The 141,972-nt window shown below is 34.6% G+C and overlaps 13 protein-coding genes and 1 long non-coding RNA gene across 24 annotated transcripts; 5 read left to right on the top strand and 9 right to left on the bottom strand.

Annotated features, from left to right (window-relative positions):
- Positions 1-37,237: 37,237 nt before the first annotated feature.
- Positions 37,238-40,417, bottom strand: LOC117918656 (inositol-3-phosphate synthase). Its single transcript, XM_034835459.1, has 10 exons — positions 40,095-40,417; positions 39,942-40,010; positions 39,674-39,809; positions 39,328-39,575; positions 39,016-39,242; positions 38,793-38,908; positions 38,501-38,677; positions 38,205-38,393; positions 38,054-38,116; positions 37,238-37,740 (listed from the first exon to the last, which is right to left on the bottom strand). Exons 1-10 carry the CDS (start codon positions 40,280-40,282, stop codon positions 37,621-37,623), a joined length of 1,533 nt encoding a protein of 510 aa, XP_034691350.1. The 5' UTR covers positions 40,283-40,417; the 3' UTR covers positions 37,238-37,620.
- Positions 40,418-43,264: 2,847 nt separating this feature from the next.
- LOC117919414 (chaperone protein dnaJ 20, chloroplastic-like) lies at positions 43,265-47,857 on the top strand. The gene is made up of 2 exons (XM_034836612.1): positions 43,265-43,347; positions 47,542-47,857. The coding sequence occupies exons 1-2, from the start codon at positions 43,265-43,267 to the stop codon at positions 47,855-47,857; spliced, it is 399 nt and encodes a 132-aa protein (XP_034692503.1).
- Positions 47,858-52,039: 4,182 nt separating this feature from the next.
- LOC117917676 (low affinity sulfate transporter 3) lies at positions 52,040-55,761 on the top strand. The gene is made up of 12 exons (XM_034834028.1): positions 52,040-52,560; positions 52,649-52,697; positions 52,780-52,987; positions 53,092-53,266; positions 53,369-53,434; positions 53,539-53,769; positions 53,862-53,988; positions 54,100-54,386; positions 54,715-54,908; positions 55,014-55,099; positions 55,195-55,271; positions 55,388-55,761. Exons 1-12 carry the CDS (start codon positions 52,174-52,176, stop codon positions 55,529-55,531), a joined length of 2,031 nt encoding a protein of 676 aa, XP_034689919.1. The 5' UTR covers positions 52,040-52,173; the 3' UTR covers positions 55,532-55,761.
- An 83-nt stretch (positions 55,762-55,844) lies between these two features.
- LOC117917675 (protein NEN4) lies at positions 55,845-57,595 on the bottom strand. Its single transcript, XM_034834027.1, has 5 exons — positions 56,976-57,595; positions 56,802-56,848; positions 56,661-56,724; positions 56,379-56,552; positions 55,845-56,297 (listed from the first exon to the last, which is right to left on the bottom strand). Exons 1-5 carry the CDS (start codon positions 57,477-57,479, stop codon positions 56,205-56,207), a joined length of 882 nt encoding a protein of 293 aa, XP_034689918.1. The 5' UTR covers positions 57,480-57,595; the 3' UTR covers positions 55,845-56,204.
- Positions 57,596-59,249: 1,654 nt separating this feature from the next.
- On the bottom strand, positions 59,250-59,704 carry LOC117917543. The gene is made up of 3 exons (XR_004651702.1): positions 59,636-59,704; positions 59,387-59,500; positions 59,250-59,279 (listed from the first exon to the last, which is right to left on the bottom strand). It is a non-coding gene; the product is annotated as an uncharacterized LOC117917543 (long non-coding RNA).
- A 5,285-nt stretch (positions 59,705-64,989) lies between these two features.
- Positions 64,990-71,198, bottom strand: LOC117918672 (bifunctional aspartate aminotransferase and glutamate/aspartate-prephenate aminotransferase). 2 transcript variants are annotated; one of them, XM_034835489.1, is made up of 11 exons: positions 71,091-71,198; positions 70,914-70,977; positions 68,828-69,065; positions 68,617-68,710; positions 68,420-68,523; positions 67,169-67,417; positions 66,955-67,068; positions 66,714-66,797; positions 65,701-65,871; positions 65,457-65,570; positions 64,990-65,348 (listed from the first exon to the last, which is right to left on the bottom strand). In XM_034835489.1, the coding sequence occupies exons 3-11, from the start codon at positions 68,987-68,989 to the stop codon at positions 65,208-65,210; spliced, it is 1,233 nt and encodes a 410-aa protein (XP_034691380.1). In that variant the 5' UTR covers positions 68,990-69,065; positions 70,914-70,977; positions 71,091-71,198; the 3' UTR covers positions 64,990-65,207. The 2 variants fall into 2 exon arrangements, with proteins under 2 accessions (XP_034691380.1, XP_034691379.1); XM_034835488.1 differs by lacking the exon at positions 71,091-71,198 and having other exon boundaries at positions 70,914-71,084.
- A 4,550-nt stretch (positions 71,199-75,748) lies between these two features.
- On the bottom strand, positions 75,749-77,044 carry LOC117917408 (trafficking protein particle complex subunit 12). The gene has a single exon (XM_034833676.1). It carries the CDS (start codon positions 76,987-76,989, stop codon positions 75,868-75,870), a length of 1,122 nt encoding a protein of 373 aa, XP_034689567.1. The 5' UTR covers positions 76,990-77,044; the 3' UTR covers positions 75,749-75,867.
- Positions 77,045-86,838: 9,794 nt separating this feature from the next.
- Positions 86,839-89,536, top strand: LOC117918658 (L-ascorbate oxidase-like). Its single transcript, XM_034835464.1, is given in 6 exon segments — positions 86,839-87,237; positions 87,333-87,425; positions 87,513-87,725; positions 87,818-87,994; positions 88,456-88,819; positions 88,822-89,536. Coding segments are annotated over 6 exon segments (1,701 nt in total). The 5' UTR covers positions 86,839-86,979; the 3' UTR covers positions 89,418-89,536.
- A 5,800-nt stretch (positions 89,537-95,336) lies between these two features.
- LOC117918657 (L-ascorbate oxidase-like) lies at positions 95,337-101,834 on the top strand. 5 transcript variants are annotated; one of them, XR_004651913.1, is made up of 7 exons: positions 96,663-97,000; positions 97,093-97,185; positions 97,297-97,509; positions 97,609-97,785; positions 98,151-99,142; positions 99,432-100,938; positions 101,220-101,834. XR_004651913.1 is itself a non-coding variant. In XM_034835461.1 (6 exons), the coding sequence occupies exons 1-6, from the start codon at positions 95,416-95,418 to the stop codon at positions 99,111-99,113; spliced, it is 1,713 nt and encodes a 570-aa protein (XP_034691352.1). In that variant the 5' UTR covers positions 95,337-95,415; the 3' UTR covers positions 99,114-99,237. The 5 variants fall into 5 exon arrangements, 4 of the variants coding, with proteins under 4 accessions (XP_034691352.1, XP_034691354.1, XP_034691351.1 ...); XM_034835461.1 differs by lacking the exons at positions 99,432-100,938; positions 101,220-101,834 and adding an exon at positions 95,337-95,461 and having other exon boundaries at positions 96,780-97,000; positions 98,151-99,237; XM_034835463.1 differs by lacking the exons at positions 99,432-100,938; positions 101,220-101,834 and adding an exon at positions 95,471-95,539 and having other exon boundaries at positions 96,872-97,000; positions 98,151-99,237.
- A 3,344-nt stretch (positions 101,835-105,178) lies between these two features.
- LOC117919182 (agamous-like MADS-box protein AGL104) lies at positions 105,179-108,260 on the bottom strand. Its single transcript, XM_034836298.1, has 11 exons — positions 108,027-108,260; positions 107,876-107,929; positions 107,757-107,775; positions 107,613-107,674; positions 107,489-107,516; positions 107,345-107,406; positions 107,131-107,230; positions 106,984-107,034; positions 106,734-106,855; positions 105,561-105,750; positions 105,179-105,454 (listed from the first exon to the last, which is right to left on the bottom strand). The coding sequence occupies exons 1-11, from the start codon at positions 108,209-108,211 to the stop codon at positions 105,311-105,313; spliced, it is 1,017 nt and encodes a 338-aa protein (XP_034692189.1). The 5' UTR covers positions 108,212-108,260; the 3' UTR covers positions 105,179-105,310.
- Positions 108,261-110,126: 1,866 nt separating this feature from the next.
- LOC117919132 (photosynthetic NDH subunit of lumenal location 4, chloroplastic) lies at positions 110,127-113,446 on the top strand. 5 transcript variants are annotated; one of them, XM_034836227.1, is made up of 7 exons: positions 110,127-110,490; positions 110,707-110,799; positions 111,738-111,798; positions 111,888-111,956; positions 112,445-112,577; positions 112,939-112,999; positions 113,107-113,446. In XM_034836227.1, the coding sequence occupies exons 1-5, from the start codon at positions 110,173-110,175 to the stop codon at positions 112,522-112,524; spliced, it is 621 nt and encodes a 206-aa protein (XP_034692118.1). In that variant the 5' UTR covers positions 110,127-110,172; the 3' UTR covers positions 112,525-112,577; positions 112,939-112,999; positions 113,107-113,446. The 5 variants fall into 5 exon arrangements, with proteins under 5 accessions (XP_034692118.1, XP_034692117.1, XP_034692115.1 ...); XM_034836226.1 differs by having other exon boundaries at positions 113,100-113,446; XM_034836224.1 differs by lacking the exon at positions 112,939-112,999 and having other exon boundaries at positions 113,110-113,446.
- Positions 113,447-114,888: 1,442 nt separating this feature from the next.
- Positions 114,889-116,103, bottom strand: LOC117919133 (heavy metal-associated isoprenylated plant protein 23). The gene is made up of 2 exons (XM_034836228.1): positions 115,636-116,103; positions 114,889-115,538 (listed from the first exon to the last, which is right to left on the bottom strand). Exons 1-2 carry the CDS (start codon positions 115,790-115,792, stop codon positions 115,240-115,242), a joined length of 456 nt encoding a protein of 151 aa, XP_034692119.1. The 5' UTR covers positions 115,793-116,103; the 3' UTR covers positions 114,889-115,239.
- Positions 116,104-120,215: 4,112 nt separating this feature from the next.
- LOC117918936 (aspartic proteinase-like protein 1) lies at positions 120,216-126,182 on the bottom strand. Of its 2 annotated transcripts, none has more exons than XM_034835914.1 (10): positions 125,655-126,182; positions 125,193-125,331; positions 123,849-124,090; positions 123,491-123,718; positions 123,243-123,381; positions 123,096-123,166; positions 122,787-122,886; positions 122,184-122,244; positions 122,011-122,082; positions 120,216-121,131 (listed from the first exon to the last, which is right to left on the bottom strand). In XM_034835914.1, the coding sequence occupies exons 1-10, from the start codon at positions 125,945-125,947 to the stop codon at positions 120,884-120,886; spliced, it is 1,593 nt and encodes a 530-aa protein (XP_034691805.1). In that variant the 5' UTR covers positions 125,948-126,182; the 3' UTR covers positions 120,216-120,883. The 2 variants fall into 2 exon arrangements, with proteins under 2 accessions (XP_034691805.1, XP_034691807.1); XM_034835916.1 differs by having other exon boundaries at positions 123,849-124,124; positions 125,655-125,746.
- Positions 126,183-127,027: 845 nt separating this feature from the next.
- LOC117918759 (protein CELLULOSE SYNTHASE INTERACTIVE 1) lies at positions 127,028-139,386 on the bottom strand. Its single transcript, XM_034835645.1, has 8 exons — positions 139,216-139,386; positions 138,419-138,571; positions 137,440-137,513; positions 133,230-136,290; positions 130,433-132,977; positions 128,297-128,751; positions 127,663-127,779; positions 127,028-127,569 (listed from the first exon to the last, which is right to left on the bottom strand). Exons 2-8 carry the CDS (start codon positions 138,419-138,421, stop codon positions 127,429-127,431), a joined length of 6,396 nt encoding a protein of 2,131 aa, XP_034691536.1. The 5' UTR covers positions 138,422-138,571; positions 139,216-139,386; the 3' UTR covers positions 127,028-127,428.
- Positions 139,387-141,972: the final 2,586 nt, after the last annotated feature.

The following is a 141,972-nucleotide window of genomic DNA, read 5'->3' as shown; positions in this document are numbered from 1 at the left end:
TAGAATAATATCTAGAGGCTGTCAAATACATCAAGAGCACATATAGGCTTAGATTATACAATCTCTCTTGGCAAAAGAAACAAAGAAAAATTGGAGAAAGTATACCCAAAAACACCGTAACTGTTCATGTGCAGTAATACCAGTTCCCGAGCTCAAAATCTGATCTTCACCGTTCAGATTGTAGCTACTTGAGTTTCAAACCTGTCTTCCAAATTTCAACTCGATCGGACCACAGACGAAACAAAATCAACTTGTTGATGAAATCTGGGCAGATGTATTTTTTTTCTCTCTTTTCTCTTTTTTTTTTTTTTCTTTTCCCAATTTTTTTTTAATGTAATTGACTTGGGCCCCAGGCATATGGGGCCCACTCCCTCACATATGAGGGAGCCCAAAAAATCTCACCCTCTCGACTATGTGAGGGGCTCTACCAAGCTTGTTTGCTTTCTACAAAATTATAACTTCTTTGTAGGTATTGGTTTTGTCATCATATCTGATCCATTCTCATCAATATGGATCTTCTTAAGGCAAAACAATTTCATCTCTAGTGCATCACGAATCCAATGATATCTCACATCAATATGCTTGGATTTAGAGTGACAAGTTTTATTCTTACTGAGATGAATAGCACTTTGATTATCACAATAAAGTAGATACATTTCTTGTTGAAGACTTAATTCTTGTAGGAACTTCTTCATCCACAATAACTCCTTGTTAGCTTCAGTGATAGAAATATACTCAGCCTCTATGGTTGACAAAGCAACACATTTCTGCAACCTTGATTGCCATGACATTACCCCCCTTAAAAAAGTGATCAAATAACCAGAAGTAGACTTTTTGGAATCAACATCCCCAACCATATTTGCATATGTGCATCCTACAAGCATAGGTTTGTTAGTCCCAAAACATAAACATGTCTTAGAAGTATCCTTCAGATACTTGAGAATCCATTTCACTGCAGCCTAGTGTTCTTTGTTAGGATTAGAAAGGAACCTACTGACAACTCCAGTAGTATGAGCAATATCAGGCCTCGTGCATACCATGACATATATCAAGCTATCCAAGGTTGATGCATAAGACACCTTTCACATTTCCTTTTTTTTCTTTTTCACTTGAAGGACTTTGTTTGGAACTTAGCTTTAGATAACTTCCAAGTGGAGAACTCATTGGTTTTGCCTTGCCTATGTTGAACTTGTCTAAAAACTTCTCAATATATATAGTTTTCTCGAGGTAGTCACAATTTTCCATTCGTCCTATCTCAAGAAATCTTTAAAGCAAGAATCTAACTTGTAGGCCCCAAGTCCTTCATTTCAAAGGGCTTGCTCAACTCATTTTTTAGTTTATCAATTTTACCAGTATCATGACCAACAATCAACATGTCATCCACATATAGCAAGAGAATAATAAATTCTCCATCAGAGAATTTCTTCACAAACACACAATGGTCAGAAGCAGTTTTATCAAACCCATGCTCAACCATGAAGGAATCAAACTTCTTGTACCATTGTCTCGGTGCCTGCTTGAGACCATACAAGCTCTTCTTCAGTCGACACACTAAGTGTTCCTTGCCTTTGATTGTAAACCCTTTTGGTTGCTCCATATATATTTCCTCTTCTAAGTCACCATGGAAGAAAGTAGTCTTCACATCAAGTTGTTCAATCTCGAGATTCATACTGGCAGCCAAACCTAACACAACTCGGATCGAAGACATCTTAACCACAGGCGAGAAAATCTCTTTAAAGCCAATGCCTTTCTTCTGACTAAAACCCTTCATAACCAATCTTGCTTTGTACCTTGGTTGTGATATGTTTGGTTCAAGCTTCCTTTTCAATACCCATTTATTCTTCAATGCTCTCTTACCCTTAGGCAACTCCATCAATTCATAAGTGTTGTTCTTATGCAAAGATTTCATCTCTTCATACATAGCTCTCAACCACTTTTTTTTCTCATCATGCAACAAAACCTCTTGATAATTTTCTAGCTCTTCCCTATTAGAAAGCAACAAATACTCATCACTAGTATACCTTCTGGAAGGTTGACGCTCTCTAGTAGATCTTCTTAACTGTGTTTCAATAGACAACTCTGAAGTAGCTTGTTCTTGCTACTATTCGAAGCCATCATTCTCAATTGTAGGATTTTCTTCTACATCATCAACAGTAGACTCATCATTTCTATCAATTGTATCAACCTGTTCTTTTTGCACAACTTCCCTGTGTTCATTATGTCCCATAGAGTTAGGAAAGAACCCAAATCAACTTATTCTTCACTAAAAGGCTTTAGCTTCTTAACTTGATCCAAGTCTTCAATGGTTTGATCTTCAAAGAAGACAACATCTCTGCTTCTTAATTATAATTTTTTTGGTAGCCAGATCCCATAACATGTACCCAAACTCTTCATTTGAATAACCCAGGAAGATACACTGTTTAGTTTTGCTGTCAAGCTTGGACTGCTCGTCTCTAGGAACATGAACAAATGCCCTGCAGCCAAACACTCTCAAGTGCTCAAAGGAAACAAATTTTCCTGTCTAAACCCTCTTTGGAATATCACTCTCTAAAGGATATGATGGAGACAGATTAATCAAATCAATGGTTGTCCTCATGCCTCACCTCAAAAAGACAGGTGATTTTGCATAAAAGAGCATACACCTAATTCTATCATAGATGGTTCTATTCATTCTCTTAGCTATACCATTTTGCTACGGGTCTTAGGAATTGTCTTCTCAAGCCTGATGCCATGACTTCTATAGTATTGCTTAAATGGCCCCCTATATTGACCACAATTGTCTGCTTTGACAGATTTTAACTGCTTACCCGTTTGCCTCTCAACCTTCACATGAAAATATTTGAATACATTAAGTACCTGGTATTTGGATTTCAAAGCATATGCCCACACCTTTCTTGAATGATCATCAATAAAAGTTACATAATAAAGTGCACTACCAAGAGTATTACTTTGCATAGTACAAACATCAGTGTGAACTAAATCAAGAATATTTGGTTTTCCACGTGAATGAAATCTATGAAATGCAACTCTACTTTGCTTTCCAGACAGACAATGTGTATAAGGTAATAGTAACGTACATTTAATTGGTAGAAGCTTCTTTTTGGCAATAACCTGAAGTCCATTTTCACTTATGTGACCGAGGCATTTATGCCATAGCTCAATAGAGGCTTCATTCTCAACAATGTTCACCTCTTTCTTGACTAGTCTCGCTTATGTCTTGTAGAGAGCATTGTTTTTCTTCCCCCTAGCTAAAACAAGAGAACCCTTAGTAAGCTTCCACTTACCCTCTCCAAGGTGACTATGGTAGCCCTCATCATCAAGCTTCCCAACAGAGATCAAACTAAAGCGCATTTTAGGAACATGTCTAACATTTTTCAGAACCAATTTGCACCCAATGCTAGTTTCTAGCTCTACATCTCCCATGCCAACAATACATAACCCAACCAAAACTACCATTGGTGTAGGAAGAGAAGAAATCTCTACATGTAGTGATATGAAACGATGTTGTTGTATTAACCACCTAAGTGGAATCCTAGCATGCAAGGTTTACACATGCATCATCACAAACAATGATTGTATCACCATTATATGCAATTGTTGCAATGTCTTTGTCATCTTTATGTTCTTCACATTTTCCTTTAAATTGTTATCTTTTGAATTTTCTGCACTCTCTCTTAACGTGTCTTGGCTTGCCATAATAAAAACACTTTATCTTTTTTCGGGACTTTGACTTTCCTCTTGCCTTGTCACGGTTATAATCACTAGAAGGTTTTCTGCTTTTATTTTTTTTCCTGCATTTCTGTAACAAGTGCTTCTGTGTTAGAGGAAATACTTAACTCTTTTCTTCTTGCCTCTTCATTAAACATGTTGTTTTTTACCATGTTGACAGTTATCACACCATTTGGGGCTGAATTACTCAAAGATACCACCAAAGTTTCCCAACTGTCTGGTAAGGAACTCAACAAAAGTAAAGCTTGTACCTCATCATCTAGCTCAAGCTTCATGGTAAACAACTCATTCAATAATCCTTGAAAATTACTAAGATGCTCTGTAACACTATTACCATCCTCGTACTTTAAATTCACAAGCCTTCTTATCATAAAGACTTTGTTCTATGCAGTCTTTCTCTTATAAAGACTCTCTAATTTCTGCCAAAGGCTCTATGCATCAACTTCCCTGGCTACATGATGAAAGACACTTTGATCGACCCACTACCTAATATGTCCAATGGTTTTCCTATTTAATTTCTTCCACTCATTCTTAGTTGTAGTAACTGACTTATAACTCCTGCATTCAATGGGCTCAAACAACTCTTTGCAATATAGAATATCCTCCATCCTAATCTTCCAAATTGAATAATTGGAAGCTGTGAGTTTAATCATACCACTGTCAGTCTCCTCCATTTAATTCACACAAGAGATCCTACTACTAATCAACTTGACTTTGATAACACTTACTAGGATGAATTTACAATATTCCAACAAACACTAGGATTTTTTTTTACTGTTTCTTTGTGCAAAATTAAATAGGCAATAACAACTAGTAGCAATAAATAAATAATCTCATGCAATAGAAAAATAAATCAAACATTAGATTTTTTACTTGAAAAACCCCCTAATGCGAAGGGAAAAACCATATGACCTATTCCAATTGAAACTTCCACTATCAACAATAATGGGTTATATCTGTCTTCTCTTGAATAATCTCTATAGGCTGCCAAATACATCAAGAGCACATATAGCCTTGGATTATACAATCTCTCTTGGCAAAAGAAATAAAGAAAAATTTGGGAAAGATACCCCAAAAACACTGTTATTGTTCATGGGCAATAATACCAGTTCTAGATCTCAAAATCTGGTCTTCACCGTTCAGCTTGTAGCTACTCGAGTTTCAAACTTCATCTCCAAATTTTAACTCGATCTGACCACAGATGAAGCAGGATCGAATTGTTGATAAAATTTGGGTAGATGCGTTTTTTTTTTCTCTCTCTTCTCTTCTCTCTGTTTTTCTTTTCTCAATCTCTTTTTTTTTTTTTGTTTTTTTTAATGTAACTGACTTGGGCCCTAAGCATATGGGGTCACTCCCTCACTTACTAGGGAGCCCAACACTCTACCACACAAAGTACCACTGGAATTGCACAATTTCAATCCACTGATGTTGTCTAATGGAATTGTAATTTCAATATTCAGATTATAAAACTGCTTAAAGGCAATGAATGCAGTTACGTTGGTCTCGAAGGAGGGACTTGCAAGTGGCGTTTCAAGGTGGCTTTGAACTACAAATTTCATGTACCATCTTACTAAATCTTTTATTCCGGAAACCATTATTTCATATCCCATCCACTTGTCCTTCACAGTAGTGTGCAAAGGCAAGTGGTAATTTAGTTTTCAAATTGGTCCTGCTTGCTTTCAAGTGTTAGTGTCCTTGGTTTAGACTAAGTCACTACTGCATTACACTATTTAGTCTCTTAATTACTACAAGGGTTGAACCTAGACCAATTGGAGAATAATTTAAAATCTTGTACCATTGGAAACGAAAAGCATAAAGATCCTCTGTGCTTCCGCTAAAGTCGATCTCATGCAATATTATATGAAGATTGACCAAATATAATCATAATTATAACCATTAACAAAGCAACACTCGTGCACCACAACCCAGCAAAACAGAGAATCAGATTCTCTTTCTTCTCAAAAAATGTTTGCTTTATGTTTGAAGTTCAGTGGGAGGAGGCTTGTGAGGGGTTTCTCAGATGGAGGAGCCAGCCATGCACGTGCCCCTTTTCAAGAATCTTTGTTTTAATTGCACTGGAAGTGCGAAGAGGAGGGGTTGAGGCCAGCACTTTGAGTTCGGCTCATCATTTGTTTCATTTAACTTCTTTTGAATCAAACTGACAAGGTGGAGTGACTAGGACCCTCCATGAGGTCGGTGGCTTTAGTGCACTTGACTCCACCTTTCGGCTGGTAGACCATGAGATTTTAGTGAAAATAATAATTACAAATGGCATGAGATAGAAAGTGGAAAGTTTGATTCTCTCATTTTCAAACTTTCAAGAAATTTTTTAGAGTAATTTTCAATTAAAATAAAGGTAAGAAATCATCCTGAAACTTTAACAAAGGTTTCCAAAAATCAACTAAAGAGCACTCCTCTATATAGTAAATGTATATGATTAAATAAGACTATGTACAATTTTCTCATAATTAATAAATTATTTAATAATCCAGAGATCATCTATGATTTTTTACACTTCATAGATTGTTAATGGTGTACACCCTTGTGTTCATTAGTGTGATTGATTTCATTTATATTTGCATGAGATTAATTATCCTCATAAATAATTAATCTAAAGGGACAAATTGAAAATTTGTAATAAGGTATTAATTTGTGGATGAATTTAGAAACTACCCTTTCACCCCCTTAGATATACATAAAAAATATTTTAGGAACAATTCTAATATCTACTCATTACTGAAATTCGGTCAAACGTGGGTTGTTCATGTAAACCATCCATTACCAATTAATTAAACAAACTTCCTCTTTTATTGGTGGTCGTTGATCTGGCGATTAAAATAATGTCTCTTGAGTGCAAAATCTCCCCCGGTCCATAGTGCTTTGAATATCTAATAGAATAGAGTTGCCATGACAACATGGAAGCAGAATAGAAAAATAAGGGTATGGAGACAACATCACTCGTCCTCATGCCCAAAAAGAATTAATAAGAGCCAATTATACCGGAATTAATACGAGCCCATTAATTGCTTCTGATATTGATATCCTTCTTGAGTGTAACGATGCAATGCTTCTCATAAGCAAAGTTTTCTCAGAATTTCAAAGACAGGAAAAGAAATTCTAGCAATTCTTTCACTATCATGATGTAAATCCCACGACTCTAAAACGACCCGTTGAACTGAATCATACAAAGCATATTCTTATCCGGAAACTAGTTTGCGTCCAGTGAAATATGCAAAATCTTTTCATGGCGTTCAACATCACACTCATCCCAAACGCATTCGATATAACACCAATCCCCAGGGTTATTCCAGACTACACCCATCCTCCATCCTTTAGCCTATTTTTAAAGAGATCATCTAAACAGAGGAGCATTATTGCCTAACAGAGGATGACGATTGGAAGGTATTTGGGTTGTTGAAAAGTGCATTAATGCTTGACAAAATTAAGAAAATTAAAGAAAAACAATTAGCGCCTAGGATATATAATCTGGCATGACTACTAGGTGCCTTATATGGCTCAAGGATTATAATTAGGGTTAATTGGTTAAAGGGGTCAAAATAAACACCATATTAGCAAATATAACCCATCAGTCAAAAAGCAAAAAAGCAAAAAAATGCCCTTATTCTTTTTTCTCTCCAACACATACAACTTCTCCTTTCCGTTTCCCCCCTCATTTTTCCCTCCAAGACAACTTTCCCTTTCCCTTTATTTTATAGCATATTAGGTTCCAATTTTTTTATTCGGTCATTGGTTGCTCCTCTCTCTTTTCCTGCAGAGATCAAGTTTAACTTCTTACCATTGTTTCATCTATTCTTCATTCTTAGTCACGAAAATATGAAAAAAAATGTATACAACCAACAATTTCTTTTTTATATTATCATTTTATTTCTTTCTGTTTCTTGAAAATTCAAAATCTCACTTCAACATTGTAGGTAAAAAATAGAGACTCCATTGTTAGTTCTGAAAAAGTGAAAAGTTCGTTCAAAGAATTTTCACCTGAACTTAATAGTAGTTGAGTTGTATTAACAAAAAACTTAACCACAGTTAAGTTCATAGTCATAATTTTCACTTGAACTTAATAGTAGTTGAGTTGCATTAAACAAGAACTTAACCATAGTTAAGTTCACAATAAGATATTTCACCTGAACTTAACAGTAGTTGAGTTTCATTAACAAAGAACTTAACCACAGTTAAGTTCTTAGTTCGAAATTTCACTTGAACTTAATAGTAGTTGAGTTCCATTAACAAAGAACTTAACCATAGTTAAGTTCACAATCAGAAATTTCACTTGAACTTAACCATAGTTAAGTTCACAGTCATTGTTTCACAATAGTTAGGATTTCTGCTCAGTAGCTTCGCTTTCCTTTGCTTCACTTTCTTCTACTTCACTTTTTTCTTCTATTCGGAATTGACATTTTTGCTTTTTCGCCACTTTTTAAAATCTTTTTCTTCTATCACTCTTCAATGAACTCATTGTTTCATTCGTGCTTGAAGATATAATATGAGATAACTTGAAAAAAATAGAATAACAATTTTTCCAAGGATTCGGGATGAAACAAAGGATGAGAGGATAGACGAGAAATTTTCTAGAGTTTTTGAAGGAAATATGAGATTTTCGTTTTGTGCATCAAAGGAAGATAATGAAATAGAAGAAGATGATGAAAGATGATGACTCATTTTGTAAATGAAGCGGAAGAGGAGATGACCTTTCCGTTTTATGCACCAAAGGAAGATAATGAAGTAGAAGAAGATGATGAAGAAATTTTTTAGAAAATATGAGGAATCATTCTGTAAATGAAGTAGAAGAAGAGAAGTTGTATGTGTTGGAGAGAAAAAAGAAGGGCATTTTTGTCTTAATCGAGTCAACTTTTTTGCTTTTTGTCTGGTAGGTTATATTTGCAAATATGGGGGTCATTTTGACCCCTTTAACTAATTAACCCTTATAATTAAGGTGTGTTGCATTATAGTAAAGGATGAAAATATTGATAATCATGGATATATTGGTATTTTGATTTTACAGATATATGGAGATATATCGACGGATATTTTGGAAAAAAAAAATATCGATAAGCCTAAAATTGATCAAAATTTATAAAAATATAAGAAAATTTTTATAAAAATGTAATTAGAAGCATAATGATATTTTTAAGTTGTTTTATTAAATAATTTGATATATGTATAATATGATTTATCGTTTTTGATAATAATATCGTATGCATTGATAAAAATATGAATTTTATAAGTGTACATTTATTTTATTATATAATTTATTTATTAAATATATTATTTATTATATAATTATATAATTTATTAAATATATTAATTAAATATATATAAAATTATGATCATTTAATTCAATTGTATTAAATAATATAAAATAAATCTTGATATATGTACAATTTTTTAATATTTAATTAATTATTAATGATATTAAAAATACTATGAAGAAAATTATCATGATAATTTTTATATTTTTGGTAATTAATTAAAAGAAATTTTTGCATTTAATTATAAAATAATTATAATTAATTTGTTCTTTAAAATATTTTTTTAATAATTTCCTTATATAATGAGTTTAAATACATATATGTTTACTGCATAATGTTAAACAAGGGGCATGCTTGCTCTAATGGTAACTTAGTTGATCCCCAAACCTTTTGGTTTGGGGTTCGACTCTCCTCAACACAGAAAAAAGGCATTTTTGAGGCCTCTGAATATTTATATAGGATTGGTCTTTGTACCACTCTTTATTTTGGGGTACCTTTGTACCACTCTTTATTCTGGGGTACTTATCCATATTTGACCCCAATAATAAAATGACATGTGTAAAGTGTATGTCATTAAAAAATTTATAAAAACTTATCAAACCCACCTCAACACAGAAAAAGGGCATTTTTGAGGCCTCTAATATTTATATAGGATTGTTCTTTGTACTACTCCTTATTGCATTTTTGAGGCCTCTGAATATTTATATAGGATTGTTCTTTGTACCACTCTTTATTTTGGGGGTACTTATCCATATTTGACCCCAATAATAAAATGACATGTGTAAAGTGTATGTCATTAAAAAATTTATAAAAACCTATCAAACCCGTAAATGACCTATTGGTAAGAAATAATCATATGCATTTCATACATATTTAAATATTACAATTTTTTTATTATAATTTATTATTAAATATCAAATATAATTTTTTATTTAATGAACTACCTAACTCTATCTAAAAAAAGAAAATCCTACCAACTACTCTTATACTCTCATTATTCATATATATATATATATATATATATACAAAAAGGATACTAATTTAATATGAAAATTAAATAGTTTCAACTACCATATTACAAAATATGTAGGATGTGTGTTGATAAATCAAATTTGAAGATCAAGTTTAAAACTTTTTGAGGGAGAAAATTTAAAATTTATATTCTATGAAGAATATAAAGGATTTTAAGTGTTTACAAGTGCCAAATGTAATATTTGATTTTTTATTTATTTAAATAAGGATTTTAAGTGTTTACAAGTGTCAAAGGTAATATTTGATTTTTTATTTATTTAAATATAAATTTTGTAAGTAGAAATATTATGTTAAATAACAAATATGTAATGATTTATAAAATTTAAATTTTAGAATTTTTTATGAGTTTATTATTAATCAAATTAAGATAATTTAATATTTTGTTATCAAATTATTATTAATATTTTTATATCATTTTTTTGTGTGTTCATAGATTAAATTTGAAGATGAAGTATTATATGTCTTGAAGAAGACATTATACGAAGGATGTCAAGTGATTACAAGTGTTAAAAGATAACATTTTATATATATATTTTTTCATTTAAATATAAATGTTGTAGGTAGAAATGTCATGTTAAATGACATTTAAATATGTAATGATTTATAACATTTAGATTTTTGAATTTTTTTTATGAGTTATTATTAATCAAATTGAGACTATTTAGTCATTTGTTATGAGAAGGAAAATAATAATTTTTGTCTCTTGGGAGGATATTATATGAAGGATTCCAATTGATTACAAGTGTTAAAGGTAAAATTTGATTTTTTTTATTTAAATATAAATTTGTAGGTGGAAATGTCATGTTAAAGAGGGTATAAACAATGTGAAAAGATGGTACAAATAATGTAAAAAATGGTACAAACATTATGAGACAAGGTATGAACATTGTAAGATGATGTACTAACATTGTGAGAGATTGAACGAACAATGTGATATGGGTATGAACAATGTGAGATGGAGTACAAACATTGTTAGAGGATGTACAAAAATCGTAAGCGAGGGTATGAACAATGTGAAAGATGGTACGAAAATTGTGAGAGATGACACGAACAATGTGAGAGATGGTACAAACATTGTGAGAGATGATACGAACATTGTGAGATGATGGACGAACAATGAGAAAGGGTATGAATATTGTGAAAAGGGATACGAACATTGTAAGATGGGGTATGGACTTTGTGAGATGGGGTACAAACTTTGTGAGATGAGGTACGAACTTTGTGAGATGGGGTACGAACTTTGTGAGATGAGGTACGAACAATATGAGAGGGAGTATGAACATTGTGAGATGAGGTACAAACATTGTAAGAAGGGGTATGAACATTGTGAGAGGTGGTATGAACATTGTGAGATATGGTACGAACTTTGTGAGATGTGGTATAAACTTTGTGAGATAGGTACGAATATTGTGAAATATGGTACAAACATTGTGAGAGGGTGTATTGACATTGTGAGAGGAGGTACGAACATTGTGAGAGATAGTACGAACATTGTGAGATGTGGTACGAATATTGTGATATGAGGTACAAACTTTGTGAGAGAGGGTACGAATTTTGTGAGAAATTGTACGACTCTGTGAGAGATGGTACGAACTTTGTAAGATAGTGTACGAAACTTTGCGAGATAAGGTATGAACTTTATGAGAGAGAGTACGAATATTATGAGATGAGGTACGAACATTGTGAGATATGGTACAGACATTATGAGAAGTATAAAATGATATAAAAATATTTTTTTTAAAACCAAATTGATGACAAGTATGACTAGGAAATGCAATTTTCTAACTACTTTTTCTTTTATATTTCAGTTCCTTCATGTAATCTAAAATTAAAAAAATATAAATAATTTAGGGTACAAAAAATATTAGAACGGTACAAAAAATATGATAAATACATGCTTGGTACCTTTACCACATTTTTCATATCATTTTTAGTTTTTTATTTTTTGAAATTATAAATTTATTTTCGAAAATACTATCATTAGTAATTCAAAAGAGTATTAGTAATTTATTTTATTGGAATTTTAATTTAAAACCTTTAAATTCAAAAAATGTAAAATTTGGAGAGTACAAAAAAGATTAGGACGGTCTAATTACCTAAGTTTTACATATGATTATCAAAATGTTGAATTTTAATTCAAATACTCATTTCATATTAAAATATTGCCATATTTATTTTTATGTCGAATTTAAATTTTTAATAATTTGTTAAAAATAAAATAATGTAGTTATGATATATGATGGATTTTTTTTTTGTTAATAAATATGTTTTCAAATTTTATATCATTTTTATTTTTATTTTTTTCCAATTCTATTTTTATCTCAATATTTATCTCATATTTATTTTATTTAAACCCAAAATTGTTGAGAATGGAGGAAGAAGAAATTAAAGGAGAAGAGAGTGGAAGGCCACAACCGATTCTTCCCTTAACCGGTTTAGTGGAATTTTTTTATTTCAATTTTAAAATGGATGGTCAAGATGCAATCTTGGACATCCAATGGCTTAAAAACTTTTTGGTACGGCATTGAGGTACCCTAGACTTTTCGATATATATATATTGCTATAATTGGGAAGAATCTTACCTTCCATAAAGAAAAAGAAAAATGGAAGTACAGAGAAAAGACGGATGTGCTTAGGAATGGCAACGGGGCGGGTTCGGGACGGGTCACCCCTATCCCAACCCCGCCCCGTTTAGCAAAACCAATTCCCATCCCCGTCCCATTTAAAAAAATTTCCCATACCCCCCCCGCCCCGCCCCGTTTAGCTTTTTTTTTTTTTTTTTTTTTTTAATTTTTTATTACTTTAAAAAATTTTAATTACATTAAATAAATATATTTTATAAATAATAAATTATTATATTTTTTATAACTTATTTTATTAAAAAAATTTATTATTATCTATATATTAAAAATATTAAAATTAAATTAATTTTAAAATTAAATTAAATTAAAATTTAAAATTAATTTTATATGTAAACGGGGCGGGGCGGGGCGGGGTGGGGCAATACCCGAACCCGCCCCGAACCCGCCCCGGGTTTTAAAAAAAAATCCCAAACCCGTCCCAAACCCGTTTAATAAATTTTAACCCCGTCCCATTAGGGGCGGGGCGGGGCGGGTACCCGAAAAAACCCGCCCCGTTGCCATCCCTAGATGTGCTTCACTTGAATTTGTCGAGAAAAGGAGTCTAAACTCGAGCGCGAACCATCACATAAAATAATACACATCTGTAAAGTGGCAATAACACGAGGACCCCTAACTTTTTCAGGCCATTTGTGTTATTCTGAACAAACACTTGGTCTTAGCCAGTCCTTCCATTCAATTTTTCTAAGGAAAAAAATCGGTTAAATTGGTCAACATTCGAACCCTATCAACATTTTATTTAAGGGAAAGGTCATAAAGTCATAATCTTCAACATGAAAATGAGAGATCAGGGGCGTTTTTAAGCTTCAATGTGAATGTGTTGTCAAATATATTATTATGGCGATGCTAAAGTTACTCTATTTTGCATTGTTAAAGGAACAAAAGGAAAAGATTTAAAAGAAAGAAATCAAAAGAGAAATGAAAGAAGATTGAGGGCAGTCATGCCTTAGGCATACTCATACTGTTCGTAAAGCACGCGCAACCATCCAAATTGGCTAGTTAGTGGTTTGAGTTCCTCGTAGGCCATCCTCCCCAAGATTACAAGCACCCAGGAAATGAAATGCTGCTACCATCATATTTGCTTCTCTCCCTCCTTAAAGCCTGAGGCTTTCTTGAGCCTTCCTACTCAATTCAAAGAAAGATAAACCATCCTGCTGATCACTTTCCTTCCTCTTCATGGCAAAAATCCATATTATCCATGCCTGTTCCCTTCTTCTTGCAGTGATCACTAATCATGATATTCTCTATACCGAGGGAAGGCCAATGAAATCACTGAGCAAACATGAGTTTAGTTCAATATATTCTGGAGCAGGAACAGAAACAGGCAGCGAAGGAATTGAGCACAAAGAAGATCATAGGTCCGCACCTCCTCCCCCGGAGCCCAATCCTGGTGTTAAAAATTCAGTTGCAGGAAAGAAGGAACTTCCCCCACCCATGATGCCAAACTACACTACTGGTTTGGCGGATTCAACTGCAGTATATGAAGATGATTTTCGACCTACACCTCCAGGCAGCAGCCCTGGTATTGGCCATCACTTTGTACCAACCAAAGGAGATATTCAACCAAAGGCACAAGGCAATAGTCCAGGTGTGGGACAGTCTGTCACAGCATACAAGGATGATTATCCGCCCACAAAGCCGGCCAGGTCACAGCCCTGACGTTGGCCATTCTCTTCAGAGAACAAATGCAGAACCAAGTGCTTAGACATGTATAGACATGCATACTAAGCGCATATGTCCATTGTGTGGATGGTTTCAATTCCTGAGTTTCACAATATCCTCAACTGTCCTTGCAGGTGAAACTCCTATGTGTATTGTGCTATGCTCCTGTGAAGTCATTGCGCTAGGTTCATAAGCTGAAAATAAGGCATTAGTTACATAATTGTCCTTAATTTTACATTCAAGAAATGATATGTATGCTACCTTTATCATTTTCGTACCAGTTATCGCAAGTACATGCATGAGAATTAACCATTTAAAATCATATTTACTGATGAGAAATTCTACCAAGTTGAACCATGAATCCAGAACTCTCACATGTATGCATGCGTGGGCATGAATTACCTGGAACAACTCATTTTATATATACATGATCCTGTATTGAGTTACCCACAAAAAAAAATTGGGACAATTTTGTTTTGGGCTAGCTAGCCCTTTTGGTCTATATAACTTACATAATTGATGGAAATGATATAATATATCAAAATATCAAAATACCCATTCACCTTTCCCATAAACTTTTTTGGTCTTTATTGTACTACTATTCATGCAACCATAATAATTCTATTTTAACCATTTGGATTTTTTATTGTTTTTAAAACTTTTTTTTATATATAAATAATTGAAAATCAACATTATTTTCTATTTTAAATTATAAATAAAGAAAAATTACGTTCAAAAACTATTTTAAAAAATGGTAATATGATTTATATTTTTTATATTTTCTTTTTGAAAAAACATTTAATTAAAAAATGAAAACTATTTTTTAAAAATAAAAATTGAAAACCTTGTTTAGTACTATTTTTATATGAAAATAATAAAAAGAATTAAATTTCATTAATTGATTATCCATTAAATTTTATATGAAAATTTTTTATCCTTACTTATAATAAGAGTAAAAAGATTCAATATCTTTAAAAAAGAAAAAAAAAATTAAAAATGAGTAATACTTAATTGGGAATAGAAAAGGAAAAAAAGACATAAAAAAAAAATTTGAAATTTACACTCACTATGTGCCTATGTAGGGGTTAAGGTTATTTTAGGGATTAATGAAAGATAATATCCTTCAACTTAATTTTTAGACTTTATTTAGAGTCTTGGGTTTAAATGTACATGATCTATGGATCTTTGGTCAATTTTTGGGCCAGCTGGGCCCAAAACACAATTCTCCCAACTCCTATTACAAGCTTGGAAAGTATTAATATCTTCGCTTTCTTAGGCTCCATTCATTCATGCATCATATTGGGCCAGCCCATGAGCTTCAAGCCTGGCTAGCTACTCCTGATATTTTTCATTGGCTGTGCGTGTGGGTGTTTTTTCTCTCCTGTTTTTATGCCAGCTTGTTGACCTATCAAATGACTTGAAAGTGAGGCATTTTTGGATTCATGCTTGGATTCAATGAATTGGAAAAGAATAAACACATGCTATCCTGCTAAACAAGAGTCCAATACCATGAATGTTAACTTGCTAATTAACCTAAAATCAAACCATTAGATAATGAACTAATAATGTACATTAAACTAATTTAGACTAGGTATAGATCATTTCTATATTTCTATGCATGTTCATACTTGGACTAAAACTAAGGTTCCACTATAGTATCCAACAATCAGTGCCTAGCAAAAAAAGGAACCAATCACAGGATGTCCTGTGTAGAAAATAGACTTTGTTCCTCACTTACATCTAATTTTTTCTTACTTTGGTTTTATTATTTTCTATTTTGATTCATCTTATTTATACTTAATCATGTTTATTTGTACCTTATAAGTTTGGTGTCACATCAGTACCTTATCATTTTCCTTAAAATTATGAAAAAAAAAAGTTTAAGTTAAGGTGCAGTGTATCACTGTGCCAAAATCTCTATTTCGTTTTCATTTTCAAAAGTAGTGCTCATTCAACCTAAACGTGCAAGGCATGCACGCACAGCCACCGCCTAGCCATGCGGTATGTACAAAAAGTTCAAGTCAATTCCAACTTCAATAGGAAGGGTGTGATCATTTCAAACAATTTTCAACTACTTCATCATATATAGGTCTCTAGTTGTCATTTTTAAAATAATGAGCCGCAAATTTGCAAAGGGTGTGCGGTGGATCCTTCACCCCTGGTACCTCAAAAATAGCCTTCTAAGCTACATTCCAAGAAGACTGTGATAAAGAAGTTTTTATATTATTGCCTTTCAAATTTTGTATTAATTTCCCTTTAACTACCTCCCAGTTACTAGGTTTAGATCCACTCCATGTGCAGCCCTTATCACAGTTTTTTATACGGTTGGAATTGAGATTCCCATATGGTGAAGGCGCCTTTATAGTACTTCGAGTGCAAAAGGAATCTTAGGTTGCTATCTGCCATAGTATGTAGTTGTGACTATATTAAGTCCTCCAGTTAATATGTAGTTTTATATTTAAGCTTACTTGCAATCCTTCCCCACGTTCTTGGGTCATGTGTGAATGGCGCAGCATCTTGGTCTTTCTTTTAATATAGATTTTTTTCTTCAAAAAGACGTGTTCCTGTACATGATTGTCGAGAGTATCAATGCGGCCTTTGAGCTTATTGAAACTGCTATAAGAAAATTAACAATATATCTTTACAGTGTAAATTTTAGTTCACATCCGAAGATCTTCCTAGTAACCTCATTTGCAAGAATAGAAGTGTTTGATCACAACTTCACTTGAAAGATGATTTGAACTTTAAATTTCATTTAATGAACATGGTATTCTAGTTAACATGCAGATCATTCTCATTCCACAGCATCAAAAGGATTCTCATTTTTTCAAGTGACAACCTCCCTTCGATCTGCCTACATGTCTAAGTCTTACCTACCTTAGGGTTTGAACATTCTGCAGCTGCCCTTTTTTCCCATGTGATGCAGTTAACTGGATGGAATCGTGGTTGGTGCTTGATTCGCATGTGCAACATCTTTTTAAGTCCTTAAATACCGATGTGAGGTGCAAGACTTCCTTATTTCTCTCCTCCTTCAATACAGTTTCGAGTTTAGGTCCTTAGCCTCTCTTTTTCCTTTGGCTCATTTGAGCTTAGTTCTTGGAGACTACTGATCCATTCTTCCAATTATGGCCAAGTTCATTTGCACTTGCTTCTTTTTTCTACTAATGATTGTTGCTCATGAAGTTCTCCATATTGAAGGAAGAAACTTGGAGTTAAAAATGAAGTTGAAGTGTGTAAAATGCTTGAGCCCTGATGAGGAAGGCATTAATACAAGAGAGGCTAGAGAAATTGTTTCGAGCCCTAGCAACTCACACAATGACCACAGTATGCAGACCATGGAAGTATATGTAAATGCTTCTCGACCAACAACTCCTGGCCATAGCCCTGGTGTTGGCCACTCCCTTCATAACTAAGTATCTTTTTGCATGTCGTAGATGCCTGTTGTAGTGGATGTGAATGTATCTTCACTTGTTATTTCAATGTCATCGTTGTAAGGGTGTTTCAATATGATATTTGTATGTTTGTTTTATCATTAGAAGTAGTAGATTGTGTATGTATTTTCGCTTCCCATCGTACAACTTATTATTCTGAATGTAATAGTGTAGTGTTGTAATATCATTTTAAGCTTGTCCCACTATTCCAATTCGCAGTTATTACTCTCTTGTGCTCAGTCACTAGCAACCTCCATTAAAATGACTTGAAGTCTAGATTGCTCGCATGGTATTTTATGTTGCTTCCTGGCATGCATGAACCAAATAATCATATTAGGATTATTTGATTCTTTTTAAAAGACAATAAGTGAGAGAAGACCACCGAGCAACACCTTACAAAATAAAACAAAGGTTACTCTTAAGAGTCTATGGAAGCGTGCTGCAGGTGCATGTAAGAGGACTAATTAAAGGATCTACAAGCAATTAATTCAGAGCAATCATTCCTCTACTTGCACACAAGAAGACCTTGGAAATTTACCAATATGCAGCGTAACCACAATCATGTCTACATTCAAGGCATAGGCAATTAGAACAAGTGCCATTATATGTATATATGATAGGACAATAGTGCTGCAAATGATGATAAAGGTTGAAGGTTGCAATTGTTAAGACTTTTATACTCAGTCTATGTGCAATAATGGAAATTGAAATATCTATTGCTATGATGCTTCGATAATCTGTATGATCTAGATTGAAGTAGAATGGCCTAGTACAAAATTTACATGTATTAACATTAAATTCAATCTTTAGCAGCTTGAGCAGCTTAATCTTAGATCAATTCAATCTTGAAGCTTGAAGCTTGTGGCTTTAAGGATCTTGAAAATTTCATACACTTTGAAGAAATTAAAGATTCATTGAAATCTTCCTTAAGGCTATGTTTGGTTCCCGGAAAATTTGAGGGAAAATGCGAAGGAAAGAAAATACAAAGAAAAAGTAGAGGGAAAGAAAAAGTGAAGGAAAATAAAAAAATAGATTAAAAGTTGATAAATTATTTTTTTTGTTACTTCAAACTCATTTTATTTATTTTAACTCATCAATATAAAGATTAAATAATTTAAAAATACATAAGTTTTTAATTAGTTTTAATTATATTTGATTTTCTTTGATATTTTTCATAAGACAACCAAACATGAGAAAATCATTTTCCTTAGCATTTTTTTTCTTTCCTTTGTACTTTCCGGGAACCAAACATAGCCTAAAGATTTGAAAAGAAGATTTTGGTCTATCATGGAGAATGTTAGGGAAATCAGTTCCAACTTCAATCAGTTTCAGCTACCCACCACAGAACTATTCACCCGTAATGCATGAAACACATGGTTTGTTTTCTTGTGTTAAAACCAACCCCTCAAGTCAGTTGTAAGTCTTGGAGCTCAACTACTTAAATGCATGTATCTCCCACAAAAGAGAATAGTAAAATTTCCAATAAATATAACAAAGACTTTCATTGGCCTTTCTTCCTTATTCTCATTATTTCTGCTGTTTCACCATTTCAAACAGAGAACTTCCCCCAACTTATCTCGTCTTTCAAATTCTCATCTAACTTGTCTTGAGAACTTTAGAATGAACCCTAAGGAGATTTGAAAGACCATATTTGATCAACTTAATCCTTTAAAATATGATGAATAAAACACAAGCTTCCTACAAATCCTTTCCAACTATATCTTTTAAATAGGACTTGATAATTATTTTTTCAATTATTAAGCATAACATTTTTTATTTATTCTAACAATTATATTTTAAGGCAGAATATATGTTTCTTCGCTAAAATAAAAGACAACTTCTCCTCTTTTTATGGACCTATGCTACACATGACTTAAACAACTTTTAATTGGTCATATTTTAAATTAATATATATATATATATATATATATATATATATATATATCCACAATTGATTTAATTTGATTACATGGTAAATTATAAAAACTGGTTGCAAATAAATGAAATGTCATCAGGTATGATGGCCGCAATTTCCATCCATTAATGTTGTCTAATGGATTCATAGTTTCAAATGTTTTATTATGAAACTGCTTATAGTCAATGGATGCAGCTCAGTTGGCCTCTAAGGTCTGGCAAGTGGCATTTAAAGGCGGCTTGGAACTACAAATTCCAAATTAATTACTACGTTTTTAATGTTTTCTAATTCAACATTTTCAATGGAAAGACATTCTGATATGAGCATCTTCAAAGATACGCCTGAAACTAAATATATATAGATGGTCCCAGACAGCACACGTGCACCACCATGTTCCAATGTTTGTGGTTTAGACTTTACTTGTGTGGCTGGAATGTTGTTTGTACTGTATACTTTGTAGTGTATTCTATACTGGATCTTTCATTAAACAAAAGGCCAGTTTGAAAATGTACCACTGCATGGGACATGCAATTGTTGACAGATTAACCCTACCTGCCACCTAGCTTAAGCTATCTATGCACTGCACACACCACTTGAGAGAGCGTTAAATAAATAAATTTAATTAAAAAAAAAACTACTATGTTGCTGTCCTAGTTAACTTTTGTGTTTATTTTTATCTCTGAGAATCTCCCACCGGTTAGGACTTATGGCCCACTGATAGCCATCTTAGCTCTATAAATACCCCTGGAGAAGCAAGGGCTAAGGCATCTTGCTTGCTTAAATTCTTATTCTTCTGTCTTCTTTCTTCTACTTCTATGGCCAATCTTAAGTTCAAGATTGCTTGTTTTTTCCTCGTAGTGCTGATTTTCTCTCAAGAAATTCAATCTATTGAGGGAAGGCAATTGGACTTGGGGATGAAAAGGGGATCCTCAGAACTCGAAACTCATGTTAAAATCATGGGAAAAGAAACCACAAAATTTGCTGAGCACAATGCTAATAAGTCTCTGCCTCCAACACCACCAACTCAGGCGCCCTCATTTCACATGCAGGACTTCAGGCCAACTACCCCGGGTCATAGTCCTGGTGTTGGGCACTCCCTTCAGAACTAGGGCAACTGTATTAAAGCAAGGTTTCAAATATTTATCGATGTGTGAAATATCTACGTTATGTCAAATATCATGTAAGTTTGAATTTTCAGTTCATAAATGTGGTGTAACTCATGTTTGCTATGTAGTGTTAATTTGTACGAATATTGTATAACTTATGCATGCAATAAAGCAATGTAATGTGTGATTCGTCAAGCATTTGTTCTTTTCTATTGGCATCTGATGTTAATGGGAGTAGTACTATTAAGACATGCAATTGGCTAATAAAGATGGGTGATCCCTAGCTAATCTAATTCATAAGTTTTGTGAAAGGATAGAAATAAACTCTCATTCTATACCTTCTCGTGATGCAACCATGGACACCATTTGTGTCTTAGGCTCTATTTTGTTAGGTAAAAAATGGAACTGGTTAAAGAATATTGTAATGCACGCCTGCATAGATGCTAGACGAAGCTGCTGATCAGTAGTGGGACACAGATTGCCAGCTATGCAATGAAGTTAGTCCATCCATCCTATTTCTGAAGAATGGCATCCTAATCGTACGAAAGAGTGCATAATTGTTTCAACAAAGTTATAACCTTGTGATACCAACAAGAAGTAATAGTTGTTGTTCCAATATATATGATTGATTTGAAGACCAAACCCTTTTATCAAAAAGCAAATGTAGTGTAAAATGATCCAGCTTTCAAGTTCACTATAAATGTTTCCTGATCATAGCCATCATATTAGACTTTCATCTGAAGTCAAACAATTTTTCCATTAATGCTGATCAAGGAATTTGAATGGTTGAGGATAGTTGGTAAAATCGCCAAACTTGGTATGATTCACAGAATATATATAATACTTAAACATTAGCAAGAGAGCATCATTCAGTTCATTTAATACACTAAATCAGATCCAAAATGATAGGGCCATGCTAAGATGTAACTGGACATCGTCATATATTAATCAATTGATGAGAAAGCAATGCTCCAATACTCAAATGCATGCCCTTGCATTTTGCAAAAATTGAGACAGTATGCATGGAATTTAGCTAAGCAGAGAATCAGCCTGACAAACCAATTCAGATAAGTAATCCATCAGTTTTCTATTTGAGAAGGTCTTGTGCTATTGTTCTAGTTACGAATCTAGATGAGACACCTTCAAGTAGTAAGCTGTATGTTAGTAATTAGAGCCATGAAGATGATGGGTCAACAGATGTTGGTGACTGGCTTATTACATGCTAACTACAGCAAGCATAGGATCCCAAGTACAATGTAATGCACAAAATAATAAAATGTACATCATTTTTCACTATTTGTCTACAAAAATTTCGACTGAATCTCCTATACCTTCAAGGGTACGTACATTAGGTATGCAGGAAATGTCTATTATCTTTGCCATGCCAGTCATTTCATTATTTTTCCTGTCAATGTTAAGCTCTCTCGTAAAACAAAATTTGCTTCCATGTTAACTTTATCAATTTAATCTAAAATCTTAAGCTATCAGACAATGTTAACATATCATTTGGGATTGCACAATTTCCATCCATTAATGTTGCCTAATGGAATCATAATTTCAATTTTTGGATTATAGAACTGCTTAAAGTCAATGGATGCAACTGCGTTGTTCTCGAAGGAGGGACTTGCAAGTGGCATTTCAAGGTGGCTTTGAGCTACAAATTTCAAGTATGTATCACCCTACAAAAGATTCTGGGAACCATTATTTCATATCCCACCTACATGTTCTTCACAGTGGTGTGCAAATAGCTCTTAGTGCCACCTTGCATTAGACTTAGACAAATGGTAGGCAAGTGATAATTTAGTTTTCAAATTGGTCCCTGCATGCTTTCTAGTGCTACTACCAATGAATCAGCTTTTAGTAGTTGAACCAAGACCAATTGACGAATAATATAAAATCTTGGACCGTTGGGATACGAAAATCATGTGGAAGATCCTCTGTGCTTCTGCTAATTAAAGTCGCTCTCATGCAATATCATATGAAGATTGTCCCAATATAGTCATAATTATAACCATTAACAAAGCAATACTCGTGCGCTACAGCCTAGCACAACACAGAATCAAATTCTCTTTCTTCCCTAAAAATGTTTGTTTTATGTTTAAAGTTCAGTGGGAGGAGGCCGGTGAGGGGCTTCCTCAGATCGAGGAGCCAACCATGCAGGCATACTTTTTCTATAATCTTTATTTTTAATTGTATTGTAAGTGGGAAGAGGAGGAGGGGGTTGAGGCACGGCACTTAGAGTTCAGCTCATCATTAATTGATTCATTTGACTTCTTTTGAATCAAACTGACAAGGAGGAGTGACTGGGACCCTCCATGAGGTCGGTGGCTGTAGTGCATTTGACTCCACTGTTTGGCTGGTAGACCATAAGATTTTAATAAAAAAAATAATGACAAATGGCATGACATAGAAAGTGGAAAGCCACTTTATTGTTGTTCAACCTTAAACCAAATATTTCATATGTTTCTATAATTAAGGAGGAAATAAATTTGAATCCCACTTCTTTCCTTTTTCTCTTTTCATGTATATGGAATTACTTAAATGAATCAAATGATCATTAACCTAATGGGGTATTGCCAATGGTACACTGTAAAGAAACTTCTTTGAGGGACAAAATTTTAAGAAGCCTGAGCCTGAACTATGTACTATAATCCCAAAGTTGCATGTTCCATGCTAAGGGTCATCTTCGTCATATTTCACTTGCACTCATGCCCTGATCATACTTGGGATCAATCTTAATGAACCATGCATTTAACTTCAAATATTCTACTGCTTTTCCAAATTATTAAAGATGAATTAGGGGTCAAAATGCTGTACTCAGTTTTCCACTGAGGCATAAAATTAGAGAATTTCATGATCACCATTCTTCTTGTGGTATGCCGTGACTTAATAAAAGAACTTGATCAAGAAGAGTCAAACCCATATAATAATACAAGCAAAGAACTCGATCAAGAAGAGTCAAACCTATATAATAATACAAGATAATATTCCACAAAGATTACAGGGATTCTAATCTCTACTCATTACTGAAATTCGGTCAAATGTCGGCTGTCCATGTAAACCATCCACTACTAATTAACCAAACTTCCTTTTTCATTAGTGGTATAGTTGATCTAGTGATTAGAAATAATTTTTCTTTGAGTGCACCATCTTCCTGGGTCCATAGTGCTTTTAAACATCTAATAGAATACTATTGCCATGACAACACCTACTTTGGAATCTAGATTAACACATAATTGAAAATAAGGGAATGGAGAGTAATGATGCCACATTGTATACCAAAAAAAATCTGAAATTGAATACCGCATTTAATGGGAGCCTAATTGTTTTGATATATTGATATCTTGCTCGAGTGTAATGATACAATGCTTCTCATAAACAAGGTTTTCTCAGAATTTCAAAGACAAGAAATGAAATTCTATCATGACGTTCCTACGGCTCTAAAACCACATATTGGACTGAATCATAGAAAGTATATTCTTATTTGAAAACTAGTTGGTATCCAGTGCAAGGTTCAAAATCTATGGCATTCAGCATCACACCCTTCCCAAACTCAATCAATATTACACCAATCCCCAAAGTCATTCTACACCACATCCATCCTCCATCCTTGAGCCTATTTTTGGAGTGATCATCTAGACAGAGGTGTATTATTGCAACCCTAACAGAGGATGACAGTTGGAAGGTTTTTGGGTTGTTGAACATGGTAATGCATTAGAAAACTAAGAAAAAAGAAAAGCATTTAGCCCCTCGTATGTAATCTGGCATGACTAATAGATGCCATATGACTCAGTGATATATATTTCATGCACTAAACTAACAAATGTGAGAGTCAATATGTAAATTAATATAATGAAGTGATGTTGCTATCAAAGAAATATTTTATTTATTGCTATAATTGGGAAGAATCTTACCTTTCAGCCGCTTAGTAATTATGGAACTTGTTTAGAAAACCATAAAAGAAAAAGAAAAATGGAAGTACAGAGATAAGACAGATGTGCTTCACTTGAATTTGTCGAGGAAAAAAGTCTAAGCTTGCACACAAGCCATCACATAAAATAATACACTTCTTTCAGTGGCAAGTACATGAGCATCCCTAACTTTTTGGTGCACTTCCATGGTGGGAAGGTCAAATAATGAGCTCATTTTTGTTATTCTGAACAAACACTTGGGTCTTAGCTAACCCTTCCATTCAGTTTTTTAGGAAAAAAAAAAATTGGTTAAATAGATCAATCTTCAAACCCTAGCAACATTCAATCCTGTGAAAGGTCATATAGTAAAATATGATCAGGCCTTTTATGGTTCAATGTGAATGTGTTCTAAAGATATATTATTATGTCGGTGCAATAGTTACTCTATTGTATATTATATATTAAAGAAACAAAAGGAAAAGATATAAAAGAAAGAATTCAGAAGAGAGACGGAAGAAGATTAAGAACAAGCGTGCCTTATGGATACTGTTCTTAAGCACACACAACCACCCAAATTGGAAGCAGTGATTCACATCAATTTTGGCCCATATAATAATTAGCGGTTTAGGATCCTCATAGGCCATGCTCCCCAAGATTATAAGTACCCCAGGAAATGCAATGTTGTGATCATCACATTCAGTTCTCCCTCCTTAAGAGCAGAGTCTTCTTTGAGCCTTCCTACTCAATTCAAAGAAAGAAACCATCCTGTCGATCACTTTCCTTCTCTCTTCATGGCAAAAATCCGCTTTACCCATGCCTGTTCTCTTCTTCTTGCAGTAATCGCCTATCATCATATTCTCTGCACTGAGGCAAGGCCAATAAAATCACCAAGTTCAATTGATTTTGAACCAGGAAAAGAAACAGGCAGCCAAGGAACTGAGCACAAAGATGTTTGGTCCGGGCCTCCGCCCCCAGAGCCCAATCCCATTGTTAAAAATTCAGTTGCAGGAAAGGAGGAGATTCCCCCACCCATGATACCAAATTACAGCGTTGGTTTTGGGGATTCAGCGGCAGTCCACACAGATGGATTTCGACCTACAACTCCTGGCAGCAGCCCCGGTATTGGCCATTCCTCTGCACCAACCAAAGAAGATATTGAACCTAAGGCACCAGGCAATAGTCCCAAGACATTCAGTCAAGGCAAACAAGGATGATTATCGGCCAACAGTACTAGGTCACCGCCCTGGTGTTGGGCATTCTCTTCAGAAAACAAATGCAGAACCAAATGCTTAGACATGTATATACATTCTCTGAAGTAACTTGTATGTCCTCCAATTCACATTAATACATAATGTAAAACTCATGTATGTATGTAAGCTTATTATGAAATGAAAATAAGACAGTATCTACATGATTGTTCTTAATTTTATGTTCAAGGAATGACATATGGTTAACATTTAATAATCCTACTGATTAAACTAATTAACTCATATTTGACATTTAATTTTTTTTAAAATAAATATATCAATTGAGTTATAAACATGTTTGATTGAGATATTAATCATATATACTTATATAAAACATAATTCAACTTGATTATTAAATGGGTTAAATGAGATATACAACACGTTACCTATTTAATAGTTAGGTGGTAATTGGGTTTATGTTCTTAACACAATTAGCATTGATGTCGGGTTTGGGTTAACCTATATAGTAAAATGTTTAGCCTTTGACATCACACAAACACGATTCATCAATACGAATCGCCACCCTTACATTTGAACACATACTAAATAACATAAAAACTTTGTTAGGTTAACCAATATGGAACATGTTACCATAAATCTTTAGTTTTATGACCTGATCAACTCATTTATGGGGCTTTTTGCTAGTGTAATTTTTAAAATATTTTTTAAAAATCAGTACCACAAAAAATAATTCTAAAACTATCGTACTTATAGATTTTAGGTAGAAATCATCTTTTGAAAATACAAGTTTAGTATTAAAAAAATTTTAAGATAAAAATTGAATTCATTTTTTAGAAAGATAAATTTAGTGCAAAAAATAAACTCATCCTTTCATAAGATAAGTTTAGTATAAAAAGTGAATTTATCTTCCTTTTTTTAAAATGAATTCAATACAAAAATAAAACAAATTGTGGATAGGTTCATAATTTTATATCCATTATTGGGTTATTTGGACACATGACTCAAAATAACTATCAAAATGTAAAAATGATCCATCCTTTTAATTTTGTTGAGAAATATCCCTCTTTGGACACTTATACCCAATTTTGTTTCCTCCAAAAACATATCTTCTCATTTATTTTATTCATTTCATCCTATAACACATTTATTTGTTTTAAATTTTATTTATTACAAATTTAACCTAAGTTAATTTCTCATGAAAGATGACTCATTATTGTTTTTATTTGAGATGTTTATTTGAATTAAATTTTATTTATTACAGATTTAATAAAGATTAATTTCTCATTAAAGATGCTCTCTTGAACTCTACTAGAGTTAAGCTTGGTTCTTTTATTCATGACGGTTGAATTATTTCTTTTTTCTAAGATCAAAATATTACTCATTGAGACCAAAATCTAGATTGTGGTTGTTGTAAAGATTCCTAGTTAGGGTTTCAATTTTTGTTTTAATTTTTCCATTCTTTTTTATTTTTTTGCATTCTTGGTTGTTAATTTGTGTTATTGTCTATGTTTTGTTTGGTTTATAGGAAATCCTAGAATTTATGGAGGTTTTAACTTTGAAATGCATTCGAAAAATCGTATGGGGATAAATCCTGAAATATCTAAAAAATATAGAAACGGAAATAACCAAAAAAAAAAAATTATCGAATAATGTTGAGTTTTTTTATTGATTTTTGTTAGACCCATTTTTTGATTTTTTTTTTATTTTCACATTTTCCCTCGTAGTGTAAAAATTTTCCTTCATAGTGAAGAGATGAGGACACCCAAGAACACTGATTGAAAACACGAAGAACATTCTTTTTTTTTTTTCTTCTTAGAACAGTGGCAAAAACATGAAAAACACCATTTTTTTTTTGTCTCAAAATTGGGCTTTAGAAAACACGGAAAACACATGGAAACAAAAAACACTCTCTTATCAAATACGTTTTGTGTATTTTTTGTTTTTAAAAACAAAAAACTGTTTTTGAAAACACTAAGCAAACAAGCCCAATATTTTATATTCATTTCCAAAATTAGTAATTTAGTACCCCTTCAACTTAAAATTAGTGCAAAGCGTGCCCCACGGCCACCGACTAGCCATGTTCTATGTAGAAAGTTGCAACCCCATCTCTATGACTCTACCTAATTTTATACTTAAAAAAAATTGCGATTAAAGTTCAAGTCAATCCCACTTCAACAGGCAGGGTGTGATTTACAATTTTCAACTACTTCATCATATAGGTCTCTAGTTGTCATTTTTTTAAAGTAATGCGCCGCAAATTTGAGTAGGGTTGTTGATCCTTCACTCTCACCCTCGGTACCTCCAAAGTAGCCGTCTAAGCTAGATTCCAAGAAGACTGGTAGAGAAATTAATTTTTATGTTGTTAACCCCCCTCCCAATTAGAAGGTTTAGATCCACCCCATGTGCAGCCTCACAGTTTTATACGGTTGAAATTGAGATCCCATATGGTGAAGGTGCCTTTATAGTACTTTGAGCTGAAAAGAATCTTAAGTTGCTAGCTGCCATAGCGCGTAGTTGTGACTATATTAAGACCTCCAGTTAATATATATTTCTATATTTAAGCCTACTTGCAGTCCTTCGCCACCTTCTTGGGTCATGTGTGAATGGCACAGCATCTTGGTGTTTCTTTTTATAAAGACTCTCTTCTTCAAAAGACATGCTTCTGTACGTGATTGTCGAGAGAATCAATGCGGCCTTACAGCTTATTGAAACTGTTACAAGAAAATTTTACTAACAATTCATCCTTCCATTGTAAATTTCAGTTCAATTTTGAAGATCTTTCTAGCAACTCCATTTGCAACAATACAATCCTTTGATCACAACTTCACTTGAAATATGATTTGAACCTTAAATTTCATTTAATAAAGATGGTATTCTAGTTAACGTGCAGATCATTCTCATTCAACAGAATCAAAATGATTTTCATTATTTTTTGAAGTAATAACCTCTCTTCGAGATGCCAAAATGGCTAGGTTTTACCTGCCTGAGGGTTCGGACATACTGCGGCCACCCTTTTCTCCCATGTGATGCAGTTAACTTGATGGAATCTTGGTCGATGCTTGATTCGCACATGGGACATCTTTTTGAGTCCTTAAATACCGATATTAGGTGCAAGGCTTCCATATCCCTCTCCTCCTTCGATACTGTTTTGAGTGTAGGTCTTTAGCCTCTCTCTCTCACTTTCCCTGGGCTAATTTGAGCTTAGTTCTTGGAGACTACCAATCCATTCTTCTGATTATGGCCAAGTTCATTTGCACTTGCTTCCTTTTTCTCTTAATGATTGTTTCTCATGAAGTTCTCCATATTGAAGGAAGGAGCTTGGAGTTAAAAAGGAAGTTGAAGTGTGTAAAATGCTTGAGCCCTGATGAGGAAAGCATTAATACAAGAGAGGCTAGAGAAACTGTTGCGAGCCCCAGTAACTCACACAATGACCATAGTATGCAAACTATGGAAGTATATGTGGACGCTTTTCGACCAACAACTCCTGGACATAGTCCCGGTGTTGGTCACTCCCTTCGTAACTAAGTATCGATTTGCCTGTCATAGATGTCTTGATGTGCATACGTTCTCACTTGTTATTTCACTGTCATCATTGTAAGCTTGTTCAATCATTAGAAGTAGTAGATTGTGTATGTATTTTCGCTTCCTGCAGTATAACTCCTGTATTCTGAACGTTGTAATATGATTTTAGGCTTGTTCCATCCTTCCAAGTTGTATTTACTATTCTCTTGGCTCAATCACTAGCAGCCTCCATTAAAATGACTGATGTTTAGATTGTTTGCATCTTATTGCACATACTTCCTTTCATAAACCTAATAAGCATATAAGGATTATTTGACTCTTCTTCAAAGAAAATAAGTGGGAGAAGACTACCATGCAACACCTTATAAAACAAATTAAATGTTCCTCTTAAGAATTCGCCGAGGATTAAAATCATCTATAGGCACTTAGTTGAGCACAATTATTCCTCGATCTACTTACACACAAGAAGATCTCAGAAATTTACCCATATGCAGCCGTCTACATTCAAGGCATAGGCAAGGAGAACAAGTGCTAGTATATATGCATATATGATACGACAATGGTGCTGCAAATGATAATGAACGTTGAAGGTTGCAATTGTCAAGATTTTTAAATATCTGCTGCTATATTAATGCTTGATAATCTATATGATATATCTAGACTGAAGTAGCATGACCTAGTACAAAATTTACATTTATTATCGTTAATTATAGCCATTTTTGGAAAATTGAAGTAATGTTAAAACAACATCAACAAAGAAACAAAAAATGCAAACCACATGAAAAAATAAATAAATAAAGAAATAGAGAAAATCTCTACTGGCATATAAGAGTTTTAATGAAGAAAAGATGGAGATTATTATTAGCTAATTAAGTGAAGATGAAGAGGTGTAGGAAAAGTTAAAAGGCTTTTAACTAACAAATTAAAGATGTTCCTCAATGTGTGGAGGCATGTATTGAAGCACTTTCTCTGATCATCTTTACTTTTCCTCTGGCTTAATTACTTTCCAGACCCTGTTTACTTAAGTCAAACTTCAAGTTAATTAAGGAGAATCAAACCAATGTGATTTTATTCCGTCGTGATTTCTCTCTCCTTTATCTTTATTTCTTTTATCCCAAACCCTACTAAAAGTCCTTAAATTATTTCAACTTTAAATCTATACTATCATGGATCCCACGATATTAATGAATTAGATTGATATACTTCATCCGTGTTACAAGGTCCTTAATGTAGGTGAGATTCCCATTGTTTTGAACCTTGCATCATGCCTTTCTTTGAGGATGCCACTGTAGCAAGTGGTTCCATCTAGGAAGAATAAAACAACAGAAAATCACTCTTCTAAGAGAAGAAAGACTAGCTAGGATATATAGGAATATTTTTCCTCGAATAATGGATTGAGGCTTAATTAAGGCGGGTTAATTAATTAAAAGCATTTTAGAATTAAAAACAATTAATTGATATTAGTTCAAGTTCAATGTCAAATTTTAATTTCATTGCTTTGATTCTTGTTCAAAAAATCACTTCAACAGTGAAATCCATCATAGTTACCTGGAGGGTTAGAACATGCATGGTCTGGAAACACATGGGCGGCATGAAGTTGCTGCCAGCAGACACACTTGAACAAGAATAAAACAGAAAAGATCTTAAAAGAAATCTCTCACCAACCCCAATAGACTAAAAAGAAATCTAAAAAAACAACATATCAAATTGGAATAAAAGTAAACTGGAAGGACCAAAGAAACTGGGGTCCCACTAAATTTTGTCTGAGATACTGATCAAAAAATTTATGTCAAAAACTACCCTATGAGTCAGTGTCAGTCATGACCTCCTCAAGCTGGGGAAGCCACTTTTTGTTTCTTTTTCATTCAGTTTTGCCATTAACTGCAAAAACGAATATTGTGCTCTTGGTAGCCAATGATCACGTTAGTTTGTCACAACAACTTATGAAGTGAAAGGTTGGAACTACAAAAAGTTGGGGTGTAAAGTTAGGTTTGTCTACCCCATAAGATAGAAAAGAAGGATTAAAGAGTACCCAGCTCACAAGAACCATCCAAATAAAACAGTATTGTTAGGCTTAGTGGGAAGTTTCATGGAGGAATAGTGGGAATTGGGAAAGGGCTAGTGCCAGGCACCCTGTTTATTAAAACTTGAGTGCAACCCTTGGGAGTTGTTGAGGGGTAAAAGAGAGTGTCAGACAACAAAATCTATTTGATTAAAGGTCCAACTGCCTTGGAAGTATCTCATGCCCCGTTGTGCAATACTAGTGAGTGGCTTTAGGTCGAGGCACTTAGAAAAATTTGAAGCCAAGATTAAAGAACATGCAGAATATATACAAGTAGGCAGGCCTAAGATAGTGTAAGCTTTTTATTTATTTTGAGAGGTGGGGCTTAAACCCTTAAAACAAACCGTCCAATTTTTCTTTTCCTTTTGTTTGGAGTACATCTCTCACCACACTTATGGAATTTTTTCCACTGTTGAGTACCCTCATATCCTCCGCTGAGTCCGCTCCTACAACCTTAAATACTACCCCTTCAAATGGAGAGTTTATTCATAGGTTGAAGACCACAGTTGAATAAGTGGTCTAGCTAGCTACCCTCTCTTCTCTCCCTTTCTTTCTCTCTCTCTGATATTAATTGCTGAATTTGCCATCTCTCTTCTCCATGGCAAACACTAGGTTCTTGGGTGCTTGTGCTGTTCTTCTTGTTTTGTTATTATGTCATGAATTTTCTTGTGTTAAAGGAAGGCATTTGAGGTCTGCCATGTGCAAAAAATGCTCAAGGCATCGCCAGACCAGTCTGCGAGCGACCAAGGCGGGTGAGGCCCCTAGTGGTCTGCCACAAATGCGCACAAGCAAGATGGAACACATTGAAGACTTTCGACCCACCTCACCAGGACACAGCCCTGGTGTAGGCCATTCTATTCATAATTGAACTTCCCAAATCCAAGTCCTTGTAATTATATTTGTTGCGTGGCCGCACCACGAAACATGGCATAGTCATTGCTCAAGGCAATGCTGTATGATTTGTTTTCCTTCATTGATGTATATAAATGTTTGCTTGTGATCATGAATTCTTCTCTCTGCAGCCTCTTTATTTCTACAGTTTACGTGCCCTTCTCCATATCTAAATACAAACAAAACAAGGAAATCGAACAAAATTAAACTGAATAGGACAAGTTTTCTCAGTGCCTTGCTAAGTTTTGAATCAATAATAAAGGATAAATGTTCCTTGAATATATGCATCTGTGTCCTCGAAATGTGCCCAAAGAATTGAAAAGAAAAATGATGCCATGTTCCAATGGATTGAAGGCTTTGCTTCTAGGCAAAAGCATTAATAATATATGGTTTTTTTTTTTTTTTTGGCAAGATAGAAGAAATTTATATATGCAGAGTCTTGTTGGAGACACAGGGAATCCTATCCAAAAAAGTGGGCAAATGGAAAGAGGTTTGAGTTACTTGAATGCTATAATGTGCAGAATCAAATCTTTCAGATCTTAGTCTAACATGGCCTGATATTGACACTGTCAACTTGTCTCAGAGTCCCAAGTCATAACTGAATCTTTTCCGTATGCCCACATTCATATAGAGGGGGAGAATGTCTCTGTACCTTTAGGCGCCATGCATATTCGCTTCACATGCAAAGTTATGGACGTGCTTTCTTCTTTTTGTTGGCTATTTAGTTACCTACACAATTGCCCTCAAAATACAAAGTTACTAACAAGCAAATATGCATGCATGCATTCCCTCGGGTGAACTTCAAACCTTTTGTTAACCTAAGCTTTGTTTTGCGTTAAACCATTGATTTGACCTAAAAAAAAACACTCAAAAGCTTTAAGTGATGAGTAAATAATAAATACCATCCTAATATTGGGCACGAACTATACAATAAGATATCATCCCTGTGCAGTCATGCTTGTAAAGCATAGAAAAGTTATTAATGTTTCTTAGCCCCCTGTGTATGTATTGTGGGTCTATTAATACCTAGCAGTTTAAACTTCAGGTAAAAAATTATCAGATTTCTAGTTAACTAGATATCGAGAGCTTAGCCTCTTAGATTGATTTGTATTCATGGCTAGATGAGGAAAATACAAATCAGGAAAAGTGTGTGTTCATGCACACATCTAAAAATAATAACAAAATAAGATCCTCTTACAAAATTCTTAATTTGAAGATAGTACTTACATGATCGAAAGTAGTATTTATATCATTCAAAAGGTACTTCTATAACTACCGGAAAATTTGTAAAATTTTAGTTATTTTTAAATAAATGTATTAAATTTAGATTTTTCAAATTTAGATTCTTATTTTATTTTGTGATATTGTTAAGGGCGTAGACAAAAATATAGTTTCCCATCTAAATTAGCACAAGCCTACAGGCAAAATTATTGTGCATTCTTTAGAATTCCAACTTGCTTACCACATGAACACACAAAGAGCCATTGTTGGATCTAATTAAGAATCCTGAAAGAGCCATCACTCCTTGGCTGATATAGCGGCTGTTGCCAGCTTCAAAAGGGTGCACCCCCGACTCCTATGTTGATTCCCATGTACTTTAAAAATTGCACCGATTTAAATAACAAAAGAGAAAAGGGTTTGGGGAAAAAAAGAAAAGAGAAAAGGCCCCCAGAAAAAAAATATATAAAATTAAAAAATGAAAAATTTTAGAAAAAATAATGACCGTACTAATATATATATACTATTCCATCACAGTGATCTATGGAATCTCGAATCTGTAATGCATGGACAGAACTAAGAATCCAAAAAACCTGCAGTGGTTGATAGTCATTTGGCCCCACGTGCACTAGACATGGTGGTAGTTAAGTTAGTTTACACTTTAAACTTAAGGCAAGGTCAAGAAAATCGGAGCCCACGTTGATGCTTTTTTTTGGATTTATTTATCAAAAACAAAGATACGTTCTTAAGTTTATCCCCCATCCCAGCTCAAAGTGTTTTCTTAGGTTTCTCTAAATGCCAATTTTTTTCTACTTTGGTGGTTTGGCTGCACATGGAGACAACCCCTCGTGGGCTCACTTATAAAATTAGGCAAGTTGAAGCATGCGCTTACCAGCGAATGATCTGTGTCGATCTTAATAAGAAACTAAAAGAATAGCCGTTCGTATGTATATTAAATTTTTTAAATTGGCTGATCACTTTCCAAGATTCGTTGCAAGAGAAGTTTGGATCCATAGTGATGAAATGGCCTATTAGTATTAATCAAATAGTCACTTAATATATTTCAGTTGCTTTGACTGTGAATTTACAGTTTTGTAACCGTGGCTGGTAAGGTGCTGCTGGTTGCACTCATGTGTCTTTCTGTCACAGTTGTTTCCATGGTGCTTGCCTCCAAGGATCAGAGTCATATTAGCTGGACTGAGCTGGTCCGGGTAGATGGTTCCATCCGCTGGATCCTTACATTTTCAGCAATATAGAAAACACTTAGTCAGGACAATGAGTTACTTGTATGCTGACTGTTGAAAATTTCGTGCCAATATTTTCTAGCTTGGGAAACCTTTTAGAATATGACTTATTCTTCGCTAAAGATCCAAAGTTGTTGTTAACTCAACCGAAAAGTCACAATTAAGTTTAAAAAGGTTTGTCTAGTAACAAGTTGGGTGATGAAGGGTTAAAGTGGATTAGTGTATTTTCTATGAATTAAAAATGCTTAAATTAATATTTTAGGAAAATAGGAGACGCTTGAGCGGTAGAAGCATCGCTTAAACGTTGGAACCACTCAAACACTTATCAAACGCTTAAGCGTTTAAGGCACTTAAGTGGTGGGTAAGATGCTGAAGCAGTAAATAAGTGCACTCAAGGTGCTTGAGCAATGGGTAAATGTACTAGAGCAATGGGTAAATGTACTAGAGCAATCATCCCAAATTCATCAAAATATAATAGATTTATTTTTTGGAAATTCACGAGTATTCTTTTTTAAAAATTCAAAATACCAATCCCATAAACCTATAAGCCTATATAAACCTTCATTAACCCAATTTAGGATTGGACACTCATTGGGAGGTTAGTCTAACTTGTCCTACCACTCCCAATTTCTCAAGAAAGATTCAATACTTGAATCTTGGAGTGTTAAAAGACCTGCACCCCTTCAACAAAGCTAAGAAGAATTCACTAAAGTAATAAGAAATTTTTGCATCACAAACATAGATCAAATTGTAAGTTCTAAAGAGTCAATCTCAGGGATAACCAACCAGGTAATTCTATAAGACTTAATCTCAATAATGGATTTTAAATTAGAGGTCTTAAACCCTATGATTTTTCATCTCCATAATTAGTATGGAGGATTTTAACGTAAAAATTCTTATGTCCCTTACTTATATATTTGATATTTGATTATTTTTTATTTATCCTTAATATCTCCTATTGTTGTTTTAGATATAAGTTTTTAATTCCAATAGTCTATTTGTTTAAATATCCATTCAGCCCCTTTTGGTGTTACTCTAACAGACGACGGTTTTTCACACTCGTTGCCCATCGTTAATTACTATGAAACTGAGGATACAAGAACTGATGATATAAGGTTCACAGGACCTGGTCACAGCCAAGGTGTTGGCCATGTAGGCCTTCAAAATTAGTGGGATATTTAATCATGTTATGAATAAGATGTGTTTGATTCGGATGTCCTTGTGTGAAAATGTTGTTTCAAGTTTATGTTTGCCACTCCTTGAATCCCATTTATCCAGCTGCCTAGCTAGATAGTTATATGTAAGCTTTGAATGAATCAGTTTTTTCACTCTCTAATCATGTGGACAACTGCTATATACATATCATAAAGGTTAAGGTAATAACTGTAGTTAATGTATGGCATTTTTCACATTATAGTTCAGCTGATTTGCTTTTCACAGACTTGGGTTCCAGGCAGCTCCTAGAACTCGGAGATCTCCTCTCTGGCAGATGGTCACAAGAGCTTTCTCACTCTCTAGTCCTAACAGAAAAGGAAAATGGCAGAATCGACTAATGTTGTTTGGGCTGCAACTGGCTCTGGGATTTGCAGGCTTTGAAGAGGCCAAGGCCCATTGCTTTGAGGCACAAGACAAGTTAAAAACATTTGGCATGGCAACCTTGGAGAATTGGTCTTCTAATACTTCATGATCACTAGTGGGCAGTTTCTTTTAATGGGCTTTCCTCAATTTTTGCTAATAAGATGGCCGGGGGGCTTCTTCAACTCCACTCCTGATTCCTCGTCCTTGGAAAGTGGACTATGAAGCGAAAAGAGTTAATGTGAGTGATCTGTAGTTTCTCAGAGCTAGCTTTGTTGCCCACATCATGAATACGAGTCTATCATCCCATTCTAAAAAGACTCAATAAACCATTTGCTTGTTTCCCAAGCCAAAGTCACCCATCAACCCCTGTATTGTCTCAAACAAAAATGAAAGGTAAAGAAAAAAGCAGTTAATGATTGATGATTTTGAGTCGCCAACTTGGGACCATGAGCCAAGTGTCAAGCTCTGATGTTCAATTCAACCCCAAGGGCAAAGCCCGTACCCATCTACTCAAGAGAAAGCGTGCAATGTAACATGAATAGAGGTCCCCCATGTCTCAACATCTATAAAAGATTTATAGGACAACTGTACAACACAGGCAACCATTGAAATCAACATCCCAACAAAATTACCCAATCAACCAAATTTATGGACCCTTTCGTGGAAAATTACACCTCAATTTGAGGACCCAAATGAGTGCCTTTTTTCCCTTTCTGAAAGTAATTTTACATTTGCCACAAAAGTGCATCTTTAAACTCTGTTTCCATCAATGGGTAAGAGGGGTCAGGAAAATGATACAAAGCTACACGCCTACATGAATTATAAATATGGAAGTTGCATATCGCTATCATAGTATTAATAGCCATAAATTATTGAAGATTCTAAGATCATATAGGATCATCAAGGCACATCAAAGGTATCAACCAAGTGAGGTTTTTCTAATGGATCAACATCATTGCACTAAACGCACAAATTCTTTTACGTATCTTTACTAGAAAAAAGAGATGGTTGCCCAATGAGCTAAAGCCCACGGAATACACATGTGAGCACCACTGTGGAAAAAAAAAAGGGATAAAGAAGAGACTGGGACTGAACAAGAACACCGGCTACTAGATTTTCTCACACATTACATGTTTGAAAACATCGACACAAGTTCTTATAGAAGAGGAGGGATTATTTTCTGGAGAGCAGTCTTGAGGTCTGGTTCACTTGTATTCCAAAATCATGTTGTTCTCGGGAGCCAATCCAACACAAGCCCTTAGTATGTTCTCGAGCATTGCCCGCTGCTTCGCCAGTGCATTCACCACTGGAGTGCCTGGTGGAACCTGTTTTTAATACACCAACAAAACGTTACAACATCATAATGCTATCAACTAACTCTACATTCCTCGCATATTCCAAACAAGAAGGTAAAACTTTGATGTCAAAAGTCCTGATTCATGTGAAGTCATTCACATTCCTGTGATGGCAGCAACACCCCATGTGATGGTCACAGAGGTCACAAGCACTGTGGTCCCTTTTCACACTAGTAGCCAAATGTGTGGTTCTTATCAAGTCCAAATCAACGATTAAAGGGGAGAATAGAATATGGGGAACCCACCAAGTTTAAAGCTTTGAAATGCATGTAGAGAGACTTACCAGAGGGGCCTTGGTGAGGTAACTGAGGATAGTGGCAACTGGGTGGAAGGAATGAAACTTGTCCTGCAAAATTGAACATCCTATGAATCATTCCATGTGATGGTAAAAACCAAAGCAAGAGGGTCCCATAAGGATGCAGAAGAAAACAGACCTCTCCTTCAGCTTTGAGCTGGATGCGGGTGCTGAGCTCAGCAAGAAGGACCAAATCCAAGATGATGGGAGCAGCTAAGAGTGAGTCCTCGCAGGTGTTGTGCAGCACAATGGTGCTCTTCCCACCCATGAATATCTCAGAAGTGTACTCATCCATGGCTCTCTTGCTATCTCCAACATATGGCACATACTGCAATATCAACAACACCGTATAATGTTAGCCAGTGAGAATGAATGAGTCCAAACCAGCATCTGAATTGTAATACATACAAACAAAAGGAGGGTTCTGCGATATACCTTGATGACCACCACATGGTCAGGGTGCTCCCCAGGCTCATACAGGATAGCGTTGCTGGCAACCATGTCGTCGACAACATTGCTCTTGGAGATCTCCTTGGAGCGGAAGGTTTGAGGAGCAGACAGATTCATGCCATCGTTGTTTCCCAGATGGTTATAGCTCACAATGGATGTTGGCTGTCACCACCATCATCATCTTTCAATATCATTATTCATACATAATCCTATACATGCATACTTATTTACTTTAAAATTCTAAATTTCAACAGAGGAAATGCTAAAAATGATATACCTTGATGCCTGCCCCAACAAGGAAATCCACCAATACAGATTTCATCTTGGTTTGTCCACTCTTAAAATCATCCCCACCAATCAAACTGTTCCTCTTAATAGCCAAATCAATCAGCCCTGAAGACATACAAAGATTGACAACAAAAACATGAGTGAGATTAGACGCCCCCTCTATGATGAATTCATAACCTTCACATAGAAAAGGAAAATTTCAGATTAAGAACCTGGAACAAAAGTGTTCTGTGGGCTTCCATTGATAAAGGGAACATTTTCCATGACACAAGCCAGAGCATACAAGGTGGAAGGAGAGATCTCAGGCTCATTCCTATCCAGAGAAGCCAAGAGATTTTCTATGGTGTCATTCAGTCCCACAATCAAATTACTGTATCGCTCTGTGTTGGCAGTCCATAGCACCACCACCTTATCCACCTTGGTTGCCTCCTTAAACTCCCTAATCATACATACAAAATCAGAAAAGAAGAAAAGCCCATTCCATTTTTAAGATTCATGTTTAAGAAATTGAAGATTACGACTACCTAATATCTTTAATGATCTGCTGGACCTGCTCTTTCTTGGTGCCTTTGATGACGTTGTTGGCACGAGAGCATTGGTTGGCAGCAATGAAATCAGGGTCATAGATTCCAGGGAGTGGGACCATGGACTCCATGTAGGGCCTCAACTGCTTCTGCAGATCAATGTCCAGGACCTTAGCCCTGGCCATTGCATCTGCCAGGTTCATGTCACTGATGTCCCATCCCCCAAAAACAATGTCATCTGGGTTCACCTGATCATTATAATATAAATTATATCATACTATAAATAAATCAAATAATGCTTTCCACACATGCAAATATTTTCAATGAAATTGAGTTACTAACTTACCATAGGGAGGAGGCTCTTGAATGGAGCGTAAATCTCCTCTCCATTGTAGGACCCAACTCGGATGGTCGATGCCTGAGTCAGCGAGCCAAAGTAATTGGCTGGTTGCACCTTGTCCTTGGTTGCCCATGAAATTCCCCTGATAAAATGCATGACCCACTTCTCAAAATTAAAAATCATTTTAAAAAAATCAACAAATCTCACCAACCAAACAGTTTTTTTTTAAAAAAATAAGTATGGAGCAAAGCAGGGCAAGAACGAAGAAACTCACTCCCGATTGGCAATTACACCACCAGTGAGAGATGAGCCGTTGTTTCCTCCCCAACCCACAAGCATAACCCTAGTCAAAAACAGAAATCAATTCGGAAACATGGGAAAATCAAAAAGGAAAATTGGAAAGAAACACAGTTGTTAAGATGCCAACCCTAGCTTGGGGACATGGGCATCGGTCCTGAATTCATATTTGACAGTCTTGGGCTTGACAACCCATTGGTAGGTGCCATTCCTGTTCTCATGAACAAGCTCGGTGGTCTCATAGTCGTACACGGAATGAATCTCATTCTCTGTGTACTTGACATTAGGACTCTCAACCTTAAAGCTTTCGATAAACATTTTTTTTCTATTTTCCGGGAAAAAATGTGAACCAAACAATAGATTTCCTGGAAAGTGAGAGAGAAAAACAAGAAGAGAAAGCTTCTTCTCTCCCTCTGGCGCTCTAGACGTTGCTGGTTGTGTGCTCCTTCACTCGGCCACAAGCCATCTTATATATTGATAAAAATGTGGGGTGGCGGCACGCGTGTGAATGGTGGGTAACCTTCGGTTGAAGGAGGTCTTGGCCATGTAACCGCTCGTACGGGTGACACGAGCGAGGTGAGTGGGACGTGTGTAGGGGACGATGTGGCCTGGCCTTTACGCGTGGCGTGATCCTGTGGACCCTGATCATGACTTTTCTTCGGGAATGTGGGGTATTTGATTTTTGAGAAGGTGCTCGAACGGTAACGGTGACTCGTGAAATAACAGCTTCAATCATAAAGTGGAAACCTCTCCATAGTCCGAGTAGAAACATTTTTTCCACGCTGGTTTGTCCATGACACGTGGCTGATACGATGGGTTTAATCCTTTTGGGAGAATTATGTTTTAAGGATAGATGACCCAAATTAACAAAAGATCCGTATAACTTTTTAAATTGAGCCCAAGACTCAATAAAAGTAAGGAAATTGAGTGGAAGGATATTATCCTTTAGTATTTCCAAAAATGCCCTTTATTGATTTTGAGAAAAAAATAATAATATTTTTGAAAAATATTTTTATTTAATTTAATATTTTTTAAAAATATTTTTTATTTAATTTAAAATTTTTAAAAAATATTTTTATGTAATTTAATATTTTTTAAAAATACTTTTATTTAATTTAATATTTTTAAAAAATAATTTTATGTAATTTAATATTTTTTTTAAAATACTTTTATTTAATTTAATATTTTAAAAAAATAAATTTATTTAATTTAATATTTTTATTTAATTTAATATTTTTTAAATACTTTTATTTAATTTAATATTTTTGAAAAAAAATTAATTTAATATTATTGAAAACCACTTTTATTTAATTTAGTATTTTTGAAAAAAAAATTATTAAAAAAAATTATTTAACTTAATTTTATAAAATATTTTATATGTGTTCTTAAAGGGTATATTTGTCTGTTACTATTTCATATCCTTCAACTCAATTTAAAGAGTTATATGGACATTTTGTTAATTTTTGAGCCCAATGGGCCCAAAACACAATTCTCCCTTAACCCTTTCCATTCCGTTTCTTTCGCCCGATCCCACCATTCCTTTTTTGTTTTTTCTATTTCTCTTTAAAATTTATATGAAAATTTTTCTACTTTTCATGGAAAGATATTATCTTTGTTTACTTTTATTTTAGTAATATTTTTAGTACAAATAGTATCTTAACGACCAATTTAAGAATTGAAGTGGTTGGTTATAAAGAAAGACTATAATTCCTTAAGGTTTTTTTTTTGTCACACAACACAAGAGGAAACTTTCCTATACTTCTACCATTCATTCTTATTTATTAAAATCTTATTATTTGACATGTAGGTAATTTTTTGTATATGTCCAAAATATAATATAAATTAAAATATTAATTTTCATTCAAAAACCTAGATTTCATCAGACTCATCTAATGTTTCAATGTTTAGTACCTTAAACTTTTTGTATTACAAAAATTAAGAGTTTATTTGAAATTTTGTTCTTAAAGATAGATATTTGTTGCTTAGAACAAAATTTTTGTTTTGTAAGAATACATTTAAGTTATTTTTAATTGTTTTTATAGAATATTTTGAACAACATTTAGAAAAATGAATAAGACTTTATATATATTCTTTCAAGTCAAGAAAATTATCTTTTATATTGGATTCCTCAAATAAAATTTTATTTCTAGAAACAATTAAGAATTGTTTCTAAAAACTATTTTTTTTGAAAATTATTGTAAAAAACATTTTCTACTTTAAACATTTGGTAAATTTTTAAAAATTGCTTTTAAAAGTTATGATAATTATTTTTAGACAATTACTTTATAATCATTTTTTATTGTATAATGCATTACCTATCAAAATGTTTTTTTATTTATATCCAAACATTAATATTGTATTTTAAAAAAAAAAACCAATTTCCCTTTAAATTAATTATTTTTCCCCAAGATAAATCATTATTATGAAAAAAAAAAATCAAAAGTTCTAAAAAGAAAGACATGTAACACCTCTTTCCTTTAAATTCCCATTTAAGGTTTTTCAATCATTTTCATTTTCCTTATCACAATTAAAGACTCTTCTTCAATCATACACCAACACAATCCCACTAGTAGATTATTTAATAATAATTTTTCTCGATTGTCTTATCCTTTCTATACTATATCATTGAATAAATTTGGGTAATTAAGTCATCAATTAAGACACTTGTTTAGTTGTAATTAAAATCTCAAAATTTGATGATAATATTCTCCTTAGGTCCCACTAAGATATCGAAAAGAAATTGATTAATTACAACATATTAAATATACAATTCAATCTCATTATTTTATGTCTAATTGTCATCTCATTCTTTATTTAATAAATTGATTATATATATATATATATATATATATATATATATATATATATTTCATTTACTCGTACTTTAATAGATGGATCTAAATTTTACTAAGATTACAAATTTGGTAAATACAGAAACAATTGTCTAGAATTTTCCATCTCCTTCCACTGGAAAGTAGAAAAGGCAAAATATTCACGTGATGAAGATAAGAAAGGAAAAGGTAAAAAGTCGGATATGGGATTTCCAATTTTCCTTACTTGATAGCCACAATCAATCCATTCCACTTAGCAACTAAAAACATTTTAACCATCAAAACTGTCCACCCAATAACCAATTTCATGTGTCAACTTCATAATTCATGTAAAGAAAAAGACAGTCGATGGGAGCTGTAAGAGACTTGAAGAGTTCATAGATTGAATGGCATGCATCCACTGTAAAACGTCAAATCAAGTGAAGTTCAAGGGACAAAGACAAAGCAATCGAGAACCAACGACCACGAGATGGTTTGTGGTGATGTGAAGAGCATGGAGGTGAGTGGCCATCCTCCGCCAGAATGTTCACGGAAACCTGCAGCGGCTGCCATGTTAGTGCCGACCCCACCAGCTTTGAAGTTACAGAACTACCATTTTTGAATGGCATAACTATTCTCGAAGATGGAGAGGTGTTCCACTCTCATTTTTCTTTCATAGTATATTATATAAGTACTATATACACTCTGCACGTGGTCCTCCACCCTAGTATCACTTTCGTCTCAGTAATCACACTGCCCATCGTGGCTAACGGGAGAGAGGCGGGGGTGGTGGGGCGGCATCATCACATAATGCATATGGTAGTGCAATTATTTAATCCTTACTATTTCAATATGCCCACATCATTGTAAAAATGTGTTGGATATAGATTGTAGGTCCATTGCCTAATAATTTAAGTGTTCTTTATGGGTACTTATGGAAAAGTTTATGGGCAAAATTAATCAAAATAGTGAAGTGAGTAGTGAAAGAGAAGTATTATGGCATGTGTTTGAGTGGGATAAATTGCTTTAAATAACCAAACCAAGTGAAGAAGAATCTTCATACCCTCTACTCTTCTTGATTTGAAATTCAATTTTGGCCTTATTCCATAAGGACAAAGATGAAGATAAGACGGGTGTCCTAATGGGATCTCATTTAAATGCCAATTTCTAAAGAAAGCCTACAACTTTGTGTGGCATTAGAGAAAAGTATGTACAAATGGGGTCCATCACAAGAAATGATAGCTAAAGCCAAAAATAAAATAAAATAAAAAGTAAAAATAAAAGTAAATTAATGCGATATTCCACAGAAGAAAATTAAACGTAAGGGGTGGGTTGGAAAATTGAATTTTCATATGTTTTTGAAAAGCCCACTGCACTTTTTCTCCCATGTGATTTGCTCATATCTCTCTTCACTTTTCATTCATGAACGGGTAGTGGTGTAACTTCACTGTCTCTGGATAATTGACAAAAATTGGGTTTTTTTTCTTGCCCATCAAAAAAGGGAAATGGGATCTTCTTTTCTATTTATTTTTTCCTTTTCTTTTGGCCTTTTCTTCTTTCATGAAAGTATGTTACTTTCTGACCATATAGTAAATACTTGGATGCTTCTGGTGTTCTGGATTATGTTTTCCGGATCTGGGGCAACACATGACTCATGTGGGTAGTGACTAGTGATTCAAAATCACTTGCTGATTGTGAACTTGTGAAACACATTTTGAAGTTTGTGAACTCAATTATTGTAGGGCTCTTTGAAGACTTGCCACTCGTTGGTCTTTGCTTCTGCATCCAAAATTTACTGGGAGCTAGCTATGAATCTTTGGTAGAATTTGTAGTAACTGTAATCTAATTAACCCTGATATTTTTTTCTTTTAGTGATTCAAGACAAGTTCTTGAGTCCAGATTTCCCTTATACCCAGATTTCCTTGATGTGACTTAGGAAAATTCAGTGTCAAGTGTCGATGATGGCGGGCTGCTTTCATGTTTAAATCGAAGCATACATGTTTAATTCCACAAGGAAGTTTGGTTTACATCGTTTTAGAATGGAACTGCTTTCACAGTGATGCTTCTTGTTATTAAATGTCGAGCAAAAGCAGAATTCTCTTTCTTTTTTGTGAGAAGTAGAATGGAACTTGCTTTCTGTGAGAAGTTGATGGGACTTGCTGCTTTTTCCCCAGAAGTTGAATGAGATGTATGGACTATTCTGATCCACAGTACTTGACAGTGGAAATGGGCTGCTGCAAGAATTCATTCTTGTAGATGTTCCCAGAAACATCTCAAATATTTTTAGCACTTTAATTTCTTCCAGCTTTCCTGAAAATTTTCAGTAAAAGAGGTGAGTCCTAGCCCACCTGCTAATTGGTATATATTCATCTCCATATCTAGTCTTACTGCTAAGATTATGCTTATAGATGATGAAATACTCTAACGGTGATTTGAGTCTAAAACCTGGGGCGGTACATTTTAGCCAGAATTGTTTGATCCTGCTAGGGGTTGAGGGCATGGTCCATGAATACTAGCCAAAAGAAGAGGCATTAATTGGAACCAGAACTACCCTAAAGTCTAGAGCCACTCTTTATTAGAGGCATGACATTAGCCCTTGATGCTCAAAGTTGAGGCCTTAATTTCAACTTTCCCTTCTCAAGAAAATGTTGTTTGACCCCATGGTTCTAAATAACCATGAAAATAAACTACATAACCAACCCTTTCCACCTTCTTTTCCATGCTTTGGCCTGTATCATAATGGAGCTGAAGCTTTAGAAGTACCATGTGATCCATGTTTGAGTGAGTTCTCTTCCACTGAGGCTGCTTTCTTTTTCTTCTCTTTTCTTTTCACGGTCATGAAGCCTAGTAGTTGAAAGGAAAATGCCCACGAAATTTCCTAATGGGAAAGCAGATAGTCCTGATTGATCATGAGGCAGTGGTCAGAGTCCCATTTCTTAACATTGTAGTGTGCCCTAAAAGAGTCCCAAAAAACCGAAATTAACGTGTAGAGAAATTAAAATGAATACTCCATCTCTTTCCATCTGTACTAGCAAAAAACCTATGGCAGTCAACATCAGTATCTGTGCAGTGTCCTCTGAGCAAGTCCTCAAAAAGGCATTCATATACAAAATTCAATACCAGGAGGCACAAGCCTGGTATTGCAGCTAAGATGTTGAACAAATCAAATTGTTATAAAGTTGAAAAACAATTCCTCTTGGTTAGTGTCCGGTTGATAGTGCTTCTAAAAAGTACTTCTAACATCAAAAGTAATTTTGAAGAAAAATCTGAGTGTATGACAAAATTTAAAAACACTTAAAAAATTCAAAAATCACTTGTAATGTTTTTTGAAGTTGACACTTTGAACAGAAAATCTGAAGAATGCATTCTTACTCTATGTAGCCTCTCTTTAACTTTCAATTACAAGTCAAGCATCAGTGGAAAGGAAATGAAATGTTCTTCTGGGACTGGGTTGTAGTTTTTGGTGAATCTGCATAAAGGCCAAAACCCCATTACTTTATTTGAATCTTCAGGACTATTTCCTAAAGTTTAATGTTTTAAAATCCATTGGGTTTCAAAGTAAAAGAACATGCAACATATAAAAAGATCAAGGGAACATGATAAACAAAAAAAATATATATACTTTTTAAATTAATTTTTGAGACAAAATTCAAAATTAAGGGAATTTTTTTTCTCTTTTCATAACCTATAAATTGTTATTTTTTATTTTTCAAAGGAATGGTAAGAGGTCTAATATAATGTAAGCATCTCATGTTACATGTACTGGGTTTGAAAAACACGAGTTGGATATTGTCATTTTAGGGTGGAAACCTTCAATGATTTCTAATCATTTTGGACTCATGTGCATCACAGACAAAAACTAGTTGGGCTTTGCCAGCCCATTTGGTTAGCATAAACAGGTGAGTGGTGACTATCCCCAGGCCCAAGTATCAGAGAGAGACTCTATGCTTAATCTGGGCTGGCCCACCACTAATTTCAGATATAGGCTAATTATTGATTAATTTTATTTAGAGAAAATAGTTTTTATGCAAGGAAGTATGTCATTTAATTACCTAAATAAATTAGTTAAAACTTGATTACTTTAGATCATGTTTAAAAAATAGTGACACAATTTCTTAATTTTAACAAGCAATACCATGCTTTCTTAATCAAACAAGATCACAAGTATTAATTATCATTATCGCATTAAGGTATGGCCGGCCATCACAAACAAACAGGCCAAATCTGTACAAAAATCTGTCCAAATATTTATCAAATTAATTGAAAGAACCACATGGGACAAACAGAAACCTCCTTTTCTGCAATATTATTGTTCTAGGCATCCGAAACCTTATTATTAATGTAATCCACTTATGAAGCCAATATTAGAAATGAGACATGGTGGTCGACAGGCTCACATGCAGACAACAGAAACAACAACAGTGAGAGACCAACAAGACACTAGGACGATTACTTCACATATTCCAAAAGTGTGTTCAATCTTGTTCTTCCTAAAACCTTAGAAAAAAAATATATCAAATAATAAAAAAAAAAAGAAAGGTATAGATGTGAGTATATATGTTGCACCAGAATTCAACTCTTCCCTGCAGGTCTCTCTCTCAGTGATGGTGATTTCGCTGCAAATGCATTCAAGCATAGGAAAAGTGGGGCCATGGCTTCACCAAACAGGGTCCAAGGGAAAGGGGTTTAGGGTTAGAACAGTTGCATGGGCAATGCAAGAAGGGAAGAGCAATAACATGAACTTGTATGAAGGATCCTATGTATTAGAAGTGATGTGGGGGTTGATGAGATAAAGAAGGCATACAGGAGAATGGCTCTTCAGTGCCACCCTGATGTTTGTCTTGATCCCACCACAAAGCAAGAGTCCACCAGAAGGTTCATGGAGGTCAGGAAGGCTTATGAGATGCTTTCGGATCCGATTTTGCGAAACATGTATGATTTTGAGATGGGTCTAGTTGGATCAGTTTGTGGGGAGGAGAGGAGGCTGAGTTTCAACAAGAAAGTGTGGGAAGATCAGCTCCAGGGACTTGCCAGGAGGGCCTGCAGAAGAGGAAAGGAGAGAAAAAAAAAAGATACAATGTAGAATAAAATCTCATTTATTCTTCTCTTTTTTTTTTCATTTGCTTTTTTTTATTAATTTAAAAATAAGAGAAATATTTATACTATGTTTGGTTCCGACAAATATTAAGAAAAGAAAAAAAATGTTGAAGAAAATTATTTTTTCATATTTGGTTTTCTTATAAAAAATATGAAAGAAAATTAAATATAATTAAAATTATTAAGGGATTTATATATTTTTAAATTATTTAATCTTTATATAGAAGAGTTAAATAAATAAATAAAAATTTTAAAATAGGATATAAAAATAATTTATTTATTTTAAATCTATTTTTTATTTTTCTCCACGTTTTTTTTCTTTTTACTTTTCCTCTTTATTTTCTTTTCCTTTCATTTTCCCTTAAACTTTTCGAGAACCAAATATAGCAATAATAAAATTTCAAATTCCTCCCTAATTTAAAATAAAATCTCAAACTCGACCAAACTTTTGAGTACACCTTCCCAAACCTGTTTTATTAGGGTCACACAAGGTGGAGAGGGTTCACAAAATATCCGCCTACAGTCATCCCTAATTATAGGATTACGGTGTTTGGGCAAATAAATTGGGCCTGGATGGTCCGACCCAATAACTGGGTACAGTGCTCTGAGCTAGACTCAGTCTGTATAATTTTTCAATTTAGGCTGAGTTGGGGTTGATCTCAAAGCACCCCAATTGCCACCCATACATCAAAACTATTTGGAGAAAAAAAAAATAACAAAAAGGAAAAAAAGAATCAACTAAGTCATCAACCCAAAATTCAACATAGAGATCCTGAAATTGATGCATAAAATCGTTGATGCCCACCTTTGTATTGTAGTGAATTAACTTCCTTTTCTTAAGAATAATTGAACATTTTCTTGTATTCATCGCCAACACCCAAAAACAACCAAAGCTTAGGTAAAAAAGAAGGAACTGAATGCCGTAAACCACTCAAGAGATCACAAGAAATTTCTCTTCCCCATTTCCCCATCAGAGAAAGAAGAGAGATGTGTTTTAATCTGGGGTACAAACCCAAGAAAAGAAAGCATGTTGGCAAGAAGGGAAGAAGTGTCAATGGAGAGGAGGAAAGCAAGGGATTGTTACTCAAGGAGGTAGACAAGTGGAAGCAGAAGCAAGAAGAGACGTTGAACCAAGACGATCATTCATCATCACTCCACAAACCCTCCACTCCCAACCACTAATCCTCTCTTCAAGCTTTTGTTTCCTTTTTTGTTGCTTTTCTTTTTATAAGATGGTATGTTCCTGGTTGTTGATTGCTTTAAAAACAAATGATCTAAAAAGCTATGAGCTTACATGAGTAAAGAAGGAATTAATGGTTTCTATGCTATTATGGAAATGGATGGTGGATAATTTTTGCTGGGTTTTTAGGCTAAGAATGTGAATCTATCAACTATCCATTGAGTTTTCCAGGGAACCACTGCTAATTATGTGGTTATAATTATCCAACTTAATCTACTTTGTTGGCATGCATGTAGATATCATAATCATATCATGACCATTAGATTTTCCCTTTTTTTTCTCTTTTAAATTCTCTCTCTGGGATCGTTGAACAATAATTCTATTTCAACCTCATTTGAATCACTTCCGATCCAAATGGACCTTCCTGCACTCTGGGGTCACCAGTTATGAGCCTTACGTGGGGGTTGGTTCCATCTCAAACAGTATAGAAGTTGACATTCTCCATGAATGGACTTAGTGATAAGCCTCAATCATGATAAGAGCAACAAAAAACGAGAAGAATGATTGAGCCTTTTTTTTTTTTTGGTGGTGGTGGATACACTTAGGAAAATTTCCCTCTTTTTTGGTTTTCTTTTTCTGGGAAATGGTAAATTTTCTGGTGGAGAAAAATGACTCTTCCCTGAGAAGGTACAGCAATGGGGCATATTCAGTTCTGAATCCAATTCAACATAGATTGGCATACTAAAACAGGCAAAAAAGTTTCCACGGATTGAGTGGTCCCATTAGCGACCGAGTTCAAACCAGTCTAGTTAGCATAAAGTTGGCATAATTAATAAATGAAGCCTTTTAATGTGTCATGGAATTCGAATAAGTCTATTGTATTTTAAACTGGTTTGAAATGATTCCATTTGAAATGATTCCAATGTGTCTTTTTGGGGCATTGAAAGAGTACTTGTTCCTCAACATACTTTGTTTGATTCCAATATAGAATCTCATTTTTGAAGATGCACAAACCAAGAAAATCTATGGTGCTACTAAAGAAGTAGGGACAGTAATTCTGAAGTGGTTGCATGAAATTCAACCTGGTCTGTCCAAAAAGCAAGTTTATTTCTGAAGTACCACACCATAGGTGAAGGTTCTAAGGATATCATGAGCAAGACAGAAATGTCTGCCCATGTTCTGTGGAAAATCATGGGCCAACTGGCAGGGGACCTGACCAAAAAAAATGCATAGAAACTAAAAGCTTACAGAGTTGTTTGACCCTACATTGCATCATTGTGGCTGTGGATGAGGAATTGGGACTACCCATTAGAGGAGGTGAGGAGAAAAGCCAATAATGCAGAAATAAGAGTCACTGGTTTTCTTTGAGAAGCCCAGGTAAGGGGATCATACACCTTATCTATTTCACTATCTCTGTTTCAGCTCCAGTATGATTGTATTTTGGGCTATCCCACCATGAATTTTGCCCATGAAAATCTTCTTTTCACTCCCAGTGGATGGAGTGGAAGCACCGAAAGGCATTCTATTGTGCCTTATGATGTTACATTATTCGACAAATCGCTAGCTAGTAAACAGTTGAAGCATGATAAATTTGTGTCCTATTATATGATAAGAATATCATAGCAAACACTTGCAGATTGATTAGTAAGCAATAGTAGACCATTCTCAATATCATAACCAATAGTAATAAGAATAAGGCACTCAGTCAACAAGAAAGGAGCACAACTGCAGCTGAGTAAACACCTTTCAAATGGAAAATGGCAGCCAACCATTAAAATTCTGGATTTGATACTGAGATGGGCTCCACTCCACCAAACAGATATCTAAGCTCTGTCCTGCAACTGATCTATTAGCACAATGGTAAATTATTTGAACCACTTCAGTGATGTAACTGCAAAAAAAGTAGAATTAAACAATCTTAAAGAATATTTAGTGGGAGCAAACCAGAATTAGATGGTCAGAGTATAGATTTCACTTTTTGTGGACCACTGATCAGGCATTTCTTTGGGAATAACCACTGTGTTTCACTTTCAAAGTGTGCTCCTCTCCTCGGTTAAATTCTAAAACCATAATAGATTCTGAAACAACTATTGTTCTTCACTTTTCACTCTGTTCTCCACTCATTCCTCAGCTTCTAAAAAGAGTATTATATATTTCATCAACAGGATTCTCCAGAAGTCCAACTTTGTTTTCCAATCTTCACTGATACGGCTTGTTACCTGTACTTGTCTGTTCTTCACATATATGCCTCATAATTTACCTCAACTTCTAAAAAGAGTATTATATATTATACATCATAAGGATTCTCCAGAAGACCAACTTTGATTTCCAATCTTCACTGATGTGGTTTGTTACCTATGCTTGTTTGTTCTTCACATATATGCCTCATAATTAATCTCAAAAGTGCAGTCATATCTATCTTCTGGTGGAATTTACCCATTGGTATTATTGCTTGAAGCCTTTTGAATTTTGAGGACTTGGCAGAAAAAGTGTTGTGTTAGTGAAAGTGCAACAACTTAAACCCATGAAATTCAATTAAATTTTGAGTTCAATGGGAAGAAAAAGAGGAAAAGTTCGAATAAAAAAATCGCAACCCAACTTGGAGTTTGGCCGGATTTGGCTTCAGATCTTGAATAAAACTCAAACTGGACCGTCCATATTTACACCCACCATGAATGGCTGGCATTGTGGGCAGTGCATTAGATGGAAAGACCATTGACTATAAACTATGAATTTTTGGTAGTTATTGGCAGCAATAACACCAGTACATAATTAATGAACAAGTGCTTCTTCCAAACAGAGATGAAAGATTGTTTAAAGAGACCGCATTAACACCAGTGCAAACTTTTTCTCTCCTCTGAATGAGGCCACCTTGCCAATTAGGGACCTCTCATCTTCTGAGATATTATCTTTATATAAGCATAGTGGGGCAATCATCTTGGTATAAATAATCACCACCTTCTGAGTACCTGATGCGGAACTGAAAGAGTGGTTGAATTTGAGTTTCGGTTTGCCTACTGATGAGAAAGGAATTCCTGTAAAATAGGATAGGCTTTTCTCTGATATTATGCACCATTGAATTTGCTTTGAAAATGTGCTTATAAGATCCTATATGTCTTAAAATGGTGAGTGAGAGAGAGAGTGAGATATGCCTCTCTAAGTTCTCCCAAACACTTCAAACAACCATGGCTGCTGCTTCACCAGTTGAGGCCTGCACAGCAGAAGAAATGCTGGACCCTGAGCAGAATGGCAGGGCTGAACGGGTGCAGTGGGTGCTGAATGCTCCTGAGCCACCAGGCCTGTGGCAAGAACTCATGGACTCAATAAGGGAAACTGCTTTCCCTCATGGAAACAATTTCCTATCTCTCCAAAAGCAGCCTACTACTCATGCCATTTCAGTCCTGCAGGGCATATTTCCTATCCTTCAATGGTGCAGAAACTACAAGGCAACCAAATTTAAGAAGGATTTAATGGCGGGTTTAACTCTTGCAAGCTTGTCCATTCCTCAGGTAATCAGTACTTCTTCAATCTACGACTTCTACCACCACTCTGCATTTCTGTTTTTCCATTTGCCATAGTTATGTGAGTTTCATGCAGAGTATTGGATATGCAACTTTGGCCAAGCTTGATCCTCAATTCGGACTCTGTAAGTTGGTTAATCCAAGGGCATATCATAGATTTAGTAGATGTTGTATTAATCATTCTGAGCATAACCTTTGCCATGTTAGATACAAGTGCTATTCCACCACTCATTTATGCTTTAATGGGGACTTCAAGAGAGATAGCAATTGGACCAGTGGCTGTGGTTTCTCTGTTGATCTCTTCAATGGTTCCGAAACTTGAAGATCCTGTAGATAATCCAATTGCCTACAGAAAGCTTGTGTTTACTGCAACCTTTCTTGCAGGTATCTTTCAAGCTGCTTTTGCACTGCTAAGGTGGGTCTAATTCTAGTTCATCTTCAAATTGATCAAGGCAACATCTCATTGTCTCATTCTTCGTAATCAATCACCTTTCTTCCATTTTTCTTTTCTTTGTACAGGCTGGGTTTTCTTGTGGATTTTCTTTCCCATGCTGCTCTGGTTGGGTTCATGGCGGGTGCAGCTGTTGTCATCGGTCTTCAACAACTGAAGGGACTGCTTGGGATCACTCACTTCACAAACAAAACTGATGTCATCTCTGTTCTGGAAGCTGTTTGGAGATCATTTCATCATACTGTTGAGTTTTTTTTCATATGTTCATCCTAAATATTAGGAATCTTTCATATAACTTAGACCAGTAAATTATTATTTTTTTTCTTTTTTTTGGTTTGATCACAGTGGAGTCCCTACAATTTTATCCTCGGCTGCTCCTTCCTGAGCTTTATTCTAATTACCAGATTTGTGGTAAGTAATAACAAGATTGGTGTTCAAGCTTCTGTTTCAGTCCAATTATCCATCAAATTTGTTTGTCCAAACTTGTAAAAAATAGTACTTATGGATTCTCTCAGGGAAGAAGGAACAAGAAACTGTTCTGGTTGCCAGCCATTGCTCCTCTAGTGTCTGTTATTTTATCAACACTGATAGTTTTTCTCACAAGAGCTGATAAACATGGAGTTAAGGTAGTGAAACACATCAAGGGAGGCTTGAATCCAAGCTCAGTTCATCAGCTACAGTTCACTGGTCCACATACTGGAGAGATAGCCAAAATTGGGCTGATTGTGGCCATTATTGCACTTACAGTATGTGTCCAATTCCTCAACCTTATTCTTCAAAAACACACAGAGACTCAATATTTTCTTCTTTTAACTGTACTATATTATGTCAAGTTTAGGAAGCCATTGCAGTTGGCCGGTCTTTTGCATCCATAAAAGGATACCATCTGGATGGAAACAAAGAAATGGTTGCTCTGGGCATCATGAACATTGCAGGATCTCTGACTTCTTGCTATGTTGCAACAGGTAAATTTGATGAATTCCCCCCTCCCTTCGCCTTCTAGTTGTTGTAATGGCTCTAGTCCCCTGCCCCTCCTTGGCAATATCAGTCTTCTTTATATGTAATTGTTTATGCAGGTTCATTCTCACGCTCTGCGGTAAATTTCAGTGCTGGTTGTGAAACTGCCATTTCCAACATTGTGATGGCCATCACTGTGTTGATATCTTTGCAATTCTTCACAAAGCTCTTGTATTTCACTCCAACTGCAATCCTTGCTTCAATTATTCTTTCTGCTATTCCGGGACTCATTGACATCAGTGAAGCTTACAAAATATGGAAGGTGGACAAGTTGGATTTCCTAGCTTGCATTGGAGCATTCTTGGGGGTTCTGTTTGGTTCCGTGGAAATCGGTCTTCTAGTTGCGGTAAAATCTACTTTCAGCTATAGAGAAATGTGTATGAATCCATTTATATATATATATATATAACTGTCTATTTACACAATACATTGAAGGGTTTTCACAAGAAAAGGCAATATTTCTAGAATTTTGTTGGGAGTCACAGTGGGGGGGTCCTGCCTGAATCTAGGGAAATTTTCAACAATTTTCTGATTGATGGGGTTATGATCATTCTCATATGGGTCAGATTTTTAGGCAACTCCTATCATGAATCCCAGCCATAGTCTTCTAAAAATGGAAAACTTCTACCTAATTATGATAATATGCTGATATTCTGAACATGTTTGAGTTGCAGTTAACAATATCATTTGCAAAGATCATACTTAATGCAATTAGACCAGGCATTGAAACTCTGGGAAGACTTCCAGGAACCAATATGTTCTGTGATGTAGATCAATATCCCATGGCTATTACAAGCCCTGGAGTTCTGATCGTCCGTGTCAAGTCTGCCCTCCTTTGTTTCGCAAATGCCAATTTTGTTAGAGAAAGGTATGCTCCCCCCCGCCCCTCCCCCCCCACCCCCACATTATCAGAAAGAGATTTAATTTCGTGAAGTAAACTAATAAGGCAGTTCTTCTGATATACCCTTCTAAGGATTATGATGTGGGTGACTGAGGAAGCAGAGGACAATAAGGGAAGTGCAAAAGGGAGGAATCAACTAGTAGTTCTTGACATGTCCAGTGAGTGTTCCATGGAGAACCCAACGATTAATGAACGTTATGTTGCTTCTATCCTGTACCCATTTTAATCCATTCTGCTGATCCTGTTATGGCAGACTTGATGAACATCGACACCTCGGGAATTGCTTCTCTGGAGGAGGTGCACAAGCAACTGGTCTCACAAGGAATGGAGGTGAGGCACTGATATTAAGCTTAAGCTCACATTGGTCTTCTAAGTTGGGGAGGTATTAGCAACCTTTCTTTTTGTTTATAAAAATTGGCCCTCATCATCATCTCTTTCTCCCTCAGCTAGCCATAGCCAACCCCAGGTGGCAAGTGATTCACAAGCTAAAGCTAGCAAAGTTTGTGAACAAAATTGGAGGAAGGGTCTTCTTGTCTGTTGCAGAAGCTGTGGATGAATGCTCCACCATCAAGATTCTGACTACTATTTAGATGTTACTATCCTCAGTGTTTCTGTATATCCCAAAATAAAGAAATAAGTTCTGCTTCTCCCTGCTCATCTTGTGTGTGGTTTGGCCATCTCCTGTAAAATATAACAGCGAGATGATTGTTTAGCAGTGGCTTGCCATCTTTTTCGTACTAAGCTTGGTGTGTTAAAAGATCTAATATTGTTAATGTAAAACTTTATGTGAAATTCATAGGCTTTGATCGTTTTCAGCTAAGTCCATCTTTTGTTTTCGAAGTGAAGTTGGCGATTCATATAACTTAGAATTATGAGTTTCACCAATGTGTTTGAGGCAAAGCAATGGAAGAATGATTGTTGCTAGTCTTTATATAAGAAATTAATATTATTTGAAAAAAAAAAAAAAAAAGGAAGAAAATATCTACAAATCAATGTTGCTGCTGTGTTTCTCTAAGATGGTGATAGGAGCTACTCATCCTCATCCTCATCCTCATCCTCAGTTTTCCATCCCACTTTTGAGATAACTTCGATGAAACTGCCCTTTCGAGCTTGTTCGAAAGGAATGAATGCCTCAAAGAGATTACTCTTCTCGTCTTTGGTTGAGCTGTAGTACTTCAACCCATCTTCAACCTCTACATCTTAGTGAAACATTAGCAGGACAAGGATCGATAGATGCAACATGGGAAACTAGCCAACTTTCAGTCACCGGAGCAGCGAATGAGAGTGCTTTAGTATGTTGTTGAGAGCTGGTTTTTCACGGGCTTTGCACAATAGATTCTTCACCCTTTCTGTCATCTGTTTTGATTTGTTGTTAGTTAATGGCATAGACAAATATCCATGCAAATTCTTGAGAAGAGAAAATGGAAATGATGAAACCTTTCCCAAGCCTCCCCTTGCATAGGGAACTGCTCTTTGATATCCAAGAGAAGTTGTGGGAGATTTCCGGCTACTTTCTTCTCTGCACATCAGTTTCCCATTGCTTCTACTTCTCGTTGTGATGGTGGTCGAGTCATTCCACTTGCCGCTCAACACACTAGGCAGGCTTGATTCCTGATAACCAAACAGTAACACCGGCATCAGCATATCATCTTGGAATGCATTGTTGCGTTAAGAAAGACCAAAAAGCCCGGTTTCAGAGAAGTTAAAGAGAGTGAACACCAGAAACAGCACGGTGGCACAGTGCTTGAGGACCTCCAAATTCATTCGAACATCGTCAAGACTCCTGTTTCAGGCAGTGATTAATAAAAATTACAATCATGAAATGTTCATAAAATGATTCCAATAGTATAGATTTCATACCTGTGCTTTTGCTGCCCAAGTCCAAAGTAAGTGGCCAATGTAGCCATCTAAAGAAAAAATGAATTTGATCATGAGGATTCTCTGTTGTTATCCAGGGATGTTACATGATAAGATAATGAATTATAGATTACCAACTGGTCTACTTCACTATCAGGTTTTGAATTTGCTACATACCTTCATGTTTCCAGCCCTCCTGCCAAACTTCTCAGTCAAAACTCCAAGTGAATCAATCATCCCAACAGGCACAGGAGCAGCACGGCCAATCTCTGCGAACGCCTCCTTAATCCGGACGCAATCAAATCTTTGGATGTTATGTCCTGCCCATACTCTCCCATTCAGAATGCTGAATATCTGGTCTGCAACTTCCTCGAACCCAGGTGCTCCTGCAACAACTTCCCTGGTTATCCCATCAGACCGACCTGACCTCAACGCAACAGCAGACAAGTCCCCAGGCCTTATGAGCGTGCTGTAGCTCTCTAGCTCAACGAGCTTCCTTGGGCAGACTACTATTGCCCCAAACTCCAGCACCCAGAACCTTTGTCCAGCTCTATTGGGCACGGTTGTTTCTAAGTCAAAAAACACAATCTCTGCTGCACGCTCTTGGCTTGAATCGTCAGAAGCCTCCATTTCTAGATACAGGGTAGGTAGTATCTGTTCTTTTGGTTCAGGGTTTTGCATACAATCATCATATCATATATATGGTGGAGGAAGATCAAGGAGAGAAGCACATGGGAGAAGTCCAGAATTGTTTCAATATGAGGTTGATTGTCTTGTAGTTCAAGTCATAACATAACAGTCTGGGCATAGGATGAAGGGGTTCTTAGCTTCTTTGCGGTGCCATGGGCAAAGCAATCCCATTCCAGTTAAGACAGGAATATTATTCCAAACGGCAACAGCTATTACCTTTCCCTCAGCACTTTCAGAAACGGCCTTTAGAGGTTGAATCCTTTGCAGGGCTTTCAACTTTCTTATGCCCATTGTTGAATGTGTTTGCACATTTGAAGCAAAGTCATGTATACAAGAATTGATTCCCCATTCTCTTGGGTAACCCCAGTGTATATACCCCAGAGAGGGTCACCCATACAGGAGGGTATGGCTATATGGGAAACTAATTTGAGTGTTATGGACTTGGTATATTGTATCTTTAGACCAAGGTTTGGTTCAGTCTGGGGTTTGGGTAAAGGGGAGAATTGGTCTTCATTGGTTTACTTGTGAATTGAGGCATCCATAAATGGGTCTAACCTAAAAACCAGACCTCTAGATTTATTATGTATTAATTCCTCCAAAATGCATTTTTTTTTCTTCATAAAACTAGGCCAAGAATACCATTATATTCCAAGGGAAGAGTTGCGAAAATTTCCTCATAACACAATCCAACCCAAACTTGATGCGTTGGATTTGGTTCAGGCTTAAGGGTAATTTCATATGTTAATAATAGAGGTGGCAATCACATAGGCTCGAGACGGATCAAGCACATCCCAAGGTCCCAACCCTTTTCCTATTAATTAAATCTATTTCCATCTCTATTCTTAAAATAAATTAATTAATTAATTAAATTAAATTAAGAGTGTGGAAAGCGATTTTTTTTCTTATTTTTGTAATTATGGTTGTGACCTTAAGCTTTTGGGTGTGGTTCCTAAGATGGCAACGAGCCAGGTTAGATGGGTTCCACTTATCCCATCTCATCCCATTTATGTAATGTAATTCTCTTCTCTAACATAATAAAAAATGAAAAATAAAAATAAAAAGAAACGAGACAGGAAGGGTACCAAAATTTCTCAATCCGCCCCCACCGTTTAAATGTTTTATTTTCATTTTATTAAAAAAATTAAATTTAAAATAAATACATTTTATAAATGAATAAAACATTCTAATTTTTATAACTTATTTTATTAAAAAGCATTTTATTATTATTTTATATTAGTTAAAAATGGAAAATCCTTAAAATTTTAATTAAATTATTTTTTAAAATTAATTATAGAGATATATAATTTGGATGGGACGAAACATGACAAGATAATACTTTGAGTTTAAAAAAAATTCTTAAATTCATCCTTGATTCATTTATTTTAATCTCAAATTCGTTTTATTAGGATGGGATGGATACCTGGAAAACATAAAAAAGTTCGCCTACAATGTCAATTAGGTACACATCAAAAGACATTCAGGAATTGCAGCCTCACTATGATTTCAGTACAAAGTAATCCTGATTGAAAACAAATGAATAGAACCAAGGGAAGCTTGCATTTTTATTTAAATAAATAGTCCAGAAAACACATTTTGGATCCCAAAAGAAGAGCAACAGCCACAAAGATTTGAAATAGTTGCTACCTAAAATTAGACGGGGACAGAGGCCTAAGAGGAACAACTGCTTTCTTAATTCTCTCTCCACGGCTGCGTGTAGGGTGGAGAGGGATGCAGCATAGGAGATGCGGATGCACTTGTAATCTCTAATGCATCCCCTGGGACAAGAGCAACCTGCAACCAACATCCATAACCCAATTACTAACTAGTGTTGATGTCCTCCTAATGAATTCATCAACCATCGTTTCTCTCTTTCCGTTTTTTGTTTTCCATGAGCTTACCTGGGCCTTGTCCAGCAGATATCGACAGAGGGACTCTGAATTCTCAATTATACCAAAACCTTCAGCCTCTGCCCCATAGTAAGAGCTGAAGTCAAGAAAGAGGTAAAAAGCTCCCTGCAAATGAGAAAGTACAGAGGATTAGAAGTTTGGGATAATAGTGGGAGCAGAAGTACAAGTGAAGTGCGAACAGCAAAGCAAGCTGATAATTGGGGTATGTTACTCTTAAGACTAAACAAAAAGAGCTGGTACCTGGGGCTCTGATATCTTGACACCCTCCAGTTCTCCAAAGCTTTTAAACAAGAAACCTCGCCGCTCCCTGAATGCTTTTACCATTGTGGAAACAGCTACCCCACCAGCATAGCCCATTCCTAATGCGGCAACTGCTGCTTTCTGAGCTATACCACTGGCAACTGAAGTGAACTGGAAGAACACAACATAGGACTCAGAAAGACCTAGCTATTTACAGTACAAGAACATGGTTTGAGGTGTCCATCCACTACCGAAATAGGCATGTCCAAATATCCAATTGAAGTGAAGGTTAATATAAAATGATTTTTCTCCACATGCTTTAAGAGGAAAAAAAATGGAAGAATCCTCACAAAAATAAATCAACCAGTCGCATCAACCCACAAAATGAGTCACCCACAGTTTCAGCACATTAAAAACAATGCTGGAGCTAAAAATAAAATAAATAAATAAATAAAGGAAAATTCTTAAACTTCTCTCTATTTCACCTGTCATCTCCCCCCTTCTGTGCTTCACTCCCACGAAATCCACTTTCAGAACCTCAATGATGAGCCCTAAAAGTCCAACTATTTACAGATAACACATTTATGAGGTTCAGAATTACAAATTGTGTTGATATCCCCTCATAAATGGCATGTACATGGAAAAGACTCAAATTGTTTACCCCCTACTGAATTTAATGACTGCATCCAGACTACAAGACTTGTTGCAGACACTGTTATAATTTATGAACACTTGATAAATTAAATTCGCAATATAATCCACTTTAATCAACACAAAAAGAGCAAGCAGAGCATAGAGCAATATTTCATATTCAGAAACAGATAAGAGTGAACACAGAGACAAAATATTTATCCAGTGATCACAATAGACATGCCTGGTAACCCGTACTTGTATGTTCAATTCATGATCAACCAAGCATCACTTGTGACGTGATGCCTTAATGAAGGATACAAGATATACATGTTTAATAGGGCTTTGCCATTGGAAAGTGATAGGTGTGGAATGGTATAGATATAATATACCTGACTCTGGATCTTTCCACATACAGCAACAAAGTGTTAGGACCAGCAAGATACCCAAGCCGCCACCCAGTCATTGCGAAGGCCTACAAATTAGCCGACCCTATAAATGTCAATCCATAAGATGAGGCCAACCCCTGAATGTCTCACTCATGACTATATGAAGATCGGAAGTAGAAACTATCCAAAAAGTGTAATCTTTCTTTAAATGTAATGGTGATTATGAAGGTATGAAAGGTGGAACTAAACCCATAAAGCAAACCGTCCAATCTTTCTTTTCCTTTTGTTTGGAGTATATCTCTCACCACACTTTATGGAATCTTTCCACTGTTGAGGACCCTCTTGTGCTCTGCTCCTACGACCTTAAATACTACCCTTCAAATGGGGAGTTTACCCATAGGTTGAATCTTGCTTGCTTCAGTTCTTATTCCTCTCTTCTTTCAATACAGTTTTGAGTTAGGTCTTTAACCTCTTCTCTTTCTGTTAGCTCATTTGAGCTTAGTTCTTGGAGACTAAGAATCCATTCTTCCAATTATGGCCAGGTTCATTTGCACTTGCTTCTTTTTTTTTTTATTAATGATTGTTTCTTATGAAGTTCTCCATATTGAAGGAAGGAACTTGGAGTTACAAAAGAAGTTGTGCGCAAAATGCCTGAGGCCTGATGAGGAAAGCATTACTACAAGAGAGGCCAGAGAAATTGAGGCTAGCAACTCGCACCCTGACCATAGTAGGCAAACTATGGATTGAGGGGACATCTGATTTTCTCTTCTCCATACTACTCTTCAAATGGGGAGTTTACTCATAGGTTGAAGACCACAGTTGAATAAGTGGTCTAGCTAGCTACCCTCTCTTCTCCCTTTCTTGCTCTCTTTCTCTGGTATTAATTGCCGAATTTGCCATCTCTTTTCTCCACGGCAAACACTAGGTTCTTGGGTGTTTGTGCTGTTCTTCTTGTTTTTTTATTATGCCATGAATTTTCTTGTGTTGAAGGAAGGCATTTGAGGTCTGCGTTGTGCAAAAAATGCTCAAGGCATCGCCAGACCACTCTGCGAGCGACCGAGGCGGGTGAGGCCCCAAGTGGCCTGCCACAAATGCACACAAGCAAGATGGAACACATTGAAGACTTTCGACCCTCCTCACCAGGACACAGCCCTGGTGTCGGCCACTCTATTCATAATTGAACTTCCCAAATCCAAGTCCTTGTAATTATATTTGTTGCGTGGCCGCACCACGAAACATGGCATAGTCATTGCTCAAGGCAATGCTGTATGATTTGTTTTCCTTGATTGATATATATAAATGTTTGCTTGTGATCATGAATTCTCCTCTCTGCAGCCTCTTTATTTCAACAGTATACGTCCCCTTCTCCATATCTATATACAAACAAAACAAGGAAATCGAACAAAATTAAACTGAATAGGCCAAGTTTTCTCAGTGCCTTGCTAAGTTTTGAATCAATAATAAAGGATAAATGTTCCTTGAATGTATGCATCTCTCTGTCCTCGAAATGCACCCAAAGAATTGAAAAGAAAAATGATGTCATGTTCCACTGGATTGAAGGCTTTTGTTTCAAGGCAAAAGCTTTAAAAACATAGGCTTTTTTTTTTTTTTTTTTTTGGTGTGGGGGGGGAAGATAGGAGATATGTATATATGCACAGCCTTGTTGGAGACACTGGGAATCCTATCCAAAAAAGTGGACAAATGGAAAGAGGTTTGAGTTACTTGAATGCTATAACGTGCAGAATCAATCAAATCTTTCAGATCTTAGTCTAACATGGCCTGATATTGACACTGTCAACTTGTCTCTGCAGAGTCCCAAGTCATAACTGCATCTTTTCCGTATGCCCACATTCATATAGAGGGAGAGAATGTCTTTGTACCTCTAGGCGCCATGCATATTCGCTTCACATGCAAAGTTATGGACGTGCTTTCTTCTTTTTGTTGGCTATTTAGTTACCTACACAATTGACTTTCACATACAAAGTTACTAACATGCAAATATGCATGCATGCATTCCCTCGGGTGAACTTCAAACCTCTTGTTAACCTAAGCTTTGTATTGCGTTAAACCATTGATTTGACCTAAAAAAACACTCAAAAGCTTTAATTGATGGGATCCTAATATTAGGCACGTACTCTACAATAATATATTATCCCTGTGCGGTCGTGCTTGTAAAGCATAGAAAAGTTATTAATGTTTCTTAGCCCCCTGTGTATGTATTGTGGGTGTACTACCTAGTAGTTTAAACTTTAGGTCAAAAATTGATAATTTATCATGGTATCAGATTTCTAGTTAACTAGATATCCAGAGCTTAGCCTCTTAGATTAAATTTGTGGCATAACAATGCCCCCGACAAGCAGGATTCATGATTGAGGCATCCATGAATGGGTCTTAGAGATCGAGAGCTTAGCCTCTTAGACCCATTTATAGATGCCTTGAGCATTTTTTGCACAACGCAGACCTCAAATGCCTTCCTTCAACACAAGAAAATTCATTGCATAATAACAAAACAAGAACAGACCAAGCTGAATTTACTAGTTCATGGCATAATAACAAAGCATGAGGTTATTTATGGTCTAATAGAAATTTAAGATTTTTCGTGAGAGTGAGGCACAGAAGGGGGGAGATGACTGGTGAGATAAATAGAAATTTAAGATTTTTTCCTTTATTTATTTTATTTTTAACTACAGCATTGTTTTTAATGTGCTGAAACTGTGGGTAACTCATTTTGTGGGTTGATATGACTTATTGATTTATTTTTGTGATGATTCTTTCATTTTTTTATTTTTTATTTTCTCTCTTAGAACATATGGAGAAAAATCCATTTATATTAATAAACATAAATGTAATTTTTATAATTTTTAAAATAATGAAATTCATAAAATTAATTCATACAAAATTAATTGAGTTGAACTAATCTTGTTTTCATGATGAGACATTATTATTTGTTACTAAGGTACACTCTCACTCTCACTTTGTTTATTTATTCTTCATCAATTATGATTATTCCTTGGTATCCATTAGTTTTCTTATTAATCATTATGTTTGTGTTAGTTTCATTTAGTAGAAACCCGTTTTTAGGGACTTAAAGGGTGCTACGACTTGTCGTCGTACCTTCTCAATAGGTAACCCGACCCTCGGACACAAACTCGATTTTCACAAATTATCTTTTCATTTTAGAAGTCGCACTTAGGGTTTTTGTTTCTTATTTTATTTTTCCTTCAAAAAATAAAACAAAAGTAAGTTGTGACTTCAAATTTTTTATAAAAATAAATTTTTCATAAATAAAAAACAAGTCACGTCATTAAGTGGGAATACATTGTGAAAAATACGGGTCAAAGGCATATTATTATAATTTATTTTTGTTAAAAAGTAAAATTTTTATTTGATGTGATATGTTAAAAAATGGAAAATAAAAAAAAACTCAATTATTTTTTATTTAATTATATATATCATCAAAGTAAGATGGTCAAAACAATACAATATCCAAACCCCAATCAAGATTTTTTTTTTTTTTTTTTTAATTTCCTTCTACGCCATTACCATTCCTATATCTCAATCCCTAGGCAGCTTTTGCACTGGGCTTTTATCGTTGCAGCTCCCAAGGCTATAAAAGTGGTTGTGTGACCTTGCTAGGAAGCTTCTGATGGGAGTTCCCACTTCCCAGGGATAGCAGCAACAAGTGAGGTTGGAGCCGATCCCCTCCTAATCCCACCCTATTTAATTTTTTTATTTTTAACTATAAAAAAAATTAATTTTTAAATTACACTTTATAAATAAATAAAAACATTCTAATTTTTATAACTTATTTTATTGAAAAGTAACATTTTAATTATTTTATATTCATTAAAAATAAAGAATTTTTAATTTTTTAAATAAAATCATTTTTTAAAATTAATTAATATATATAATCAAGACACGATGTTTTGTCAAGACAATATTCGAACCTATATCAAATTTAAAAAAAAATTCTTAAACTCGTAACTAACCTATTTATTTTAAGTTTAAACCTATTGCATTAGACGAAAAGGTGCTCATCACCATCCCTAAGGGTTCCTGAAGGAAAAACAAAAAGATTTGCCAACAATCTAATTTGGTACATATCCAAAAGTATGACCAATCAAATTGCATGTTGTGTATATTTTGAACCCATTGCAATCCACAATAGTTTCGCCACTTATATTTGATCTTACTGCTTCTACTCTCATCCAATGGTTTATAATTTATCATGCACTTTCAACAATCACAAAGTTTGATGGGGTACCTCTTTGGTTCCTTCCAAAACAAAAGAAAAAAACCAAAAGAAAGATGGCAACACGATTCAGAATCTAAACATGTAGAGAATTTGATCAGGCTTAATAATAAAATTTGCAGAAACATTCAGGAATTGCAGCCTCACTATGATTTCAGCACAAAGCAATCCTGATCGAAAACAAATGGATAGAACTGAGGGAAGCTTGAATTTTTATTTAAATAAATAGTACAGAAAACACATTTTGGATCCCAAAAGAAGAGCAACAGCCACAAAGGTTTGAAACAGTTGCTACCTAAAATTAGACAGGGACAGGAGGCCAAAGAGGAACAACTGCTTTCTTAATTCTCTCCACGGCTGCATGTAGGGTGGAGAGGGATGCAGCATAGGAGATGCGAATGCACTTGTCGTCTCCAAATGCATCCCCTGGGACAAGGGCAACCTGCAACCAACATCCATAACCCAATTACTAACTAGTGCTGACGTGCCTCCTAATGAATTAATCAACCATCCTTTCTCTATTTCCATTTTTTGTTTTCGATGAGCTTACCTGGGCCTGGTCCAGCAGATATCGGCAGAGGGACTCTGAATTCTCAATTATACCAAAACCTTCAGCCTCTCCCCCATAGTAAGAGCTGAAGTCAAGAAAGAGGTAAAAAGCTCCCTGCAAATGAGAAAGTACAGAGGATTAGAAGTTTAGGATAATAGTGGGAGCAGAAGTACAAGTGTGAACAGAAAAGCAAGCTGATAATTGGGGTATGTTACTCTTAAGACTAAACAAAAAGAGCTGGTACCTGGGGCTCTGATATCTTGACACCCTCCAGTTCTCCAAAGCTTTTAACCAAGAAATCTCGCCGTTCCCTGAATGCTTTTACCATTGTGGAAACAGCTTCCCCACCAGCATAGCCCATTCCCAATGCAGCAACTGCTGCTTTCTGAGATATACTACTGGCACCTGAAGTGAACTGGAAGAACACAACATAGGAATCAGAAAGACCTAGCCATTTATAGTGCAAGGACATGGTTTGAGGTGTCTGTCCACTATTGAAATGAGCATGTCGAAATATCCAATTGCAGTAGAAGTTAATATAAATTGATTTTTCTCCATATGATTTAAAAGAGAAAAAATGACAAAAATAAATCAACAAGTCATATCAACCCACAAAATGAGTCACCCACAGTTTCAGCACATTAAAAACAATGCTGGAGTTAAAGATACAATAAATAAAGGAAAAATCTTAAATTTCTATTTATTTCACCAGTCATCTACCCCCTTCTGTGCCTCACTCCCACGAAATCCACTTTCAGAACCTCAATGATGAGCCCTAAAAGTACAACCATCCACAGATAACACATATTTATGAGGTTCAGAATTGCTAATTGTGTTGATATCCCCTTATAAATGGCATGTACATGGAAAAGACCCAACCACACACCCCCCCCCCCCTTCTCTTTTCAATTTAACTACTGCATCCAGACTACAAGACTTGTTTCAGACACACTTATAATTTTATGAACACTTGATAGATTAAATTCTCAATACAATCCACTTTAATCAACACAAAAAATGCAAGCAGAGCATAGAACAATATTTCATATTCAGAAACATATAGAGTGAACACATAGACAAAATATTTATCCAGTGATCACAATAGACATGGCTGGTAAACCGTACTTGTATGTTCAATTCAATTCACGATCCACCTAGCATCACTTGTGACGTGATGCCTTAATGAGGGACACAAGATGCATGCTGAATAAAGCTTTCCCATTGGAAAGTGATAGGTGTGGTATAGATGTAATATACCTGACTCTGAATCTTTCCACATGCAGCAACAAAGTGTTTAGGACCAGCAAGATACCCAAGCCGCCAGCCAGTCATTGCGAAGGCCTACAAATTAGCCACCCTATAAATGTCAATCCACAAGATGAGGCCAACACTTGACACGTATCACTCATGACTATATGAAAGACTGAAAGTAGAACTATCCAAAAAGGAGAATATGAAATCTATGTCACAAGGAAATACTTGAATGAATATAACTAACCTTAGAAAACCCATTGACTGTCAAAGTCCTCTCCCACATGCCTGGCAAAGCTGCAAAGCTTGTATGAGTTGCTGGTGCATAAATAATATGTTCATATATTTCATCAGACAAAACCTGAATATGACAGAAAAAAGAAATTTTAGGTAATGTCAGCTGAGTTTGGCATGTTCAAGTGCAGATCTCACTGTTGAGGTTCAAATTCATCCATTCTTACCAGAAGCCTGGGGTGCCTTGCTACAATCTGAGCAATCTCTTCAAGCAGTTTCCTGGAGTAAACTGATCCGGTTGGGTTGGATGGAGAACATAGAATCAGCAATCTTGACTTTTCAGTGAGTTTGGACTCAAGAAACTTTGGATCCAGGAGAAAATTTTCAGAGATAAGTGTTGGAAGAATGACAGGTGTTGCATCTGCCAGTCTTGCCATTTCTGGGTAACTCACCCAGAATGGAGCTGGAATTATAACCTGAAGAACAAAGGCTAGTCAATAAATGAGAACCATATTTGCAGATAAAAAGAATCCAGACAATAGCACAACTAGTAGCCCCTAATCTATATTGCCAAGAACATGACTTTGGTGAGTATGCATAAGATTTTCCTTCAAAAAATATCGACTTAAAAAAGAAAGACAGAAGAAGAAAAAAAGGTAGAAACGTGCCAATATGCAAGTTTTGACACATGGAGGAGGGCTAATGGACTTCAAATTGCCATCATGCTGGCAATTTAAGTGAATGGCCTGAACAGATTGTGGACAGCAATGTCAGCAAAACATCAGCAAATTGAGTCATTGGTTTTTGCCACAGTTTGTTTCACATATAAAGTAGGCATCTCTTAGAACTGATACCTGTATGAAATGCAGTTCAGAGATGAATTACAGCAGGCCATGTTTCCAACAGATGTAGATTGGGAGGGGCAAAATTCCCATATGCTAACATCTTTCTTGACACGTGCTAACAGGATAATTTATTTTGCTATTAGTGCATGTTCGTGTATTTTATTGTGTTAAGGTACAGGCAGGGTAGGTGCAGGTGATTACTATCACTTGCAAAATTTACAAATCACCAGCTCTCTATGATTTAACTAACACATTGGATTTTGTTCATACCAAATTAAATAGAGCATAAAGTCCCGATGGCACAATGATACCACAACTACTTTTTGTCATGACTCCACAAGTTGTAAATTTCAATCAAACAGAAGATGATCTAGTAGATAAACAGTTTGATAGCTTTATTTATTTATTTATTTATTGGAAGGAAAATGGTAGCTTTATGGACTTATAATTTTATCTAATTAAAGTCAGAGCTGAACAATGGAAGAGGAAAGGTATTCACTACACAACATCCAAATGAAGGTACTTCGTAGTTCAGCCCAATAAACTCCGATAGGAAAGAGCCAAAAGAATAGTTGAGCAGACTAACAGCATTTTTAAATCTAATGATGATTATGAAGGTATGAGCTACTTCACCTCATCTCCTGGGGAGCAAACTGCAAGCACTGCTTGAAGAATAGACTGTTTGGCTCCATTACTAACCAAAATCTCATCAGGTGTATATGAGAGCCCATTTTCCTCTGTCAAAATAGTAGTAACTGTTAGAACCATTATCTCTGCATTTCAGAATAGATAATTAATAGATAGAAACACCCCGCATATAGCAAACTAACCCTTCAACTTATGACAAATTGCTGAACGGACTTCCAAAGTACCCGCATTTGGAGTGTACCTTGTGTAACCTTCACGAATTGCATTTATCCCAGCCTAACATTTTCAAAAATATCAGAAGAGAAGAACAGATAGTATCAGTGGTGTAAGTATAGGTAAACACATTAGCCATAGACCAAAAGAGATTAAATTGAAAAAGGTCAAAAAGAAAACCTCAGCTATCACAGCTGGAGTATCAAAATCAGGTTCTCCAGCTGCTAATCGTATAACAGGGACTCCAGCTTGTACAAGAGCAGTTGCTTGGTCAGTTATAGCTACTGTTTTAGAAGGCTTTACAGAATTTACTCTGGGACTCAGTGAGATATCAACCTCCATTTTCTCAGATGTGCCCCCTGCCCTTACTATAACATCTAATCTAGATGACTGTACTTGTCTTGTAGACTCCAAGGATCTATCAGCACAGATATGAATCAGAAAGCAATAGGTGTTCCAAAACATAGAAAGGAGAAAACAGAAAATATAATATTTAGGCTCAATGGCTTGGTGGCACCTGCAGTTGCCCTTGAGGCCTGGCCAAGTAGCAAAATGTTGGGAAGGGGATATGGGAAGTTCCAGGTTCAAATCCCAACAGGGAGGGCAAAAAAATGTTACTTATGTAGGACATGTAGCAGCACTTAAACTAAGGCCAAATCTTCAAATAGAACCAGGGGTAAGCTAATCAATTACAAATGAAAAGCAATTGACATTTCAACATGACCACAGTAATTTCAAGCAACCAGGAAGTTAGATATATTGGTATAGATCAAGGCACAAAAGTGTAAAGGTATTAATTGAACCCTCTACCACCATTTATTATGCTCTTGTAAAGTCCTTTTAAGAAGCAAGAAAAGTAGTGTTTCTTTTTTGCCTTCCTTAAAAGCAAGAATTGAAAGTTTGTATTGTTAAACAGTATCAAAAATGATATTTGACCGAGAAAAACATGAAAGTAGGTGCAAGAGTGGAATTAGCAACATTAACAATGGTGGTGGTGGAAAAGGCAGTAGCAGCGGTGGGAAGTGCTGGAAAATTAGGTGTGGTGGCAACTGTGGGCAATGGCAGTTAAGGTAGAAAAGACAATTGAAGCGATAATGCTGAAAAAAAGATTGTTATGGTTGTCCTGCAATCCCAAAAGGATGGTGGCAGACCAGTTTTGGGTTGAATGCCTATAATTCCTGTAGCGTAGTGGTGAGTCTAGCAACAACTATGGTGGTTTGTTGGCGAAGGTCCATAAAATATAAAGGAAATCAAATTTTTTGCTCTCAACATAAAACGCTTCTTATTTCATTCAAAAGAAAGCAAAAAATAAAGCTCTCATAATGCATTCCAAACCCAAGTTCCCATCTTCTATTACTTCTTGCTTCACCATTTTTCCAAAGTTCTTGCTTCCAAAGCTGAGAAAAGAATTTCCAAGATGCTAAGAAGGAACCAGGAAGTGACTAATTTCCTCACATTAAACCAAGAACAGTCCCCCAATTTCAATATCCAAAAAATCAGAACTCTTTTTGCTTTTGAAAATCAGGAAAAAAAAAATGACATAAATGCCTGCTTTTGAAGAACTACTTTCAAAAAAGGCAATTTTGAAAATGGGTATGGTTTAGATAACATTAAAAATTATAATACATTATAGGGTTTTTCTATTTTCCGTACCACAACAAAAAGTGCTCCCAATCGAGTGGTCACAATTCCAAAGGAAATGAGTTCGCAAATCTCATTCTCTCATTTCCTTGTACTTGGTTGCATTCATTTGTACTTGAATCTCTTTTTTTTTTTTTTTTTTTTTTAAATTTGTTGGGCTAGATTAATGCTTGTTGTGGATTCGAAAGGAATGAAAATATTTCTGAAGAAATCATTTTCATTTCTACTGCCAAAACGCGTTTTAAACACCATATCTTAAAAGAAATGTGATGCCAAACAAATAGTAAAAACAAAACAGGTTCATTCAAACCCTATGCGCCACATAAAGGATCATTACAAAAAAAATGAATTTAACAGCAAATTCATAGTTTCCAGAAAGCAAACAAACAAGACTCATCTAAAGCTCCGTTGTGCTGTTGAAAACGAGAGGGAAACGAAAATTGATAACTTTAAATTTTTGAGGCCTTGGGTTCACAAAGTATCGATCACCCTTTCCCTCTTTCATTTTCCTCCAGTTTCTCAGCAACCAAACAGACCATAACGTTAGAATTAAAGAAACTTCAAAGAAAGGAATGAGAAAAGTAAATTGAAATGAAGGGAAGCAGGAAGAAAAAAACAGACTTACTTGAGACTCTGAAAACGAGAGGGAAAAGAGACGGATCTGAAGCACTCCGATCCTATAGATTGATCTGCGAAGCAGAGGCGAGTGGGTTTAGGGGTGAAAGTAGTGAAAGAGGAGGCTGCCATCGATGTTTGACGAATCGGATTCGAAGTTTCCAATGAAGCAGCCAACTATAGTTACCTTATAATATAGTGAGGGAGTATTTCACAAGATGAGCGGGGTTGGTGGAGACCAGGGTTGTTGGAGGAGGCTGCTCTCCTTTGGTCCCCTTTCAAGACAGGAAGGTAGTGGGTCCTTTCATCATCCAACTTACCCTTTCAGCGCTGTCTCCCTTATAGTCTGAATTATGTTTCATTTTGAGTTTTTTATTAGGATAGAAAATGGTGAAAAAATAAAATAAAATTATTTTTATAATTTACATGTGTGATGGTATGAGATATATTATTAAAAATGATAGTATTATTATTTTTGTATGATACTTGTTTGTGACATTATTATTATATTGGATTTATTTACTTTTTGTTACATTTTTTATTTAAAATAATTTACTAATCCCACGTAATGACCTAGAGGGATTCGAACTGATAACCATTGAATAGCAAACCTAACACCGAACCAACTTAGCTACTCTGATAGTTATAATCTAATAAATAATATTCTATTTCAAATATATATATATATAAGATCATATTTTAAATTAATAATTCTTTGATATTTATAATATTCATATTCATTTGATATCATGCAATTTTATTCCCTATTTCACTTTCAATATTTTTTTAAATAATTTTCCCTTAAAAATTAAGAAAAAAAACGATAGAATAATGTTTTCACTTTTTCTATTTCTATATATGTTTTCATATCCTAATTTATGTTTTCTTTGAAAATAAAAACTGAAAAAAAAAATGTAAACTTTTATTTAGTAATGATTTTAAGAATCATTTTTTAATCTAAAAATTATTTTTTAAAAACAATTAGGTGTTTGATAAAATTTAAAAAATATTTCTAAAACTTTGAAAACTAAACACTTAAAAAATATTAGGTGTTTGATTTTTCGATTCTTCTAAAAATACAAACACTCCCAAACGAACTCTAGATTTAGTGTTGATCTTTATATATTTAAAAAAAATTGTAACTTTTATATAAAATATAACAATACTTCAAAAAAAAAATATCAATCTTGTCTTATGTCTTTTAAAATTTAAAGTAGTAAAAAAAAATTTAGTATGTTATTTTTTTTATCAGTTTCAATCACCATCTTCTTAAAATAAGCCTCCGAAATTCGTCCATTTTCTATTTTTAAAAGCATGAAATAACATGAGAAGAATTTCCAGAGCACAACTTAGCCTATCTATGTTTTTCCCCTTTTTTAATTCTCTCTATGGGGTTGATGTTAATGTGCTGAAACACAAGGTTTCTAGATGTGATATGGTATAATATACTTCGAGTAGGTGTACCTACCTCCCCAAGGCGTCTCTCACTGACGGGATTATGCAAAACGATGACGTTCTGCTGAGGCGAAATGTTTTTTAACCCACCTTACCATCAGGATTGGCATGGGAGATGAGTGCTCGAGGCTTTCAGATATCCCACCAAAGTACTTGTCTGATTGCCCCTCTCTTGCCAAACTTCTCTCGACTGATGTTTGAGGTTTTAGCAGCAAAAGATTTAGGCATGCCTTACTGGGTGGCACCTTTGGCACCCAGTTAAATGTGGTAATTGCAGTCTTTGAACAAATCTTTCAGATATATTATATTACTCGGTTTGATTTCTTGCTATGTTTTTTTCACATTTTTATTTTTCTGCAAAAGCCGAATATTTTCCTGCACGCCATACTATAAAATCATCAATGTCTAAGCGGAGGCATACTACAGAATTAGAACAGAAACATGCTATAAAGAATTGGAATGGAAAACTTATTTAGAGCCCCTCAATTTGAAGTAGAGGGTTGCGTAACCTGTAAAGTGAATATGTACGCATGGGTCCCCATTGCTGGAAGCTGCAGACAGTTCAAATAAGATGCTTCCAGGTTCTAATTCATGATCTCCTTATTAACAAAATAGACTAAGAGTTTGATGGTAATTCTAGAAAGTGTTTTTAATATTTTTAATGTTTGAAAATTTTTATCATTCAAGTGTTAAAAATGTTAAACGCTTTCTAAAATTACTCTCAAATGCACTCTTAAAATGTGTTTGACAGTAATTCAAGGAAACATTTCTACCTTTTTTAACACTTGAATGATAAAATTTTCAAGTATTAAAAATGTTAAAAACACTTTCTAAAATTACTATCAAACAGGCTTTAAATAATTGACATCGCATCACATTCTTTGTAGAAGCCTCTCTGCTTCCTTCATCAAAATACCAACAAAAAGGGGATTAGAGTAGAAGCTTACTCTCATAGCTGAAGCATCACATTTAATTGGGGTGCATCGTCTGTTTAAGCCCCCTTCAGCTGTTCTGCCTTGGCCTCCACCATAACAGAAACCTTCTGTGTTCACAAGCTGCAATCACAAAACAATTGGAGATTTTTCTTTGCACTCCTATGGTTTTCTTTAGGTTACAAGATTAATCCTCAAGACCCAACCCACCGTATCACTCCCTACCCTAACCTATCTATGGATTGGAGAGTCACCATCCATCCACTTTGTAATGTTAAAGCACCTAACATCCTTATCAGGCTCTGTACAGTGATGTTAATGTCTGGTATAGCTGGTAATCACATATTGCAACATTCTGGTCAGCTTCACTTTCATGATTAGCTTATAATTATTATAAGCTGCTATCAAGACTCTGATGACTTGATCCAAATTGAGCCACCATGCTAGAAACCCATGGTTAAAAGTTCAGTGGTTTTCTATTATTGAATCTCCCGAATCCGTAAGGCACAGCTAAACATTTTTTTTTTTTGATACACAAACAAAAATATATAAAAGACATCAATCAAAGAGTGGGTGTTGCACCCCAAGTACAGGGGAGGTATACAACGGATGCCAAAACAACAAACAAACCACCTCAAACATGCACACAAAACACTGTCCCACTAACTAAACTGATAAATAAAACCTAACAAGAAAAGAGGTCCATCTTGAATATGTTGGCAAGTCCATTGGAATAGGGCGCAAATAAGAGTGTCCTTTAGCACTTGATCTCAGCATTGAATTCCATCAAAGTATCTTCAGTTCCTCTTTTGCCAAAGAATCCAAAACAAGCAAAGAAGGTTTGTCCTCTAAATCTCTTTCTATTTTTGCTAACAAAACTCTCATGTCATCCTTTTAGCAAATCTTTCACAGAAAAAATGGCCTAAAAAAGGGCCAAAGAGAGAAAACAAAAAATGTCAAAGACCCCTTGACTTTTCACAATGGATTAGCATATGATTAATTGGTTTTGTTGAACTCATATATAAACACTATGATACCTGGATCCTCCAATCTGACCTAACGTACCTATCTCGATATGACATGACAAGGGTGTGGATATGGGATCCTTATCAAATATTCGAATTTTACTTCGAGTGTGATTATTTGATTTTTTTATTGATATCCTTTTATTTTTTCAACTTTCTTAGTAATTATATTATAGAAAAAGAAGAGTTGGCCGAAAAGTAAATTTTTGTGAGAATAATTAGCAATATGAGAAAAAAAAAAGGGGGGGAGGGGGGGATTAGAGGGAAAATATGAGAGCTTTTTAAAAGGATATCTTCATTTTCAATTTATTTTTAATTGATTTTTCTTTCATTATGTCATGTCCTGGTAACCATATCCCCTTTTCTGGATCCTTTTTAGCCAAGTCCTTGTATCCTAATTTGAGTTGTGTAAGAGGCACATACCCAAATCCAACATTCATACCTGGACCCATGCAACATAGCATAAATAACAATCATTAGCCAACAGTCAACCTCTTCTCTTAAGTTGATGTAGGGTTGGTAAGCTTTCCCATACAGCCTCCTAAGCAAAAAAAAAGCTCACTTTGAAAGACACCCAAAAGCCCCACACTACCTTTGAGGAAAAAGACACTCCACCCGATTCTAGGGAAGAATAGAAAGATTTAAACAACAAGTTCCCACTCTTGCTAGCCTTCCAAATCAGCTTATCTGCGTCCTCACTGCACTTCCCAAGCACTTGAAGCCTCCTAAGCAACTCTTTGATTCTATGTAACTCCCAATCTTGAAACTATCTCGTTCCAAACAACCTGCCCGCTTATGACCTCCCAAGTAGTCATCACCCAAGCCTCTCTATCAGATGCACAACTAAACATAAAAGATTAATGATAGAACAAATTTTGTCAAGCACTTCAGTCACTTGCATTAATGCATATCACTCACAAGGCCTGAATTCACACAACTCAGGATTGTCTATATAAATCATTCACCATTCATCTCTACCAATGTCCAAAGCCTCCTAAATCATATGCCTACATGTCAATTCTCACCAACTCAGTCCACATCCTTTTTAGCCTTCCTCCTTTGGTCCTTCCTCTCGTCTTTCTTACACCCTTTGTCTGAATCAAATCAGGCCACAGGACCCTTATAGGAAATACTTATAACGAGTTCACAACCGACATTCAATAATTGAAATAAAAATGTGCAGAGGCAAGAATTTAAGATGTATACCAAGAAGTTTAGGCTCACTATGTATAACATGTTAGAATTTCATGATTTCATGATGCAATTAGGAAACTAGTAGTATAATCTAAGGTGGCAAATTGCCAGTCCATAATGACAAAATTGAATCCTAGTTAGATACCAAACTCATCCCATACAACAAAAATGAGTCATTCAGACTAAAGATTAAACTGAAATATGAACATCATCTCCATCAAATCATATATATCCAAATCTCTCATCTCAAAACCATCAATTATTAGTTATTACCAGAGAAACAGATTTGACAATGTATAAAACATGTAGATAAATCAAGCCCAAAAAGGAAGGGTGCCAATTCTGAAGAAAGAATACCTCATATTCGAGTACAAGATGAATCAAAATCATCAGGAGCAACTCGAGCAATCCAATTGCTCAGCGTCCTCTTAATATCAGAATGATTAACATAGGCCAACTCATACATGCTACACAAATTAACCACAAGAGTCTCATTCAGAGCTACTGTAGGAACCCTTTCGAGGGCATTCTCCAACACCTTGATCGAATCCGATAAGTCCCTCAAATACATCAAGCACAGAGCTTTGTTATTGATAGCCACAACATCCGAACCATCCCTCTCAATGCACTCCTCGTACTCCCTCACTGCAGACACATAATCTTTTCCCACTAAGTAAACCAGCGCCTTATTCCGATTCACAAGGTTCTTGAACTCAATTTCGCTCAATGAACCTAATCTCTCTTCCTTACCCATCTTCTCTACCAGTTCGAACGACGCCTTCGCCCCCTCCAAATCCCCAATCTGCAGCTGAATGCAGCCGAGCTTCGACACCAGCGCCGGATCATCGCGGCATCTGCCGCTCAGTAACTGCCTGATCAAACTCACACACACACCAAATTCCTTGTGACTCAAATGGTGCCCGATTATCGAATTCACCACAAAAACCTCCCTCCTCTTCCACACATCCGCAGAAACCCCCAGCCCCCTCGACCCTTTCTCATCCACCCTCGTCCGCGCAAAATCGAGCAGCGTATACAACCGATCTAGGGTTTCCTGGCGCTTCCCCAATTTCAACGGAATCTCGGCATGGATCCACCGGAGAGCGAACGGAATCATGGAACCAGACCGGCCGGGGTACACATCAGGGTGTGATTCGTACTGGTAGATGGAGTGATCGAGATCCTCCAGCGATGCCAGCTCCTCCGAAACGTCGCCGTATCGACGGAGCTTGATGAGAGCCAGGACGTTGTAGGAGAAATAGCATAGGTGTTCGTGGGGCTTTTGGAGGAGAGAGAGCTTGCGGGCGCGAGAGACCTTGTCGAGAATGGAACGCCATGAGCCTCGAGTGGCGAGCTCTTGGAGAGACGAGAGCTCGTAGCAGAGGTCGTTGAGGGAGCCGAACGGGCTCGACAGTGGGTCGCTGGCGATAAAGCCATCAGCGGCCGGAGTTGAATCCTCCGACGGGGAATCGGTGGCCATGTTTCGTGAATTGAAGAATGGCTCGACTCAGCTTCACTGCTGTGGGAATAGCTTGCGACGATCAGATCCGGCTGCTTTTAATTATTATTGTTCTTTTTTACTTATGAATTTATTTTTCAAAATATGTTTTATACATTAATCACTCCTAAATTTGTTTAATATGATATAAAATTTTAAAATTTACCTAATAATATTTTAGGCTTATAAATGGCTGGTTTCAAGCCCAATTCAACATAAATTGAGTAATAACTAAACTTGAAGTGATAGTTAATATTTTATTTTTATTTTTTTAGTTTTACAGTTTTTTAAGTATTTAATTATATTTTTAATTTTTAAAATTTTGTATTTTATTAATCTTAAATCAATTATCATAGTAAAATAAATTTTCAATTAATATTATTAACTTGGCAAGAGGTCATTTCAAAAAATAATTATTTGAATTATAAAAAAATTTATATATTTTAAAATATTTTTAAATGTATGAAAATATAGGGTTGTTTTTGCTATATATTATTTTTTAAAATCAAAACCTATTTTCTTTTTCTTTGAATTCATCTAATCATCATTTATTTAATAAAATTTAAAGTTCATGGTGGCTAAATTTATTTAGTTCAAGGAGGGTGAAATTTACCATTTTAAATGGTAATGCATCATTTCTAATTTCAAGAATCATTACATGTGGATAATACGATAGATGATTAAATATGACAAAGTCAAAGAAAAAAGTGAGTAGGATGCCAATGCACAGAAGCTACTTGACCCATAAGGTTAAGGGTACATTAGCCACCCAAAATGGGCTGAGTTTCTTAGTCTGGGTCATTCTCCATACCCACTTTGGGCCAAGTTCGACTAGGCCCAAAGGCGATATCCAGGTCGACTTACGACCCAATCCTATCTTGGTTTGGGCCTTGGCAAGGTCGGGTTAGGCTTGCTATTTTTTTATTTATAATGTAAAAATGGTTTAAATATTCTCCGTGTTTCTAATTTATGTTCATTACATCTTTTGAAAAAAAAAAAATCAAAATACCATAAATTTGTTTTGAAAACAACCCATTTTTAAAACAAATTCTCCAAAAATAAAAAATTGCTTTAAGTAAAAGATTTGTCGAACTTGTTTTATAAGTTACAAAAGTTTTTTCTATTTTAAAAAATAAAAAGTTGTTTTAGTTTTCAAACAAACTCATCAACCAAATAAGATGAAATATTAAATAAATAAATAAATTTAAATTTATTTTCTTTGTTTTTTTAAGCAATGTTTTAAAAATCAAACTAATTATTGAAACGCAAAAAGTTATGATTTACTGTTCAATGGTTGAACGGTAATAAAACCGATAACATCATAAATATATCATTTATATATTATTAAATTAAAAATAATTTTAAAATTTTAAAATATACATATAAATAAATTAAAAATCAATAATATTTATTTTTTATCTTTTATATTATTAAATTAAATAATGCTTAATATACTAAATTTTATTAAATGAGATATGTATAATATTTTAAGTGGATATATTAAAAATCAAAGAAAATCCAATTATTTAATTTTAGCTAATTTTATAATTTTTAAAAATATTATATTATTGTTATTCAATATTTTAAATTTTTATTTTAGAAAAGAAATATATTGTTTTTTGTTTGCCTTACAGAGCATCAAAACATGTGTAGCCGGATGGTGCCCCCATGCCACTTCCTAAGCGCTTTTCATTCACTGATTTTCCCTTCAACTTTAAGATCATATAGGGAGGAAATATATGGGCTGGCATTTTAAAATGGGCCTGATTGAATAAAAAAAGAAAGGGTGGAAATATAGGGAGGGCCTTGGAATTGGGCCCATTTTGAATTTAAAAAAAAAACATTCATTGGATCGAGACTGTTCGGTTCTGCATTGTGCGGAATAAAAGAATATGGGCTGGCATTTTAAAATGGGCTTGGTTGAATAAAAGAAGAAAGGGTGGCAATAGAAGCTTGCCCTTGGAATTGGGCAATTTTGAATATAAAAAAAGGGAGAATTATCTTTTGGGGCTAGATGGCCCCAAATTAACAAAAGGTTTATATAACTTTTCAAATTAAGTCGAAGGATATGAAATAGTAACGGACAAATATACCATTTAAGAACACATATAAAATATTTTATAAAATTAAGTTAAATAATTTTTTTTCAATAATACTAAATTAAATAAAAGTAGTTTTCAAAAATATTAAATTAAATAATTTTTTTTTCAAAAATATTAAATTAAATTTTTTTTTTCAAAAATATTAAATTAAATTAAAGTATTTAAAAAAATATTAAATTAAATATTTTTTTAAAATATTAAATTAAATAAATTTATTTTTAAAAAATATTAAATTAAATAAATTTATTTTTAAAAAATATTAAATTAAATAAAAGTATTTTTAAAAATATTAAATTACATAAAAGTATTTTTTAAAATATTAAATTAAATAAAAAATATTAAATTAAATAAAAGTATTTTTAAAAAATATTAAATTTTTTTCTCAAAATTAACAAATGACATTTTTGGAAATACTGGAGGATGATATCCTTCAACTCAATTTTCATACTTTCATTGGGTCTTGGGCTCAATTTGAAGAGTTACATGGACCTTTTGTTAATTTGGGGGCCCATCTACCCCCAAAACATAATTCTCCCTATAAAAAAAATGGACCATTGGATCGTTTGATTTACCGGTTCAACCGGTTCTTGACCTGTTTCCAAATGAGAGAATCCAGACCGGAAAGATTATCAGATGACAGTTGGACTAAAATTAAAATTAAAAACTATTGTGTATATATATATATATATATATATAAAAGAAAAAACTTGAGCGAAAAAATAGAATATAAGAAAATAGAAAATAGGTTTAAAATTAATAAATTATTTTTATGTTTATTTATTTTAATACTTTTTATATAAAGATTAAATAATTTTAAAATATATATTTTTTTATTAATTTTAATTATATATAATTTTAAACATAATAAAATTATTTTTTAATATTTTTTATTTTCTTAGTATTTTTCAAGGATAAAAAATAACTTGTAGGAAACCGATGAAACGTTATTTAGTATTTATTTCTTTTAGAAATTCAAACAGGAGGTTGGTTTTGAATGGTCTACCTTCAATTGGTCAAAGTTTGTAGAAGAAAAGACGCCCACGAACCACGTGCCTTGGTTTCTTAGTCAAGCTCTAACAATAACAAAAAGTCAAAAATATTAATGAGTTCCAACTGTAACATTCTTGGTTACTTCCGAGTTTCACATAGTGGGATTACTTTGAAAGCTCAAAGTCAATCTAACAAACTACAAGTCCGTCCACTGATATGGTAGGGGGACCCACACGTTTTCTGTTGACTAACACTCTTTAAAATAATTCTTCAAAATATACATCATGTTTTGGAATGTTTAAAAAAAATTTAAACAATTTTTGAAAAACAAAACAATTCTCAATTATTTTTTAAAATAAAATTTTATTTTAAAATTTAAATATAAAAGATAGTTTTTTTATTTATTATTCGGAATTTACTATCTAATTATATATAATGTCAAATATTTTAAAGGGTTTTTCATATTTTTTATTATCATTTAAAACATTGTAAAAAATAACTGAAAAAACTTAGGTTATGGTTGGTTTCGAAAGATATAATGAAAAAAAAAAACACTAGAAAAGAAATGGGTAAGTATGTCTTTTCAAAAGAATACTTCCAAGGTGTGGTTTAAAAGGTCAATTTGCTTTGAAAGAAAATTAATTCCAACTTTGAATAAGGCCATTGGATTAGAGTGATTGAAGGAATATATCATTTCAATCCACATCTGATAAGACTTGGAAGACTGTTCTATAAAATGACTAATTGTTTGGTGGCGATTTTAAAAAAGTTTTTTTTTTAATTTTTTAATATTTAAAATTTTTTATTTTAAAATATTTTAAAAAAATATAAATATTTTTTTAAATTACTATCAAATACATTTTTAATTTGATTGACGTGTTAATGAATCAAATTTAATTGAAGTATAGTATTTTAAAATTAAAAAGAAAAGACAAGTTTAATGCTTACACCAAAATGATTTTAAAATCATTTCTAATTAATCAAAAAGAAAAATCATCTATATTTAACTCATTTGCTTAATCATGTCAAAATTTTTTTTTTTTATAAGCTCCCATATGTATTTATGAATTTTGTATATTTAAAAATATAAAATCATAAAATAAGTTTGTAAATATAAATATTATATAGTTAAAAAATTAAATAACCAATAAAGTAAAATTGTATATATTTTGTTAAAAAATTAAAAGTTAATTTATTTTTTATTTTTTCTTTTTTAAAATAAAATTTTTTATATAAAAGATAATAACTCTTACCAAAAGAACAAAAATTCACCTTGCATTCTTAAAACCAATTTTTTTTTTTTTTTACTTCCTTAAGCTTTAAATTTTTTTTGTATAATAATTTCCATCTTTTATACAAGATTTTCTATTTTTTAAAATAAAGGAGATGTATTTAAATATGTATTAAAATAATAAAAGTTTTAAAAGTAATTAAAAATTATTTTAAAATAAAATATTTATAAATTAAAAAAAATTAAAACAAGTTACTAACAAATTTAATGGGCTATAGACTCATGTCGACATATTATTTGTGCCAATTATATTCAATTTAACTGGAGTTGACCAGGTCAACTATCCATGTACTTTGAAGCAGTCAATGGTCAATATAAAAGACAAAAAAACAAAATTAGTTGGTAAGTGTACTTAATTATTTAAATTTATTCTTATTCTCACAAAAAAAAAAAAAAAAAAAAAAAGGAAGAAGAAGAAAAAGACACTAGTGGACAAAATTGGGATAGGTGAGAGAATTTCTCTTCCCCACCCATCTTATTTAATTTTTATTTTTTAAAATAGAAATTATATTAGAACTCAGTATAATTTATTCCCATCTTAATTAATTTTTTATTTTTAAAAATTTACATTATATTAGAAATCAATATAATTTATAAATTTATGCATTAAAAATGAACGAAACTATAAATAATTAAATTAAATTATTTTTAAATTATATTTATAATCGATGAGGTGATATCCACTCTCAAATTTTATTTTATTTTTAATAAATTTGTTTCTAACTCTTCCTAAATTCTTCTTATTGCCAAGGAACATGCAAACATTCAAATATAGTGTTCCTTTACATCTTAACAAAACTATTATATATTAAAAGAGTGATAAAATAAAATAAAAAAAATTCATGATAATAATAATAATAATAATAATAATAATAATAGTAACATGTAAGATGTTGTCCATTATAGTCGAAGTCACTTGTTCTGGTTATTAGCCTTCATACGAAGGTTATGATTGTCCCAAATAATGATGAATTTTGGTAATTTGATTTTATAAATATATCAAAAAAAATATCAATGAGTATTTTAATATAAGACATCGGTGGATAAAAAAAATTAATCAAAACTCATGAAAATATAAGAAAAAAATAAAAAATTCTTAAAAATGAAATTAAAAGTATAATAAATATTTTAAAATTATTTTATTAAAAAAATTAATACATAAATAATTCAATTTATAATATTCAATAATAATACTTATAACTTAAAAACATATTTTATATACATCAATTTAATTTGGATAAATTCAATGACATAAGAAAAAATTATAATACATGTATAAGTATTTTTTTTATTAAAATGTTAATAATTTTATTTATTAATTTATATTTATTTTGTATGTAGTTATTAACTTATTATACAAAAGAGATGATAATTAAAATTAATTTATGATATATATATAAGTATTAAAAAATTTATTTTTTGAATATTATATATAATAATTTTAACAAACATATGTGAATAAAATAACATAAGTTGATTGGGTGGCAAGGCTTTCCCTTTCAAATGTGAAGTCTGGGTTTCAACTTTCAAACCCTTCCACTACGATCTAAATCATGATGGCCCACAAAAGATACAGCGTGAAGAGTAGGGATAAAAAAGTCAAACTAATATGGAAGCTTCTGAGCTGGGGCCCGCAAACCAATTTTCCTCGTGGGTCCCAAACTCCAACTTAGTCGTCAATAATTTCCACATGGATTTTAAAATTTTCGGGATACCGATATTGGCACTTATTTTCATCCCTTTCCAAAAAAATGTTTTGAAGGGGGTTGGGTCCGTTCATATGAGAAATCTCTATCCCTCTTCCATCTTGCCTTATCTCGTTTAATATTTATTTTTAATTTTTATAAATTTTAATTATATTATAAATTTTTGTTATTATTATTATTTTTATAAAATGTAATTTTTTTTTTATGTATTACAAGGAGGGGAAATAAAAATTAAATTAAATTAGTTATTATTATTATTTAACTATGTATATAATGATAAGCGTTGATTTGCTAGAATTTGTAGGAGGTTTTAAATTTTCCAATCCTATTTATATATTATTTATGTCTCTCTAATCTTAAAAAGGGATATATTAAAAAACCCGATAAAGGATATTTTTATCAAGGTAGATGTTGAATGGTTTAAATATTGGGCATGACTAAATTGAAGTTAACAAACAAATAACATAAATACAAGGGCTAAATCATAAAAATATACATAGTGAGCCCCACAAAAAAAGAATAAATTATGGATTGATAGTAATATCATAATAATAAGACATAAATAAATGAATAAATGAATAATATTATAATAATTAATACATTAAAAAATGTGATTTTTATAAGAAACACTCGCATTAATAGTATCTAAATTTAACTATTTGATTTATAAATGATTTTTTATTTTTAAAAATAAATAATTATTTTTTAAAATTTTGTAGTATCATTTAGCTATTGTCATTTCACAATAGTTTTTTAAAAACAATAGCTTCTCTGAACGTTCTTGTTAGACAAACATATTTCAAATCGAATCAAACTTAACGCATATTTGTTAATTTAAAAAAATAAATAAATAAATAATCTATGGAATCAATACTTGAAAGTCACAAGATCCAAAAATCAATATAATTAATATTAAAAAGTCATAAATCAAAATTGATTGGAAACCGGAAATACTTTCCTAATTTCCCATTTTTAATATATTTTTTATTTATTTATTTTTCTATTAAGTAAGTAAACTCTAAATCAAGTGAGGTTAGTGTATTGGATTCATTAAAAAATAATTTTTAAAAATAATTATAAACTTAAATATTAACCCAATAGATAAAAAAAAAAATCAAGAACAAAAAGATTATATATTTTTTTCTGAATTTTCTCATTAAAATAGCTCCATTTTCTAAACTAATTAAAAAACTCTATACTTTAATATTTTCTAAAATAAAATCATCTTTAAAAAAGAATTTTAAAACTATTTTTTAAAATTATAATGTCAATCATATTTTATATACGACCATTCTTTAATGTTCAAAAACCAAAACCCAAACTATATTTATTAATAATGTAAACACCTGGGTTATGTTTAGTTCCTCAAAAGTTTGAGGGAAAACCCGAGAAAGTTTGGAGGACAACACACGAAAAAAAATAGAAAGGAATTGTTAGCCCAAGGGTTCTCCTAATCAGGTTTTGATGATAACAAACCATGGTTAAGTGACTAATTGTTTTAAACTGTTAAGAATCTCAGGCTTAATCTCAAAAATTCATCAAGGACCAAACGAATACGGGATCGAGATCATTTGGAAGACTTGTAATCATAGGAAATGAATGTAAGATGATAGCATGAGTGCACTTAGGATGTTCATACCTTTTCATGCATCTTAAAAAACTCGGTTTATTCTCTAAAACTTGATTTTCTTTAAAACCCGAGTTTTATCAAATATAACTTAGGCAAACTAATTCAAAATTGGCATATTAACTCACCTAAAGACCTTGCCTAAGTATTGGAAAAGAAAGAAATAAAAAAGGATAGGTTTTCGGGGCCAAAAGGCTCAACCGGTCGAGGCTATGGCCAACCGGCTCAACCGGTTGGGGAACCGGTCGACCGGTTACCCTTGTCCGGTCGAGATCCGGTCGAGGGAGCAGAAAAATTTTCTCTCTCTCCCAGTAGCTTGTTCTTCCCGGTCGAGCCTTACCCTCGTCCGGTCGAGGTTCGGTCGAGGTCCGGTCGAGGCAACGGTAATCTGTCATGCATTAATTGCACCAACGGCTAGTGATCCGGTCGACCCTTTGCTCGTCCGGTCGAGGCCCCTTTTCTGCTGTTTTTGTCTCCCGAGCTTAGAAACCTATAAATTGAGAGCTCCTCTTCATTTATGACGAAGAGAACTATTGCATTCAAAGCTTACCTACCTGTTCTTGATCAAAAAGCTCTCCATTTCTTTCTAAGTGCATCAAACCATCAATTGCATATTCTTAGTGCACTCTTGCAATTCATCCTAGCTTTCTCTTGTAACTTGAGCCATCCTTAAGCTAGGTTGAGAGTTTCATCCTTGTGTAAACTAAGTGTGAAAGCCTTCAAGTGGTTCAAATCTTGAAGTGATTGTGTAAGAGCCCATTGGAGCCGGAATCCAAGTGTAAGACGATTGAAAGCTTGATTGAAGCATCAAGTTAGTGGAACCCTCACTCGGTTAAGAGGTTGAGGAGAGTGGACGTAGGCAAGGAAGGGCCGAACCACTATAAACCCGAGTTTGAATTCTCTAACCTTATCTCTTTCCTTTATTTGTTTTGTGCATATATTATTGTGTGGAAAAAGATTTTGAAAAACCCAATTCACCCCCCCTTTTGGGTATTTTCCTTAATTAATTCATAGTCTTTGTTTTATCAGGAATATAGATGGAAAGAAAAAGTAAAAAAAAAAAAAAAAGATTTAAAGTCAATAAATTATTTTTATATATTATTTCATATTAATTTTTTATATAAAAATTAAATAGTTTTAAGAAATTTGTAATTTTCTTATACATTTTACTTTCCTTCACATTTTTCATAATAAAATCAAATATAAAAAAAATATTTTTTTCTTTTTTCTTTTTTTCCTAATACTTTCCATGAAGTGACATGACCCTAAGAGTTCATTTGTCCTCAAGACTTTTTTTTTTTCTTTTGTCCTAATACTTTTCGCTAATTAATATGACCCTAACAGTTGATTTGTTCTTAAGTCTTAACAACTAAGTTTCTTTAGAAAGCGTGTGGGGTATTTTACTATTTCACGAAGAAAAACAAAAAAATCAACTTCACCTTTATGATTTTAATGACCATCCTTTGTGTTTACTTCCATGGAAAGAAAAAAAAATGGATTTATTGAAATTGAAGGAATACGTCAGGTGAATGATATCATCGATCATAAGCAATAATACTTATGTATTATAAAATTTACATTCAAACATAAATTTCATAAAAAAAATCTATGAATTGTAAGCTAAGAAATAAAGAAAGAAGAAGCCATCGATGAATGAGGGGACCAATTCCGTGTAAAGCATATTTAACTTCTAATAGTTATGTATTATAAAATTCATATTTAAATATTAAATTTTATCAAAAATCGATTAATTGTAAGTGAAGAAATAAGGAAAGAAGTCATTGATAAAGTATATGTAACCAATACTACTTGTAAAGTTTATATTCACATATAAATTTCATTTTCACCACTCACGTGATTTTTAATAATTAATTGATTAAAATTGATATGCTATACAAATAGTGAAGTAGAAATTGTTAAAAAAAAATTAATAATTTTGTGGAAGGGTTAGAAGTGGGTTCAATTTTTTATTTTTTTTTCGCTTAGTTTCTAACACCTTTAACTAACTATATGTTGTATTTAGTTCCAAATATTAAAACAACGATCGTGGAAACTCCAATGCAATTTCGTTTTGGAGTATCTTTCATTGGTCAGATGAACTGGAGGAACAAGTTAAATATATCATCGTATAAATAAAAGACAAACATTTGGGGGATTAACACAAGTATCCAACCCATCCCAACAATTCGCAGTAGCTCCACGTTTCATAATCTGTCTCAAATTCTCGAACTTCTTTAAAGAGCGTTGAAGGGTGTGATGAGATTTTTGGCTTTGTTTAGTCTTCTCTTTTCAGTACTGATGTTTCCAGCAGCAGAGGCTAGAATCAGAAGGTATAGATGGGAGGTGAAGTATGAGTACAAGTCTCCTGATTGCTTTCAGAAGATGGTTATCACCATCAATGGACAAAGCCCCGGTCCAACAATCCTGGCCGAAGAAGGAGACACCGTCATTGTTGAGCTCACAAATAGTTTGTTGACAGAGAATGTCGCAATCCACTGGCATGGTATCAGACAGGTAGAGCAAAGATTAATATATAATGTTTTCTTTTTTCTTCCCCTTTCTGGGCTTAATTTTGCAGTTCTGATGGTTCATCTTCTTGATAATTACAGATTGGGACGCCGTGGTTTGATGGAACGGAAGGGGTGACCCAGTGTCCAATCCTGCCAGGAGATACCTTCACATATGAGTATAAAGTGGATAGGGTAAGATTGATCAGTGGTCTTAATCAAGAAAGTTGGAACCAGTACTACTTTCAATTATCTGATGATATTATTCTTTGGTTTATGCAGCCGGGGACTTATCTATACCATGCCCATTACGGAATGCAAAGAGAAGCTGGGCTGTATGGATCAATTCGTGTGTCGGTTGCTCGTGGGAAGACTGAGCCCTTTGCCTATGACCACGACCGGAGCATCATCCTCACTGACTGGTACCATAATACCACTTATGAACAAGCCCTGGGCTTGTCCTCCAATCCTTTTGACTGGGTCGGGGAGCCTCAGGTGAATGCCAACTACTACTGCTTCCGCTATAGCATTCTGGTTTGTTCTGCTCTTCATCTTCTGACGCCTTTTTCTGTCTGTTAATTTTTCAGTCCCTTCTGATTCAAGGAAAAGGAAGATACAACTGCTCCCTAGTTTCAAGTCCTTACGTCTGTAATTCAACAAGTCCCCAGTGTTCTCCCTATGTACTCACTGTAGTTCCGGGGAAAACATATCGCCTTCGGGTCTCCAGCTTGACTTCCCTGTCAGCTCTCAGTTTCCAAATAGAGGTTGGTATAATTAAAAACTTCACCGTGGTTTCTTATTCCTTGCTTCTACTTGGTCAAGTCATATTCCACACAAAAAAGTCAGAACACTACATATTTAAGAACTCATCTTTAGCTATGTAATTGTGTTTTAAATATGTAAAGTTTCTATTATGAATAGTATTAGAGTTAATTCTTAACTTCATTGTATGAGTTTGATTGGTCCTATAAGTAATGTTTATATGTTTGATCCCATGAGATACGACGAGGATGCTGTATTTGTATGATAATAATTGTAATATTCTATATCAAATATGTAAAAAGTTTCTAATATTATATATGTCTGAATTTCTCTTAAACCTATGGGTGAGTTTTAAACATGCGACGGGGTTTGGGTCCAAAACAAAGAATATCTATACATTTCAAAATGGTTTACTACAAAAACTATGCATGTTCTGATACGGTTTTAATTTCTAACGCTGCAGGGTCACAACATGACTGTAGTTGAAGCAGATGGGCACTTTGTGGAACCCTTTGTGATAAAAAACCTCTTCATTTACTCAGGGGAGACCTATTCTGTTCTGGTGAAGGCTGATCAAGACCCTTCAAGAAATTACTGGGTCACAACCAGTGTGGTCAGTAGGAACAACACTGTCACTCCTCCGGGCTTGGCCATTTTCAATTACTACCCCAACCATCCCAAGAAGTCTCCTCCAACGGTCCCACCCGCTGGCCCTCTTTGGAACGACGTCGAGCCGCGCCTCAACCAAAGCCGTGCCATTAAGGCTCACCATGATTATATTGTGCCCCCTCCCCACACCTCAGACAGAGTAATCGTGTTTCTAAACACTCAAATAAGATAAATGGTTATGTTAGGTGGTCTGTCAACAACGTCTCCTTCAACTTGCCACACACCCCCTATCTAATCGCTCTCAAAGAGAATATAACTGGAGCCTTCGACCCAACCCCACCTCCAAATGGTTATGATTTTGTAAACTATGATATCTACAATGTGGCGAATAACACCAACGCTACATCCAGCAACTCAATTTATAGGCTGCAGTTCAATACAACAGTGGATATTATACTGCAAAACGCAAACACCATGAATAAGAATAACAGCGAGACGCACCCATGGCATCTCCACGGGCATAATTTTTGGGTACTGGGCTATGGAGAAGGTAAGTTCGACAATTTCAGTGATCCAATAAAGTACAATCTGATCGACCCAATTATGAAGAACACAGCACCTGTTCATCCTTATGGATGGACTGCCTTAAGGTTTCGATCTGATAACCCAGGTACCTGGGCATTCCATTGCCATATAGAGTCTCATTTCTATTTGGGTATGGGAGTTGTTTTTGAAGAAGGGGTGGAGAGGGTGGGAAAGCTGCCTTCATCTATCATGGGTTGCGGTAAAGCCAAGGGTCTCGGCGGCAGGCCATAATATGCAGGTAAGTTGAGCATGAAAAAAGAAAATAAGATTATCAAATCTTTACAAACCTCTCTAGTTCAAAGCCCCAAACATATTGTAATAACAATAATAATTACGATTACCTGTTTTTTATACCTAGTATCAATACTATTTTTTATTTCGAGGTGAAATGCATAGAAAAATGAAATAGTATTATGCATAGAAAAAAGAAAAAAAAATCATGGTTGGAAAGGTTAGGGTAACAAAAGCCATTGAAATGACTACTATCCATTTATTTAAGTTAAATTATAAGAAAAAAGATTTTAAACCTTCAAGTCAAGTAATTAAATTTCTCTTCAGCTTCATATTGGATGAAGGTTCAAACCTAAAACACTCCAATGATCAAACCTATCACTCAAATTAGGTATATAAAAAAACTTCAAAACATCAGAGAAAATACAACAATAATAAATTAACATAAGTTTAAATGGTATGATATTAAAAAAACATCCCCGCTAAAGTGGGATATCTCCAAACTTAAAATTGGTCAAGACAAAAGGTTTAATGTACATTTATATTTTGCTGAAATTTGAATAAGAAGCATACAACAATTTTGTTCTATTCTATGGATGATAACTTCATTTATTCAAGATCTTCCTTCTTACCATCTATTCCTAAAGACTTTGAATGCTTCTTTTAGATGTCAGTTTTTCAATTTCAATAAATAAATTGGGTGTTGGAGCTTTATAAACTTCATTCAACAACCTTTGTTTAATTCTATAACTCTTATTTGAGACTCATGATCTTAAATTGAGAACAAAAGGAACAAAGTCCTCTCTTTTTTGTCTTTCATTCAATTTTCTCATAAAATTACTAAAAACAAAACAAAAATCAATTCCTCCAAACAAAGGGTTTTTATATTAAAAAAACCCTTAAAATCTATGAAGAATATATACATAGACTTCAGATAAATGGAATAAAATATATTGATATTGGTATGATTTAATCCATTATCAACTATCAATCTTAAACTTGACAAATCATTCATTTTTTTGGTATATGAAATATAGGATTTCACTAAGTTAATTGTCAGAAAATAATAATAATAATAATATTGGCTGTAAAAGAATGAAAAAAGAAAGGAGAAAGTAATGAAAATAAAATGAAGTTAAAAAAAAATTGGAATACAATTAATAGGAAACCTAAGAAATAAAAGGTGTTCCACAAATTATGATTATGAGAGGGTAACTAAGTAAAGTTATAAGTAAATAAAAAAATTAATGATGGGTTTCATACACTTTTTTTTAAAATAATATTAAATCTAAAAATTCTTATGAAAAAAATATTGACTTATATTATGTTGTTAAAAATTATTTTTAATTCGTTTTTAAAAAACTATTATATATTTTGTAAAACTTATTATTATTTTTGTTTCTAAAGATAGAAAATAGCATCCAAATTAAATTAAATAATTTCATATCAAAGAAAAATATATAATATATCAAATTATTCAATCACATGGAAACAATTTTACAAAGGAAAAATAAGTTTTGTTCTAAAAATATTTTTAAAAAAAATCAAAAGAATTAAAATCTCAATAGAAAAATTTTCATTATTATGGTAAATTTTATATCAAAATCTTAATATTTTTAAAACAATGTTATAATTTTCTTAATAAAATTTAAATTTGTTTAAATAAATAATATAATTGAGTGATAAAACTTTTTATTCAATAATTATCTATAATAAAATAAGTGTTATTATTAATTCACCATTATTTAATTAAATATAAAATTTTAAAAGATTTAAATATCTCAAAATGAATGAAATCATTATTACAATTATATAAAGTAAAAAGTTTTATGCAATTTAAAAAAAAATCAATTTATTTATTGAAGAAATGAAAGATAAGTTATGATAAGAAGAAAAAATTAATAATAAATATAAGTATTAAATACATTTTATTTATTTCTCACAACACATTCAAATATGATTTAAAATATTTCAAATTTATTATCAAGAAAAAAAACCTAATTTGTAGGAGAGTTCTAACAAACCCTAATTATCCTCGTCTCAATTCTAAATTTGAAATCGGAAAAATACTTTGCAATCATCCCCTAACATAACCGGACTTCTTTCCTATAAATAAATCATAATTAGTTGTTTAAATATTCTCCGTGTTTCTAATTTATGTTCATTACATCTTTGAAAAAAAAAACAAAAATGAAATCAAAATACCTTAAATTTGTTTTGAAAACAACCCATTTTTAAAAAAAATTCTCCAAAAATAAAAAGATAAAAAAATAAAAAATTCTTTTTAATAAAAGATTTGTCAAACTTGTTTTATGAGTTACAAAAGTTTTTTCTATTTTAAAAAATAAAAAGTTGTTTTAGTTTTCAAAAAAACTCATCAACCAAATAAGATAAAATATTAAATAAATAAATAAATTTAAATTTATTTCCTTCGCTCTTTTAAGCAATGTTTTAAAAATCAGATTAATTATTAAAACGAAAAAGTTATGATTTACTATTAAATGGTTGGACTACTGGTTGAACTGTAGTGGAACCAATAACATCATAAATATATAATTTATATATTATTAAATTAAAATTAATTATAAAATTTTAAAATATACATATAAATAAATTAAAAATCAATAATATTTTTTTTATCTTTTATATTATCAAATTAAATAATGCATAAGTATAAATATATTAATATACTAAATTTTATTAAATGAGATATGTATAAAGTGAATATATTAAAAATCAAAGAAAATCCCATTATTTAATTTTAGATAATTTTATCATTTTTAAAAATATTATATTATTGTTATTCAATATTTTAATTTTTTTTTTTTAGAAAAGAAATATATTATTTTTTGTTTGCCTTGCAGAGCATCAAAACATGTGTAGCCGAGTGGTGCCCCCCATGCCACTTCCTAAGCGCTTTTCACTCACTGATTTTTCCCTTCAACTTTAATATCATATTGTCCATACGAAAAAAATATGGCTGGCATTTTAAAATGGGCCTGATTGAATAAAAAAAGAAAGGGTGGCAATATAGGGAGGGCCTTGGAATTGGGCCCATTTTGAAATAGAAAAAAAAACAAAAAAAACGGTCCTTGGACCCAGACTGTTCGGTTCTGCATTGTGCGGAAGAAAAAATTATGGGCTGGCATTTTAAAATGGGCCTGGTTGAATAAAAGAAGAAAGGGTGGCAATATAAGCTGGCCATTGGAATTGGGCCATTTTGAATATAAAAAAAATGGGTCAGTTTGGTTTACTCGGTTTACCGGTTAGACCAGTTCTTGACTGGTTTCCAAAAGAGAGAATCCAGACCGGAAAGATTATCGGATGGCAGTTGGACCAAAATTAAAATTTAAAACTATTTTATATATATATATTAAAGAAAAAAATTGAGAGAAAAAATAGAAGATAAAAAAAAATATAAAAAATAGAAAATAGGTTTAAAATTAATAAATTATTTTTAAGTTTATTTATTTTTATATTTTTTATATAAAGATTAAATAATTTTAAAATACATAAATTTGTTATTAATTTTAATTATATTTAATTTTAAACACAATAAAATTATTTTTAAATAATTTTTTATTTTCTTAATATTTTTCAAGAATAAAAAATAACTTATAGGAAACCGATGAAACGTGATTGAGTATTTATTTCTTTTAGAAATTCAAACAAGAGGTTGGTTTTGAACATGGAGGAAAATATCGGGATATATCGGCGATATATCGCCGATATATCTTGTATCGGGAGGCGGCGACACGACATTTTGAGGAGAAAAATCGAGGAGAGATATTTCCGTAAATATCGCCAAAATATCGGCGATATATCGGTTCTGGGAGATATATCGGAGATATTTTGAAAAAATCGCCTCTGGTGACAAAATATTTGTGATATATCGGCGATATATCGGAGATATATCGCTGATTTTTTTGTGATATTTCCCCTCCTTCATGCAACTTGATCTGACGGCCCAGATCACGCCCGTGTTGATCCGACGGCCTAGATGTGATTCCAATGGTAATATGGCGATCCAACGGCCAGATTGCTCCCAATTTTTTATCCAACGGCCAAAATTGATTTTCAACGGTAAATTAATGTTCCAACGGCTATTTTGGCCCAAATTTATTCTATAAATAGCCCAAATTTCATCTATTTCATCCATTTTTGCTTTCATTCTTCATTTGCTCTCTCATTACTCCAATTTTTATTAAGGTTGCTCAATTATTTAATCATTTTAAGGTATATTTGTTTTAAATTGTAATTAATTTTGTTTGCAATTGTAATTAATTCATGTATTTTCAATTAATTAGTATGTTTGCAATATGAATGATTTAATGCTATTTTTACATTCAATTGTAATTAATTTTTATATTTTTATTGAATTAACTTAGGTTAATTTGATTATTTAATTATAAATTGATATGTTTATTTTAGATGATTATTTGTGATTTATTTTCACATCTAGAATTAAATTAAACTAGTTAACTTAGCTAAATTATTTAATTAATTTAATTAACATGAACTAGTATATTTTGAATATGAAATATGTTTATTTAATGAATTTAATGTGTACAAATTATTGATATTTAATGAAATGAAATATTTTATGTGACTTTATAATGAGAACAATTACAAAATTAACATTTCTTATAGATCGATATGATATAACTACATCTAATATCGCAAATTATATTATATATATATATCAAATTTTTCAATAAAACAACTTTAAAATGTCCATTATACTTCTAATTATATTATTATGAGGTTTTCCTTGCATTTCTATGAGTTTTTAATAATTTTAAGCCTACCGATATTTTTTTCCAGAATATCTGCCGATATATCTCCGATATATCCGATATATCCGTAAATCGAAGTACCGATATATCCGTGATTACCGATATTTTCCTCCATGGTTTTGAATGGTCATCCGTGAATTGGTCAAAGTTTGTAGAAGAAATGACGCCCACGGACCACGTGCCTTGGTTTCTTTGTCAAGCTCTAATAATAACAAAAAGTCAAAAATCAATCAGTTCCAATTGTAACATTCTTGGTTACTTCCAAGTTTCAATTGTAGTGGGATTACTTTGAAAGTTCAAAGTCTCTTACAAATTACGACTCCGTCCCGTGAATACATCATGTTTTGAAATGTTTCAAAAAAAAATTTTAAACAATTTTTGAAAAACAAAACAATTCTCAATTATTTTTTAAAATAAAATTTTATTTTAAAATATAAATATAAAAGATAGTTTTTTTATATAAACAATTTGCCTTAACCTGGGTCTATTTCCTCACGGCCCATACATTTGGATGAGAGAGAGGGCCAAAGGGAAACCACAAGAAGAAACACCTCCGGAAACAGAGCATAACAGAAAACAAATAACAAGATCAACAAATGAGGCTTCACTTCATGGGTTATCAGTGAGCGGGCAAGACCAAATCAAATGTAAGCATGTACGATATTCCCAAGCATCTCACAGTAGAGGCAAAACAGAGCAAGATTCATCATCTATTGAAACTAAAGGGAATAACAGAGAAAGCAGTAACAACAAGCTCACATCCATCCCAAAGATCAACAGAATGATCAAGAATAGAGCCTATTAAACCTGATCTAAACAAAGTGAGAACCAACAGCGAGGAAATCAAAACATGGAGAAAACAGAAAGTAATAAAATATTTCATTTTGATCTTTTCCAATTCGTTAAATTACCTCCATTTTCTAAACTAAATAAATAAATCCTATACTTCAATATTTTCTTTTAAGTCAAACATATTTTATATTCCCCCATTCTTTAAAACCATTTTTGGGAATTACTATGTTATTTCGTTTTAGAATGTCCTCCATTGTTCTGAAATTGACTGGGCAAAGCGAATGGCTGCATAAATAAGAGACAAACATTAGGGGGATTAATACAAGCATACAACCCATTCCCACAATTCGCAGTAGCTCCACGCTTCATAATCTGTCTCAAATTCTCAAGTTCTCTAAAGAACGTTGAAGATGGGTGTGATGAGATTTTTGGCTCTGTTTATTCTTCTCTTTTCAGGCAGCAGAGGCTAGAATCAGAAGGTATAAATGGGAGGTGAAGTATGAGTACAAGTCTCCTGATTGCTTCCAGAAGATGGTGATTACCATCAATTTCAAAAACCAAATGCCAAACAAATTTAAATTATAACGTAAACACCTAAGTTTTGATTTGTCTCCAAACCTCAACAACTAATTTCCAATTTCCTTTCCACGCAAGTAAAATGAAAACGCGTGAAGGAAAATTCTTAACAATTTCCTACTTTTTAGTATTCAATAAAAAAACCAAGTCAACTTTTTCTTTTAAGACTTTAATTAGCATCTTTTGTGTTCCATGGAAAATAAAAATAAAAATAAAAATTAAATCGATTAAGTATAATTGAAGGAATAAGGATATGAACAAGCATTGGTGAATAATGTGACCAACCCGCGTAAAGTAAAGTATATGGTTAATTGCAAGTGAAGAAATGAGAAAAGAAAAAGTCATTGACGAATAAAGTGACTAATTTCACGTAAAGCATATGTACCCAATACTAATTATAAAGTTAATTCCACGTAAAGCATATGTACCTAATACTAATTATAAAGTTTCTTTTTGTATATAAATTTTATTTTCATCATCCACGTTCTTTTTAATAATTAATGGATTAAAACTGATATGTTAAATACAAATAGCATGTAACAAAGAAGTAGAAATTGTTTTTTTTTTTTTAAATTAGTAATTTTATAGATGGGCTCCACATCATTCATAAATTTCTTTATTTATTTTCAGTTTCTTGTAATCATCGTAATTTTTTTTAATATAATATATTATCATATCCATCAACAGATGTTTAACAAATGTCAAAATTTTCTCTATTTATTAAGTAAAGACTGGTGCATTTTTTCAAGTTCAATGTAATGTCTAATATTTTTGAGTAACTAATTTAATTAATTGGTGAATCTATTATCCATCTCAATTAGCATATTCATTTTTGGATTTTTTTTTTTTAGGAGTTATTTAGGATTTTTTTTTATAATGTTTTTCAAAAAATAACAAACAATTTTCACGTAAAGCATTTTGTTTTTTGTATTTAGTTGCCAATATTGAATGTAAAATATGTGCTTTGAAATCAACGATTTTAGAAATTTCCTCCAGTGTTCTGAAATTGACTGGGCAAAGCGTATGATTGCATAAATAAGAGACACACATTTGGGGGATTAATACAAGCATACAATCCATTCCCACAATTCGCAGTAGCTCCACGTTTCATAATCTGTCTCAAATTCTCAAGTTCTCTAAAGAACGTTGAAGATGGGTGTGATGAGATTTTTGGCTCTGTTTATTCTTCTCTTTTCAGTACTGATTTTTCAAGCAGCAGAGGCTAGAATCAGAAGGTATAAATGGGAGGTGAAGTATGAGTACAAGTCTCCTGATTGCTTCCAGAAGATGGTTATTACCATCAATGGACAAAGCCCCGGCCCAACAATCCTGGCGGAAGAAGGAGACACCGTCATTGTTGAGCTCACAAATGGTTTATTGACAGAAAATGTCGCAATCCACTGGCATGGTATCAGACAGGTAGAGCAAAGATTCATTTATAATGTCTTCTTTTTTCTTTCCCTTTCTGGGCTTAATTTTGCAGTTCTGATTGTTAATCTTCTTGATTACAGATTGGGACGCCATGGTTTGATGGAACAGAAGGCGTGACCCAGTGTCCAATCCTGCCTGGAGAGACCTTCACATATGAGTATAAAGTGGATAGGGTAAGATTAATCAGTGGCCTTAATTAAGCCTCTTCCCAATAAGCTTCATCTCCAGAAAGTTGGAACCAGCACTGTCAATTATCTGATTATATTATTCTCTGGTGTATACAGCCTGGGACTTATCTATACCATGCCCATTACGGAATGCAAAGAGAAGCTGGGCTGTATGGATCGATTCGTGTGTCGGTTGCTCGTGGGAAGACTGAACCCTTTTCCTATGACTACGACCGGAGCATCATCCTCTCTGACTGGTACCATAATACCACTTATGAACAAGTCCTGGGCTTGTCCTCCATACCTTTTGACTGGATTGGGGAGCCTCAGGTGAATACCAACTCCTAATACTGCTTCCGCCATGGCATTCTTGTTTGTTATGCTCTTCATCTTCTGATGTCTTTTCCTCTCTGTCTTATAATTTTTCAGTCACTTCTGATTCAAGGAAAAGGAAGATACAACTGCTCTCTAGTTTCAAGTCCTTATGTCTGTAATGCAACAAGTCCTCAGTGTTCTCCCTATGTACTCACTGTAGTTCCGGGGAAAACATATCGCCTTCGGGTCTCCAGCTTGACTTCCCTGTCAGCTCTCAGTTTCCAAATAGAGGTTGGTATAATTAATAAATTCACCGCGGTTTCTTATTCCTTGCTTCTACTTGTTCAAGTGATATTCCTCACAAAAATATTGTAACAATACATTTTTAAGAGCCCATCTTAAATATATAAATACTTTTTAAAGATGTAAGGTTCATTTGGGTTCAAAAACAATATCCACATGCTTGGAGACTAATTCTCAACTTTGGTGGAGGGTTCGTTTGATCTCGTATGGAGTGTCTATTTGTTTGATCCTGTCATTCATGAGACATAATGAGAAAGGTTTTGATCCCAAATGAAGAATATCCGCACAGTTAAAAGTGGATTCTTACAAAAACTATCCATGTTCTGATACGGTTTTAATTTCTAACGCTGCAGGGTCACAACATGACTGTTGTTGAAGCAGACGGGCACTTTGTGGAACCCTTTGTGATAAAAAACCTCTTCATTTACTCAGGGGAGACCTATTCTGTTCTGGTGAAGGCTGATCAAGACCCTTCAAGAAATTACTGGGTCACAACCAGTGTGGTCAGTAGGAAAAACACTGTCACTCCTCCGGGCTTGGCCATCTTCAATTACTACCCCAACCATCCCAAGAAGTCTCCCCCAACAGTCCCACCCGCTGGCCCTCTTTGGAACGACGTAGAGCCGCGCATCAACCAAAGTCGTGCCATTAAGGCTCACCATGACCATGTTGTCCCCCCTCCTCTCACCTCAGACAGAGTAATTCTGATGCTCAACACACAGAATGAGATCAATGGTTACAGGAGGTGGTCTCTGAACAATGTGTCCTTCAACCTCCCACACACACCCTACCTAATTGCTCTCAAGGAGAATATCAGTGGTGTCTTTGATCCAACCCCTGCTCCAGATTCCTTTGACTTGGAAAATTATGATATTTATACCAAGCCAAACAATTCCAACGCCACGTCCAGCAACTCAATTTATAGGCTCAAGTTCAACACAACAGTGGACATCATACTGCAAAATGCAAACACCATGGTCGTGGATAACAGTGAGACACATCCATGGCATCTCCATGGGCATGACTTTTGGGTACTAGGCTATGGGGAAGGCACGTTTAACATGTCCAGTGATCCAAGAACCTACAATCTGATTAACCCAATTATGAAGAACACAGCACCTATTCATCCTTATGGATGGACTGCCTTAAGGTTTCGATCTGATAACCCAGGTGTCTGGGCATTCCATTGCCATATCGAGTCTCATTTCTATATGGGTATGGGAGTTGTTTTTGAAGAAGGGGTGGAAAGGGTGGGAAAGTTGCCTTCATCTATCATGGGTTGCGGTAAAGCCAAGGGTCTCGGCGGTAGGCCATAATTTTTCTTCCAAATTATCGACTAATTGAGGTAAAGTTTAATTTTATCACCTTTTCTATATAATGTTGTCGATTGTTAATGTATATTATGGGTATATTATGTTATGGGCTTTAGGCCCAGTTAGGTTACTTGTACCGTACATATGCCTCCTATATAAAGGCACTGATGTATATTGTTTCATTGAGAAAATACAATACAATCATTCAGTATTTCTAACATGGTATCAGAGCCACTGCTCTGACCCTTTCTTAGCAGTATGTCTTCATTAGTGTGACTTCCTTTCTTTTTAACGCTTCTGCCATCTCAACTGCCGCCGCAGCCTTTTGTCGTTGAACCTCCGACGTCATCCAGGCGTCGTCCTTGGGTTCCGGACCTGCAGCCACCGTCCTTAAGGAGTTTCATACCGCACAAGATCACTGTTTTTCGCATCACCGCTGCGAATATTGCTCCGATTTCACTTTTGATGGTACCACTGAGATCGTCCAGCGTCGATCTACACATTCGTGGAAACCTCGTCGCCATCGGAGCCTGCACGCACCACCCAAAGATTCGGCGACGCTGCTCACGCGCCACACGCGCCACCACGTGCCTCTACTCGCCAGGCTTGTTCTGCTGACGTCATCCTCTCTGCCACGTCAGCCCTAGCTACGTCACCACTGCTGACGTGTCAGTGCCACGCTAGCCCTAGCTGACATCATCTCCACGTCATCCGTTGACCAGCGTTGACCGTTGACTTTTCCATGGTTGACCAGGTCCTCCTTACCCAGTTTTTCGCGTAGATTTCACTTTTGCAGTTTGTTTTTGCATATTGTGTCTCTAAATGGATAAAAAGGATATTTTTCTTTCTCGCCCCATCAATACTGTATTGGAGGGAAATAAAAATTACTTATCTTGGTCTCAAGCTATGCGCAGTTTTCTTAAGGGTCGCATGCTCTGACATTATTGTACTGGTACAATGACTATTCCTGTCAAGGGAGCAAGTGAAGGAGATGTTGTTTTTCTTAGTCGCATGATTGAATGAGATAGTCATAACCACATGATCCTCACATGGATTCGAAACACTTCCATTCCCTCTATTTCCAATCTGATGGGCAGCTTTGATGATGCAAAATCTGCATGGGATATGTTGGCCAAAAGGTACTCCACTACTCATGGATCCCTGAAATATCAGTTAGTGGTTGAATTACATCAACTCAGGCAAGAACCAGGGCAATCCATCAATGACTATTATGATCAGCTTCGCTTTATTTGGGACCAAATTGACATTTCTGATCCAACTTGGACATGCTCAAAAGATGCTCAGCAATATGCTTCCATTAGAGATGAATTTCGCCTCTATGAATTCTTGATGTCACTTCACAAGGACTTTGAGCCCATTCGTGGTCAGCTACTCAATCGCAGTCCTGCTCCCTCTCTTGATACTGCTGTAAATGAGTTGGTTAGAGAAGAAGCTCGTCTTGCAACCCTTCAAGCCCAGAATAAGCTCAATGTTTTGACTATTACTCCATCTACTCTACTCATAGAGCAACCCCAGCAATCAGGTGATTCTTATGGCTCTAGCAATCGTCGCAAGCAGACCAATAAAAAGTTCTACAACTATTGCAAGCGTCCTGGCCACACCATTGAGACTTGTTACCGTCGTAACAAATCTACTGCTGTTGTTGCTAATATTGAGCCTACTCCGCCACTAGCTTCCACCTCAGCTGAGTCCAAGTCTTTTGGATCTACTATCAACCTCTCCTCCACTGAACTACAGGAGATCATAGCTCAGGTTGTTCGTATGGCTGGTAATGCATCTCTTTCCACTGCCTTATCTGTTCTACCTGGTAAGTCTCAAACTTGGCTTTTTGATTCTGCCTGCTGCAATCACATGACACCTCACTCATCCCTATTCTCCAAACTTGACCCTACACCACATCCTCTAAATATTCATATAGCTGATGGTTCCACCATGCATGGGAATAGTCTAGGTTTTGTTTCAACCTCTAATCTTTCTATTCCTGGAGTCTTCCATGTTCTTGACCTATCCTATAATTTGTGCTCTGTGGGACAATTAGCTGAACTAGGTTATCGCCTTATTTTTTACTATTCTGGGTGTATTGTGCAGGATCCGAGGACGGGGCAGGAGCTTGGGACCGGTCCTAGAGTTGGGCGTATGTTTCCCGTGAGCAATCTTCATCTTCCACCTGTTGCTCCTGTTTCTATTGCTATTGCAGCTGCTGCAGTTTCTTCCTTACCTTCTCTTACACTTTGGCATTCTCGTCTTGGTCATGCATCATCTTCTCAGGTACAACAGTTAGTGTCTAGGGGTCTGTTGGGTTCTGTGTCTAAAGACATTTTTGATTGTACTTCTTGTCAGTTAGGAAAACAGCCAGCTTTGCCTTTTAATAACAGTGAATCCATTTCTAATAGTATTTTTGAGTTAATTCATTCTGATGTTTGGGGACCTTCTCCTGTTGCTAGTATTGGTGGATCTCGATACTTTGTTGTTTTTATTGATGATTATTCTCGTTATAGTTGGATTTTCCCTATGAAATCTAGTTCCGAAATTTTATCAATATATAGCAATTTTGCAAAAATGGTTGAAACACAATTCTCCAAACGTATCAAAACATTTCGATCTGATAATGCTCTTGAATATACTCAACATGCGTTTCAAACTCTGTTACATTCCTATGGCACTGTACATCATCTAACTTGTCCAGGTACCTCCCAGTAAAATGGTCGAGCCGAAAGAAAACTTCGTCATATTCTTGACACTGTTCGTGCTCTGCTTCTTTCTGCCAAAATTCCTGCCCCATTTTGGGGTGAAGCGGCTCTTCATGTTGTTCATGCAATTAACCGTATTCCAAGTGCTGTCATCCATAATCAGACTCCGTATGAGCGTCTCTTTGGGTCACCCCCTGTCTATCATCACCTTCGCTCATTTGGATCTGCTTGTTTTGTTCTTCTTCAGTCTCATGAGCACAACAAACTTGAGCCTCGCTCTAGACTCTGTTGTTTCCTTGGTTATGGTGAAACTCAAAAGGGGTATAGGTGTTATGATCTTGTCTCTCATCGTCTTCGTGTTTCTCGTAATGTTGTTTTTTGGGAACATCGATTGTTTGTTGAACTCTCTCACTTTCGTTCTTCCTTGACTAACTCCTCTGTTTTAGAAATCTTTCCAGATGAGTCTCTTGTTCCTTCTACAAATACTTTTGATCCTCCTTTGGACTTCTCTCCAGATATTTTTTATGCTTCTCCTAGACAGGTTGCAGATGAACAGATTGATGACGAGCTACCCCACTTTGAGACTGGGTCCCCTGCTCCTGCTCTGCCTGAAGATCCTCCACAAGACATTCCACCTCGCCACTCAACCCGGGTAAGATCCATTCCTCCACACCTACTTGACTATCATTGTTACACTGCCCTTGCTACACTTCACGAGCCTCAAACCTATCGTGAGGCCTCTACTGACCCTTTATGGCAGATTGCTATGAAAGAGGAACTTGATGCATTAACCAAAAACCATACTTGGGACCTGGTTCCTCTCCCTCCTGGACAGTCTGTGGTTGGTTGTAAGTGGATCTATAAGATCAAGACTCGCTCTGATGGATCCGTTGAGCGCTACAAGGCTCGTCTTGTTGCCAAAGGCTTTACACAGGAATATTGGATTGATTATGAAGAGACTTTTGCTCCAATTGCTCGTATCTCATTTGTTCGTGCTCTCTTAGCTGTTGCTGCTGCTCGTCAATAGGACCTTTTTCAGATGGATGTTAAAAATGTCTTCCTTAATGGGGATCTGAGTGAAGCAGTCTATATGCAACCTCCTCCTGGTCTCTCTGTTGAATCAAACAAGGTTTGTCATCTTCGACGTGCACTTTATGGTCTTAAACAAGCCCCACGAGCTTGGTTTGCCAAGTTCGGCTCCACTATTTTTCACTTGGGTTACACTGCTAGTCCGTATGATTCTGCTTTATTTCTTCGTCGTACTGATAAAGGCACTATTTTGCTTCTTCTATATGTGGATGATATGATCATAACTGGTAATGACCTTAGTGGCATTCAAGAACTCAAGGATTTTCTCAGTTAGCAGTTTGAGATGAAAGATCTTGGACTCACTGACAGTAAGAATGTTGACACTCCAGTCGAACTTAATGCGCATCTGACACCCTCCGGGGGGAAACCATTGTCTAATCCTTCTCTTTACAGACGATTGGTTGGCAGCTTAGTTTATCTCACAGTTACTCGTCCAGACATCTCCTATGCTGTTCATCAGGTGAGCCAGTATTTATCTGCTCCACGATCAACTCACTATGCCGCTGTTCTGCGCATTCTTCGATATCTGAAGGGTACCATTTTTCATGGCCTTTTCTACTCAGCTCAATCTCCTCTTGTACTCCGTGCATTCTCTGATGCTGATTGGGCAGGAGATCCTACTAATCGCAGGTCCACTACAGGTTACTACTTCCTTCTTGGTTCTTCTTTGATTTCTTGGAGAAGTAAGAAACAAACTTTTGTGGCCCGCTCCAGTACTGAAGCAGAATATCGTGCCCTTGCTGATACCACATCTGAGCTCCTTTGGCTAAGATGGCTTCTTAAGGATTTGGGTGTGTCCACCTCCTCTGCTACTCCCCTTTATTGTGACAACCAAAGTGCCATTCATATTGCTCACAATGATGTCTTTCATGAACGGACTAAACACATTGAGATTGATTGTCATTTTATCCGTTATCATCTTGTCCATGGTGCTCTTAAGCTTTTCTCCGTCTCCTCCAAAGATCAGCTTGCAGATATCTTCACCAAGTCACTTCCTACAAGACGCACTCATGATTTAATTGACAACCTTAAGTTGGTCTCACATCCACCTTGAGTTTGAGGGGGGCTGTTAATGTATATTATGGGTATATTATGTTATGGGCTTTAGGCCCAGTTAGGTTACTTGTACCGCACATATGCCTCCTATATAAAGGCACTGATGTATATTCTTTCATTGAGAAAATACAATACAATCATTCAGTATTTCTAACATCGATAATACGAATTCTTTGTATTCTTGAATGATAAAAATAGTTAGAAAGTGTTCACATGGATCTTGCAGTCCTGAAACACTTGTAATATTGAAGATTCTTCTTACCAAAAGGTCAAGAGTTTGGGGCTGCTGGGGCCACCGGCACTCTGAATTTCATCATTGCCAAATCCTACCGCTTCAATAATGACTGGTTCAAAAGTCAACGTCCCCTCAATATCAAATTATCATTGTCAATTTGATGAGTGCGTTATCAACCTAATATTTAGTAAAAGAGGGGTTTTAGCTACTCGCGAATAGGTTAAATTTTTTCCTACTTTTAAAAAAAAAGTTGTGTCCTTATGTCATATTCCTTTCCTTGTAATTATTGTTCTCCTTGTTTCAATAGATCCAATAAATATTGTTCTCCCTTAATTAAGTCTATAGTTAATTTTGATCCAACTCGTGTTAAAAAATAATTCAAACATAATTTCGATCTAACTTCTAAAACGACGTACTCAATTCAAATTCAATTTTTTTAAATAAGAATAATTAGATTTGACTCAAATTAATCAAGTTGTATTTATTTTTTTATATATATTTATATCAAAATGTAAATAGTAAATAAGAAAAAAAAATTAAGATAATAGCAAAAAGTAAAATTAAAAAATTTAGAAAGTATATGATACAACTATATTTGATAATTTTCATTAAAAAAATTTTAAAAAATAAAATTAATATTATTATATAAGATAATACAAGTTATAAATATTATCATAATATTACATCAAATTGTTATGTTCAGATTACTTGAATTGTAACTCGATCAAATCTAATTCAAATTGTGTTAGGGATTGTAAATAATTTCTCAAATCCAATCCAATCAAAGGTTGTGATAGGTTGAGCTAATCCACCCTAATTACACCTTTACTAAAATCAATTTAATTATAAAATAATTATTAAAAAAAAAATATTTCTTTATCATGGTTACAACTTCTTTGAATATATATATATATATATATATATATATATATATATATATATATATATATATATATCATACAAAAAGAAACACACCATTGTACAAATATAAAAAATATTATACATCTTTTCTTTGTAAAAGCTTAGAACATCTATAGCACTTTTTTCTTAATGGTTCTAAGCAATTGGAAGATCAAAATTGTGTAGAAAAATACATTAATCTTTCAGTGTTATTCCACATGAAGCTGTGGCAGTTGGGCCTTGTCATAAGCTGAATCATCTTCACCAGATGGCAAGTGCTGGCAATTTGACGTGGCTTCCATTTGCTGATGTGGCATCATTGTTGGGATAATCGAACCCGGTGCCATCTCATGCTGCCATGACAAGTGGATATTACGCGGATTTCAAACAATTTTAAGTTAAAAAAAAAAAACAAAAAAACAAAAAAAAACAAAAACAAAAACAAAAACAGTTTATTACCTTAGGAGGAGGGTATGAGGGTTGAGGCATGAGGGCTGAGAGGAGTTCAGTTGAGGTGTATGAATGATGCCACGGTGGAAGGCCCTCACCGCCCGAGTTGCTGATGTGGCATCCTCCCATGTTGATTGGGTCCACATTGATACTTGTTCCATGGCCCAGATTATCGTAGACATTCGTCGATGGATGGTTCCTGTAAATAAAAACACCAATAAAAAAAAGAAAATAAAAAAGAAGCAAATTTTAGGCTGCTTTTTAAAATTGGAGTATGGAAAATCTAAAAAAAATATTAATAGAAAAAAATAAAAAAGAGAGGAAACTAAAAAATATTTTAAAATTTAATAATTCAATTACCTGCTTCTTCAATCTATTTTTTTTTAACTTAGAATGAAATACTTTAAAATATATAAATTTTAAATAATATTTGTAGATTTCAATTTTTATTATTTATTATTGTATATTATATTATGAAATCATGGAAATTTAAGAACTTGTTTGATAATTATTTTTTAAAACAGTTATAAAAAACTATTATTAGATATTTTGTAAAAACAAAGTCTATTTAGAATCTAAATTTTTTTTAATTTATTTATTTTATTTTTAAATATGTTTTAAAAATAATTTTTATTTCCAGTACTTTATTTTTTTTTATCATTTTATATATTTGTATAGTTATTTTTTAATACAATCCTTAAAAAACAAGTGAAAATAATATAAAATAATTAAAAATATTATTTAAAAATGTCATATTTTTATTTTTTTAAATAGAAAATAAAAAATAATTTTCTACTGGAAAAATGTGTTTTCTTGTTTTTTTGTTTTTTGATAATAAAAAACTGTTTTCGAAAATAATTGTCAAACATATCTTAAAAATCTCTTTGACAATTTAAATAAAAAAAAAAAGCAATTTTACTGAATTATTTTTGAAAACTATTCTTAATTATATGAAGTAATAATTTTGAAAGTATTTTTCGTATTTTTAATTGCTTTTCAAAATACTTCACAATAAATATTTGAAATTTGTTGTTAAAAACAAAATGTTTTCAAACATTGTCATTCAACTAAAAATTATCAAACATATTTTTTTTTTAAGTTGGTAAACTATTTTTCTCTTATGCTACCTTTCTTTGTATCATCCCAAAAAAGTAAAATAAAATAAAATAATGGAAATCATACCTTAGAGGAACACAAGGGTCAGATCCAAACATTTGGGTATGGTTGTGTCCATTTTCCGGCAACCAGCCCATAACCTCGTTCTCAAATGAGGTTGGTAAACCCTCCTGTGAATCCAAGTACGCCTGCACGGATTTGCCTTCTAACTTCAAAATAATTTTACATGCAGGCCAAAATCTTTGTTTTGAAATAAAGAAAAAGACTTTTAATATGATAATTAATTAATATTTAAATAATAATTTACATTTGATACCTGTATACTTGCTGGGTCGTAAGTAGATAAATGGTTACTCAGTAGATATTTCTGCAAAAGAAAGGAAAAAGGAAAAAATAAATTCTCAAAATAATATTTTTTTTTCTAGGAGGAAGAAATTAGACTAGGGTTTATTGCAGGATTTACCTTTCTTTCTGTGACTCGACTCAAGGCCTCCAACAGGTTCTTCTCACAAGATTCAAGTTCCCCAGTTGAGGTAAAGGCCAGTGGGTCAGGCTCAAATATGCTTTTCAGGTATGCACAAAATTAATTAATAAATAAATTAGAACAACTAGAAAAAAAAAAATTTTAAAAAAAAATTACTTGTTAAATAATATAAAAAATTATAATAATATTCTACCTTAATTGTTCTTCTGCTATCTGGAGCTGATGCTGTAAATTATTGATTTCTTGGTTGAGTTCCTAAAAGAATATAAACATTAAATAAAAATAAAATAACGAAAATATCACAAAAAAGGAAAAAAAAATGGAAGTTTGGTTTTACCTCCACGTTAGAGTTAACAGCCACAGGACTGTTTCAGAGAATTAAACAGCACGGAAAAGATCAATAATTAAAAAAAAAATTATAAATAAATAAATAAGGGAGGGGGGTAGCGAGGAAGACAAACTTGGCAAGTTGCAGAGCAATGTCATTTTCTGTCTTGAGCTTCTTAAGGGTGCTGATCAAATACTGCACGTTCAACAGAATTCTCATTTATTATTATTGGTGTTTTACCCTTTTTTTTTCTTTTTTCTTTTTCCGAAAATCTTACCTCTCTGTTATGGACAATCCTGCAAGAAAATTCATGGCAAAACCATAAATTATTATTATTATTTTGGCATGGATTGAACCAATAATAACCTGAAATTTAAAGAAAAAAAAAAATCATACCCTCCTCTCTCATGATCTGGGAGATTTATATATCGCGTTAGTACATCTTCAACTCTACAAAAAGACCGAAAAAAAATGTTGGTAAGTATTAAACATTATGGAGAAAAAAAAACACGTAAACAAGCATGCATGCATCGGAGGTTTTGATCACCTTCTCTTGCCGGAAAAATGGCTGAGACGACCGGAGTGTGAGAACATAATGAGAGCGATATCGATATCGCAGAGGACTGAGAGCTCATAAGCCTTTTTGATGAGTCCATTTCTTCGTTTAGAGAATGTGACTTGTCGATTTGTGTTGTTTTCTATTCTCTTAATCTGCAGTTTAACACGACCCATTCTTTTTCTCTCTTTTTCTCTCTTTTTCTTCTTCTCTAAGAAGAAGAAGAAGAATTGGAAAATTTTCCGAGAAAAAAAAAATTAGAAACGAGAAAATCTATCAATATAAAGCAAAGAGACAAAAGATGCGAAACAAAAGGACATGCACCTGGACGATTTTTTCTTTTGTCTTTTAGGATTTTCCTTTTTTTTTTTAGTTTTTTTTGTTTCTTGGTAATAAAAACCATGTCAAAATGGAACCGTAAAAATTGAAGGGTTGGCTGAGATGAATGGTTGTAAAGTTATAATTTCACCTTGAAGAGTGGAGAAGTTGGTTTTGAAAATTGATGATTTTGACTCTTCCCTACTACCAGAGCCCATTCAATTTTGTACTTTAATTAAACCTCATGTAGATCATTAATATTATAATTAATGTTAAGGTTTTCAAAAAGCAAAAGATCTTGTGTTTTAATTTTAGAAGATCCAAAATTATGGGTTCAAGCATTGGATGGGCACATGCAAGCTATAAGCTAGTTTGAGGCTAAACTTAGAATTTAGGGCTTCTTTGGAAACTATTTTCAAAAATCATTTTTATTCTTTAAAATAGGAAATTGTATTTTGAGTTTGTATGTAAGTGAATAATACCTTCACGGAGAATGAGTCTATAAAAACCGTTTTTGGTATTTGAATTCTGAAACAAAATTTTACTTTTAGAAAAATTGAGAATTGTTTTAAAAAAAACTATCCTTTGATAATTATTTTTGAAAATCATTGTTGATTCATATCATAGAGTAGAAACTTAAGACTTTATAGGGGACTTTTTGGTAAATCCAACTTTGGGCTGGAAATTAAAATTTATTATTTTGAAAAACAAAATAATGAATGCAAAAAGTAAGCGAATTAAGTTACAATGCATTATACAACTATACTTAAGTATGAAATTTTAATATAATATAACAATACAACTCAAAATTGACATGAATCTTAACGGGTTTAAGCTAGGTGTAATTCTATTTATATCATAATTGTGTCAATTCATACACTCATTTAATAAACGGTATATTTAATCTTGTCCAAATAACTCATTTATAATCTTACTTATTTATAACATGTTAACTATATCATATTGACATATTTATAATTCAACTAAGTTGTGACTTGTTTAACCCATATAATTTTGTTAATTTCATATATTTTGAAATTAAAAATAAAAAATACTTCTTTTAATTATAAATATCATACAATTAAAAAATAAATAACATTTTTATACATTTTATAATTAAAATATTAAATAAAATAATAAAAAGTATTAAAATTATAAATATGTTAGACGGGTTATAATCGTGTTAACAAATTTAATAGACTAGCATCACATTAATGATTATTAGTATCAATTTATATACAATCCAACTTATCTTATTTATTAAATGGGGTTAAATGAATTGGGTCATATTATCCATATATTAAATGAGTCATTTCATGTGAGGTTATTTGCATGGTAGGACACAATCCATTGCCAGCCTTTTACAATTCCACACTATGGCTGAAGAGAGTAGGGCGGGCTCGGCCTAAGTCCAAAATTCAATGAAGGGGCTGTCCCATGGGCCAGACATGGGTGTGAAAAAGCAGCCCAAGCTCAGCCATCGGGTGATCGGGTTTGGCTAAAGCCCGGCTCAAACATGGGATGGGCTGGACTCTGGCTCAAAATTTTCTGGTGGGCTCGGTCCGGATTAGCTCGAACTGGCTAAATTTACATGCCTGTAAAATATAGATGGGCTTGAAAAAACAGCCTAAGCCCATTCCCCGGGTCTGTTTGGAATATAAACGAGCATCATGATCAGGGCCCTTAAATTGATATATCCACATCCAACGGTCAGGATCTTGTCCTTTAAGCCCGTAGGCACCCGCTAAACAGCCTCAACCTCCAGATAGGCTCAAGGCTGAAACCAGATAGATAGATAGATAGATAGAAAGGAAGAAAAATGGCGATCTCTGCACTAACTGTAGCAACTGTCAAACCCCAAACCCTTCAAACCCACCATCCTAAACCCTCTCTCTCCTTCAAACCCATCGCTAATTGCATTTCTTCAACAAAGAGACCAGTATTGGATGTGGGTATTGGGCTTTTGGCAGCTTCAGTGGTGGCTTTGTCTCCATTGGAGGCAACTGCCACAAGAATCGAGTACTACGCCACTGTAGGAGAGCCCAATTGTGAGCTCAACTTTGCAAAGTCCGGGCTGGGTTACTGTGATGTTGCAGTGGGATCTGGTGAGGAGGCTCCTTTTGGTGAGCTTATCAATGTGAGTAGAGTTAGTAGTTCCCCAAAATCACCCATGTGGGTTTGTTGATTTGATCGTGTCTTTATGTTTAGATTGTTCCTGCATGTTTTTTTTTCTTTTGGTTTGGAATAGCTATAATTGGATGCCCCATTGATGAATTCATTGGAAAAACTAGAGTTAGATATACAATTGCAATTGTTTTTCTTATGGAATTGTTCTGTTTTCCTCTCTTTATAGGTTCACTACACTGCAAGATTTGCTGACGGGACAGTCTTTGATAGCAGCTACAAACGTGCCAGACCTCTCACTATGCGAATTGGTGCTGGAAAGGTATGAAATCTTCTTCATAATTATACTGCTTCTTTGATTCAATCTCGTTGTCAACCATTAGGGCGGTGATTTTATTGGGTTAGATCCTATTTTGCAATTGATCATGCTTAGAATTCTTAAAGTAGGATCTTGCAGTGCATAAAAGGTAAACCACAATAATTATGTTTATCCTTGAATGTGATCTTATCTTCAATCTAAATGATACGTTTGAAGCTATGGTGTATGTTGTCTGACTCTACATGTTATACATGTGATTTATGCAATTTAAATGGAAAGAAGTTTTGAACTGTAACCAGTGAAACATTCTTTCTTAATGGGTTGTTATCTCTTGTTTAGTTTACCAATCCTATAACAATTACATTATCTTGGTCCTCAGGACCTTGATTATCTTGTTTAAATGTAGAAGATTTTGATGTATGTCAAGTTACAAAGAGTTTGGTGTAATTTAGTACTTGACTTACATTTAGCAGAAAGACCTCCTTGATTCTTTTTGTACTAATTCCTTGTTTATGTAAGACTCATATTTGAATCTCGGGAAATTGCAACATTCAACTTGTTCTTCTATGCAATCTTTATCTTGCCATGACCAAACCACCTTCTCGTAATCACTTCTTAATAGTATCTCTATTGCTAATACCTTTGTATTCTATGCAGAGTATAATAATGTGCTGTTGATAATGCTTCCATCAATTCTTAATGACTTTTTTGTGAAGGATGGAGTAGTGTCTTAGGATGGAGTAGTGTCTTCAAATGTAATACTTGTTATACTGAATAAAATAGAATATTTTGTTACAATGTGTCCTTGTACAGTCTGATAAAATGTATGGTAATGAGAAAACTTTTCTGTCTAAAACTTGTGAAAAACTATGATTTCATTTCCTGTATTCTGGATCTACCTAAATCGTTTTTTGATTCATTTTTTATCTTTATGTCACCAGTTGATTAAGGGACTGGATCAGGGAATTTTAGGGGGTGAAGGAGTACCTCCAATGTTAGTAGGTATGACTTTCAACATAATGAGCAGGCTTCTATAGGTGTTTGTTTTGTATGTTTCTTAGGAAAATTGTGACTTTAGCAACCTTACACAGGTGGAAAGCGGAAGCTTCGGATTCCTCCAGAGTTAGCATATGGGCCAGAACCTGCAGGCTGCTTTTCTGGTGAGGTTCCGAATATAACTGAAGATTCCCGTGCCCCTTGAAAATATTTCCAAGACTTTGAAGTGCCAACCATGTGTTTGTAATCATCTAACATGAGAACAAATTGAGGGCTATCAAACTAACTGGCACTTTTGGACAGCAGAACAGATCAATTTGGTTATTTTTACAAGAGAAACTCCAGTCAAATTAACATGTTCCCCTGAACCATCTTTTCAAAAAAGAACAAAAAAAAAATCCTGAACAAGATTTTGGAATGACAGTCTTATGGACCATTCCAGTCAGAAGTATAGTAGTTGTGGATTTTTTTTTTTTCAAGCTTGATTGTGCCATGATTGTCATATGCTTTTGGCGGTATGATTGCTTAAAGATCTTCTATTCTTTTCCAGTTTATGATAAAAGAAATATAGGCATGGCACTCAATCCATTCAGTCACCAATTTGCAACATGTTTCTTTTAAATAAATGACCGTTATGATATTATTTACACAGGTGACTGCAATATACCTGCCAACGCTACTCTTCTCTATGATATTAATTTTGTTGGCATCTATTCGGGAAATGCGAAGTGAAGGAAGCCAATGCATGCAAAAGCTGATAGATGAGAAGCCTAGTGCAAATTCAAGTGAGTTTCCTGACCACTCATCCTCAAGTGGCTTTCATATTGTTATATGGAAGCTGAGATGGGATCCAAGCATTATATGACCTGCAAATTAAGGACAAGGACCTTAGATAAATGGTTCCTTCTAATAGTTCTTTTTTTTTTAAATTTTTTATGCATTGTGTCTGCATATGATCATATCACAGCATGTCATCTTATCCTTAGTTACCATGGCAATACCGCATCATATTCAAGCTTGCTTTTGCCATGATTAAGCCCATACTTAAAGTCATGGTTCTATAAGACCTATGCTTTAATGCTAATAGTCCAAAGGAAGTCACTATGCATAGGAAGATATTGAAGCAGTTTGGTATGCATTCTGCAGTTTAGCTTCAAAATCCTGCAGGCATGTGCCATTTAGCAGTGAAATATCACCTGGAAAATATGTAAGATTGCTTGATTTTTGGATAACACTAAATGAGACTAGTGCTGACATGCAATCTATCTTTGATCTTCTGTATTTATCTAAAATTGATTTTTTGAAAGTTTAAAGCAGGGGAATCCAGATTTGGTTAAGCCAAACTGAAACAGAAGGCAGAATATGGCTCAAACCCGTCACCTTATTCAAAACGCTGCAATGCCCCTTGCTGGCTAACTCAGCTTGGTGTGCTTGGTCCTGGGAATTCTTCTATCCTTTACTGGGGTAATTGACCGCCCTATTGATTAAATAATATATATGCATTTGCACATAGCATACAGCTTGATTACCTAAATGTATTTATTTGGGATACTGTTGTTTAAATTCAATTTTGTATCAAATTCCTTACATTAATATGCCCTTTTGGGGTTGTTTCTGGAGCTGTTTTATTATACATCTGAAAACTTTATCATCAGAGGTAGTTGTACATTTAGTTTACACTATCTACAATCTCAACATCCTGTTTGCCTTAAATGCAGAACATCACTACACCCAAAATCATATAAAAGAAATTGACTTAACAAGAGATTAGTAATTAGTTGTTTTGCAATATCTTGCCCACATCACAATGTTCATCGAAGATGATTATGATCAGCAAATTGATCTGTCCATGTAGTTTATCTTTGATGAATGGTGACCTTCCACTTATTTATTTATTATGATGCCATTCTTGTAGAACTGTAAACATAACCTAAAAGTCTTCTCCATTTTTTGGCAGATAGTATGTGATGAATTCAGTAACGATTGTTTATTATAGATTAGGATCAGGAATTGACTTCAGAGTTGGAGTGCACTACGATGGAGATTGCTCTTTGCTTTTTAAATTCAATTTTAACTTTGCACTAAATTGAAGGTGGGGTAGAAGAAGATATGCTTCCCAAAACTCTAGGTGTTGCATAAGAATCAATATACTTGTGTTTCTGATGTTGTCTTTGGCATTTACTTTAGTAGCCAGAAAGGATTAGGAAAAGAAAAAGAGGGGTAAAAGCACAGAAGGCTGATTCTCTCCTCACATTTGATTGAGTGAGAGAAGAAGAAGAAGAGGGAAAAGAAGATGCCGAGGTGGCAGAAGTTTGGGAAGATGGTGGTGCTGGTCCTGTGACTGGGACAGCATGGCCCTGGTGTTACCAGTGGTAGCGCGATGGAGCTTAAAGTGAACATTTTGCTCTCACCATTTTCAAATGAAAATGGAGGGGCCAAAAACAAATGTTCTTTCCCATCCTAACTCGAATTTTCTTACAACTTTTCTATGCCAACATGAAACACAGGATCTGCTTTCATTAGCCTATTCCTTTCCTGATGCTAGCTCTTTCCAGGAACCTAAAGGAAAAGTTAAATTTTTGTATCAAGTTAAAACAATCAAGGAATTTTCCCAGACCTAGGCAGTAGATCACCTAATAAGTCCTGATCTGGATTTTAACCTGAATCTAGTAATCAGCTTGCAGATGCAGTAAGTTAGAGAAAAACCCGAAATCTGAGGAAATGAACCCTTTAAGCATGATCCGATTGCATCAAGTGAGCACATATTTGAATTTCATTGTCCTCCCTTTTTTCCTAGAATTGTTTTCATTTTTGTGATTTTCTTTTCTTAACTTGATATCGGAAAATGGCTGAATGAATAACTTTCCTGTATCTTCCATTATATAACATATTCTACATGCTAGCTCATACCTAAAATCCCATGAAAGACCTTGGAGAAGAAAGGTTGTGGAAGCAAAAGCTTTATATATGGACCTTTTCCACTTTATTTGTTATATTCTTTCTTTTGCTCACTACAATCAGTTACTGTAGACATAGAAGTTATGCCCCACATTACCTATATGTAGCACCCAGTTTGGTTTCTTTATTATATAGCTGTACACAAGCCATCTCCATTCCATAAATAAAAGAGAAACCATAACATCATGCATAAGGACAACAATATAAAGTACCTCTAGTACTAGTTGTCTCATAACAACCCACACTATTTCCATCAAATACCTAAAACCATTCCACATCTCCATGGCCATCAAAACCACTCACAGCAAAGTTAGAAAGAGTAATACTAATAATGATCACAGATCCCTTCATCTACTGCTAATCCTCTCACTATCTTTCTTGAAAATGAAAAGACAAAAGGAAAAAATAAAGAGATTTTACAGAAGTGGGTGGGATTTAGGAGCAGGGAGGTAGATAAAAAAACAGGGCATTTAATACTACTTTCTTAAGCTACATAATAGAACAAGCATTTGGGTTCTCATCACTGAACATGGTGATGTAAGGGTCTTCATATCTTGTCACAGTACCACTGATGGGGGGTTGCTCTACATTCCTGACATACCCAGGGGGAGCCTTCTTGTCATAAGCATGAACAGCATAGGGCTGAGCCACTAGGTTGTAAGGAACATAGGGCCAAAGCTCAGCCTTTTTCCCTGTTGATTTGGCCTTCTTCAACACCTTGTTTGCATCAACATACCCAGTTACAGTCACCTTCTGCTGTTTCCTGTTTATATCCACAGATTTAACTCCTGCACATGACAGTTACAACTCAAGTTGATCAGCCACACACTACTTTTGAGTAATGTTATAACAGACAAGAAGAGATGGAGAAGAAGGGCAACATACCACTTAATGAAGAGAGGGTTTTCTTGACTTTAAGCTCACAGCCTTCACAATCCATCCTGACTTTGAGCTCCACAGTCTGTGATTGCTTCCTCTTCTTGTGTTTATGCCCACTACTCATCAAATCAGATAAGTACTCCAAAGTGCCTCCAACTCCCATTTTGTGAAGATGGGTTTTAAGAGATCTAAAGACTACTCACAGAATATGAATCAAAAGCTTCAAATGCAGAGAGGAGAGGGTGGAAGAACGAGAGATGAGAGAGCAACAGAGAACAGGTGGGTTTAAGGAAAAAAAAATATCTCAGGTTGAATTTATACTAAAAGGGTTTGAAATGAGGTGGCTAAGATCTTGCAGGAAACTTCCCTCCAAACAATGGATTCTTTCCTTGCCTTCTAACAAACACAGAGAAAGGCTTCCAAGGCTGCTATCTCATTACTTCTTTACTTCCTCTTGAGATCTTTCTCTACACAGGCCTACTTCTTATATAGGCTTTTGCCCTTTCGTAAGGTTCAAACAGAGGAAAAAGGAAAAGAAAGGTGGTGGCCCCCCATGAACAGCAGTTACAGCACTACAAGCTTTTAAGAAAAAACCCCCCTCTTTTTTTTTTTTTTGGCCTAAACCATGTCCCAAACTACAAAATAAACAATGGGTTTTCCATTTTTTAATGAGTTTTAGGAGAGAGCCCTCCAATCATATACTTAGGGTGCAAGAAAGAATGCAAGCTGTTCAAACAGTTAAAAACTTTGAGATCGATTGCTTAGGTGAAGGTAGAAAAGGACTTTTGTTGAAAACTTGAAGCAGCTATGGCCCAAATGCTTATAATCATATAACAATTAGTGAAAGTAGCTGCCACGTTTCTGCCCCAATCGTGTTCCACGTGTCAAAGGGCCATTATAGAGATGATCCATTGGTGGAGATGGTAGAGGAAACCCTGTAAATAAGAGCTGGCTCCATGCAAATATGGGGTTGTCTGCTTGTTGGTTGTCCGTTTATGAGTTGCTTTTTGTTTGATTTGATTTGATTGTGTGGTAGGAGCGTAGAAAATAAATTGATGAATCCATCTAATTGTTTCCACACTTCTTTCAAAAGCGTGTTAATCATCCCTTGATATCTCACTAATCCAATCATTTTCTCGGTATCATGACTTTAAAAGAGTTGAATAAGGAGTTTTATGATATGAAAATCTCATGTATAATTTAAATATTAGTACCGACCCAAATATATGAATAATTTAATGTGCTTATCAGCATCTAATCCTAAGACATAAATCATAAGGATTCAAAGCCAAATTTCATTCAATGTAAATCTGACTTTTTATTTCAAGGAGAAAATGCATGAAATTTTGTTATTAAAAAAAAATAGTATAATACCCAATACGTATAGAGAATAAATACAGGTACATCTACGAAGGAATTAGATTAAAATACAAAGAAATAAAACTTTTCCACTTTTGGTACCCTAGTATGAGCCTTAGGATTTTCAATGAATAAGCGAACCTAATGATTGGTGTTGGGATCAACCAGTAAATTTTCTGGTATTAGCTGACCCTTATCACATGAGAAAGTGAGAAAAATAATGATGGGGACATGACCAAGTTGGAGAGAATGCAGGAAGGTGTAATGGGTAAACTTCTGGTGGCTGTCACATTTCTATAAAAGGGCCCTAGACCGTCCATATTTCGTCAACAAAACCACACGGTACACAGCTGGATAAAAGCTGGTAGCCTACTATTTGTTATATAACACATTAAAGTAGCTACTAGCCTACTAGCTAGCTACCGCCCTTTTGTCTTTGTTGGGCTTTTCAAATTTTGAAGCTTCCCATCTCCCTCCTCCTCCTCCTCTCCATGGTAAGATTAAAGGGAATTAATGAACTGTCTCCTAAATTTTAATCATATCCTAAGTTGAAGAAATGCATAAAAATACAGAATGGAATGTGCCCAAAATTCTCTTTACTTTCATCATATTTCAGAAGACGACACCAATCTCCCCACCGAACACAAGTCAAAAAATTGCATTTGCCTTACTGCAAATTGCCAATTATGCATCTGCTTATGTAATTGGCCATTGTTCTTACTTGTTATATTCAAATAATCTAATAGAAAAATAAATGGGTTCTCTTGTCACTTAGCTTTTGTTGCTTGACTTCACATAAAAGCCCTAGATCGATCTCTCTCTCTCTCTCTCTCTCTCTCTCTCTCTCTCTCTCTCTCTCTCTCTTGTGCCCTACCACTCTTTTTCATCAACAAATATAAAAGTGACCCATGTCCCCATGCAGAAGGGGCATCCCAATCAACTGATCTTCATCCTATTTCTTTATTTTTTTTGCGGGGAACTTGAAATAAAATATATATACAAAATGATAAGGCTCACACAAGAGTTTGGTCTACCAATTTTGTAAAAGGGTTTGTTCATTAACATCATACACTCTTATGGGCGGTCTCTGTTTTGGGTGTACAAGAATATTAATGCACCAAAAGAAGGAAAGCATGGTAAGATGGTATCATCAAAGATCATATTTGGCCACCAATCACAACTTCACATGGTCCTATACTCCTTATATATTTACTTTGCTTTGATTATGTCAGCTCACCCTCTTTTGCAAGAAGGTTCATTGTATGGTGATGGTCAGTTGATTGGACCAAACTTCATCATACCATAATCTTTTACATCATATTCTAGTTTCTACCAAAAAAAAAAATTGTATTCTAATAGATAGTGCAAAACAATGGATCAAGTGAAAGCAACAATACTTATGAATTGATATTGAGGTTGATTGTAAGAGCCTTTTGAGAAATTGATATTGTCTTAAATTAAAAAATAGTTTAATTTATCTTTTAATTTATTATTTTTTATATATAATAAAAATAATAAATAAATAAACTACTTTTGAATAAAATAAAATTATAAATTATAAAATTATAAGTTTTTATTTTAAATATTTAAATAAATAAAAGTTAAATTTTTTTTTATTGGAATGAGGAGGAGAATTAATTTGTATAAAATAGGATGGTATAGCCGCCCCTGCCACCCCTAAATGAGTCGCTTGTGTATGTCACCTAAACCAGCACCTAATGGAAGCTGAGCTTGAATGAAGCAAGACAAGTGAGGGGCACATATACAAAATGTACATGTAAGGTAAGCATCAATCAAATGTCTTTCCTTAGTCTTTCAATAATAGAAGTAACTTTTGCCTAGGGTTATTTCAGCATCAATCCCTTATCCCACATCGAAAATTTGATTACCTTCAAGCACTTAAACCTTGACTTCAATTGCAATACTATATACCCATCTAATGGAATGGAAGATAAGCGAAACCCACTTGGGAACTCAATAATATTTTTGTTCTTGAAAGTAGGGAAAAGTGGAGCCTGATATTTGTGCATGTCAACATCTTTTAGAAACTTCTTTGGTGCATGGACGCAAAGCAACCTCTTTTTGAATGATTTTATTAAACACCCATGTTTGAATTTGTTACCGAAAGAGAGAAAGCAAAGCAGGAGCTTCTCCTTTGTTAATTTAAAGGGGATGAAAAAGACTTTTGGAAATGGAGAGAAAGTGGTAGTTCAGATGCCACGATTCAGAAATCAGCAGTCATGCAAACCTTTACTAGTCCAATAATCGAACAAACTTGCCTCTCTGGGTTGTCTTCATTCATGCCTTAGTCCAAACCCCACCAACAATTGCCCACTGAAAAAGGAAAATAAACAAAGGCAAAAGCATAAGAGCTGATAGATTTGGGAGCAGGAAAAGGACCATTATCCCCGCACCGGAACAAGAATATCAATGAAAAATGCATGTAAAGTACATGTGAAGGAGGAAGGTACATGCCCACATGTCTGAACTCATTTTTTTAGTATGATCGAACTACCAAACACTTTTGTAGAATAGAGTACAATTTCCCTTCTTTTTTTTTTCTTCAGAAGAAAACATCTTGGAATTGCACTATACTATGATATTTAATTGTTTAAGCTTTTAAGTTAATTGATCTAACTTCACAGCAAAGGCAACATGAAATCGTTGTTAGAAATAGTTATTCTGTTTTTTTTTTAGAAAATTTATTAATTCAAAGAACACATTTAATAAACTTTTGAGAATTTATTTCAAAAACAGATTATTTTTTACAACAAATTTTAGGTATTTTTAATTATATTTTTGTATAACATTCCAAACTATTAAAAAGATAAAAAGTAATTAAAATTTTTTATATTATACAGAAATAGATAGTATTTTGATGGAAATAATTAAAAACCATTCTTTAATATAATTCTCAAAAACTGTTTTTTAAAATAATTTTTATTTTATTTTATTTTTTTGGTTTTTTTGTTTTTTGATGTCCACAGTCATGACCTTGGCGCAACCACAATTTTCAAACTTCGAATCCTCCTACCCAAAGACTCGTCCAGCAGGTTTGAAGGAAGACAAATCAATCAAATTCAGAAAATGACTTTGGATGAAGTTAGCCTTTAGGACTTGAAGCGCACAGCCTACAGAAAAAGGGCATTACTGATTGGACATCAGCATTAGAAATTCAGCATTTCCATGTTTGTATGAATTGTTTTAGCAAGCAAAAGACAAAGGCAAAGACAAATTCGGCGGTCGAGACACCCCCATGCATAAAACCATCAATTATTGCTTATCGTTAGTCATTAGGTGGTTGAGACAAAAAAAAAAAAAAGCAAGCGTACCACATACCTACGATTTGAATTATAGCTGGCACGGACCATGGGTTCCAACAGATTCCAGGGACCCAGGCTGTCTGTAAACTTTGAAAAAACGGACAAGGCATTAAACAAATGCACATATGTTGATGCCAGGGAGAGGACAATTCAATCCCCTTAGATTTTCTCTTAACTCCTTGACCTCTTACACAATAATTCGGTGCTCCCCCTCTCCCACTGTCGCCACACAACCCAACCACACCTTTCCCAATTCTATATTGTGTCTGCATTCAATTTCGGGTATGCTTGATTAAGAAGTGTAATAGATAGGAGAGTTTAGCAGCAAGGTAGACCAAAAGTGAGCTATTACATATAAGGAGAACACTAAAAGAAAGAGTGGAATACAATATTCGCCTGATTGATCCAATGTCCTTAAAGAAAAAGAGGGCATTGGATGACAAGAAAGCTCCACATGGGAAGCAAAGAAAAAAGACACGGATAAAGAGAGACTGGATGGATTTACATGTAAGACTGACTACATTGATAGTTTAAATTAAATGTATAGGAGATTGGCATCCTCTGGTATTTACTTAGAAGGCTGAAGGTAGTAGATGCAATAGCAAGAGCATAAGAGGCAGAGATTTCACCAAACAAAACTGGGACAAAATGAGCTGTGTGGAGGCGGCGGAGGGATTGGAGGGAGCCTTTCCAGCGACAGCAGGAGTAATTGTGTGCCCACTATGGGTGTTCTGCAGCTCATTTGCAGGCAATGGATTCGGTGGTATGTCATTTGGGGGTGGAGTAAGGGGCATTCTCTCGCCATCAGTGAGATCTTGACCTATACATGCAAACCAAAGGATCCCACCTTCTTAGTTGATACATTGGAGAAACTAACAAATAAATAATAGCTGGCTGCAGTTTGGATTATCATATTTGAATTCCAGTTTGTTAAGTTTTAATACCATCTCGAAACTAACTGGAACACAAAGTGCTTGTTGAAACCAGAAAACAAGTGAATCATTGACATAACAGATTACCAGGAAAAATGTTTTCAACCCATCTAATGTACAACAAGGTACCATACAGTAATTGACCAACATACAACAACCACACCGCCTCCCTTTTAACAACCTCCAATAACTTTTTTAAAGGTACAATTTGGCAACATTACTATAATTAATATTCTATAATATTCCTTAATTAGTACTACCTTCAGAATTTTCTTCTTAATGTGAGCATTTATATAATAATGTATTTGTATAAAGATAAATATGTGTTTACATTATTTGATAATTACAAATATTTACCAAAGTATCAGTTTATAGATTAATTTTCCTTAAGAAAACCAAAAGGCTTACTATTTAAGTCCAATGTATATTCATCTAAAGAAAATGTTGACCATAACAACTAAACTGGGCGTCAATCATATAATGCTATCTTCTCATTTTTTCTTTTAACATGAAAACTTATTAATGGTGTGGGCGCATTATTGAAATTTCCCCATGGATATGTGCTTGTAAATGATATTTAAAGGAACATATATTTAATTTAATGCACAAAATTATAGTTGCATATAAAGAGTGTTATTTACTACTAAACAAAATATAATTCCAAGAAAATTGTGAATTATTAGAGGTTATTACTTATAAGCCACATTACAGTTAGTAAGATTAGGATGTATCCCTAAATATAGACTGGGAAAGGCCATAGTACTCACAATTTGAACGAGACCATCCCAGCTTCAAATTTTCTCGGTCAAACACCATCCGGTATCCGGTCATGAAGTTCTCTGCATGGAAATGTTTTCTTCTACTGTAATTAATATTTAAAAGAGGGAAAAGAAGGTGGGATTACGTAGCAGATTTTGCAATGGATAAACGGTGCACTTACGTCCAAGGATCCCAATATCTCCATCTGCTGGCTGTATGGCTAAACAAAATCCAACAACTCCCTACACCATAAAATCTATCATATTAAGATTTTATCTGCAACAGCAATCTATAACTAGTTTAATTACTCCTCCAGAACTACCACAAAGGAGACAGACATTTAGATATTACTTTAATTTGAGTCAAGGAAATTGAATAAAAGTTGGAAAAAAAAAAAAAGAAAACTCAAATAGAGAATAGATATTACTTTCCAAATTAGGTGAGGATGTAGTCCAACTCAAAATTTTTTGAAGTTTGAGGACGGCATTGATTTGACTTTAAGAATTTCATAAATCGGCAAGGGTCATGCTAGTTCACTGGTGAGACTTTATTTTATTAACCCTTGCTCGAAGACTAGTGTGATTGATCCTGGTTTAATTTTTTCCCCCCCAATCCATGAGCACAATTTGGGGTTCATTCCACATATACCCGCAGCTAGTCACTTACATATATGGCCACATTTGATTAAACAAAACCAAATGAATACACCACATATGGACCAAAGATTGGTTTGGCACTTCAAGCTCAGCTGAATAAAACCTGGCAAAATCTAAAATTGTCTCACCTGATAGCCATGGACCACAAAAACAGGGTTGTGAACCACAAAGCTGTTGTTCAGTGCAAACTTGAGTATCACAGAGGGATTCTTTAACAACTCTTTTGAACTGTTTAACAAAAAACCACCTGACCGTTAGTATAGGAGCAAAAAGAAAGAGCCAAATAAAAGAACATGAACAGAAAGAGGGAAACAGTGTGTGTGTGTGTGTGAGAGAGAGAGAGAGATGGGGTGGAGGGGGACACATACAATGGAGGAAAAAAAAAATTATTTAAATACGAGGATAGAACCTTCCAGTTTTCATGCCATGAAATTCACCTGGATTTATAGCAATATTCCCAAGGATATCCTTCAAAGCTAAATCGCGTGGCATTCACTTGTTTGTCAAACTATCATTAAAGCAAGTGTGATATAAGACAAATTGGGAAAAGATTATATACAGAGATTAATGGAAAATAACAACACCTCATCAACAACATTTCTATATGATTCATCTGGAAGAAATGTAAATGATGCCCCACTGTCAACCAGTGCTCTGAAGCTTGTTTGTTTAATACAAGAACTCCCAATACAGCATGCCTCTACTCCAACTATGTAGGTTTCACTGAACAAAAACATTCAGTTAATCACTCCACATCTTTAAAATTATGGCCTTAAAAGAATATGAAGACAAAATACAGTAAACTGATAAAAAGGGGACAGGTATTCCTTACTATTTTCCATCTGAAGGCAAGAAGAGAGTAGTTTGTTGAGTAGCTAGTCCTTGGTCCCCAAAAAAGATTCTCCCAGAATCATCATCATTAAAACACAATGAGAAAGAGTTCTTTACCAGTCCTGCTTTTGAAAGAAAACTTGGAACTGAAATTTCTCCAAGCCCCAAACCCATAAGACCATCAGGAGCAACTCCATCCAAGTAACCACCAGTTTGCCTCATACCACATCTGTTTACAAGAACATAACTAACAAAAATAAGTTTTAAATTAAGGCATCAATGAGAAGAATTCTTGATAAGTTGCTGTGCACATCGAGTTTGGAAATCTAATGTGGCACTAGATGATCAGTAGAGCATACCCTATGATGATTGGGGCCCGCACAGAGGAGTTAGATGCGTCATCAATGCCTGATGTAAGATGTAGGATGTCCTCAATCAGCAATCCAGAGCTTGATGTATTTTCAGAGTAGTAGTTTATAGTGTAAGGGCATAGCTGCTTAGGACTATCACAGTTTGGACTTGATTCACATAACTGATGGCTACAAGACAGGTGCTTGCTGGTGCTTGAACCAGATGGACTGTACTGATTTAGATCTCTATCCTGCATAATAGATGCCCCAAATATGAGGGAGCACCTGCCAATCAATCATTGGAAATAAGTGCTAAACCTGTTACCAATTCTTAGCATAGACTTCACAACACCATTGAAACCTGTGCATCCAGAATTCCATTACTATGTGTAGGAAAAAAATTAAGTTGCTAGGTGGGAAAATGTTTCTTGTGAAATTCATAGTCACTATCTAGAAAACGCTTCTGCTGAGATCTCAACAATCACATAAAAATTCCAGAAAATTGCCCCCAAACCACATAAATTCCATTACTATGTGTAGGAAAAAAATTAAGTTGCTAGGTGGGAAAATGTTTCTTGTGAAATTCATAGTCACTATCTAGAAAATGCTTCTGCTGAGATCTCAACAATCACATGAAAATTCCAGAAAATTGCCCCCAAACCACAAGACACAGCATAGAAGGTTATGAGGCCCAGCTTCAGGTCTCAAAAGGCATTTTTCTCATGAGGTGTTCAAATATTTACTTGAAGTTTGCTTATACTCAGGATGCCAGCTCATCATTTAACCAAGAAAAAGGGGCACCATTACAGTTTCAAGGAGGGATGCCACTATAATTGTGGCTATCTCATGTGTACCACATTAATTAACCAAAAAAAGAGGGGGCAAACAAGTTAAAACCCATGACATTACCAATCAAACTTCAAAACTACCCCAATGCAAGTGCCATTTTCCCATATATTATTACTCTTACAACAGTCCCAACCTAAAGGAATGACATTCTCTATCATGGCGTCATGCGCCTAGATCAAAACTACCATGACACAAGTTCTATGTTCTCATATATAATAACCCTTGCCAAGCCTTGAAATATTTTATTCTAACTAATTATCAAACTTAAAATATAATCACTACCCGCAATTGTAAAATTGAAAAGAATTTCACACAAAAAAAGAAGGTTTACCAGTGATGACTACAGGTACAAAATATGATCTGAAGTTTAGCACTTTAATTATAATAGGATATGGTTTCTCAAATCACCGCCACATAGAAGTGCAATAAGAAATATGTTTTAAAATACCCATCAAAGTAAGAAATGACAATAAGAACATCCAAGTTATAAAAAGGCTAACCTACCAGACTACCATAATAGCTGGCGGATAAGGGAGCGCATTGTATGCAATCACACGGAATCCATAGTAGATCACTCCCAGCATCCAATGCAACAAGAAAAGAAATATTGGGTGTCCCTATATCAATCCAAGTATAATGCAACCTGTATATTCGAAGATAGAGATATCAAATGCATTGATAAAAAGGATCAGTTACTTAAACTGCAACAAATTCCAGATTCTGAAACAAACTAAGAAATGACAAAAGAAGCTCTCAGATGCAGAAGCAAATTAAGAAAGCAGTAACTACTTTACAAATTTTTTAATTTTTTCTTTCTACATTAGGTTCAGGCATGCTCAAAACAGTAGGAGTTGTTCTGACGAATCCGATGTTTCCAAACAAAAATAACTAACAAATCTATAAATCATAATTTTACCAATAAAAGAGAAACCTGTAAAACCCTAAACATAGGTAACGAACACTCACCATCCATAGTCGTTACCGAACGACATCGTTTTGCTCCCCTCGGACGGGAACAGAAACTGATACTTGGAGCCGAGCATTACCTTCTGCCTCTCCAAATCACTCCTCACCAGCATTTTGTAGTACTCCATAGTCCTCCACTCCGGCCACGACCCAGACACCCCGCTCCTCGCCGCCCTGAACGCCTTCACCTCATCGGAGAACCGGTGAATGAGCCTAGCAGAAAACATCGCCGCCATACAACTCTCAATCAAGAGAACCACCACAGACATCGCAACCAGAAATCGAGCCGCCATCGCGACTCGAACCGCGAACAACGAACTGCCAACCACTCGGATCAGAGAGCTCGGAGTAGAGAAATCTTGTGATTTCGAGATTTAGGGTTTTATGCTAACGGTGCTTGCTAAAAAGGGCAGGGAGGCGACGTACGCACACTGGAAACAGAGAGAGAGAGAGAGAGGTGGCGGAGAGAACGGAGGGAGCAGATCAGGGGAGTGAGCGCAGTGCGCACCGTGCGCAATGTACTGGGGCGGGAAGGGCAGATAATAAATTAGAATAATTTAATTAGAGGGTGAGAGATGTGGCGAAGACAATGATTACGTTTTATAGAGGGACTGTGGTGGCGCCACGTAGGTGGTCCCCAGTGCCAACGTGTCAGAAAAGGACCTGTTTTGATTGGAGGGGACGTCTTGTCTGCCACGTGGGTCCTCTTTAATACCGTTGGCGACGATTTTTGTCAAACCAATATACCGTGGGCCTTTTCAAATTTATGATTTATTTATTTCCAAAATAATTACAAAACCCTATGGAATTCAAAATGGTATACTGTGGGCCCTTTTAAATTTAGTATTTATTTATTTATTTATCCCAAAATCATTACAATACTCCATGAAATTCGGAATGTTTTAATCAATGTGTTTCTATCAATTTTTCTCATAAAGCATTTAAGGAAAAAGACAGGAAAGAATTTTATCGTAAAAATTTTAATTAATGAAATTATTTAAAAATTATATAATTATCATTTTTTTTATCTATGTATTTGAAATGGTTTTGAATCTCTTATTTTCAGAAAAGTAGTTGTTAAAAATAAAAATAATTTTAATATTTTTAAATTTTAAATTAAATAAAAAATATTATTTTCACATCACTTTTGAATATATATGTATATATAATTTTTTTATTTTTTTCAAAAATGTTTAATTTCAAGTTCATTAATATACCTCTTAATAAATGTTCAATTTTATTAATGATACTTATAACTTGATAAAATTGTTTTAAAATGGGGTTAATTACAAAAAAGAAAAAAAACAAAGGCATCATGCTAAAGCATAAACAAAAGTAAAGAGTAATTAGTATTGTAACAGGCACGATAAAGAGAAGTCCAAAACCACTAGTAACCTCATCATTATCACTGTTTTTTTCCTCTCAAAGTTGAGGAACACACATAAACCATTACAAAGAATACAGAGGAAGCTAAATTTTCCATCCAAATGGTATTTATATATATATCCACGGGAACTATAGAAAATGATGATGTTACAAAAGAATACAACAAATCACTGGTTTTTAAGACTGTAGGACAACACTACAAAATCAAAATCTCTGCCATGCTCTATATACATAGACACATTACACATAAATAACCAAAAAAAAAAAAAATGGAAAAAAAGAGTAACAAATAAGGATGGGTTGTTTCAACCCTTTTGGGGTTTTTATCACATTTTTGCCTACAATTGAAGTTGCAGCCGAGTGGTAATTTTAGTTTCAGGAATGGTTGTTACTTGTTAGACCACTGGAATTCTATCTCCAGGTTCCGGGAAGGCCCACTTTTGCTTTCAGGCAACAGAGTGTACTCACCCGCCACAGTTCCCAGCATGACAACCCGGTCGATCTGGATTGTTACTTTTCCGAATGAGCTCTGCCAGTAAATCAAAAAGAAATAAGGGTTTAATGATGGAGTATAGAAGAATTTGGAAGGGGATGTGCGAGATTCAACAATGGGCTGGTTTACCTTTCCCATTTTGCTCTTGTTCTTGCAAGAGATATTTAGCTTCTGGCCTTTTGGAGGACTTTCGAAGGTCCATGCAAAGCTCTCGTCCCACTCTGGATTAGGACCCGTTGATACAACCTACACGGAGAGAGGAGAGAGGGAATTTGTGAGAAATTAACTACAACTTAACAAGGTGAGAGAACTGAAGTAGGGATGCTTTAATCATTTCAGCAAAGACCAGCTATTGCAAAAGTGACAACTGATGCTGATTTGACTGGAGGCGACATAGAACAAGGGAAAGACCAAAAATTTAAGGGTTGAAGGGGAATACGGAATGGTGGAAAGAACCAGAGACTAAGGACTGAGGCAGCTAGAAAATACATAGACCAAAACCTTGTTCTGCAAAAGTCATTGGGTTTGTTTTAACACATTCCCTGACGGCCATGAGAATCACTAGCAAATTGCATGTAAATCTGACCCAAAAACCTTTCCCCTTTTTCCTTTTTTTTTTTTTGGAACTTCTTAATTTTTTTTTCCTACCTGGTTCAAACCTTGGTCATACTGCTCTGGGTAGAAGTTATAAGAACTGACTAACCAAAAGTTTCAGAGAAAAAAAAAATGTAGCATGGAAAAGAAAGAGGCATACACATCATACCTTGGTTTGCCTAGCTGGAGTGTTGGCAAGTGTAAGCTTGCAGAAGACACTTGGATTTCCCACAGACTGTTTCATATTGTTGCCACGCTTGATTGTCACTAATAATGTCCCTGGCAAGCACTGCAAAAGAAATTCAGCCTTCTCCTGAAATCGAGGTGGGCCAGACTGAATCAAGTATTGCAGCAAGGGAATGGCATCTGCAGCAGCAACTGATTGAGCTCTAGAGACTTCAGCTGGGCATGCTGACCAAGCTTGGCGGAGAAGAAAAAGTGCATCCAAGGCTGCTTCTTGCGTTGCCTCCGAACCAGTTTTGAGAGATGTTACCAGATGGGGAATACTAAGTGTTGCAGGCTCAGTGGCTCTCAACCGTGGAAAGTTGCCAAACAGTGCATTTAGGGCTTTCAGATACTCCTCATTCACAGTTCCAGTGGCCCATAAATCCTTTTCGATAGCAGCTGCAAGAACACAGGAAAAAATTATTCAACACAAATAAGTATTTGCATGCAGGGTCCAGCCATCAAAGTGACAACTGATACTGATAAAAGTGTTTGTTTCAGATATTAAACAGCATCATGAACATGTAAACAGCCAATCTTATTAAGGTTCTGAATCACTTAACTTGAACATACGCTTTTAGGTAATTGAAAAAGATAAAATACAGCAAACCCTTTCTCAAATACAAGACGAAGATGGTAAGGGAACATTTTTGTTTCTATTCATTTTCCTTACAGACAACCAGGCCATGCCAATTCATGCATAAAACAAAAAGAAAAAGACCTAGTTTTTGAAGATTGAAAGAGAGCAGTCAAGTGTTCATTAGAAATCATTTCATTTCCCACAGGAAATGATTTTTTCCTCAAAGCCGCTTCTATACATACAATGAAATTATAAATACTCCTATCACCTTTCATACAGGAGGGAAGGAGCATTTCCAGTTCAAGAATGCTATCTCAAAGAATTTGATTTCACTTTTTGAAGTGTTGATTCCTTGCTACTTAAAGATCAGTATTAATCAAATAACATTTCCATGACCCCATACTTCCATCTTAAGCTGATTTGAATCGTCATGACCCTTAAACCGAATTTTATTTTTTCCTCACGATGCTTTTAACTCATTTTATCAATCCTAACATATGAAAACAGAAATAACAAGATCCTCACTAGGAACAGTAATCTACAAGAATACTGAAACTGATAGCAAAATTCATCTTTTCTCTGAAGCCAGTTACTCCATAATGTTATCTAGGCACATGGAAAGAGGTATTAGTCATTTGTGTTTGTAATGGAATGTGGTACTCATTTACATTTCTAGGCATGGAAGAACCAGAAAGAATTGTCTTTAATAGTTGAGTCAAAAATACTAGTAACCCTATAAACAATATGACAAGTGCCATTTGGTATTCATATATCAAAGTGTATTAAGTTACATGATGAAGAAATACTACTAAAAATAAACAAATAAATGAAGTCACACAATGAAGGAAGTGATCTTGTTTAATACTTTCTCAAACGAAAAAGAACGTTATGCACTCTTTCAGCACATTTAATAAATCCTAAACATAATTTTTGCTAAGATTGCACAAGACCTGTAAATTGACACCTTGAGTGCCAAACGTAGTTTTCCCAGCTAAGCGTGGAAAAACTATGTAAAATTAAACACCATATAGAAAATCCACAGTATAATTAAATAAACAAATCTAGCCAATCAAGTCATGCGTGAAATGAAGTGAACAACAGCACAAGTCAGGAGTTAATAGCACTACATAGAAAGCCTCAAAAAGAAGAGAGAAAAGAAAACAAAAAAATAAAAATGAGGGAAGAAAAGGGCAGCAGACAAGATAATGAGGAATGATTTGAACGTGCATGCATTAACAAAAGGTATGGCTGAGAATATTATGGACTGTCAAAACAATGCTCAAGTAACCAATAAAAATCAAAAGATTTTATTAAAATGATTTTAGTGAACTAATCAAGAAATTGCAAACTCTACACTGCAATCAAAAGACAGACATGGGAAAAGAATCTATCACGAACCAAGAGGCACATATGCAAGTGGATTTACAATCCCAGCAGATATATGCTCCTCAAATAAACCAAAAGTTGGAAAATGTTGTACAAGTGAGCGAGATAACTTACCAGTGATAGCTCTTACTGTTTCACTTGAGGCATACTCTTGAATAGTGTGGTTGGAGAAGAGAAGTTTAACAAACATTGCAGCCTGAACTGAGGTATCAGGATCACTTGAACCTATCAGATCCAGAACAACCTGAACACCACCAGCTTCTGCAACTGCCCTTTTATTTGATCTACTGCACATTACAAGGTTTTGCAAAGCACATATGGCGACCACTTTCATTTCTTCTGTTGGTTGGTCTTCAAGCACATTCACTAAAGCACGGCAAGCTGAAACAGCATCTGTTGTTCGAGCAAGACTCTCATTCTGGAATAAATCACCAAGAGCCAGAGTTGCCAGTAATCTTGCCTGCTGAGCTTGTGTTTGAGGATCCAAAAGGTACTGAGATAATGGTAAGATGGCAGACTTAGTAGCTTTTGATTCTCTGATCTTCACATTGTTCAGTAATACTTCCAGCAGTCTGGCAGCAGTTTCCTCACACTGATGACTTCTGAGAATTTCCAAAAGAGCCTCTATGGCACCACTTTCAGCCATTGCTTCAGCACTGGTTGAATCATCACTTTCCAACACCAGAAGAGCATTTAATGCACCAACTACTGTGGTTTCAGAGCCAGAACGAAGCAACCTCACCAATACAGCCACAGGTACTTCCAAATAATATTCAGAACTGAATTGCAAAATACTGGCTAAAACGGAAGCGGCAGACTCCCACAAGGCATGAGGAAGCAAAGGATCAGCTTGCAATATCACTTTGGACAGCTCAACAACACCACCCTCTTTTGCAATTTCATTTGGCCAAGATAGTGAGATACTAACAAGAGCCTTCACAGCTCTCTGCTGCAAAATGGGTGCACCTGAACCAAGAACTCGTATCAATGGACCAATTACTTGCTGTGTCACTGAATCCTTCTGAAGGTGTTCTTCCAGGAGTAGATGTGATAGAAGTTCAGCAGCCAACTGTTGCACACCTGGAGATGGAGAATCTAACAAGGGGATAAGTGGTTCAATAGCTTGGTGAGAGGTCAAAGTATAGTCAGCACGACACTGTGGATGCTCTAAAATATTAACAAGAACCTGTAATGTGCTTTGCTGTCCATGGGTTACAAATTCAGGTCGGGTTAGCAACAGAAAAAGGGGTTCAACCACTTTTGCTGCAGATGGACCCTTGGCAATGGTAGCATTGTTGGTCAATATTCGGAGCAATTCTGCAAAAGCATCACTGAGAAAATCTGGTGCTTCATGGAGAATATCAAGCACACTCTCAATCACGCCAGCTTTTACCATTTCCATCTTGCAAGCAGGCCTATCTTTTCCTAACTTCACAAGAGCTTTGGAAACAGCCTCATGAAGCATGTAATTCCTACCATAGAGGAGGCCAACAAGAGGAATAACTGCACCATGGGCAGCAACTAGTTCTGCCAGTTGCTCATCATCCAAGAGCCTATCTAGTGCACGAACAACTGAATGCTGAGCGGGACTGAACTCCGTCACAAGGAGAGAAACCAAAGGCTCGACACATCGAGCTGCAGCCATTGTAGACCTGATTCTCGTATTTCCAAAAAGAACATAACACAACTCAGCAGCATCCCCCTTCAGATCCATTGAGCAATTTGAAGAAAGGATCCTGCAAAGAACATCCACTGCATTCATTTCAACATCTCCGACAGCAAGGGCTTTTGATGGATTTTCACTCAACAACCTAACCAATGCAGCAATAGCAGCATGCTGCTCCCTCTCCAAGCCAGTATTAAGAATTTCCACCAAAGGTTGAACAGCTTGTCGGGCACTTTCTGCACTCCTAATATGGTCAGAGGAAAATAGGCTTTCCAATGCTTTAGCAGCACTATACCTCGCAGCTCTTCCACCTAGACGTAATACCGCTACAAGTTGACTGACAGCACCAAATGCAGATTCATGCCTTCGTATTTCTGCACTGCTAAATAGGATTCCCAATAAATCAGTAGCGGCTTCCTCAGTGGCATCTTGTGGACCAAGTGAAAGGTACTTAGTCAATGCTTCCAAAGCCCCTGATTCAACCATTACAATATTATTTGATGGACAGTCTTTTGCAAGCTGGATCAGAAGTCCAAGCGCTAGAAAAGGGGCCCCTGGACGATCTGGAATTGGTTTGAGTAGATCAACAAGGGCAGGTATTGCTTTACGAGAAGTAGCACCAACCCTAATGTCATCAACTCTAAACAACCTTTCAAGAGCAACCTGCTCTGGATAACGCACCAAAGCAAACTCTTCTGACAATTCCAGGAGATCATAGATATCAACATCCGCACAGCCAAGTAATGAAATAAGACCACCTGCTGCACCAGAGTTTGCAACAGATAGAAGAGTCCCCCTGCTACCATTACAGACGAGACTCGCCATTGCCTGTGCAGCAAAATATCTGTTTGATGACTCCTCCGATTTCAACAAATTGGCAAGTACTGGTATGGATTTCATGGTTGCAGGTGCCCTTATGATATCTCTATCTTGAAACAAAATTGCTAGCAGTAAAGCACAAATCCATATGCTGCTATCTTCTTTAAAATCAATCTGCACCAGATTACCATAAAGGAGCCAAAAGAGGTTTCAATAACAATAATAATAACTATAAAACCATATGTATATAATAAAATCCCATTTTTTTCAAGGATAAGTAAGAAAAGAATAGAAAACAAAGTTAAAATGCTAGCAAACAGCTCAGTATGAATCAATCAATTTGTCAATATCCAATGCATCATTAACTTAGCTCATCACTGCACTTAAAACAGAAAAGTAAGAAAGGGGCACAAGAAAATTAAATACCTGTGCATATTGCGGAAAACATTGAGAAATTTTGTCTGTGAGGACTTCAACTGCTCCAGCCTCCATAATTGCAATTTTGCTTTTGTCGTCATGACAAGCAAGAACCGAGAGTAGCCATGTAGCTGTGTTGGCACCATAAATAACTGTTGTGCTTTTCTCAAGTTCGTCATTCTTGGCCTCTTCTTTAGGATGCCGGTAAATGCTTATGGCATCCTTCTCATTATCCCCCTGGACTCCTAAAGAATAAGACTGAGGGGATTTAAGCATCGAAACAAGAGATTGAACAAGATGGCCGTTTGAGCTTGATTGTTTGAGATCTTCTAGCACCCTCTGATGATTGACTTTTGCAGCACAGATAAGAAGTGCTGTTCCCCCAATTTTCACCTTCATGTTCCTCGAATTGATCACCCTCATAGCAATGGATGAAATGCATCCAGTGGCACAAGCTATTTTATCTCCTAGAACAACAGGTTGATCCCGGCAAAGCCGTGATAAAATTTCAATAGCCTTATCCTGCAACATGGGTGCTGCATCAGCAATGCAAAAAACAATTGGGGTTATGCGGTCTGGAAATTCAGCTAAAACAGCCCAAGCAGGTTTGAGTGGCCCACTAGCTCCTTCTGATCTTGACAGAAAAGCAAGTGCATCTAGTGCCTCAGATGTTGCAAAAGATCCACTGCTAGCAGATTCCAGAAAAGAAACTAATGCCAGAACTGTTCCAGCACGGTTCACACAATCAGTTAATACATAATCACTTTGGCGAGAATGGAGTAGGCGAGCAATTGCTGCTGCAGCATGGGCCTTCCCAGAAACTGTTCCTTCATGCAAAACCCTGGTAGCAGGAACAATGATTTCTTCAGGAATAGCTTTCTCCGCAACTTCATGATCCAAAAGAAGATTGGCCAAAGCGCATGTTGCCTGCTCTGCAACGTCCAGAACATCAGAATTAGCAAGAATGATTAAGGGGGACAATGCATCTCTAGCAACAGCAGCCACATCCCGGTTCTCTTTAATTGAAAGAAATATTGAGGCAAGACAACAAGAGGACTCCACTAAGATGTTGTCAGATTCAACATTTAGCAGCTTCATGACTGACCAGAGAGTCTTAATAGCAATGCTACTTTCACGCAAGTCCTTCCTAAGGTTAAAGATCCCAGCCAGAGATGATGCAGACTTAGCCTGAGTTTCTTCTCTGGTGGAGCTCAATATTTTTATCATCGTCTCAATTGCATCATTTGCAGCACTGCCTTCATGTAGTATATCATGGATGGGAGCCACGGACAGCATACTTTTTAGGGCATCCAAGACATAAACTTTGGATTCAGGTAAATCACTGGTTAATAATGCAGTGAGTTGGCTAATAGTAGCTGTATCTGATTTATGGATTAAATGGTTCAATGTCTTTGCTGCAATTTCTTTCCCATTTGAGCTCCCATTCTTCAAAAGCCATAATAAAGCAGGGACAGCATCAGCACTTTCAACACATGCCCGTATATCTTCGCTATGATTACAGAGGTTCCCAAGGATTGTTGCAGAATCTTCCTTGGCTTTTGCAGACCCTGTCTCTAGAATTTGTACAAGTGGAGGTATGCCACCAGCAGCAGTGATAGCCCATTTGCTTTCATCATTTTCATTAGATAGAAGGCAAAGCAACGCAACTGCACATTCTTGCTGCTGTTCTGATGAAAGCCCAAGAAGAGATATCAACAGCTGAACACCCTCACGACCTTGAAGTGAACGCCATAGACTGCCTCCATTGTTGCACAATATGAGAAGAGATCTTACCAGCTCATCCTGAACTTCATTGGCTGCCATTGTGATCAGACCTACCAACAGCCGTTTTGCATCAGAATTTGCAAGTTTATCTGAAAGTATGGGATTTCCATACAAACTAGCTAGGGCTTCTATGGTACGTTCTTGCACAAGAAATGGTAAGTGAGGTTTAAACTGATTAATCAATGTCTGCTCAATAACCACAGCATCTGATGCTCTAGTAGATTCCGCTTTGCTATCGTATATCATAAGAGCTGACGCCAAAGCCCCTAATGTATCAGCAGTCTGTGCAGGAGAAGCGCATGATTCAAGGCTTTGACCAAGGCTTGAGATGACAAATGACAAACCACCAGAAATGTTTGCAAGAGCACACATTGCATTCTCCTGCAATGCTTGGGCATGCTCACCTTGCATGAATTCCTTTGATGGAGCAATTGTAGCATTTATTAAAGCAGGTATACCACCAAAATTAGCTATCTCCCGCCTTGCTTCTTTGTTCTGAGCAGAAAGAGATTTAAGAGCACCTGCAGCTTCTGCTCTCACAGAAGCTTCATTACCAGGTGCTAATAGCCTGAGGAGTTGTTTTGTAGCCTCTGCAGCCAACACCCTAGAACACACAGATACATCTTCCATCATCATACATGCAAGAAGAAAGCACACATTTGCTTGAGTGCTTGCCTGTCCAGTTTTAAGCAACTTCACAAGTATATCCACTCCCCCAGCTTGTACTGTTGCAGCCCAAAATCCTTCAGTGCTGCAGGAAAGGTTTTTTAAAGCTCCAGTCAATAAATTATCAACCAAATTTCCAGCTTTCAGCCCATTTTCTAGTTGCTTCCATAGCACTGGGACAACTCCTTCAGTAGAAAATATTTTTGATCCAACATAGTCCCTTGTGCCACCTTGAGAAACAGCATAAATGGTCTTTGCAGCTGCAATTTGACCTTCTGCAGAGCTAGACCTGAGGAGACCAAGCAGTGGAGGGATGCAACCACCAAGCAAGACTTTTACCCTTAATTCATTCTCTTTACAGAGAGAGCCTAAAACATTAGCAGCCTGCATCTTCACTCCAAGTGATCCTGATCGGAGAAGAGAAACAAGCACTGGAACCGCCTGAGAGTGAGATCCAACAGCACTAAAAGCATTTTCACGGGTATTAATGAGTTCCAGCAACTGCTTCAGGGAATGTTCTTTTTCTTGTGAAGATGAAGAATTCTGCCGCAACTGTTCGATGCATTGAGCAACACTAGCTAATGTCCCATCTGGATCCTCCATGCTGCTACTACGCTCCCTGTAGATGATTAGGGAGTGTTAAGATACTTAAGCCAGAATTTCCATTTCTATTAACCATTGCAAGCCAATACTCTCAGCATAGTCTTGATTTTAAAGGGAAAGAGATATAAGAAAGAATATTGCATAAAGCAGATGCTTAATTACTTCCCTAATAAAACTTTTCTCGAAAAGAAAAAGGAAAAAAATACACGATCAAGGAGGAGAAAGAATGTGCCACAAGCAAGCTAAAAAAGATGTGGTTGCAATTGTGAGAAAAATATACGATAGCCAGTGAACTAGCCAAAAAGAGAAAAGAAATAGCCTTAAAGAGTATCAATGGAAATAAAATGGATTGAACCTGGGTCCAAATAGTCAAGATAAGGCCCTACTGAGGTTATTTTAGTTGTCTTGCATTAATTTGCACAAAAAAAAATGATGAATGGCTTAGAAAACAGTAATAGCACTCTCTTATGAGTGAGACATTCAGTCATTACACAATGGAACACTTTATCATTGTTTTATCCCAGTTCAGATTTATTTTGCCACATTCCTCTCAACTTCTTCCAACATTTGTCATGCCATGTCTCTGGTTTGAGGCAAACTAGGAAAAAATTGAATTAAATAATAAGTAAACAAAACTGGATATGTGAGGTATCTTAAGACACTATTAACTCCATAGAGTTGAGGCCAGAATCTAACAAGATGGTTTCTTATTTACAGTTCATAGATAACCAATTTACTTACAATAAAAAACTGTGCATATATGTGATAACATGAGGCACAACATAAGCAGGCTCCTGGCCCCTGCCATGGAAAGCATTTCCGGAAACAAGTCACTTAAGATCTTTGGACTAGGCATGTACATCAAAAAACCTATCATCTTGAGGAGGAATTTTCTCAAATTAAATGTCCTTAGAGGTGTTTGACAATTTTGACCTGAGCACACCATTTCCACAAAAGAATAACTTCGATCTAACTGCAGAAAATTATACCATGCAGCCTCAAATGCTGTGGACAAAGTTTTCAAAAAAATTAAAGCTGAAACTTCCAAACAGCAGTGCTAGAAGTTTCCTGTCTATGTAACAATAAACTAGTCACTACCAATCACAGGATGCAGATAAAAAATAATCAAACCAACTGAGAAATGCAGATAGAGCTCGAAAAGGACCTCAAACCCATCTTTATAATGGAATGTGGAGTTGGAGGCTCAGAATCTTGAAGTTTTGCATCCCCATTTCTTTCCTGCCATCCAAATGAGAGGTTTGGAGATAGTTGTTATATATCAAATGAAAGAAATCAATTTTATCATACCTATTCATTTAGAAGTATCAACTTTCAAAAACTATACAGAAGTGTAAAGTAATAAAATTAAAAAGATACAGCATGATACATTTTGACACTGAGAGGCCACAAGTTGATAGAAAGTAAAGTCATCTAAACAGAGAAGCTACTTGAAAATTCAGTTCCAAGCTGATTTGGCCTACCACAATAAATATACAAAATGAAGTCCATACTTTTTTTACTTTGGTGTTGAAATAACAAAATCAGGAAGAAAAAAAAAAAACAATAAACACCATCTCTTCTTATTTGAGGGGGAAAATAAAACACATCATGGCAAATGTAAATGCAAAGATACCCTAAATATATGAAAACAAATTTGCAGCATCCCCAATAATTTAAATGTTTTTTCCTGCACATGGCTGAACAAGCATCAACTTGGTCTGTGTTGCAATTTGGATTCCTTAAGGTTACATTGGAGGACAACCCATATCAATATAAGATGTTTACACCCAGCATCCTTTGTAAAGAGAATGAAAAAATTAACGCTTTCAACATCTGTTCTTTTCTACAATAATTGAATAAAAAAGCAAACAACTGTCTCAATTCCCCTTTCTTGAACAATATAGCAGAAATAATCACAAACCATACATACTGAACAAAGCCCACCAAGGAACCAGCAAAGCTCAATGTAATTTGCAATATCAGTGCTGCATACTAGAAGTAAATGCATCCACGCTTATCCCAGTTAAAATTCATTATCATCAGATCAAGTTTAACATACTCACTAAATTCTTATTATTTGGGTTTATCCCATCATTTTCATTCATAAAAACCATTGAAAGAAATAGAAATACATGGTGTAGTACCATATCATTAGCAGCAAGGCCGTTGCTGGCAGCAAACCTCCACCCCAGTGTTGCCGCCAGCTTCGCTGCACTTCAAGATTCTCAAAACAAATCAAACCAGATCCCTCTCCCTCTCCAGATCTAACTCAGAGCCGATCAAAAATAGAAAGCCCCCTGTGGAAAAGCAAACCAAATCCAAAATAAGAAAAGAAAAAAAAAGAAAAAGAAAAAGTAAAGATAACTGGCAATGCAAGGCAGATCAATTGCTAACTGGCAAGAAACGCCAACTGAGCTGAAAATCACCTCAAAACAAGATTATCCCACTGCACGTAAATGTGAATTAAATCACAGCAGATAAAATGATAACTCCAAAAGAATCCATGAATTCCAAAACGAACTGAATTATACAAAAATCTACTTCAACACAACTGAATTACACAAAATCACATCAACCTAACAACAACCAGACTCATTGTCATTGAATCCAAACAGATCAAATAATATCCACTAAAATGACAAAAACCTCAGCACCAATCCAACTACAAAAACCCAAATCTAGTAGAAACCGACACAGTTTGACTCGAAAATTTGTACAACATAACTTGCTAGGCGCTTGCCTATCAAAATTTGGACAACAAATCCGCAGATCCAGTCTTTTCTTTCTGACTTTGCATTTACCCACATTCACTAAAATTCTAAATTCTCACCGAAAAGCAAAATGAATTGAAAAAAATAAAAGGGAAAAAATAAAAATAAAATAAAAGAAACGATTATTAATTATAGAGAAAAGGATGGAATCCGGCGGAGCTGAAATTCACCTCGGAAATCGCAGAGGCGGCGATCTTCATGAATGCGAAGAGAGGCAGCTGAAGAGAGAGAAAGTGGAGAGGCAGAGAGAAAGAGCGAATTGGAGGAGATCTTGGAGGCAGCAATGGATTTCGTAAGAGAGAAGATAAAAGGAGAGAGAACGAGAAAAAGCAGAGACTGAGAGTGAGCAACACAAAAATTCCACACTTATTTACTATTTCCCTTCATTGCTGTTTTTTTCTTTTCTTTTTTTTTTTTTCTTTTTTTTTCGTTTTTTAATCTCTCTATAACGAGAAATTGCGTGCGTTGTCGTGAGATTTTAAGAGTGGGCGCTCACAGGACCACCGACAGTTCGGAGCCGAACTTCGCGGCTTTGCACGGCTCGGCTGGTCCGTACAGAATAATTTAAGACAACAAATAAATAAAGATCTTTGAACTCTGTCTTCATTTGGAAGAAAAATAAATAAATCTTTAATTATTAGTATTTCGAAAATCATTATAATTTTTGTTTAAAAAATTCCTAAAAGTAATCAGACCCAAAATGGTAATTTAATTATTTTTGAAAATTATCAGGTTTTTGTTTGAAAAACAAATAAAGAGTAAGAAAATTAAAATGGTGGTTCTCAAAAAATAGATTTTCAAAATTGTTTTAAAAAAGCTCAAATATATAAAAACAATTACATCTATTTTATGCACCCTTGCAAAAGTATTCTTAAATTATTTTTTATATTTTCTAATATTATTTAGAAGGCTTTAAAAAAAAAATTGCCTTTAAAACTGTTATGAAAACTAAAAAAAATCGTTTTTATAAAAATTTGTTAAAAATATTTTTTAAATAAAAAATAACTAAAAGAAAATTCCTTAAGACTCTCCATGAAAATAAGTTGAATTTTTTTTATATTTTTTCTTCTTTTTCCCAAAGTTTTTTTTACAGTTTTTTTTTAATGATATTTCTAAATACAATTATGTTTGTTCCCGAAAAATATTATAAAAAAAATGTAAAGAAAAATGATTTTTTCATATTTGGTTGTTTTATGAAAAATATAAAAGAAAATCAAATATAATTAAAACTAATTAAAAACTTGTGTATTTTAAAATTATTTAATTTTTATATTAATGAGTTAAAATAAATAAAATAAATTTGAAGTAACAAAAAAAATAATTTATCTGATTTTTAATTTATTTTTTACTTTTCTTAAAATGGTGGTTCTCAAAAAATAGATTTTCAAAATTGTTTTAAAAAAACTCAAATATATAAAAACAATTACATCTGTTTTATGCACCCTTGCAAAAGTATTCTTAAAATATTTTTTATATTTTCTAATATTATTTAGAAGGCTTTAAAAAAAATGCCTTTAAAACTGTTATGAAAACTAAAAAAAATCGTTTTTATAAAAATTTGTTAAAAATATTTTTTAAATAAAAAATAACTAAAAAAAATTCCTTAAGACTCTCCATGAAAATAAGTTGAATTTTTTTTATATTTTTTCTTCTTTTTCCCAAAGTTTTTTTTACAGTTTTTTTTAATGATATTTCTAAATACAATTATGTTTGGTTTCCGAAAAATACTAAGAAAAAAAATGCAAAGAAAAACTATTTTTTCATATTTGGTTGTTCTATGAAAAATATAAAAGAAAATCAAATATAATTAAAACTAATTAAAAACTTGTGTATTTTAAAATTATATAATTTTTATATTAATAAGTTAAAATAAATAAAATGAATTTGAAGTAACAAAAAAAAATAATTTATCTGATTTTTAATTTATTTTAAATTTTTCTTTACTTTTCTTTCCTTCTATTTTTCCTTCGTATTTTTTTTTCCCTTACATTTTCCGTGACCCCATACATAACAAAAGTCTTTAAAAAAAAGTTTTTTTTTTTTTTTAATTTCTAGAGCCAAACAAGCCTAAATTCTCTCATTTATTAAAAAAAAAAATGATGTCTTTTAAAACTTGTAGTAAAAGAGAGAAATAAATTTGAAAAGAAAAATTATTAAATTTAAACTTTTTTTTCTTTTATGTTTAATTTCTCCTTTTGGTCGAGCCAACCTAAGCGAAGTGGCTGAAGCCACCTAAGGTGGTCTACCACTGCCCATCTCTTTCTCTCTTAGCTGGCCTACCAAAAAAACAAAAAGGAAATAATGTAATTTATGATAAAGAAAACAATATGATATAGTAAAAAGTAAGATACACCTAATAAGGTTGATCATATGATTATTATAATTAAAATAAATAAAAACACAATCAAAATATTTGGGCCATGATGACCTCATTGCTGCAGATTTGAAGTTACACTCCAGCGCTTATCTAAATTGACATCTTACATGCATTGACAACTCCCTAAACTATATCAACTGTTTTTTTTTTTTTCTTTATATTTAATTAAATATAATTTATCTTTTATTATTATTATTATTATTATTAATAAAATTGCACTGTCCATAAATCTTTGCCAAAGAGTTCAGTGGTAAATATGGGGGTAAAAGTAATGATAGTTAAGTTGTTTCTTTTTTATTTTTTTATATATTCCATCATTGCATGTGCCTTCCATCACCCCATGTGCTATTTTGAACTAAAAAACATACTACAATTCATTAATAAATACTAATACTAATTATTAGGACAATAATCAGCATGTCGCATATTTTTGTAAAGCATTGTCCTTTGAATGTTCTACCATAATTTTCAAGAGGCTTGAGTGATCATTTTCCTTTGAAAAAAGAAAAACTTAGAAACTGAGACCCTGATTGGATTAGACTCTGAGTCA

Source organism: Vitis riparia, chromosome 7 (assembly GCF_004353265.1).
Source record: "Vitis riparia cultivar Riparia Gloire de Montpellier isolate 1030 chromosome 7, EGFV_Vit.rip_1.0, whole genome shotgun sequence".
In the NCBI taxonomy this organism is placed as follows: Eukaryota; Viridiplantae; Streptophyta; class Magnoliopsida; order Vitales; family Vitaceae; genus Vitis; species Vitis riparia.
Note: the sequence above shows the minus strand (reverse complement) of the source record. Positions and strands in the feature narration are given on the sequence as shown.

What these genes read in the sequence shown, in the direction of transcription:
- LOC117918656 (XM_034835459.1), bottom strand. Translation starts at nt 40,282, where the DNA reads ATGTTTATCGAAAGCTTTAAGGTTGAGAGTCCTAATGTCAAGTACACA. An exon ending in TCAAGAGCCTCCTCCCTATG is followed by an intron (nt 39,576 to 39,673) that starts GTAAGTTAGTAA and finishes TATAATGATCAG; the next exon opens with GTGAACCCAGATGACATTGT. An exon ending in CAGATCATTAAAGATATTAG is followed by an intron (nt 39,243 to 39,327) that starts GTAGTCGTAATC and finishes ATGTATGATTAG; the next exon opens with GGAGTTTAAGGAGGCAACCA.
- LOC117919414 (XM_034836612.1), top strand. Translation starts at nt 43,265, where the DNA reads ATGGTTTGTGGTGATGTGAAGAGCATGGAGGTGAGTGGCCATCCTCCG. An exon ending in AAACCTGCAGCGGCTGCCAT is followed by an intron (nt 43,348 to 47,541) that starts GTTAGTGCCGAC and finishes CCTATGTATTAG; the next exon opens with AAGTGATGTGGGGGTTGATG.
- LOC117917676 (XM_034834028.1), top strand. Translation starts at nt 52,174, where the DNA reads ATGGTGAGTGAGAGAGAGAGTGAGATATGCCTCTCTAAGTTCTCCCAA. An exon ending in GGAGATCATTTCATCATACT is followed by an intron (nt 53,267 to 53,368) that starts GTTGAGTTTTTT and finishes GTTTGATCACAG; the next exon opens with TGGAGTCCCTACAATTTTAT. An exon ending in GCCAATTTTGTTAGAGAAAG is followed by an intron (nt 54,909 to 55,013) that starts GTATGCTCCCCC and finishes TACCCTTCTAAG; the next exon opens with GATTATGATGTGGGTGACTG.
- LOC117917675 (XM_034834027.1), bottom strand. Translation starts at nt 57,479, where the DNA reads ATGCAAAACCCTGAACCAAAAGAACAGATACTACCTACCCTGTATCTA. An exon ending in CTTGGGCAGCAAAAGCACAG is followed by an intron (nt 56,725 to 56,801) that starts GTATGAAATCTA and finishes TGCCTGAAACAG; the next exon opens with GAGTCTTGACGATGTTCGAA. An exon ending in GTGCCACCGTGCTGTTTCTG is followed by an intron (nt 56,553 to 56,660) that starts GTGTTCACTCTC and finishes TTTGGTTATCAG; the next exon opens with GAATCAAGCCTGCCTAGTGT.
- LOC117918672 (XM_034835488.1), bottom strand. Translation starts at nt 71,035, where the DNA reads ATGGCAGCCTCCTCTTTCACTACTTTCACCCCTAAACCCACTCGCCTC. An exon ending in CAAGGCACCCCAGGCTTCTG is followed by an intron (nt 67,069 to 67,168) that starts GTAAGAATGGAT and finishes TGTCATATTCAG; the next exon opens with GTTTTGTCTGATGAAATATA. An exon ending in TCAAGATATCAGAGCCCCAG is followed by an intron (nt 65,571 to 65,700) that starts GTACCAGCTCTT and finishes TCTCATTTGCAG; the next exon opens with GGAGCTTTTTACCTCTTTCT.
- LOC117917408 (XM_034833676.1), bottom strand. Translation starts at nt 76,989, where the DNA reads ATGGCCACCGATTCCCCGTCGGAGGATTCAACTCCGGCCGCTGATGGC.
- LOC117918657 (XM_034835460.1), top strand. Translation starts at nt 96,734, where the DNA reads ATGGGTGTGATGAGATTTTTGGCTCTGTTTATTCTTCTCTTTTCAGTA. An exon ending in ATGAGTATAAAGTGGATAGG is followed by an intron (nt 97,186 to 97,296) that starts GTAAGATTAATC and finishes TGGTGTATACAG; the next exon opens with CCTGGGACTTATCTATACCA. An exon ending in ACTGGATTGGGGAGCCTCAG is followed by an intron (nt 97,510 to 97,608) that starts GTGAATACCAAC and finishes ATAATTTTTCAG; the next exon opens with TCACTTCTGATTCAAGGAAA.
- LOC117919182 (XM_034836298.1), bottom strand. Translation starts at nt 108,211, where the DNA reads ATGGGTCGTGTTAAACTGCAGATTAAGAGAATAGAAAACAACACAAAT. An exon ending in ATTGCTCTGCAACTTGCCAA is followed by an intron (nt 107,517 to 107,612) that starts GTTTGTCTTCCT and finishes TCTCTGAAACAG; the next exon opens with TCCTGTGGCTGTTAACTCTA. An exon ending in ATAGCAGAAGAACAATTAAG is followed by an intron (nt 107,231 to 107,344) that starts GTAGAATATTAT and finishes ATACCTGAAAAG; the next exon opens with CATATTTGAGCCTGACCCAC.
- LOC117919132 (XM_034836224.1), top strand. Translation starts at nt 110,173, where the DNA reads ATGGCGATCTCTGCACTAACTGTAGCAACTGTCAAACCCCAAACCCTT. An exon ending in CTTTTGGTGAGCTTATCAAT is followed by an intron (nt 110,491 to 110,706) that starts GTGAGTAGAGTT and finishes CTCTCTTTATAG; the next exon opens with GTTCACTACACTGCAAGATT. An exon ending in ACCTGCAGGCTGCTTTTCTG is followed by an intron (nt 111,957 to 112,444) that starts GTGAGGTTCCGA and finishes TTATTTACACAG; the next exon opens with GTGACTGCAATATACCTGCC.
- LOC117919133 (XM_034836228.1), bottom strand. Translation starts at nt 115,792, where the DNA reads ATGGGAGTTGGAGGCACTTTGGAGTACTTATCTGATTTGATGAGTAGT. An exon ending in AACCCTCTCTTCATTAAGTG is followed by an intron (nt 115,539 to 115,635) that starts GTATGTTGCCCT and finishes TGTCATGTGCAG; the next exon opens with GAGTTAAATCTGTGGATATA.
- LOC117918936 (XM_034835914.1), bottom strand. Translation starts at nt 125,947, where the DNA reads ATGGCGGCTCGATTTCTGGTTGCGATGTCTGTGGTGGTTCTCTTGATT. An exon ending in TTGCCTTCAGATGGAAAATA is followed by an intron (nt 123,382 to 123,490) that starts GTAAGGAATACC and finishes GTTTTTGTTCAG; the next exon opens with TGAAACCTACATAGTTGGAG. An exon ending in TTGTGGTCCATGGCTATCAG is followed by an intron (nt 122,245 to 122,786) that starts GTGAGACAATTT and finishes TTTATGGTGTAG; the next exon opens with GGAGTTGTTGGATTTTGTTT.
- LOC117918759 (XM_034835645.1), bottom strand. An exon ending in CTCCAGCTAGGCAAACCAAG is followed by an intron (nt 127,780 to 128,296) that starts GTATGATGTGTA and finishes CTCTCCGTGTAG; the next exon opens with GTTGTATCAACGGGTCCTAA. An exon ending in ACAAGAGCAAAATGGGAAAG is followed by an intron (nt 127,570 to 127,662) that starts GTAAACCAGCCC and finishes ATTTACTGGCAG; the next exon opens with AGCTCATTCGGAAAAGTAAC.